At 42.2% G+C, this 134309-nt stretch overlaps 2 protein-coding genes across 2 annotated transcripts; one reads left to right on the plus strand and one right to left on the minus strand.

Annotated features, from left to right (window-relative positions):
* Positions 1 to 3548: 3548 nt before the first annotated feature.
* Positions 3549 to 100566, plus strand: LOC311131510 (PDZ domain-containing protein 8-like). Its single transcript, XM_084164540.1, has 5 exons — positions 3549 to 4529; positions 43499 to 43627; positions 57689 to 57791; positions 95551 to 95713; positions 95852 to 100566. The coding sequence occupies exons 1-5, from the start codon at positions 3646 to 3648 to the stop codon at positions 98113 to 98115; spliced, it is 3543 nt and encodes a 1180-aa protein (XP_084020666.1). The 5' UTR covers positions 3549 to 3645; the 3' UTR covers positions 98116 to 100566.
* A 6244-nt stretch (positions 100567 to 106810) lies between these two features.
* On the minus strand, positions 106811 to 129900 carry LOC311140424 (synaptic vesicular amine transporter-like; the record flags this gene model as incomplete). Its single annotated transcript, XM_084175477.1, has 15 exons — positions 106811 to 106912; positions 109976 to 110109; positions 110305 to 110424; positions 110695 to 110758; positions 114100 to 114151; positions 114668 to 114746; positions 115353 to 115448; positions 116030 to 116090; positions 117168 to 117211; positions 117325 to 117414; positions 117515 to 117607; positions 119556 to 119639; positions 119776 to 119834; positions 125584 to 125944; positions 129768 to 129900. 15 exons carry the CDS (start codon positions 129898 to 129900, stop codon positions 106811 to 106813), a joined length of 1572 nt encoding a protein of 523 aa, XP_084031603.1.
* Between the last annotated feature and the right edge of the window lie 4409 nt (positions 129901 to 134309).

The following is a 134309-nucleotide window of genomic DNA, read 5'->3' on the forward strand; positions in this document are numbered from 1 at the left end:
TGTCTCGGTGAAACCTAACTGTCCCAGCCTTATGTCTGGCCTTGGGCTCATGGAATCATTCTCTAAGGCCATGAAGCTCGTAAAAACGAGTGGCGGATGCTTAGTGTGTTTTGGAGGGATGTGTGGAAGTTTGTGTCTTATGTGCACATATACCGGGCGGCTTTTGCTGGCATTGGGCAATTTGTAGCTAGTCTTCTCTTTCGTGTTGCTACCAGGCATGGAGCGGATTTCTCTGACTGTAGGATACAACACAAAGTCCCTCCCAGTAAGGCTATCAGGCCCGCCACGGTTTCTTCCCTCTGTATGCCTGGGCAACGTGCTGCTGCTGAGGGCAGAAAGGATTGATCGCGAGGTTGGGATGAGGTCGTGGGGCAGGGAACTGCGGGGCATGACAGCCTTGAAGGGGCCTAGCTTAGTCACGGCCCTGCCCAGGACCTCCATTAAGTCCTTGTGGTAAGGGTCCTTGTCAGAGATCGGAGGGGCAGCCGGCGTCTCCTCCTTGTCCTCCTCCTCTATGTCACCCTCACTCTGAGTCCCTTCATCTGAGCCAGGATCTCCATAGGCGGAGGGAAGGCAGAGGAAGGCCGGAGTAGTGGATACAGAAGAAGGGGTCCGTAAGATCCACCTCTACATGTTCCGAGGCATTGGGCGCACTCTCCGTGACCGTCCCTCCCCGACATGCACTTGATGCACTGTATTATCCTGGAAGGTGACGACACCTCGGCCTGAGGAGAAACAAATGGTTAAAAACCAGAAAAACCAGAAGGAATCCATCTGGTACCCTCACTCAAAGCTTGAGAACACTGTGAGTGTGATTGGGAAGGCGATTATAAAATAATTACCTCAGAATCCTGTCTCCTGCAAGCGTGACACTTTAGCTAGCTAGCTAGAAGGACCGTTAGCAAAGAGTGGCTAGAAAGCTAGCTGACTCAGGCTTCTAAATGGACAGACGTCAAAGTAATCTAAAATTAAAATATATATATATTTGCCGCTCGGGCGAAGGCGTAGGCTGTCCGAAATTGAGCAATTTCGATGAAAAAAAAGTAAAGATGAATTTTCAGATGATAAGAATTTGATTTCCACCCCACTGTAACACAGTACTTTGTTAGCCAGCAATACACATACGGATTTCAGTAGATAAACTAAAGTTAGCTAGCTAGAGCACAAAGCACAGCCCAACACAAGTTATAGCAAAGACAGTACAGTATGAAGATAGGCTAAAACTGCTTCTCCAATAGAAATCCCAGATCACACTTGTAGGCGATGTCATGGCGATTGATATTGGCTAGCTAAGCCCATACGCAAAAACACGTAATCGGTTCTAACGGTCGTCTCGCGCCAAACTGTGCATGTGCAGGCCATCAAATCAAAGGCACTCCTTCAATATAAAGTAGTTATTGACTAAAATAAAAACGTGTCCGTTTGTCACTTTCACAAAGTTGGAGTAACAAAATGTTCAATTACTTAAGACATTGGCTTGAATCTAGGTTGTGCCTTTAGATTTCGAGAAAATGAATAACTAAGGAAGAATTTTTCACTTCTCTCATTGTCTTCTCAAACCCCAAACCCAGGACAGGTCTGCTTCACAAGCGTTGCCGGAAGTCTCGCGATGTTGTGTCTCTGGGTTTAGAAATGTCTGTGGTTGTAGTCTTTCAGAGACTGGAAAAAATGTGTCTGCTTGTATATTTAGCAATAAATCTGCAGATAGGAACATCGCAGAAAGATGTCCAATGGCTCTATCGAACAAGGACAACCATATCTACACCCACAAAAACGTGTAGATACACCGGAAGCCATCATAGGGTGTATAATTCAGTGCGTGAAGCCCAGACCTGCCTTCCTCCTGGGCAATTATGTTTGAAACACATCTCACTGTCCTAGAAATGCCTCGGACACGATGAAAACAAGCCCAGATTCCCCCAGGGTGAAATTCCCATTTACAAAAATGATATTACTGTATTTGGCATTATTCTTTGTGAGATATGATTCACTGCATAAAACTGGTAGGTGACTTTGAAACAGCCAATGGGCATGTTCCTCTGCCCAGGCGTTGCCAGATCAAACAACACCTGAATATTTATTTTCTGTATCAGCTAAGCACATCATATTTTATAGCATTGGTTGATGCAAGCAACGTCTGAGCACTGAACTGAAACACTGCCCATAATTTGGCTTCTTGGCACATTCAAAACAACTGGGAACTTGTGCCGCATTCAAAACAACTGGGAACTCGGAAATCTCCAACTTCCGACTTCAGTGCATTCAAGACAACTGGGAACTCTGAAAAAAACGAGCTCCGACTGGGAAAGTCGTTTTGAACAGTCATCCAACTCGAAATTCAAATTTGGAAACTCAGGCCTCTATCTAGAGCTTAGATTTTCTGAAATGAAGATCACTGACGTCATGATTTGATCTAATATTTTTCAGAGTTCTTGTGCTGCGTTCAAAACAACTGGGAAATCTGAAAAATACGAGGTCAAATTATGACCTCAAGGATTTTCAGGTCGGAAAGTCGGAGCACTAGAAAGAGGCCTGTTCCCGAGTTGGAATTCCGCGTTGGATGACCATTCAAATAAATTGTTCCCAGATGGAGCTCGTTTTTTTTCCAGAGTTCCCAGTTGTTTTGAACTTGCTAAAGTCTGAGGTTTCCGAGATCCCAGTTCCGAGTTCCCAGTTGTTTTGAATGTGCTAAAGTCTGAGGTTTCCGAGATCCCAGTTCCGAGTTCCCAGTTGTTTTGAACATGGCATTGAAAGCACCAACAGTTTCCCTGGGCTCGGTTGGTGCTTATGGTCAGAGAGGGAAAGTCGAAGCGAGAGGCCCCACTCTGCCTAGAAAATCTGTCTTCTCCAGCAGGTGACGTTGTTTAGTTTCTTTCGCTCACCAAGCGAGGAGTTTTTGTAAGGAGAACGTGTCGAATTTGGTCAATCAAAAATGTAATGGCTTATTTGCTACATTAGGTTTATTTGTTCGAATATACGTGTTGTAATGGTTAGGTTGTTACGAGTGTACGGATATACGTAGGACACGTGACATCCCGGCAACTTTGTGAAAAAAACCTTTATATCGGAGTTGTCGCGAGATGGCTATGCATATTCATGACATGAGGCTAGTAGCGTAGCATATTATTGAATACAGGTGGTTGACGTTAACAACCCTAATCGCATATTCAAAAATGTGTTCAAATAATGAGATGTATCCACCAATCCAAAGATAGGAATATTGGGGAGCTTGACAGCCCTCTGTGCCACTTTGCGTTGTCAGGGCGGAGAGACAAGTATTGCCGTGTTCAAGTGCTAGTCAAACTCTGAAATTTCAGATTTGCTAACTGGTTGTAGTTATACACCTGCCGCGTTCAATCAGTTACCAAGTCGGACATTTCCGAGTTTCCTAGTTCCGACTAGCACATGAAGGCGGGATAATAGCCATAATCTTTGGTATGAAAGTGTACACTTTTGTGAAATCCGTCATTACGCACAACTACGTAATACGTTCGCCCAATCAGCTAAGGAGCTTGAACCCCAGGAAAAAGGCAGATGATATGGCAGCTTTGTGAGCGACCAGGTGGAACTTGCTTTGTTAATACGGTTGAACGTCGGAATATGATTGTTTTATAACGCGGAAACGGGAAGAGGCAACTGCTCGAAATGATTTATTTGATAGTCATTTCCGCATTATCTGGCGCACTCATTACATTGGTATTACAGTTCTTACTGCTTTACCGGAGAAGCCCCGAGCCTATAGCCAGGACAGTGCAATATGTAAAAGCAGTGCCTGATCCCGCCTTGAAGGATTACTTTAATAACCAACATGCCGAATCAGGCCAGCAACAACAAGACAACGCAGCATCTGCTGCATCCAAACAGCAAGAGGCCATCTCTCCCAGGCAACAGGAAGCGGCTGTCACAAGCAGTAGCCCTAAACAACAACCGCCACCGCATTGTCAAAGCGAGCCAATCCACACCTCCAAACCGGAGACTTGCAATTTTCTAAATGCTATCTTTTTGTTCCTATTCAGAGAACTCCGCGACACTCCCGTCGTTAGGCACTGGTTGACCAAAAAGATCAAGGTGGAGTTCGAGGAACTATTACAAACCAAGACAGCTGGTCGGCTGTTGGAGGGACTCAGTCTCAGGGATATCTCTTTGGGTAATTCTTTGCCCGTGTTTAAAACGGCCAAACTTATTAATCCAGTGCGTTTAAATGAAGACGGCATGCCCGAGGAACTCAATTTCGAAGTGGACCTTGAATATAATGGGGGATTCCATCTAGCAATTGATGTAGACCTTGTTTTTGGGAAGTCAGCCTACCTGTTCGTAAAGATGACGCGTGTGGTTGGAAGACTGAAGCTGCAGTTCACTCGCGTGCCTTTTACGCACTGGTCCTTCACGTTCCTTGAGGACCCATTGATAGACTTCGAGGTGAAGTCACAGTTCGAGGGAAGGCCCTTGCCTCAGCTCACCTCAATCATTGTCAACCAGTTGAAAAGAGTCATCAAGAAGAAACACACCTTGCCAAATTACAAAATCAGGTAAAACTTGCTCAGAAACTACCATTTATATTTGTTTAGGTCTATGCAAGTCAGTAGGCCTTCCGAGATGGTCAAAAATGTGTATAATCAACATTTCAAGCTAACCTAAGGACTATGGAAAGTGGCCCCCAACAGCCTCACTTCTATTTCCATAGTTCCAAGATCTGTAAGATTCATATTTGGACTAATACATAGGCCCAGAGCCTTCTATTTGGCTCAATTTAAGGCTCTGTTTAGGCCTTTTAGCCTACTGCAACCTTTTAGAAAAATGTTTAGTTTAAAAAATGGGACACCATGTTATTGAAAGGTTTAATGACAACAAACCAGCCATGGCATACCCACTGTCAGTATTAGTATAAAGTCTTGAGACATGGGACGGCACCTGTTGCAAAGGAAGCCATTGAGGGACATCATGGCTGCAGACCTATGAAATGATAAAGGATAGTGTTCATCCTTTTGAGACGGAGGAGTGCCCTCCTGTCACTACATTGAGAAAGTTTTGAAATGATCACAACCTGGTGTGAAATAGTGACACTTAAACATTTAGCCAACACTTGTGTAAAACTGAAAAACTAAAGCTTTTTAGTACTTCCCTGTTAGTAACATGAATGCATGTGAAGCATCTTTTCACCTCCTCTCCTATTTATTTAGTCTCTTTATTCAGGCACCATTTTGCAGATGGGTTATTTACTGGAAGTGTTCACCTTCACTCTTGTATTTGGTTGCATTCTCATAAGTAAAAAAACACACAAAAAAAACTATGTAGACTAAGCTAGGCCTGAAAGTTTACAGATTTTCTATAGACGTATGTCACAGCCTAAATTTAAGTTGAATTAATTATATATTTCCATACTAAATTAGGCTATTATGTTACCGTAATGTTGTTACAGTGTAACTTCTCAGGTATAAGAGCAATTTGTTAAGTGTTCCCTTTCAACGAGACTAGGCCTAAATGTTGAATAAATCGAGGCTATTTAAAGATGCGGAAAACTAACCTATTGAATTATGCTGAAAAGGTAGGCCTTAGCCTATCACCTGTAGAAGTTGCTATGGTTGACCTTCTTCTAAGTGCTTCTATTGGCTCCGTCAGCTTATCACAAATGCTGTGACTGCACTTACATGGCACACTGACCCATGCAGCTGGCTTATCTGTGTTTTGTTTGGAAGGGTTACACTGGTGTGCTGGAACTGCAGCGATTGCCGCATTGGAACATCAAAACTTCTCTATACATTCAGTCTCCTGTACAGCGTGATTAACATTATTCCTGTCACATTCCTTTGCTTTGATTGTTAGAATAGCACTATTCCAGCAAAATATTATCTTATTGCCTGTTCTATCCTTTGAAGTGAAATGCACTTCACACATCCTGGGTAGGTTATTTGCAGGTGCGTTGGAGATTCGCTAGAATGTAGCATGCCAAAATCACTTTTTTAGTTTGCTATTAGCCTACTATGATTTATTCCAAGATGTTGTCTCTGCGTGTGAGAAAAAGTTGTTTGCTTTTGGGCAAATCCACACTAACAGTTGCCAAACTTGCAAAGTCTGTTACCAAACTTTGCATCTGCACTGTTCTGCAAGTAAATGTGTTTTTGTTAAATTTTCTGTGGAAATTGTTAAAAGTAGTCCTTGTGCATAGAGTTGTATGGTTGGTTGAACTTTGCAATAATTTATTATTGTTTGACATACACTACCGTTCAAAAGTTTGGGGTCACTTAGAAATGTCCTTGTTTTCGAAAGAAATTACATCAAATTGATCAGAAATACAGTGTAGACATTGTTAATGTTGTAAATGGCTATTGTAGCTGGAAACTGCTGATTTTTAATGGAATATCTACATAGGTGTACTGAGGCCCATTATCAGCAACCATCAGTCCTGTGTTCCAATGGCACGTTGTGTTTGCTAATCCAAGTTTATCATTTTAAAAGGCTAATTGATCATTAGAAAACCCTTTTGCAATTATGTTAGCACAGCTGAAAACTGTTGTGCTGATTTAAAGAAGCAATAAAACTGTCCTTCTTGAGACTAGTTGAGTATCTGGAGCATCAGCAATTGTGGGTTCGATTACAGGATCAAAATGGCCAGAAACAAATAACTTTCTTCTGAAACTCGTCAGTCTATTCTTGTTCTGAGAAATGAAGGCTATTCCATGCGAGAAATTGCCAAGAAACTGAAGATCTCGTACAACGGTGTGTACTATTCCCTTCACAGAGCAGCGCAAACTGTCTCTAACCAGAATAGAAAGAGGATTGGGAGGCCCCGGTGCACAACTGAGCAAGAGGACAAATACATTAGTGTCTAGTTTGAGAAACAGACGCCTCACAGGTCCTCAACAGCTTCATTAAATAGTACCCGCAAAACACCAGTCTCAACGTCAGTGAAGAGGCGACTCCGGGATGTTGACCTTCTAGGCAGAGTTGCAAAGAAAAAGCCATATCTCAGACTGGCCAATAAAAAGAAAAGATTAAGATGGGCAAAATAACACAGACACTGGACAGAGGAGGATTGGAAGAAAGTGGTATGGACAGACTAATCGAAGTTTGAGGTGTTTGGATCACAAAGAAGAACATTTGTGAGACGCTAGCCAAATAAAAAGATGCTGGAGGAGTGCTTGATGCCATCTGTCAAGCATGGTGGAGGCAATGTGATGGTCTGGGGGTGCTTTGGTGGTGGTAAAGTGGGAGATTTGTACAGGGTAAAAGGGATCTTGAAGAAGGAAGGCTATCACTCCATTTTGCAACGCCATGCCATACCCTGTGGACGGCGCTTGATTGGCGCCAATTTCCTCCTACAACAGGACAATGACCCAAAGCACAGCTCCAAACTATGCAATAACTATTTAGGGAAGAAGCAGTCAGCTGGTATTCTGTCTATGATGGAGTGGCCAGCACAGTCACCGGATCTCAATAGGAGCTGTTGTGGGAGCAGCTTGACTGTATGGTACATAAGAAGTGCCCATCAAATCAATCCAACTTGTGGGAGGTGCTTCAGGAAGCATGGGGTGAAATCTCTTCAGATTACCTCAACAAATTGACAACTAGAATGCCAAAGGTCTGCAAGGCTGTAATTGCTGCAAATGGAGGATTCTTTGACGAAAGCAAAGTTTGAATGACACAATTATTTATATAAAAAATCATTATTTCTAACCTTGTCAATTGCATTTTGCTATATTTCCTATTCAAACTCATTTCATGTATGTTTTCATGGAAAACAAGGACATTTCTAAGTGACCCTAAACGTTTGAACGGTAGTGTACATTTTTAAAGTGAAAAATCAGAGTCAAACTTTGCATCTGCACTGTTCTTCAAGTAGTGGTCCTCTGTAGCTCAGCTGGTAGAGCACGGCGCTTGTAACGCCAAGGTAGTTGGTTCGATCCCCGGGACCACCCATACACAAAAATGTATGCACGCATGACTAAGTCGCTTTGGATAAAAGCGTCTGCTAAATGGCTTATTATTATTATTATTATTATTATTATTATTATTATAGTGCTGAGCGAATAACCGAAAAGTCCGTTTTTTATTTTATTTTATTTTTTTTACAATTAATTGACCGACATTGTTTCAATTATTTTAATTCCATTTTTTTTTTCTGTGAGCTCAATGCATACATTGCACAGTTTCTCTAGAGATAAATCAGATCAAGCCTAAACTGCGATGTAGTAGGGAGTTGTAGTTTCCAACAGGCCAATATTCAACATAGTTTAGCACATAAAACATGGTAATTAACTACAATGACCATAATCCATTGCACATCTACTTGTCCGGTCTGTGCTTCTTTTATGCCTGCTACAGAAGAGGCAGAAGAATGCACGATCGTGAGGGGATGTAGAGAGCAGCTGTTGCTTCGCGAGATATCTCTACTTGAAAATACATGATCTAAGTGATTGATCGTTGGTATTCAGCAGTCTTAAAAGTATGCCTTTATTTGCTTTGAAGAACTACAAAATAGTGTTTTTGTCAGAAAGCATAGGGAGCAGCTCTATAGAGATGAGGTGTTGACTTGGAATGAAATAAAACAAATGTAATATACACAACATAAATGTTTTATTAAAGTAAAGCAATGTTAATAAGTGATAAGCAGTAATGGCCAGTCACTACCATCATGGGACTTTTAATTGTTTTATTCTGTATTGTTACAGCATTCAACCCAAATAATCGAAGTCGAAATGCCTGATATTTTTTAAAATAATCGAACCGAAACTGAACTGTCTTCAAAAAGCACTAATCGCTCAGCACTATCTTCAAGGAAATGTGTTTTAGTAAAATTCAGTGGAAATTGTTAAAAGTCGTCCTTGTGCATGGTGTTGTATGGTTTGTTTAACTTTGCAATCATTGGCATACATTTTAAAGTGAGTCTCCGCATCACTGTGTTACCGTGGAATTGCCCTTTTCAGAATGCGTAGTGTAATATGTTCTGGTCCATTACAAATAATGTTTATCATTGTTCTACCTGGCTGTTGGTTATCTCCCCAATTTTGTGATATCCAATTGGTAGTTAGTCTTGTCCCATCGCTGCAACTCCCCTACGGACTCGGGAGAGGCGAAGTTTGAGAGCCATGCGTTCTCCGAAACACGACCCTGCCAAGACGCACTGCTTCTTGACATACTTCTAGCTTAACCCAGAAGCCGCACCAATGTGTGGAGGAAACACTGTCCAGCTGGCGACCGAAGTTAGCTTGCAGGCGCCCGGCCCGCCACAAGGAGTCGCTAGAGCGCGATGGGACAAGGAAATCCCCGCCGGCCAAACCCTCCCCTAACCCGGACGACGCTGGGCCAATTGTGTGCCGCCTCATGGGTCTCCCGGTCACGGCTGGCTGTGACACCTCAAGCACTGCGATGCAGTGCCTTAGACCGCTGCGCCACTCGGGAGGCCCCTGGCTGTTGCTTTTTACATGTTTTATTTGATATCATCATTTTTAACACAGTAATGCAGCGAACGGTCCCTACAAAACCAGCATTTCTCAATGATTTAGGTTAATCTCACCTAATTACATAAATGTAATCAGGCATTTATTGCTGTTTAAATTCCAGAGAATGTGAGAAGGCACATTGTTTCACTTGAAAATCAATGAAACGCTGGCTTGTGTCTGACAAAATGAACAGACTTTCCTTTTATCCACCATATGTACTGTGTGGGCTGCAGAGCAGGCAAACAATGGTTTGGGTTGTTTTGTTAGAACAACAACTAAATGTAGCTAATTAATGTCCCTCTGTGCGGCCACAGACCTCTACTGGCATGGCATAGCCACTTCTTGTGAAAGATCCGGTTCGGATCATGTGTGGGAGCTAACTGTTAATTGTAGGCTAAATGCACCAATCTGGAGGAGTTGCCTAAAATGGTGCATGTGTGTGAGGTGCCCATGATAAGGCCTCTGACTGACAGAGCAAGCGAGGGTTCTGAGGTGATGTGATATTAAAAAGCCTTTGAGGACGGAGCAGTGGACATTAGGATTAGCTGAATGTCACAGATGGCAGGACTCTGGAGGGGAGGGGGGCTGGAGGTAATCCAGGCTTTTACAACGCCAAATCAGATCAAAAGCAATATGAATACAGTTACTGAAACGGTGGGGAATGAGACACCTCTATAGCGTAGAATAAAGATTTATCTCTGCAGTAAGTTTTAGAGGGTAACATTCTTTATGTTCCAGATTTATGTTGAGAATTGGAGTTATGACCTCTCTCTCTACTGTACACTACTCTACAAACCTGACAGCTTTGTGAGACCTGACAGAGTCTTCCTGGTTTCTGAATGGAATTTTCAGTAGATAGGAGACGCTGCAGTTAAAAAGCATGAGATAAATGGCTAAGTACTCAACCTTTTACTTGCTCCTATCTTCACTTAAGGCAATCCTGATTATCCTGCAACCTCTGCAAGCCCACATGGTGTGGATTGGAGAGTTCTTACTTGTTTACATACGTTGCAAATACACCCAATGTTACGTTCAAGTGGTAGGTATTCTTAGTATAATAGATGGGGGTGGTGGACAGATCCATGCTGAATTTCAGCCTCAGATGGTATTAAGGCTCTTAAGACATTTTTGATCAGAGAATTTAAACATAAAATAGAAGAATTCTTAGACACTGGACCAGTGTTAGACTTGGGCACATCATTCACCACATTCCCGATCTGCCAGGTAGGGGGCCAATCACTTGGTGGATCAGATCAGAGTCAAATGCACTAAGCCATTCACCCCTGTCCCCATCCTTATCTGAGAGTGGACAGGACAGATCAGATTGGCATAATTTTTTTGTAAGCTTGGGTTTACCGTGTGTCATTCCTTTCTCATTGTCATGACTTTGGGTGGTTGTTGGATTGCCTGAAATTATTTTAGTTTGAGATGTGCTGGATCATCAGTAATGGGTGAAGCCTCATGGTGTTGGAGCCATTACGGCATCAAACTCACCCCCCATCCCCACCATCCCTCACTTATCCACTGTCAGCTGGGTTGTTTCTTACATAATTGCTCTCCAGACATCTGTTATTCCTTCACTTTAACCTCTATCTTTGTCTCTCTCTCTGTCTCTCTCTGTCTCTCTCTGTCTCTCTCTGTCTCTCTCTGTCTCTCTCTCTGTGCTCTTTGACTCTACATGCTGGGGGAGGGACACAGCTGGACACAGCACAGTTTTACATGTAGGTAGCCACTTCTCCTCTTAGCTCCACTCTGGATAACCTGGGACGTCAGAAACTTCATTGATTGAGCTGTCATTGTTGTTTAGCTGTTCTATTGGATCCCAGAGAGGGAGAAAATAGGTTTATAAAACAATGAAGCTAGAAGTAACCTCCCGAGTGGCGCAGTGGTCTAAGGCACTGGCATCCTGGTTCGAATCCAGGCTCTATCGTAGCCGGCCGCGACCGGGAGACCCATGGGGCGGCGCACAATTGGCCCAGCGTCGTCCAGGGTAGGGGAGGGAATGGCCGCCAGGGATGTAGCTCAGTTGATAGAGCATGGCGTTTGCAATGCCAGGGTTGTGGGTTCGATTCCCACGGGGGGCCAGTATGAAAAATTAAAATAAAATAATGTATGCACTCACTAACTGTAAGTCGCTCTGGATAAGAGCGTCTGCTAAAATGACTAAAATGTAAGTAATACTACAGCCTCTAACCAGAGAGCCACCATTTTGGTGCAATAATGCACTTGTCTTTTTTTACGTCATACAGAAAAACGTGTGTGCAAGGACCAATCTCCGCCTATGTCCAACCTCTCTGTCAATAGAACAACCTATTGCATACTCTTGCATAAGTGTGTGTTAGTGACTGGTGCTCAAGGTGGGGTGACCACATTTAAAATACCCAAATGAGGGACAACGGTATTTTGCGGGACAGTGTAGCCTACATGAATAATTTTTGGGGGCAGCACCCCCCATCAAACACAAATCCCCTTCCTGCTGCGCCCAGCGAGCTAACTAAAGTGCACCTAGCCTACTCTTTTGTCTCACGCCAAATTTGGTGATGCAGAAAACGATGCACATGTCTAGCTGTTTTCTGAAAATATTTTCTGGTTGGTTTCAGGGAATATGAGACTTTTAAAACGGGATTGAGAAGCAAATATGTTGAATGAGCAACTAATGAGCATCGACAGCCTCACAAGTTTGATGAAATTACCTTATGTTTCAGTCTAATACGGCAATTTACATACTTTTGTAGCTCTTTGTTAAACGCACGCTTTTTGTAAGTAGTTAACTGTCCAAGTTTCTCCAAGTTTTAAATAAAATTTAGCCCAAAAGGATTTGACAAATGTGATTGGTTGAGATAGGCCAATGGCGCTGTGCAGAATATCAGATCTCAACAACGATTGGAGAATTGTTTAACATCAGTACCACATCCTTATGATATATCTTGTCATAAGCACAACGTGACTGCAAAAGATACAGGTTGGAATGTCTATTCTCGTCAAATGAATTGGAAGTCTGAGTGAAATATGTGATAAATCAACCTTTTTTGTAAATTAGTGGTGTTCATTTGTTGATAAAATGCGGGACACAATTGTTTGGTTGCGGGACGTGGGCCGAAGGGCCAAAATGCAGGACTTTCCTGCACAATCCGGGACATGTGGTCACCCTAGGTCATGGAATTTTGGATGACGGTAATTGGCCAGCCACAAAAATTATGTATGTTTTCTCCTCTCTACTCCTGACTGCATGTGCTATGTGTGCTGCAGCTGCAATGTGGGGGGTGTTGCCTAGGCAACCGAAGACTCCTTTGCTCCAACACGCTGGGTCATCATTAGCTTCCATAGCCACAAAGTCATAATTATGGCTGAACCCTGCCCCTTTCTACAATTTATCTTCTTAAAATTCAACCCTAAACCATAACCACACTGCTAACCTTAAACCAACACCTTGCTTGTTTCAGCAAGGACCAAGAAAGTTGAATCATGTTGTCAAGAGTCCATGTTACCGCGGAAATGGACACAACCGCACGAATGCCCGGCCGTCCCGTCTTCAGTCAGTTGCTCATTCCACAAAAAAATGGACGGTTATTTTCATTAGTCTTCATCCATAACCATCGGTTATACGGTAATTGTGCCAGCCCTAGGTCAGGGTTCTAATCAAAATACTTTTGAAAGTTTTGTTTGCTAATGTGTTGAAAAGGAGCCCTGTAGTTATACACACAAAGCCCACTGCAATGGATGTTGTTCATGACATCCTGATAATGAATAACTGAATCGATTCCTTTGCTCGAAATGTGGATTTTTTTTTTACAAGACGCCAGACATTTTTTTTTTTTTTAAATTTACGTCATTTAGCAGATGCTCTTATCCAGAGCGACTTACAAATTGGTGCATTCACCTTATAGCCAGTGGGATAACCACTTTACAATATGTTTTTTATTTTATTTATTTTTTTGGGGGGTGGGGTAAGGGGGGGGTAGAAGGATTACATTTACATTTACATTTACGTCATTTAGCAGACGCTCTTATCCAGAGCGACTTACATAAGCATTTAGGGTTAAGTGCCTTGCTCAAGGGCACATCGGCAGATTTTTCACCTAGTCGGCTCGGGGATTAGAACCAGCGACCTTTCGATTACTGGCACAACGCTCTTAGCCACTAAGCTACCTGCCGATTACTTTATCCTATCCCAGGTATTCCTTAAAGAGGTGGGGTTTCAAGTGTCTCCGGAAGGTGGTGAGTGACTCCGCTGTCCTGGCGTCGTGAGGGAGCTTGTTCCACCATTGGGGTGCCAGAGCAGCGAACAATTTTGACTGGGCTGAGCGGGAATTGTGCTTCCGCAGGCCAGAGGTGGATGAACGCAATGCCCTCGTTTGGGTGTAGGGACTGATCAGAGCCTGAAGGTACGGAGGTGCCGTTCCCCTCACAGCTCCGTAGGCAAGGACCATGGTCTTGTAGCAGATGTGAGCTTCAACTGGAAGCCAGTGGAGTGTGCGGAGGAGCGGGGTGACGTGAGAGAACTTGGGAAGGTTGAACACCAGACGGGCTGCGGCATTCTGGATGAGTTGTAGGGGTTTAATGGCACAGGCAGGGAGCCCAGCCAACAGCGAGTTGCAGTAACCCAGACGGGAGATGACAAGTGCCTGGATTAGGACCTGTGCCGCTTCCTGTGTAAGGCAGGGTCGTACTCTCCGAATGTTGTAGAGCATGAACCTACAGGATCGGGTCACCGCCTTGATGTTAGCGGAGAACGACAGGGTGTTGTCCAGGATCACGCCAAGGCTCTTTGCACTCTGGGAGGAGGACACAACAGAGTTGTCAACCATGATAGCGAGATCATGGAACAGGCAGTCCTTCCCCGGGAGGAAGAGCAGCTCCGTCTTGCCGAGGTTCAGCTTGAGGTGGTGATCCGTCATCCACACTGATATGTCTGCCAGACATGCAGAGATGCGATTCGCCACCTGGTTATCAGAAGGGGGAAAGGAGAAGATTAGTTGTGTGTCGTCTGCGTAGCAATGATAGGAGAGGCCATGTGAGGATATGACAGAGCCAAGTGACTTGGTGTATAGCGAGAATAGGAGAGGGCCTAGAACTGAGCCCTGGGGGACACCAGTGGTGAGAGCACGTGGTGCGGAGACAGATTCTCGCCACGCCACTTGGTAGGAGCGACCTGTCAGGTAGGACGCAATCCAAGAGTGAGCCGCGCCGGAGATGCCCAACTCGGAGAAGGTGGAGAGGAGGATCTGATGGTTCACAGTATCAAAGGCAGCAGACCGGTCTAGAAGGACAAGAGCAGAGGAGAGAGAGTTAGCTTTAGCAGTGCGGAGAGCCTCCGTGACACAGAGAAGAGCAGTCTCAGTTGAATGACCAGTCTTGAAACCTGACTGGTTTGGATCAAGAAGGTCATTCTGAGAGAGATAGCAAGAGAGTTGGCTAAAGACGGCACGCTCAAGAGTTTTGGAGAGAAAAGAAAGAAGGGATACTGGTCTGTAGTTGTTGACATCGGAGGGATCGAGTGTTGGTTTTTTGAGAAGGGGTGCAACTCTCGCTCTCTTGAAGACGGAAGGGACATAGCCAGCGGTCAAGGATGAGTTGATGAGCGAGGTGAGGTAAGGGAGAAGGTCTCCGGAAATGGTCTGGAGAAGAGAGGAGGGGATAGGGTCAAGCGGACAGGTTGTTGGGCGGCCGGCCGTCACAAGTCGCAAGATTTCATCTGGAGAGAGAGGGGAGAATGAAGTCAAAGCATAGGGTAGGGCAGTGTGAGCAGGACCAGCGGTGTCATTTGACTTAATAAATGAGGATCGGATGTCATCAACCTTCTTTTCAAAATGGTTGACGAAGTCATCCACAGAGAGGGGGGAGGAGGATTCAGCAGGGAGGAGAAGGTGGCAAAGAGCTTCCTAGGGTTAGAGGCAGATGCTTGGAATTTAGAGTGGTAGAAAGTGGCTTTAGCAGCAGAAACAGGAAGAAAATGTAGAGAGGAGGGAGTGAAAAGATGCCAGGTCCACAGGGAGTCTATTTTTCCTCCATTTCCGCTCGGCTGCCCGGAGCCCTGTTCTGTGAGCTCGCAATGAGTCGTCAAGCCACGGAGCAGGAGGGGAGGACCGAGCCGGCCGGGAGGATAGGGGACATAGAGAATCAAAGAATGCAGAAAGGGAGGAGAGGAGGGTTGAGGAGGCAGAATCAGGAGATTGGAGGGAGAAGGATTGAGCAGAGGGAAGAGATGATAGGATGGAAGAGGAGAGAGTAGCGGGAGAGAGAGAGCGAAGGTTGCGACGGCGCATTACCATCTGAGTAGAGGCAGAGTGAGTAGTGTTGGAGGAGAGCGAGAGAGAAAAGGATACAAAGTAGTGGACGGAGACATGGAGGGGAGTTGCAGTGAGATTAGTAGAAGAACAGCATCTAGTAAAGATGAGGTCAAGCGTATTGCCTGCCTTGTGAGTAGGGGGAGACGGTGAGAGGATGAGGTCAAAAGAGGAGAGGAGTGGAAAGAAGGAGGCAGAGAGAAATTAGTCAAAGGTAGACGTAGGGAGGTTAAAGTCACCCAGAACTGTGAGGGGTGAGCCATCCTCAGGAAAGGAACTTATCAAGGCGTCAAGCTCATTGATGAACTCTCCAAGGGAACCTGGAGGGCGATAAATGATAAGGATGTTAAGCTTGAATGTGCTAGTGACTGTGACAGCATGGAATTCAAATGAGGAGATAGACAGATGGGTCAGGGGAAATAGAGATAATGTCAATTTGGGAGAGATCAGGATTCCTGTGCTACCACCCCGCTGACCAGATGCTCTCGGGGTATGCGAGAACACATGGTCAGACGAGGAGAGAGCAGTAGGAGTAGCAGTGTTTTCAGTAGTAATGGATAACTCACTGTCTATTAACTGTCTATTAACCTTTTCACGCGTGAGTTCCAAATATCTCTAACCGTTGCCCTTGCGTGAGTTTTTTTCATGCGCGTGATGTCAGAAGGCTCTCACTGTTCCAAAATGTAATTGTTACGCAACAAGACAGTTACCCACGCTGCCCTAAAACAAAGGCACGCTGCCTGCTAATTATCTATATGCTATGTTTCAAATTTTCAAATTATTTTCTAACAAGTTTTATTTTCTAACATTTTGAATTGAGGTGTGTTCCGCCTCCTCGTTAATTCACATAAGAAGTAGCCAATTTCAATGTTGCGGACAATTTATGTTTGAGGCTTTACTGAGCCCGGACCAACTTCTCTCTTCCCTAGTGTTTCCCCAGATCAAGTATGAAGACAATGCACATCCCTAGTCAGAGCAGGCCTTGCACAAACGTTTTCCCCCAGCACATTTTCTGGCTGGCGCCCACATTGCCTTCATGGTTGTTTTCCTTACAAATTGGACTTTGGACATGTGTGCATTCCTATCAAAGTAAGTGGCTTATTTTCTGTATATCGTGTTGTCGTTTCTGCTGTAGCACAGCGTATGAATGTATTGATCATAATGTATTTACTGTTTTATTTACATGTTTTCTGGTACTGGTGACAAATCATGCATTCCGATTCTTGCATAGATTGTAATGGACACATGATGTGTGTAAAATACTTTTTTGAATGTTGTACTGATTATGATGAGCTAATGCTAAGCTATTTGCCGGCTATGTGTGGCGCCATGTTTGTTGACATTATACAATGCATTCTGGTTGTCACGTAAGCGTCTGTCAGACCAAAGATGTTATAACAAGGGATTGAAAAACTGTATGGTTGAAAGAGATGGGGCAAAAGGAGTGGCTAATAAGTCTGGCCGCACATCTGACTGGTTGACTTACTGCAAATTGAGAAATTATGTGACGAAACTCAACAAAAAGAAGGAACTGAATTATGAAGCCAAGATCAATGATATAAAGAATGATGGAAAAAAACTTTGGAGTACTTTAAATGAAATTATGGGTAGAAAGACAAATTCAGCTCCATCTTTAATCGAATCAGATGGCTTATTCATCACAAAACCATTTGATGTTGCCAATTATTTTAATGATTACTTCATTGGCAAAGTGGGCAAACTTAGGCAGGAAATGCCAACAATAAACAGTGAGCCATAGTATTCATGCATAAAAAAAAAACAAATAATGAAAGAAAAACATTGCAAGTTTGAATTTTGTAAAGTTAATGTGGGAGAGGTGGAAAAATGATTGTTATCGATCAATAATGACAAACCTGGCATTGACAATTTAGATGGAAAGCTACTGAGGATGGTAGCTGACTCTATAGGCACTCCTATCTGTCATATCTTTAATCTGAGCCTAGAGGAAAGTCTGGAGGGAAGCCAAAGTAATTCCGCTGGCCAAGAATGGTAAAGCGGCCTTTACTGGTTCTAACAGTAGACCTATAAGCTTGCTGCCAGCTCTTAGCAATTTTTTTTCCAGAAAATTACATTGTAGGATTTTTAATGAATTTATTTGCAAATTGTGGTGGAAAATAAGTATTTGGTCACCTACAAACAAGCAAGATTTCTGGCTCTCACAGACCTGTAACTTCTTCTTTAAGAGGCTCCTCTGTCCTCCACTCGTTACCTGTATTAATGGCACCTGTTTGAACTTGTTATCAGTATAAAAGACACCTCTCCACAACCTCAAACAGTCACACTCCAAACTCCACTATGGCCAAGACCAAAGAGCTGTCAAAGGACACCAGAAACAAAATTGTAGACCTGCACCAGGCTGGGAAGACTGAATCTGCAATAGGTAAGCAGCTTGGTTTGAAGAAATCAACTGTGGGCGCAATTATTAGGAAATGGAAGACATACAAGACCACTGATAATCTCCCTCGATCTGGGGCTCCATGCAAGATCTCACCCCGTGGGGTCAAAATGATCACAAGAACGGTGAGCAAAAATCCCAGAACCACACGGGGGGACCTAGTGAATGACCTGCAGAGAGCTGGGACCAAAGTAACAAAGCCTACCATCAGTAACACACTACGCCGCCAGGGACTCAAATCCTGCAGTGCCAGACGTGTCCCCCTGCTTAAGCCAGTACATGTCCAGGCCCGTCTGAAGTTTGCTAGAGTGCATTTGGATGATCCAGAAGAGGATTGGGAGAATGTCATATGGTCAGATGAAACCAAAATAGAGCTTTTTGGTAAAAACTCAACTCGTCGTGTTTGGAGGACAAAGAATGCTGAGTTGCATCCAAAGAACACCATACCTACTGTGAAGCATGGGGGTGGAAACATCATGCTTTGGGGCTGTTTTTCTGCAAAGGGACCAGGACGACTGATCCGTGTAAAGGAAAGAATGAATGGGGCCATGTATCGTGAGATTTTGAGTGAAAACCTCCTTCCATCAGCAAGGGCATTGAAGATGAAACGTGGCTGGGTCTTTCAGCATGACAATGATCCCAAACACACCGCCCGGGCAACGAAGGAGTGGCTTCGTAAGAAGCATTTCAAGGTCCTGGAGTGGCCTAGCCAGTCTCCAGATCTCAACCCCATAAAAAATCTTTGGAGGGAGTTGAAAGTCTGTGTTGCCCAGCGACAGCCCCAAAACATCACTGCTCTAGAGGAGATCTGCATGGAGGAATGGGCCAAAATACCAGCAACAGTGTGTGAAAACCTTGTGAAGACTTACAGAAAACGTTTGACCTGTGTCATTGCCAACAAAGGGTATATAACAAAGTATTGAGAAACTTTTATTGACCAAATACTTATTTTCCACCATAATTTGCAAATAAATTCATTAAAAATCCTACAATGTGATTTTCTGGATTTTTTTTTCTCATTTTGTCTGTCATAGTTGACGTGTACCTATGATGAAAATTACAGGCCTCTCTCATCTTTTTAAGTGGGAGAACTTGCACAATTGGTGGCTGACTAAATACTTTTTTTCCCCACTGTAGATTCTATGGTTGTAAAGATGGGGAGAGGTCTGTCCGTAATAAAGAGATGCTCTCTTGCAAGTTTGCAGGCACTAGTTTTGTCTAATCTTGGTTATTGTCCAGTCCTGTGGTCCAGTGCTGCAAGGAAAGACCTAGTTAAGCTGCAGCTGGGCCAAAACAAAGCGGGACGTCTTGCTCTTTAAAAAAATATTTTTATTATTTTTATTTAACCTTTATTTAACCAGGTAGGCCAGTTGAGAACAAGTTCTCATTTACAACTGTGACCTGGCCAAGATAAAGCAAAGCAGTGCGATTTAAAAACAACAACAACGCAGAGTTACATATGGAATAAACAAAACGTACAGTCAATAACACAATAGAAAATCTATATACAGTGTGTGCAAATGTAGTACGTTATGGAGGTAAGGCAATAAATAGGCCATAGTGCAAAATAATTACAATTTAGTATTAACACTGGAGTGATAGATGTGCAGAAGATGATGTGCAAATAGAGATACTGGGGTGCAGTTAACAATGTAAATAACAATATGGGGATGAGGTAGTTGGGTGGGCTAATTACAGATGGGCTATGTACAGGTGCAGTGATCGGTAAGCTGCTCTGACAACTGATGCTTAAAGTTAGTGAGGGAGATAAGTGTCTCCAGCTTCAGAGATTTTTGCAGTTCGTTCCAGTCATTGGCAGCAGAGAACTGGAAGCAATGGCGGCCAAAGGAGGTGTTGGCTTTGGGGATGACCAGTGAGAGATACCTGCTGGAGCGCATACTACGGGTGGGTGTTGCTATGGTGACCAATGATCTAAGATAAGGCAGGGATTTGCCTAGCAGTGATTTATAGATGGCCTGGCGCCAGTGGGTTTGGCGACGAATATGTAGTGAGGGCCAGCCAACGAGAGCGTACAGGTCACAATGGTGGGTAGTATATGGGGGTTTGGTGACAAAACGGATGGCACTGTGATAGACTACATCCAATTTGCTGAGGAGAGTGTTGGAAGCTTTTTTGTAAATGACATCGCTGAAGTCAAGGATCGGTAGTATAGTCAGTTTTACGAGGGCATGTTTGGCAGCATGAGTGAAGGAGGCTTTGTTGCGAAATAAGAAGTCGATTCTAGATTTAACTTTGGATTAGAGATGCTTAATGTGAGTCTGGAAGGAGAGTTTACGGTCTAACCAGACACCTAGGTATTTGTAGTTGCATGGGCAAGTTGCAGCGGAGGGTGCAGAGCTGGTGGCCGGGGTAGGGGTAGCCAGGTGGAAAGCATGGCCAGCCGTAGAAAAATGCTTGTTGAAATTCTCGATTATCGTAGATTTATTGGTGGTGACGGTGTTTCCTAGCCTCAGTGCAGTGGGCAGCTGGGAGGAGGTGCTCTTATTCTCCATGGACTTTACAGTGTCCCAAAACTTTTTGGAGTTAGTGCTACAGATGCACATTTCTGTTTGAAAAAGCTAGCCTTTGCTTTCCTAACTGATTGTGTATATTGGTTCCTGACTGGTTCCTGACGATGTACCACACTGAAAAGTGGTATATCGCGGGGGCTGTTCGATGCTAATGCAGTACGGCACAGGATGTTTTTGTGCTGGTCAAGGGCAGTCATGTCTGGGGTGAACCAGGGGCTATATCTGTTCTTGGTTCTGAATTTTTTTAATGGGGCATGCTTATTTAAGATGGAGAGGAAAGCACTTTTAAATGTCATTGTAATCAGAGGGCTGATATAAATACTATGCATGCCAGTCTCTCTAAGAGTTGAGGAGAGACTGACTGCATCACTTCTTCTTTTTATAAGAAACAATGTGTTGAAAATCCCAAATAGTTTGCATAGTCAACTTACACAAAGCTCTGACACACACACTTACCCCATCAGACATGCCACCAGGGGTCTTTTCACAGTCCCCAAATCCAGAACAAATTCAAGAAAGCGTACAGTATTATATAGAGCCATTATTGCATGGAACTCGTTCCATCTCATATTGCTCAAATAAACAGCAAACCTGGTTTCAAAAAACAGATAAAGCAACACCTCACGGCACAACACCTCTCCCCTATTTGACCTAGATAGTTTGTGTGTATGTATTGATATGTAGGCTACGTGTGTCTTTAAAAATAATGTATGTAGTTCTGTCCTTGAACTGTTCTTGTCTATTAATGTTCTGTATTATGTCATGTTTTCATGTTTTGTGTGGACGAGGAAGAGTAGCTGCTGCTTTTGCATCCGTAAGTGGGGATCCTAATAAAATACCAAATATGGTAACGTCTTATGATTTCACTGTTGCTAGGGCACCAGGCATAAAAATGGTACTAGAATTTCCTCGTAGCTGAGGGAAGGCGACAGCAGGAAAAAGTACATTTGTTTCAGAGTTCAGTAATAATTTTAGGAGCATGCATATGACTTCAGTTCAATTCCGAGTGAAGTAGCAGAAAATGCTATGCTACACACTTTAGCACACACACACTACAAGTTTATGATGACACACATGTGCTCCCTGATCCTGTTGGGGCATTGAGCAGTGGGGTGTTGCACAGGTGGTGTTGAGTCCATTTTCGTAACATAAATAATTGCTGTTACTTTTGCCACATGGGCCATCACCCCTTTTTACAGACATATGCTTCTTCTCATATTGAGTCTGATACCTTTACAAAAAATTTAGCCTAGGTAGAGTAAGGATTTAAGTGTTACCAAAAATAGAAATGGTGACACAAGGAATAAATACACAATGAATAACGAATAGCAATAACGAGTCAAAATAGCATGGCTATATACAGGGAGTACCAGTACCAAGTCGATGTGCAGGGGTACGAGGTAATTGAGGTAGCTATGTACATATAGGTAGGGTTAAAGTGACTAGGCAACAGGATAGATAATAGACAATAGCAGCAGCGCATAGTGTGTGTGGTGTCAGTATGCATGTGTGTGGGTGTATGTAGTGTGTGTGTGGGTAGAGTCCTGTGTGTTGTGGTGTGAGTGTGTGGGTAGAGTCTGTGTGTGCATAGAGTCGGTGCAAGAGAGTTAGTGCAAAAAATGATCAATGGAGGTAGTCCGGGTAGCTATTTAGCAGTCTTGTTTAGAAGTCATATGGCTTGGGGGTAGAAGCTGTTCAGGGTCCAGGTTTTGCCCACTGGGGAACATTTAGCTTAAAATGTTGATTAAAAACTGAACAAAAATATAAACGCAACACGTAAAGGGTTGGTCCCATGTTTCATGAGCTGTAATGAAAGATCCCAGAAATGTGTCATACGCACAAAAAGCTTATTTCTCTCAATTTGGGGAACAAATTTGTTTACATCCCTGTTAGTGAGCATTTTTCCATTGCCAAGATAATCCATCCAACTGACAGGTGTGGCATATCAAGAAGCTGATTAAACAGCATGATCATTACACAGGTGCATCTTGTGCTGGGGACAATAAAAGGCTACTCTAAAATGTGCAGTTTTGAGGGAGGGTGCAATTGGCATGCTGACTTGCAGGAATGTCCACCAGAGCTGTTGCCGGAGAATGTAATGTTAATTTCACTACCATAAGCCGCCTTCAACGTCATTTTAGAGAATTTGGCAGTACGTCCAACCGGCCTCACAACCGCAGACCAAGTGTAACCACGCCAGCCCAGGGCCTCCACATCAGGCTTCTTCACCTGCGGGATCGTCTGAGACCAGCCACCCGGACAGCTGATGAAACTGTGGGTTTGCACAACCAAAGAATTTCTGCAGAAACTGTCAGAAACCTTCTCAGGGAAGCTCATCTGTGTGCTTGTCGTCCTCACCAGGGTCTTGACCTGACTTCAGTTTAGCGTCGTAACCGACTTCATTTTGCAAATTCTCACCTTCAATGGCCACTGGCATGCTGGAGAAGTGTGCGCTTCATGGATGAATCCTGGTTTCAACTGTACCGGGCAGATGACAGACGTTGTCTGGGCGAGCGGCTTGCTGATGTCAACGTTGTGAACAGAGTGCCCTATTGTGGCGGTGGGTTTATGGTATGGACAGGCATAAGCTACAGACAACCAACACAATTGCATTTTATCAATGGCAATATGAATGCACAGAGATACCACGACGAGATCCTGAGGCCCATTGTCGTGCCATTCATCCGCCGCAATCACCTAATGTTTCAGCATGATAATGCACAGCCCCATGTCACAAGGATCTGTACACAATTCCTGGAAGCTGAAAATGTCCCAGTTCTTCCATGGCCTACATGTCATGCTCTAGATCGACGTGTATGACAGCGTGTTCCAGTTCCTGCCAATATCCATCAACTTCGCACAGCCATTGACGAGGAGTGGGACAACATTCCACAGGCCACAATCAACAACCAGATTAACTCTATGCGAAGGAAATGTTGCGCTGCGTGAGGCAAATGGTGGTCACACCAGATACTGACTGGTTTAATGATCCACGCCCCTACTTTTTTTTTGCATATCTGTATTCCCAGTTGTGAAATTGACTGATTTCCTTATATGAACTGTAACTCAGTAAAGTCTTTCAAATTGTTGCGTTGAGTTTTGTTCAGTGTAGTTCAAGTTTTTGATTAGTTGTATGTACGGGATAGGCATGGTATAGATCGTCCAACAAAATGCTTACTTGCAGGTTCCTCCTCGACAATGCAACAACAATAAGAAATAATAAAAGATAAGAATACAAACAAAGTTAATGGCAGTAGAATATACTGTTTTTTAGCATAAGTATAATACATGAAGGTACAATTTATAGTCTAATGTTTACACGCGTATTGGGGAAGGGGGGATGGGGGCAAGTGTATAAATTGAGCAGTATAATAAGAGTCTGGTAGCAGCAGTTGTGATGTGTGTGTGTGTATCTGTCTGTGTGGGTGTGTGCATGAGTGAGTGGATGTGTGCTAAGGTGTGGAGAATCAGAGCAGGTGGTCAGTCCAGTTCAAGTGTTCAGCAGTCTAATGGATTGTAGATAGAAACTGTATCTGAGCCTGTTAGTATCAGACCTCATGCTCCGATAACGTCTACCTGATAGTAAGAGAGAGAACAGCTCGTGGCTGGTGTGTGTGGGGTCCTTGATGATGCTGTGTGCCTTCCTCAGGCACTGTTTCGAGTATCCTGGATGGGTGAGAGCATGGTCCCAGTGATGTACTGGGCTGTCTTCACCACCCGCTGGAGGGCCTTGTGGTCGTGGATGGAGCAATTCCCGTACCAGGCCGTGATACAACCAGTCAGGACACTCTCGATGGTGCAGCGGTAGTATTTGCAAAGGACCTGGGGCGGCTTGCCATATTCGTTTAGCCGCCTTAGGAAGTAGAGACGCTGTTGCGCGCTCTTGACAAGAGTGGTGGTGGTGTTGTTGGTCCATGACAAGTCCTCGGTGATCTGGACGCAGAGGAACTTAAAACTTGTGACTCTCTACTGCTGTCCCGTTGATGTGGATGGGGGCATGTTCCCTCCTTTGCTTCCTGAATTCAACAATCAACTCCTTTGTTTTGCTGACATTGAGAGAGTTGCCAGTTCACTTACCTCCTCCCTATAGGCTGACTCGTCACTGTTGGTTATCAGGCCTACAACCGTGGTGTCGTCAGCAAACTTGACGATGGAGTTGGTGTTGTGCAAAGCCACGCAGTTGTGGGTAAACAGGGAGTACAGCACACCCCTGGGGGACCCCTGTGTTAATAGTCACTGTGGAGGAGATGTTGTTGCCAAACCTCACAGCCTGTGGTCTGCCCATCAGGAAGTCCAGGATCCAGTTGCAGAGGGTGGTGTCCAGACCCAAGTCTCTGAGCTTGGTGTCGAGCTTGGAGAGAACAATAGTGTTGAATGCTGAACTGTAGCCAATGAACAGCATTCTCACATAGATGTTCTTCTATTCCAGATGTTTTACTGCCATGTGAATAGTGATGGAAATGGCATCTTCTGTGGATCTGTTGGAGCGGTAGGCAAATTGGAATGTGTCCAGTGTGCCTGGCATGCTGGCCTTGTTGTGGGCCATGACCAGCCTCTCAAAGCACTTCATGATTGTTGAGGTGAACGCGATGGGCCGATAGTCATTTGGGCATGTCACCTTGTTTTTCTTGGGCACTGGGACGATGGTGGTCTCTTTAAAGCAGGTGCGGACTAAAGCCTGGGACAGGGACAGATTGAAGATGTGCGAGAAGACGTCAGCACACACACTGAGGAAGGGTCCAGGGCCGGCGGCTTTGTGAGTATTGACTCTTTTGAGAGTTTTTCTCACGTCAGCTTCAGACAGTGAAAGCACCTTGTCGTCCGGAGCAGCGAGAGTCTTCCTGGATGGCTCGGTATTGTCTGCCTTGAAACGAACATAGAATATGTTAAGCTCGTCTGGGAGGGAGGCTTCGGTGGGCACCGCACAGCTGGATTTGCCTTTGTAGTCTGTGATGGTCTGTAGTCCTTGCCACATGCGGCTTAAATCTGAGTCCTGGATGGCAGGGAGCTCTGCCCCAGTGATGTACTTGCCCTGAATGCCTCTGCTGATCCTACAGCAATTGTATGCAGTAATCATGTGCCTATGAACCAGATTTATACTGTTAGCACTGAGGCGGTGTGCCCTAGTAGGAAGTCCACTGTGTGCAGCTCAACCTGCAGTAACATAAATAACATGAGCATATCTACTTCTGCTAAGCTTCCAAGTAAAGCAATGAAAACAAGCAAGCATCCCAGAAGTGCTCTAAATCGCCCACGTTAAAAATGTAGCATAAGAAACAAGTTTCATGAAATCAATAATTTGCTAGTAACAGATGACATTCATATTCTGACAATCTCTGAAACTTAGATAATAACTTTGAAACAGTGGTAGCAATACAAGGCTATAACATTTACAGAAAAGACAGAAATGCCAATGGTGGAAGTGTTGCTGTTTTTATATTCAGAACCACATTCCTGTAAAGCTTAGAGAGGATCTCATGTTAAATACTGTTGAAGTAATATGGCTACAGGTTCATCTGCCTCACCTAAAGCCCATTCTTGTGGGAAGCTACTCTAGACGAAGTGCTAACAGTCAGTATCTGGATAACGTGTGAAATGCTTGATAATGTATGTGATATCAACAGAGGTATATTTTCTGGGTGATTTTAAATATTGACTGGCTTTCATCAAGCTGCCCACTCAAGAAAAAGCTTTGAACTGTAACCAGTGCCTGCAACCTGGTTCAGGTTATCAGTCAACCTACCAGGGTAGTTACAAACAGCACAGGAATGAAATCATCAACATATATTGATCACATCTTTACTAATGCTGCAAACATTTGCTTGAAAGCATTATCCAGATCCATCGGTTGTAGTGATCACAATATAGTAGCCATATCTAGGAAAACCACAATTCCAAAGGCTGGGCCTAATATAGTGTATAATAGGTCATACAATATGTTTTGTAGTGATTCCTATGTTGTTGATGTAAATAATATTTGTTGGTCCATGGTGTGTAATGAAGAGCAAACAGACGCTGCACTTGACACATTTATGAAATTGCTTATTCAAATTACTAATAAGCATGCACTCATTAAGAAAATAATTGTAAAAATGGTTAAATCCCCGTGGATTGATGAGGAATTGAAAAATCGTATGGGATGAGGCAAAAGGAATGGCAAATAAGTCTGGCTGCACAACTGATTGGCAAACGTATTGCAAATTGAGAAATCGTGTGACTACACTATGAAACAAAGATAAATGACATAAAGAATGATAGTAAAACGCTTTGGAGCACCTTCAATGACATTTTGGGAAAAAAGGCAAACTCGGCTCCACCATTAATTTAATCAGATGACGCATTCATCACAAAACTGACTGATATTGCCAACTACTTTAATGATTTTTTCATTGGCAAGATTAGAAAACTTTGACATGCCAGCAACAAACGCTGACACTACACATCGAAGTATATCTTACCAAATTATGAAAGACAAGCATTGTAATTTTGAATTCTGTAAAGTGAGTGTGGAAGAGGTGACAAAATTATTGTTGTCTATCAACAATGACAAGCCACCGGGGTCTGACAACTTGGATGGAAAATCACTGAGGATAATAGCAGACGATATTGCCACTCCTATTTGCCATATTTTCAATTTAAGCCTACTAGAAAGTGTGTGCCCCCAGGCCTGGAGGGAAGCAAAAGTTACTCCCCTACCTAAGAATAGTAAAGCCCCCTTTACTGGCTCAAATAGCCAACCAATCAACCTGTTGCCAACCCTTAGTAAACTTTTGGAAAAAATGGTGTTTGACCAGATACAATGCTATTTTACAGTAAACAAATTGTCAGCAGGCTTTCAGCACTCTTATAGGGAAGGACATTCAACAAGCACAGCACTTCCACAAATGACTGATGATTGGTTTGAGAAAAATTAATGATGAAAAGATTGTGGGGGCTGTTTTGTTAGACTTCAGTGCGGCTTTTGACATTATCTATCAGTCTGCTGCTGGAAAAACGTATGTGTTATGGCTTTACACCCCCTGCTATATTGTGGATAAAGAGTTACCTGTGTAACAGAACACAGAGGGTGTTCTTTAATGGAAGCCTCCAACATAATCCAGGTAGAATCAGGAATTCCCCAGGGCAGCTGTCTAGGCCCCTTATTTTTTTCAATCTTTACTAAGGACATGCCACTGTCTTTGAGTAAAGCCAGTGTATCTATGGTATGCGGATGACTCAACACTATACACGTCAGCTACTACAACGACTGAAATGACTGCAACACTTAACAAAGAGCTGCAGTTAGTTTCAGTGGGTGGCAAGGAATAAGTTAGTACTAAATATTTCTAAAACTAAAAGCATTGAATTTGGGACAAATCATTCACTAAACCTCAACTAAATCTTGTAAAAAATAATGTGGAAATTGAGCAAGTAGAGATGACTAAACTGCTTGGAGTAACCCTGGATTGTAAACTGTCATGGTCAAAACATGTTGATACAACAGTAGCTAAGATGGGGAGAAGTCTGTCCATAATAAAGCGTAACTCTACCTTCTTAACAGCACTATCAACAAGGCAGGTCCTACAGGCCCTAGTTGCCACAAAGAGGGACTTAGGAAAATTGCAATTGGCACAGAACAGGAGAGCATGGCTGGCCCTTGGATGTACACAGAGAGCTAACATGAATAATATGCATGTCAATCTCTCCTGGCTCAAAGTGGAGGAGATATTGACTTCATCACTACTTGAATTTGTGAGAGGTATTGACATGTTGAATGCACCGAGCTGTCTGTTTGAACTACTGGCGCACAGCTCGGACACCCATGCAAACCCCACAAGACATGCCACACGAGGTCTCGTCACAGTCCCCAAGTCCAGAACAGACTATGGGAGGCGCACAATACTACATAGAGCCATGACTACATGGGACTCTATTCCACATCAAGTAACTGATGCAAGCAGTAAAATTAGATTTAAAAAACAGATACAAATACACCTTATGGAACAGTGGGGACTGTGAAGCAACACAAACATAGACACATGCATACACACACGTACACATGGATTTTGTATTGTAGATATGTGGTAGTGGTGGAGTAGGGGCCTGAGGGCACACAGTGTGTTGGGAAATCTGTGAATGTATTGTAATGTTTTTTTTAAATGTATAACTGCCTTAATTTTGCTGGACCCCAGGAAGAGTAGCTGCTGGGATCCATAATAAATACAAATACAAAAGTGCTGGGCCGTACTCACCCCCTCTGTAGGGCCTTGCGGTCAGGTGCCTTTCAGTTACCGTAACAAGTGGTGATGCAGCCAGTCAAGATGTTCTCAATGGTTCAGCTGTATAACTTTTTGAGGATCTGAGGGCCCATGCCAAATCTTTCCAGCCTCCTGAGGGGGAAGAGGCGCTGTTGTGCCCTCTTCACAACTGTGTGGGTGTGTGTGGACTATGTTAATTCCTTACTGACGTGGACACCAAGGAACTTGCGGCTCTCGACCCGCTCCACTACAGCCTCATCGATGTGGATGGGGGCGTGCTCATCCCTCCATTTCCTGTAGTCTAGAATCAGTTGGTACATAATCGCAAATCAAATCTGCTGACAGAACACCTAGGCTGTCCCTATCAGGTTTTGGAGAAGGGTTACTTAAGCTAGGCCTGGTTTGACGTCATGATTTGTGGTATCTAATTAAGACAGTTCATCTGTGGTTTCATGTATAGCATGGAGGCCATAGTCTAATGTAGCCTTTTTAAATGCTTTGAGCCCAGCAGAGAGCTACATGTATATGTTAGTTTTTTATTGCTCCCAACAGCATTTATGTAAAGACTGTCCTTTTCATTTGCATGTTACATGTTTATTGGCTTGTACAAATACGCATCTTTTGAGAGTTATGTTAGCCTGTATGCACTTTCATGAATATACAAGAAAGATACCAATACTATTGCATCCAGATGACTACAGTACATCACATTCCTTCTCTTTTCCTTGTGTGTGCAGTGCAGAAACCCTTTTCACAGAAAAAAGAGCTAAGCTTTCTGATTAAATAGACACATTTCCTTACTGAAAGGAATGTCTGGCCAGAGCATTGTTCACAAAGGGGCGATTCCATGCCAGCATAGTGTGAAAATATTTTGGGTTTCAGATTATGGCAATTCTCACGTAGAAACTTCACTGGTAGGAAGCTTTTTACATTTGAAAATGGCCACTTTCATGATTTTTTCCCCCCCAAAAACTGAGACAAATGCAAAAAGCGTGTCAAACATTCTTCCTCGCAATGAAGTTACTATGTGAGAATTGTGCTGAACAATCTGAGATACCCAAAATATTTTTGGCCTATGCTGGCGTGGAATAGCACAACGTTTTTGACTTACCATAAGCGGATCGGGTCTATTGGAAATGGGAGATGCCAAGCACAGAATGCAAGGAATATTTTGTCCAACTTATTCAAGGACTGTATTGTATGTCCATCTCAAAACAAGATATTTAATTTTTACTTTAACATCCATTGTGATTGAAACATACTTTGGTCCTACTTAATTATTAAAGGCTCTAAAGCCCAACAACCAGGAATAAGGCAATCTTTAGATCCCTCGATACAAGAAAGCATTATTGATAATATCAAATAATAGACTAGATCTATAGCAACAATCATGTTTGATTTCATGATATTACATTGTAGTATGCATGTTATCATCTCAGTAATTAGCTAGTGTTTTCTTTGTGACAGGGTACAGTGTTTGACTGCCTAATGGATAAATATAAAGAGACTTAATGCAAGATGCAGGTAAGCCAAAGGGGTAGGGATGTGCCCTATGCATTTTATATGGAGGCTGTTTGATGCTGCTAATGGTGTCTGGAAAGTGATAGGCCACGTCGGCTCGCTTGTACTTGCACTGAGGCAAAATACAAACTTATTTTCCAATTAAGATGTATTTTTAGTGGAACAGTGCTGTCAAGCCCTCATGCCTAATAATCTGCGATGTCCTTCTAATCAGTGCCCCTCTAATGTAACAGAGCTGAGCTGCGCCTCCCACGCTGACCTGCACTGTCTGTGCAATCGGTCATTATCAATAAAAAGTCACAATAAAATAAGATGCGGAGTGTTCGATTTGGCTGCTAGGGGGCAAGGAGACCCCAACTTCGCTAAAACCATTGACAACTCTGTGTCGTTTTCAAGGGATAGTTAAATGTTATAACTATTTGGTTTTAATATCGTCACCTCTTGAATAGCATAGTCAGAACTACACAATTCCGATTATTCCACATTTGGCTCCATCAGAGTTATACAGCAAGTAACTGCATGCTTTTCATGATCAGTAAACATCAATTGATCATGTATTTTTAGATATGTGAGGGTAGCCAGATCCATTTCGCATGTAGCTAGCTGGTTAGCTAAGCAATCAACGTGTAATTTAACTTGAACTTTTGGAACAAGCTTGACATCGGCAAGTCCTCGTCCTAGTAAAGTGGTCAGTTGGACTACTGTCATCCCCAAGCAAATCAAACAATATTTGGATATCGCCATCTAGTTTATCCCCTGAAAGTTAGCTTGTTAACTAGCTATATTGACGTGATCTGTTATTAGCTAGCTAGCCAATTTTACGTGGTCAATCAATCAAGCCTATCATGTCTGTCAGCAGCAATCTTGATTAAACACTTAAAATCAATGTTGAAAAGGGGATAATGTTAGCCGACTTTGCTAGGTAGGCCTACGTTGGTTGGAGAAAAAAGTACATTAGGTCTACTTAGCACTATGTTTAGCCAACTGTACAAAGTTTCTACCGGTAGCTTGCAAAGTAAACATTATCAGCTAACAGTACATCGGCAAATGCGCCCTTCTGCTGCTTTACAGGCAGAGCCCACAAAGGATGGGAAATTAACCTAAACCATACTTGTCTGGTAGCCTGTAGTTCACTTTTATTTTATATCACTCAAATATCCAATTAATGGTAGCCAATATTGAGAGATATTGTGAGGCTAGCCTCACATATCTGAAATGACTTGATCAACTTGACCTAGTTTACCCCATTTGGCTCACAGCAAAAACACAATTTTCTTGTGGTGTGGTTGTTTTAGTCAATTACAAAACTACATTTAAGAAAAGTACAACATGTCTAAGGATTACTTTTCAACATTTGCCTGCTCCCAAGCGTTCTCACTTAGGAAAACATAATATTTTACGACTTCCCTCATCACCTTTTTTCGCAACGGTGCTAGCAGCCATGTGAGTGCTAGCTAGCTACTGACTGGAAAATTAAGCTAGCCAAGACCAACAACACAAACAAATGGACTATACAGCTACAAGTAGTGAGTGGAGTTACAAACAAACAAACAAACAAACAAACTATACTAAACAAGTTAAATGTCTTAACTGTGATTAAATGTTTTTCACACACATGGCTACGTGTAACCTACTGGGACACCGGGTCCCCACATTTCCCACTCTCCCATGCCGAATAGCCTAAAGCCACAGGGCTCTTCTCGCAGGCTCTATTTCCCTACGTGGGAGCATTGTGAACTGAATGTCGGGTGTTTTTACCTGTTTACATGTACATTGAACAACACGGCAACTTTTCTGCATGTTTTAGTATATCAGCATAACCAAAAATCGACAACGAAGTTGGCTTTTTTACAATTGGGGTCAATGGGAAAGAATGATTGTTTTCCCCAATTTGTGGACGTGGTCAAGGGGAAGTCCTTATTACGTGAATATCGTCTCGGAGTATAGATGGAATGTTCAATGTGATTTAGAATGTAGGCCTTTGTGGTTTTGGAACAGGGTTTGCTGCTGATTTGAACATTAGGTTGCACAAAGTACAGTATAATTATTCACTCACCAAACATCTGACAAACTATGATTCTGAGGTGTAATGTCCTTTTTAAGAAGTTACCTTTATAGATCATAGCCTAGTTCTCATCAAACTTAATGTTTAATGAAGTGTTGTTCAGTCTTTCTCACATGCTTAGCCAACATTGCTCATATTGGAGTTTAGCATGAGTTGAATGTTGCTGATTAAAACAGACTGCCCTGGAGTTGGCTGGCTAAGTCCTGCAGAATGTCTTTGTCTCACCTGTTACATTCTTCTCCACTCTTCTGGACTTGTATTTTCTCGCTGTGGAAATGCCTTGGAGACAGTGTGCTGACAACTACAAAGGAGCCTAATGGAACCGAGCCCTGAAAACACAGAGGCTTATTCAGAACCACACTGATTTAATGGTTCTTTTTTTGTTCAGTACCCAAATAACCTGGAGGCTACAGACAGGGCTGGGATGCTGCTTGCTGAATATGGTACCATTCTCTTACATCTTGTTGTCTTACCTCTCTGGACAACCTGTTGAAGCATGACAGAGAAGCTGATATGTATGTCAACTAGGGCTGTCCCCGAGTAAAAAAAATCTTGCTCGACCAAGAGTCATCTGTTCTTTAGACGAATCGATTGGTTGACATTTTTTAACGTGTATTTTTCCATATATAGGCAAGCCCTATGTTTGATTAAATCAACTATATGTAGGCTACTGAGCTTGTCTGATGCTTTAAGCACTGCGATTAAAAAAATTAAGACACAGAAATCAATATAGCCTAACCAGAAGAAAAAAACCTGTTCTCCTATCGCTGCCTGCTGCTGCTGGCCTTCGCAGATTCTGCCGTTACGCTCCTGAAGTTGCCGGTAATAAGCTACACCAGCGTTCGGCAACCTTTTCAATTTGGAGTGCCAAGTTATCATATCATTTCTACTGATCTGCATGCCAGTTCATTTATTCATTTATAATAAAGTCTTCATATCTCAAAATGTATGTCATGTGGTTAATCAAAATTATATCTAAATGAAAATGATACAAATCTAAAAATAACTTCTATTGCCAACATAAAGCCAATAAATAAAAACATTGCAGCCCGCAGGTAGAAAATATCCTGATAAAAATAAATATCCTATAAATCACATTGGCTACGCATGGAACTTGAAACATTGTGTCAATTATTGTATTAACTTGGTCCGGCCCGAAGCTTGTGCTAGCAAAATTGCAAAATTGTATATAATATTCTGGACCCTCAGAGTTTCCAGGGCCAGTGAGCTCCGGACAGACCGACACAGCTGTAGGCTATTTTGCGCAAGGGAAAATGAGTAATCAGGTAGACCTACACTATATATACAAAGGTATGTGGACACCTCTTCAAATTAGTGGATTTGGATATTTCAGCCACACCTGTTGCTGACAGGTGTATAAAATCAAACACACAGCCATGCAATCTCCATAGGAAACATTGGCAGTAGAATGGCCTTACTGAAGGGCTCAGTGACTTTAAACGTGGCACCGGCATAGGATATGCCACCTTTCAAACAAGTAAGTTCGACAAATTTCTGCCCTGCTAGAGCTGCCTCGGTCAACTGTAAGTGCTGTTATTGTGAAATGGAAACGTCTAGGACAGGGGTGTCAAACTCATTTTAGCTCAGGGGCCACATGGAGGAAAATCTATTCCCAAGTGGGCCGGACCGGTAAAATCATGGTATATATAACTTAAAAACAACAACTTCAGATTGTTTTCTTTGTTTTAATACTATCAACATAAAACATAAAGCTGGAGCCTGAGGACAGTGTGTCCAAAATAGTACAAGCACAACATCACTATTAATCATAAAACACCTCAAGTTTATTTGAAAATTCTAAAGAAAAAGAACACACAAACACACAATGCCTCAGTGATTCACAGAACAGTTTCACAGATCACAGAACTAAATCAGGGTGTCATTTCTCAGGCAGAAATGTAGATACAAATAATGAAATCCTGTTCCCCAAACAAGTGCAAGAACCACAGAGTCAAGAATAGGTTAAATATACAAATAAAATAAAAAATCAATTAAAAACAATAGCACATCAACATAAAAACATATAAACATAAAGCTGGAGCCTGAGGACAGTGTGTCCAAAAGCACAACATCACTATTCATCATAAAACACCAAGTTATTTGAAATTCTGAGGACAAACAACACACAAACACACAATGCCTCAGTGATTCACAGAAGTATATCACAGATCACAGAACTATATCAGGGTGTCTCATGCAGCACTTTAAGTGGGGTTGCATAGTTTATTTGACTCCTGATACCTGGCATCTTTTAGCTTTCACCAGCGCATCAATATCAGGCGTCACATCCTGAGTGGCAGCCAACTTCAGGATGTGATTCAAGTGCTTGTGCGTGAGCCTTGAGCGCAGCTTTGTTTTATTTATGCTCATTACAGAGAACTTGCTCACAAAGATATGTGGTTCCAAACATGCACAACCGTTTTGCAGCGAGGGCTGTCAAGTTGGGGTAACCTGGCAAGAGATTCTGATAAAATGTGTCCAAGCCAGCTGCGGCAAATTTGCCCTTCAAATCCGAGTCACACTGCAAGTATATTATTTCAAGTTGGATGCTGACGGGCAGATCAGAGGGATTCACGGTTAATGGCGAACAAAAAACGTTGAAGTCTTTCTCCAGTTCACCAAAAATCTGAAAGCGTTGCTCAAACTCCCTTAACAGTCCCGTTATTTTATCTTTGAACCACTTCATGTCTGCCACATGTTGGGTCGCGCACACATTTTTCAGACAGGGGAAGTGAGCTGCATCACCACCGGCGAGTTGCGTCTCCCACAATGACAGCTTCAACTTGAAAGAACGTATGCTGTCATAATACTGCGTGGCAACTTTGTTGCACCCTTGCAGCTGTTTGTTCAAGTTATTCAGGTGCTCTGTAACATCCACCATAAATGCAAGGTCCTGCATCCATTCTGCGGAATGAAATTCTAACACTGGTTTGCCCTTTTCTTCCATGAACTGTTCAATTTCTTCTCATAAATCAAAGAAACGCCTCAGCACAGCACCTCGGCTTAACCATCTTACCTCAGTGTGGTATGGCAGGCCATAGATGTGGTCTTTCTCTCTGAGAAGGCTGTCAAACTGACGTTTGAATCAGGCTTCTGGATCGGATGAAATTAACAGTTTGGATGACCACCTTCATGACGTTATCCATCTTTAATGACTTGCAACACAAAGCCTCCTGGTGCAAAATACAGTGAAAAGTCCAAAAATCACATCCTCCATTTGCAGATTGCACTTTCTCTCTGAACTTTGTCACAACGCCTGCTTTTTTCCCGATCATTGAGGGCGCACCATCTGTAGCCAGGCTGACAGCGCGGGACCAGTCCACTCCGACCCTGTCCAGCGCGCTGACGAGTGCAGTGAAAATATCAGCTGCTGTCGTTGTATCTGTCATCGGCACCAACTCCACGAACTCCTCGGTGACGGTCAATGTGTCATCAACTCTGCGGATGAAAATGGCCAGTTGTGCAACATCTGTAATGTCCGTGCTTTCATCAATTGCAACCGAAAACGCAATAAATGACTTTACTTTTTGCTTCAACTGGCTGTCCAAATCCACTGAAAGATCGGAAATCCTGTCTGCAACTGTGTTTCTTGTCAGGCTGATATTTGCAAAAGCCTGGTGCTTTTCAGGGCACACAATCTCCGCTGCCTTCATCATGCATGTTTTTACAAATTCACCCTCACTAAATGGTTTTGAAGCCACTGCGATTTCATTAGCAATGAGGTAGCTAGCTTTCCCTGCAGCGCCACTGATGTCTCGGCTGTGAGTAAACACAGACTGCTGTTTCTTCAGACCCGCCAACAGTTCATTCACCTTCTCTCTTCTCCGCTGTCCTTGAAAGTTGTCATATTTGTCGGCATGAAGACTCACATAGTAGCGACGAAGGTTATATTCTTTCAGCACTGCAACATGCTGTGAACACACCAAACATACAGCTTTCCCATTCAATTCCGTGAATAAATAGAAGGATGACAATTTTTCTTGGAACACTCTGCGTCCACTTTTCTCTTTTTTGACAGAGACATATTGGGGCAATGAGGGTGCCAAAGCACATAATGTTAAAAGTAGAAGCCGTAATAAATATCGCGGGCAAAACAAAGTAGCTCATCCGGACTGGCTGCACTTGCTTGACCTATTTGCTCTGCCCCGGTATAAACAGTTTGCTTGCTTAACACAATTGCTATTGCGCCATCCAGTGGACACAATTGGAACAGCAGTTTATTTTATTGAAAAATTGCAGCTCATTTTTATACTTTACAAAATCATCTCGCGAGCCGGATTAAACCCGTTTGCGGGCCTGATCCGGCCCGCGGGCCGGACGTTTGACACCCCTGGTCTAGGAGCAACAAAGGCTCAGCCGCGAAGTGGTAGGCCACACACGTTCACAGAACGGGACCGCCGGGTGCTGAAGCACGCAATGCGTAAAAATCGTCTGTCCTCGGTTGCAACACTCACCGCTGAGTTCCAAACTGCCTCTGGAAGCAACGTCAGCACAAGAAATGTTAGTTGGGAGCTTCATGAAATGGGTTTCCATGGCCGAGCAGAAACACACAAGCCTAAGATCACCATGCGCAATGCCAAGCGTCGGCTGGAGTGGTGCAAAGCTCGCCGCCATTGGACTCTGGAGCTGGGGAAACGCGTTCTCTGGAGTGATGAATCACGCTCCTCCATCTAGTAGTCCGACGGAGGAATCTGTGTTTGGCGGATGCCAGGAGAACGCTACTTGCCCAAATGCATAGTGCCAACTGTAAAGTTTGGTGGAGGAGGAATAATGGTCTGGGGCTGTTTTTCATGGTTCGGGTTAGGCCCTTTAGTTCCATTAAAGGTAACTCAACGCTACAGCATACAATGATATTCTAGACTATTCTGTGCTTCTAACTTTGTGGCAACAGTTTGGGGAAGGACCTTTCCTGTTTCAGCATGACAATGCCCCCGTGCACAAAGCGAGGTCCATACAGAAATGTTTTGTTGAGATCGTTGTGGAAGAACTTGACTGGCCTGAACAGAGCCCTGACCTCAACCCCATCGGACACCTATGGGATGATTTGGAACGCAGACTGCGAGCCAGGCCTAATCGGCCAACATCATGCCCGACCTCACTAATGCTCTTGTGGCTGAATGGAAGCAATCCCCGCAGCAATGTTCCAACATCGAGTGGAAAGCCTTCCTAGAAGAGTGGAGGCTATTATAACAGCAAGGAGGGACCAACTCCATATTAATGCCCATGATTTTAGAATGACATGTTCGACGAGCAAGTGTCCACATACACTACATGGCCAAAAAAGTATCTTATGACGTTTCCATCAGATCAGAGCATGACATTTCTTCCCCTTTCATGCTGAGTGATAATTGAAAGGGAGAGAGCTGGAAATATTTTTCAAATAGGCTAAATTCAGGAACTATTGTCATTCTCAATGGATGTAAAAACAGATTTTGTTTACTTGCTGCTTGAGGCAAAGATTTTTTTTATTTGAGAATCTCCACAGTGATGGTGAGTTAAGACAATCAGAAAATAGTATTAGATCCCCCAAATGGGCACACTTATAGGCCCACATTTGCGCGCCGGCCAGGTAGCCTAGTCCTACTTCTATATGTGTAATCAGGTGCGTCCTTACTCAAGATTGACAGGAGTGCTCCAAACAAAACAATAAATTGACAACTCGTAAATGGAATGAAGTAAACCAAAACTTTTTTCTCACAAGTGTAGCCTAGGGTGTGCGCTCTGCAAACAACGTGTCCACTCCTACAATGACAACAGTAGGACTGTAATAATAAACTATTCAATGCATTAACAGAAATTACCATAACCAAACAAACTATAATGGGAATTAACGGTATATGTACTACTTGTGATACTGGTGTGCCATCCCCACGGCCGCCACAATGGATTAGTCAACTCAGACAGGCGTGAATCAAACAGGTGTCTCGTGTGCCATAGTTTCTTTTTATACACAATGCCTTCAGAAAGTATTCAGACCCCTTGACCTTTTCCACATTTTGTTAGGTTACAGCCTTATTCTAAAATTAATTTAAATTGTGTTTTTTTCCATCATCAACTCAGTACCTTGTTGAAGCACCTTTGGCAGCGATTACAGCTTTGAGTATTCTTGGGTAGGATGCTACAAGCTTGGCACACCTGTATTTGGGGAGTTTCTCCCATTCTTCTCTGCAGATCCTCTCAAGCTCTGTCAGGTTGGATGGGGAGCGTCGCTGCACAACTGTTTTCAGGTCTCTCCAGAGATGTTCGATCGGGTTCAAGTCCGGGCTCTGGCTGGGCTACTCAAGGACATTCAGAGACTTGTCCTGAAGCCACTCCTGCGTTGTCTTGGCTGTGTGCTTAGGGTCGTTGTCCTGTTGGAAGATTAACCTTCGCTCCAGTCTGACATCCAGAGCACTCTAAAGCAGGTTTTCATCAAGGATCTCTCTGTACTTTGCTCCGTTCATCTTTGCCTCGATCCTGACTAGTCTCCCAGTCCCTGCCGTTTTAAAAACATTCCCACAGCATGATGCTGCCACCACCATGCTTCACCGTAGGGATGGTACCAGGTTTCCTCCAGACGTGACGCTTGGCATTCAGGCCAAAGAGTTCAATCTTGGTTTCATCAGACCAGAGAATCTTGTTTCTCATGGTCTGAGAATCTTTAGGTGCCTTTTGGCAAACTCCAAGCGGGCTGTCATGTGCCTTTTACTGAGGAGTGGCTTCCGTCTGACCACTCTACCATAAAGGCCTAATTGGTGGAGTGCTGCAGAAATGGGAGAACCTTCCAGAAAGACAACCATCTCCACAGAAGAACTCTGGAGCTCTGTCAGAGTGACCATCGAGTTCTTGGTCACCTCCCTGACCAAGGCCCTTCTTCCCCGATTGCTCAGTTTGGCCGGGCGGCCAGCTCTAGGAAGAGTCGTGGTGGTTCACAACTTCTTCCATGTAATAATGATGGAGACCACCGTGTTCTTGGGGACCTTCAATGCTGCAGAAATCTTTTGGTATCCTTCCCCAGAGCTGTGCCTCGACACAATCCTGTCTCTGAGCTCCAAGGGCAACTCCTTCGACCTCATGGCTTGGTTTTTGTTCTGAAATGCACTGTCAACTGTGGGACCTTTATATAGACAGGTGTGTGCCTTTCCAAATCATGTCCAATCAATTGAATTTACCACAGGTGGACTCCAATTAAGTTGTAGAAACATCTCAAGGATGATCAATGGAAACAGGATGCACCTGAGCTCAATTTCGAGTCTCATAGCAAAGGGTCCGAATACTTATGTAAATAAGGTATTTCTGTTTTTTTATTTTAATACATTTGCAAAAATGCCTAAAAACCTGTGTTCGCTTTGTCATTATGGGGTGTTGTGTGTAGATTGCTGAGGAATTGTTTTTAGTTAATCCATTTCAGAATATGGCTGTAACGTAACAAAATGTGGAAAAAGTCAAAGGGTCTGAATACTTTCCGACTAAAATAATCTTAGTCGACCAACAGCCTATCGACCAGTCAACTAAATGGCGTCAGCCCTAATGTCAACAGAAGATAAATGGGATTTCAAGATATTGAATTTGGAAAATGCTAGGTAAGAAACGATCACAGTGGTAGCTGTTGTAGAGATGAATCAATTTAAAAACACTTCATCTTGAAAACAAATGTCATCTTTGGAGATAGGTTAGGCTCACAGACCTAGAATGAGTTAAACTTATTGCTATTCAATCAATTTTTATGGTTAGGCTATCTATCTCACATCTTGCATGTTAGATTATTATGAACAGTTACACAAAATCTTCTCTGGTTTAGAATGCCAGGGGCTTCAGGCTAGACATAGTATCAGCGGCCAAAAATAATGGCATATGTGTGGTCCCTAACAACATTATGATCTTAATTACAATGAGTAAAAAGAGTTGCACACTCTATATACAAGCTCCCAGTAATTTATTGGGTAAACCACCAACGTTTCTGCGTCACTGTGCCTTCAGGGTAGAAGGCACAGTTGAGTAAAGCCTACAGTTTACTCACCGTTAGTCAGCACCTCTACGAACTGTTTTGGGTGCGTGCCAGCTCATGCTTTTTATTACGTAATTATAATGAGCCCCTTCTTTATGGTTTAACCGTTGGCCTTACTGCTGCTTTTAGCCAATGACCACACCCAATAGAGGAAGGCACAATGCTGGCACCAAACATTTTGTGTGTGTGTGTGTGTGTGTGTGTGTGGTCAGGGAGAGAGGGTGAGCGAGCAAAAGAGGCAGGAGGACATCATATTCAGAGAGTGGGTCAGTGTGTGAGTATAAGAGTGTGAGCTAGGGCGAGCGAGGGAGAATGTCTTTCTCAGCCCTGCATTGGTTGAGGTCAATCTTCCTGCAGTGGAGAAACACCCAGGGTTTGTTAGATAATCTGATCCCAGCAGGGCAGGGATTTCCTCCTGCCTTTCCTGCCTGCCAACTGGAACGGTGGGGCTCCTGTAGACGCTCCTATAGCATCTCCAACATTTCTCATCTACAGTGCCTTGCAAAAGTATTCATCCCCCTTGGCGTTTTTCTTATTTTGTTGCATTACAACCTGTAATTTAAATTGATTTTTATTTGGATTTCATGCAAAATCGTCAGTGTATCAAATACTTGTTCTCCCCACTGTAATTAGTTAAATAAAGTCCACCTGTGTGCAATCTAAGTGTCACCTGATCTCATTATATATACACCTGTTCTGAAAGGCCCCAGAGTCAGCAACACCACTAAGCAAGGGGCACCACCAAGCAAGCGGCACCATGAAGACCAAGGAGCTCTCCAAACAGGTTAGGGACAAAGTTGTGGAGAAGTACAGATCAGGGTTGGGTTATAAAAAAATATCAAACTTTGAACATCCCACGGAGCACCATTAAATCCATTATTTAAAAAATGGAAAGAATATGGCACCACAACAAACCTGCCAAGAGAGGGCCGCCCACCAAAACTCACGGACCAGGCAAGGATGGCATTAATCAGAGAGGCAACAAAGAGACCAAAGATAACCCTGAAGGAGCTGCAAAGCTCCACAGCGGAGATTGGAGTATCTGTCCATAGGACCACATTAAGCTGTACACTCCACAGAGCTGGGCATTATGGAAGAGTGGCCAGAAAAAAGCAATTTCTTAAAGAAAAAAATAAGCAAACATGTTTGGTGTTTGGCAAAAGGCATGTGGGAGACTCCCCAAACATATGGAAGAAGGTACTCTGGTCAGATGAGACTAAAATTGAGGTTTTTGGGCATCAAGGAAAACGCTATGTCTGGCGCAAACCCAACACCTCTCATCAACCCGAGAACACCATCCCCACAGTGAAGCATGGTGGTGGCAGCATCATGCTGTGGGGATGTTTTTCATCGGCATGGACTGGGAAACTGGTCAGACTTGAAGGAATGATGGATGGCACTAAATACAGGGAAATTCTTGAGGGAAACTTGTTTGTGTTACAGAGATTTGAGACTGGGACGGATGTTCACCTTCCAGCAGGACAATGACCCTAAGCATACTGCTAAAGCAACACTTGAGTGGTTTAAAGGGAAACATTTAAATGTCTTGGAATGGCCTAGTCAAAGCCCAAACCTCAATCCAATTGAGAATCGGTGGTATGACATAAAGATTGCTGTACACCAGCAGAACCCATCCAACTTGTAGGAGCTGGAGCAGTTTTGCCTTGAATGGGCAAAAATCCCAGTGGCTAGATGTGCCAAGCTTATAGAGACATACCCCAAGAGACTTGCAGCTGTAATTGCAGCAAAAGGTGGCTCTACAAAGTATTGACTTTTTTAGTCTTATTTCTTGTTTGTTTCACAATAAAAAATATTTTGCATCTTCAAAGTGGTAGGCATGTTGTGTAAATGAAATGATACAAACCCCCCCAAAATCAATTTTAATTCCAGGTTGTAACGCAACAAAATAGGAAAAATGCCAAGGGGGGTGAATACTTTCGCAAGCCACTGTATCTGTTCTCCATCTTTCCCCAACTTTTCCTCTCATCTCACCATCTTCATCTCGATATCATCCATCCCTCCTTCATTTTTCATCTCAAAATCCTCTCAATCTCTCCTTTATTTCCCTACATTTAAATGTTCTCCTTATTTCTCTATTTCTACTTCATCTCTTCTTCTCACTGTCTTCTTCATTCCTTTTTCCAACCCATTTATCCTCTGAGCAAGGAAGTCTGTGTAATAATGTAATGTCTGGTTACACACATTACAGTGCCCTTATTACTGTGTAATTATTCCTGTCATCACAGTGTAACATTTATTATTATTATTATTATTATTATTATTATTATTACACATTATTTATTACACACATACACACTCAATTATTACACACATATTGATTCAGTGTATTTTTTTATTTTGTGCCTTTTATATCTGTAGTCCTAAACTGTGTGGCTTTGTTTATGTGTAGGTGTCGTGAAGAAGCCATCAATAGCAGCTTTAGCATGTGTTTTAGTCAGTTGGTTGTCTCTATCTCTAGCTTTATCACTGAGCCTGTATTTGAGTCACTCAAGAGAGACAATCCTGAAGATGATGACAAAGCAGAAATGCTAAACGATTGTTAATCTGTTGCTGTGGGCTAACAGCAGATCATCATCTGAAATGTAGACGTTAGTGAGTTACCACCGGATGTCCTCTGCGCTTTGCTTCTCAACTTTTCCAACAGCATGGTGAGCGGAAAAGCAGAACTCAGCAGAAGTGTTTAAAGCAATGCTAACTCACTGAATCAACTTGCTGTATGATTTGTGTTTATGATTTGAGGGAAGTGATCACAAGTTCTCTCAGTTCGTTTGTACCCCCAATGGAAAAGCCAGAGGCCAATGCTTAGATGGTCAAACACTGCTAAAATCCGACTTTTGTTTTCATTTAGGCCCCAAGTGTTTTCAAGTGTAGAATCCCTCAGCAGTTATAGTCACACTGAAATTGCTAGCAGTATACAACAAATGTATAATAATTGTCTAATTTCATCATTGTCTATCTTTGTGTTTTTCCAGATACAAACCCTTCTTCCCATTCCAAGTGCAACCTCCCATTGGATCCTCCGCCTGTGACTTGGACCTCTCTGTTCAGGACTCAGGATTGGTTGAGGGTCGGCTTAGGGTCACCCTCATTGATTGCAGCAGGTAGGATGACTCATTCTTGGTAATATGGGAGGGAGGGGTATTTCCCTATGCATTACAGCAATCCCCCCTTTTATCAGAGAAGATATTAAATAATATAATTATACACACACTAAGTCAACCCTTCCTGTATTATATGTAGTTACTGTACAGAGCACAGTGTTATGATCTTAACAGGCCTATGGGACCATAAGAATGAAATGCTATTTATCATTATTAGTAGTTCAGTAGAATCATTAGGTAGGCCACCCACCGTGTATATTCCAGCCTAGTTTGAGCTACTTGGCAGGTTAAGCTATATCTAAACCACTTGTATTACGTCTGTGTTTAAAGGACCTAAGATGTCTGGACTATATCTAGACATTGCATTTGTCACTAGTATCTGTGCTAGGTGTCCAAGCCTGCTCTTCATAAAGGCTCAAGGCCTTTTATTCTCTGGCCACACAAAGGAAATGCAGCACTAATCAACTTAACCAGCAAGGCTACACATTTACCAGGTAATTTAGTTCCCGCCTGCTCAAACTAACGTAATCCGTTTGGGTGACAATAATAATAATAATAATAATATGCCATTTAGCAGACGCTTTTATCCAAAGCGACTTACAGTCATGCGTGCATACATTTTTTTTTTGTTGTGTGTATGGGTGGTCCCGGGGATCGAACCCACTACCTTGGCGTTACAAGCGCCGTGCTCTACCAGCTGAGCTACAGAGGATGCCTACCACAGTTAGATGGCGCACTTAAAAAGCAGACCTTTCTCTCGGGGTAGGTGATATATCCCTTCACTAGTCTCCTCTCCCTTCCTAAAACACGCCCACTTCTGCACTGTGCTAGGGCTGTTGCGGTGACTGTATTACCGCCTCACCGACAGTCATGAGTCATGAACTCAGTAAAATTCCTCGTGACCATTGAGTCACGGTAATCTCCTCTTATGCACTCTGGACATGCTTTAGTAGTACCCAACTTGCTAACGACCATCAATGGCCTAATGGCCTGGTACTCAGGGCTCTATTGTTCCTCTAATCACTCTGACATAAATGCAATCGAAAACCACATCAAACACTTATCATCAAAACTGTATTGTGCTTTAAAAACTCACCTCACTGTGATGATCAATTTGAAGAAAGAAATTCAACAGCAGGTTGAAACTGAGTGTTAAACATGGTCGTCGTGGATGTTGTTTCACAGCCTAACAATGAAATGCACAGAGCTTTCTAAGGTGATGATTAATTCAAAACAGCCATACGCATATTAGAGCTTATTTATCCGCATAGGCTTATGAGCCCAAGCATGAAATAAAAACCTGAATTACAATTATGATTGTGCCATTATACAATATATAACGTACCGCATATTACACATGGCAGAAAAACAAAAAAACTAAACTGATTTAAAATGTCTTTGGTACATAATTGGTCTAGCTTATTCTCTAAAATTAAACACATTTTAGTAATCGCCTTTGAGTGTGGACTGTATTATTATTCATACCGGTTACCATATGCTACGTTCCAAAATGTTTATCCACAATCTGGGAGAGAACGAATAGCCCTAGGTGATGATGTTGGTTCATTGAATGTGCAGGGTGGCTTACAGAGGTAGCCTACAATTTTAGTGAATTTGTATTTGATTTTGAATAGCCTAGTAATAGAGATTTGTTATATTTTCACCATTAATTTGGTGACACATTACCTTTAGCTATACAGAATATCTCACCACTGTGCGTTTTCATCTCCTCTTCTTTCTCCTTTATTCCTTTTGAGCAGAAGTTTAGTGAAATATGTTTAGTTGCGGAAACGTTAATATCGAAGTTTCCAAACAGATTTCACTTGGTTTCCCAAATGAAGCACTGGGTAGCTGCAGGAACAGGGATGGAGAGCCCATGGCATACAGAGTTTGGGCTGAATATCACCTGTCGGGCAGCGAAAGCATGCTCTTCAAACAGTGGTTGATGAGTGGAGTGAAATAAGTGTTCTTATATTTATTTCTCAGCTGCTCATATTAAGCACATGCTCCGCTATAAAACCTAAGTAGCCTACCCAGCATCATTGAAAGACGGACCGGCAGGAAAGTGCGCAGCCACCATTCGCTATTCGAGTGCATACGGATGACATGTCTTTTTTCCCTGCCCCTCTTCCTGCCCATTTGATAATGGGCCATTCTAAATCGAAAATAATTGTACATATTAGTAAAGACCAGATTAAATTGAGAATAGTTTTATGGGTGAAATATGTTGACTTGAGAGAACAGCTGTGCAGCCTAAGGCAAGGAACAGAGTGCACGTTTATTTTTTGCGACTTTCTCAAATCATCAATAGCCTATAGTCGCATCTTGCAGCCCATATAAGTTTTGATTTCTAAGGTTTTAATCATTCACAACTAAAGTTGCCAAATATCTCTACATCTAGTGTGTAAGACCTGTTTCAAATGATCACTTTTATTCTCAACATAGCCACTTCATATGCGCACTCGCTCCGGAATGGGAAAAATATCCTTTCTATTTTATTCAATTTCAAAGTTCAGTTATATTCCTCTTACTATAAAATCATATAATATAAAATAATGGCATTGGACTTATAAGCATGTCTGTAGGCTAAATGAACAAGCCTACAGCCTATGGCATGGAGCATAGCCAGATAACATACAGCAGGCCAACTCATATTCTGTTCATCTGTAATACATTTTCATCATACTGTTTCTTTAGACCTGACTAAAATAAATAATGGATTTATTGTGAGGGTGTATATTACATTAATTTATTGTACTTTTTTAAATGAAGATGTTGCTAAATCACACGTCAGCGGCTTGTATGCAGCTTTTATGCGTGGAGGCCTTGAGATGCTAAACGTGTTTGTTAGAGGTCAATTATCGTGAGACCGGCAGACTTTTGCATGACCATAACCGGCTGACAAAATGTCATGACCGCCACAGCCCTACTCTGGGCCAATGAAAATGTAAACATGCCAGGTCTGGTATTGTTGTGGAGTGGCTGCAGATGGTAGGACATCCAGAAAAGGCTCCTCATTAATAATGCACAGTCCCTGCCCATTATGAGGCCAGGCCAACACTTTGGCTGGCTGGCTGGCACTCCTGTCCTCACAGCTGCTGCAAATGGATACCCTCTTACCTCACTGGGCCAGCCAGATACGTCTGACAATGTCAACCATCCACTTCAACTTACCGTGCCCAATATTGGGTTTGTCTCTGCAGAATTCCATTGGGATGGAGCCAAATGCAACCAAACTGCGAGAAGGTCTTCGTTTTTGGGGAATAGGCAATGCATTTTTAAGGAATAAAAGGTTGTTGATATTCAGAGGAATATCATAATATTCTACATAGGCCTGAAATGAACAGTGAACTGGTTCAGATGAATATTTGATAGATTGCACATTGCAACAGGAGCTCTTTAAACTGTGTATCATGTTCTTTATGTTCTCATCTTAGTTTTGATTGGTTACTTTCCGTCTGTTGGTTACTGCCAACAGACAGTGAGAAACCTCTTCAATTGTGATGATACCATGCTTGCTTTCTCTTGCCTACCATGCATCCAAAATACATTGTTAGTGAAAGTCTAAAGTTAAATCTAAAAAGGGATTTCAAAGTTATATTTAATTTATTTTTAATTAATACAAAGTGAATGTCTTGACTGCGTATATTTTCACACCCCAGAGTTAATACTTGGTGGAAGCAGCTTTGGCAGTCATTCACTTGTGACTCATTTTGAATAAGATTCTGCCAGCTTTGCACAACTCTTACGGCAACTATATCCATAGTTTTTGTCAGAATTGCTCAACCTCAGTCAATTTGGTTGGGAATCATTGATGGACAGCAATATTCAAACATTGTCTCTGATTTACAAGAAGATTTAAGTCAGGACTAAGACTGGACCATTCAGGCACACTCAACACCTATTGGAAAGCCATTCTGGTGTGTCTTTGGTGTTAAAATGTGTGTAATTCTCCCGCTGAAAAATAAAACTCTATCCCAGGGTTAGGTATTCAGAAGACTGCGGTGGGTTTTCCTCAAACTTTTTACCTGGGCTTGCTCCTTTTAATATTTATTTAAATCCTGACCAACTCCCCAGTCCCTGCCTGTGACAAGGATACCCATAACATGATGCTGCCACCACAATACTTGAAAATACAGAGAATCAACAACTTTGCATTCACAAAGTGAGAAGAAGAAAGCTGGTGTTAAACAATCCACTCCAACAAGGCCCTTAAAGGTAAACTCAGCGAAATGACGTTGCCATGAGCAGCACTGCAGATATTGACATGAGCGAGATGTAAGACTTTGCTCTCACACAGTATCTACGCATGTGCACCGTTTCTTTTCACGCTATTAGAGCGTGGTAGCCAGGGCACCAAAACAGCAGAAAAGTTGAACCTCGCGCTTCAATGCTCTTAGTTGTTGTGGAAATTGTCCCGCTATGCTGTTTCCTTTCTGAGTCTACCTTTTAATTTGGAACATTTTCTATAATTTTCTTTCACTTTGAAAATGTGGAGTAGATTGTGTTGATCTGTAGAAATAAAATCCAAGTTAATCAATTTTTTTTATGTAATTGTAAGGCATCAAAATGTGAAGACTGTGCAAGGGATGTGTAGGCTTTCACTAGGCACTATATATACATACATACATACATACATACATACATACATACATACATACATACATACATACATACATACATACATACATACATACATACAGTGGGGAGAACAAGTATTTGATACACTGCCGATTTTGCAGGTTTTCCTACTTACAAAGCATGTAGAGGTCTGTACTTTTTTATCATAGGTACACTTCAACTGTGAGAGACTGAATCTAAAACAAAAATCCAGAAAATCACATTGTATGATTTTTAAGTAATTAATTTGCATTTTATTGCATGTCATAAGTATTTGATCACCTACCAACCAGTAAGAATTCCGGCTCTCACAGACCTGTTAGTTTTTCTTTAAGAAGCTCTCCTGTTCTCCACTCATTACCTGTATTAACTGCACCTGTTTGAACTCGTTACCTGTATAAAAGACACCTGTCCACACACGCAATCAAACAGACTCCAACCTCTCCACAATGGCCAAGACCAGAGAGATGTGTAAGGACATCAGGGATACAATTGTAGACCTGCACAAGGCTGGGATGGGCTACAGGACAATAGGCAAGCAGCTTGGTGAGAAGGCAACAACTGTTGGCGCAATTATTAGAAAATGGAAGAAGTTCAAGATGACGGTCAATCCCCCTCGGTCTGGGGCTCCATGCAAGATCTCACCTTCGTGGGGCATCAATGATCATGAGGAAGGTGAGGGATCAGCCCAGAGCTACACGGCAAGACCTGGTCAATGACCTGAAGAGAGCTGGGATCACAGTCTCAAACAAAACCATTAGTAACACACTACGTCGTCATGGATTAAAATCCTGCAGCGCACGCAAGGTCCCCCTGCTCAAGCCAGCGCATGTCCAGGCCCGTCTGAAGTTTGCCAATGACCATCAGGATGATCCAGAGGAGGAATGGGAGAAGGTCATGTGGTCTGATGAGACAAAAATAGAGCTTTTTGGTCTAAACTCCACTCGCCGTGTTTGGAGGAAGAAGAAGGATGAGTACAACCCCAAGAACACCATCCCAACCGTGAAGTATGGAGGTGGAAACATCATTCTTTGGGGATGCTTTTCTGCAAAGGGGACAGGACGACTGCACCGTATTGAGGGGAGGATGGATGGGGCCATGTATTGCGAGATCTTGGCCAACAACCTCCTTCCCTCAGTAAGAGCATTGAAGATGAGTCGTGGCTGGGTCTTCCAGCATGACAACGACCCGAAACACACAGCCAGAGCAACTAAGGAGTGGCTCCGTAAGAAGCATCTCAAGGTTCTGGAGTGGCCTAGCCAGTCTCCAGACCTGAACCCAATAGAAAATCTTTGGAGGGAGCTGAAAGTCTGTATTGCCCAGCGACAGCCCCGAAACCTGAAGGATCTGGAGAAGGTCTTTATGGAGGAGTGGGCCAAAATCCCTGCTGCAGTGTGTGCAAACCTGGTCAAGACCTACAGGAAACGTATGATCTCTGTAATTGCAAACAAAGGTTTCTGTACCAAATATTAAGTTCTGCTTTTCTGATATATCAAATACTTATGTCATGCAATAAAATGCAAATTAATTACTTAAAAATTTTTTGTTTTAGATTCTGTCTCTCACAGTTGAAGTGTACCTATGATAAAAATTACAGACCTCTACATGCTTTGTAAGTAGGAAAACCTGCAAAATCGGCAGTGTATCAAATACCCGTTCTCCCCACTGTGTGTGTGTGTATATATATACACATACACATACACATACACATACATACAGTGGGAAAAAAATGAATTTAGTCAGCCACCAATTGTGCAAGTTCTCCCACTTAAAAAGATGAGAGGCCTGTAATTTTCATCATAGGTACATGTCAACTATGACAGACAAAATGAGAAAAAATCCAGAAAATCACATTGTAGGATTTTTAATGAATTTATTAGCAAATTATGGTGGAAAATAAGTATTTGGTCAATAACAAAAGTTTCTCAATACTTTGTTATATACCCTTTGTTGGCAATGACACAGGACAAACGTTTTCTGTAAGTCTTCACAAGGTTTTCACACACTGTTGCTGGTATTTTGGCCCATTCCTCCATGCAGATCTCCTCTAGAGCAGTGATGTTTTGGGGCTGTCGCTGGGCAACACGGACTTTCAACTCCCTCAAAAGATTTTCTATGGGGTTGAGATCTGGAGACTGGCTAGGCCACTCCAGGACCTTGAAATGCTTCTTACGAAGCCACTCCTTCGTTGCCCGGGCGGTGTGTTTGGGATCATTGTCATGCTGAAAGACCCAGCCACGTTTCATCTTCAATGCCCTTGCTGATGGAAGGAGGTTTTCACTCAAAATATCACGATACATGGCCCCATTCATTCTTTCCTTTACACGGATCAGTCGTCCTGGTCCCTTTGCAGAAAAAAGGGCCCAAAGCATGATGTTTCCACCCCCATGCTTCACAGTAGGTATGGTGTTCTTTGGATGCAACTCAGCATTCTTTGTCCTCCAAAAGTGTTTACCAACAAGTTCTATTTTGGTTTCATCTGACCATATGACATTCTCCCAATCCTCTTATGGATCATCCAAATGCACTCTAGCAAACTTCAGACGGGCCTGGACATGTACTGGCTTAAGCAGGGGGACACGTCTGGCACTGCAGGATTTGAGTCCCTGGCGGCGTAGTGTGTTACTGATGGTAGGCTTTGTTACTTTGGTCCCAGCTCTCTGCAGGTCATTCACTAGGTCCCCACGTGTGGTTCTGGGATTTTTGCTCACCGTTCTTGTGATCATTTTAACCCCACGGGGTGAGATCTTGCGTGGAGCCCCAGATCGAGGGAGATTATCAGTGGTCTTGTATCTCTTCCATTTCCTAATAATTGCTCCCACAGTTGATTTCTTCAAACCAAGCTGCTTACCTATTGCAGATTCAGTCTTCCCAGCCTGGTGCAGGTCTACAATTTTGTTTCTGGTGTCCTTTGACAGCTCTTTGGTCTTGGCCATAGTGGAGTTTGGAGTGTGACTGTTTGAGGTTGTGGACAGGTGTCTTTTATACTGATAACAAGTTCAAACAGGTGCCATTAATACAGGTAACGAGTGGAGGACAGAGGAGCCTCTTAAAGAAGAAGTTACAGGTCTGTGAGAGCCAGAAACCTTGCTTGTTTGTAGGTGTCCAAATACTTATTTTCCACCATAATTTGCAAATAAATTCATTAAAAATCCTACAATGTGATTTCCAGGATTTTTTTGTCTCAATTTGTCTGTCATAGTTGACGTGTACCTATGATAAAAATTACAGGCCTCTCATCTTTTTAAGTGGGAGAACTTGCACAATTGGTGGCTGACTAAATTCTTTTTCCCCCCACTGTATATCATCTACGTCATCTTGAACTTCTTCCATTTTCTAATAATTTCACCAACAGTTGTTGCCTTCTAACCAAGCTGCTTGCCTATTGTCCTGTAGCCCATCCCAGCCTTTTGCAGGTCTACAATTTTATCCCTGATGTCCTTACACAGCTCTCTGGTCTTGGCCATTGTGGAGAGGTTGGAGTCTGTTTGAGTGTGTGTACAGGTGTCTTTTATACAGGTAACGAGTTCAAACAGGTGCAATTAATACAGGTAATGAGTGGAGAACAGGAGGGCTTCTTAAAGAAAAACGAACAGGTCTGTGAGAGCCGGAATTCTTACTGGTTGGTAGGTGATCAAATACTTATGTCATGCAATAAAATGCAAATTAATTACTTAAAAATCATACAATGTGATTTTCTGGATTTTTGTTTTAGATTCCGTCTCTCACAGTTGAAGTGTACCTATGATAAAAAATTACAGACCTCTACATGCTTTCTAAGTAGGAAAACCTGCAAAATTGGCAGTGTATCAAATACTTGTTCTCCCCACTGTGTATGTATATATATATATATATATATATATATATATATATATATATATATATATATATATATATATATATACATATATATATATACATACATACATACATACATACATACAGTGAGGAGAAAAAAGTAGTTGATCCCCTGCTGATTTTGGATGTTTGCCCACGGACAAAGAAATGATCTGTCTATAATTTTAATGGTAGGTTTATTTGAACAGTGAGAGACAGAATACCAACAAAAAAATCTTTTTTATTGAGGGAAATAAATATTTGACTCCCGCTCAATCAGAAAGATTTCTGGCTCCCAGGTGTCTTTTATACAGGTAACGAGCTGAGATTAGGAGCACACTCTTAAAGGGAGTGCTCCTAATCTCAGCTAGTTACCTGTATAAAAGACACCTGTCCACAGAAGCAATCAATCAATCAGATTCCAAACTCTCCACCATGGCCAAGACCAAAGAGCTCCCCAAGGATGTCAGGGACAAGATTGTAGACCTACACAAGGCTGGAATGGGCTACAAGACCATCGCCAAGCAGCTTGGTGAGAAGGTGACAACAGTTGGTGCGATTATTTGCAAATGGAAGAAACACAAAAGACCTGTCAATCTCCCTCGGCATGGGGCTCCATGCAAGATCTCACCTCGTGGAGTTGCAATGATCATGAGAACAGTGAGGAATCAGCCTAGAACTACACGGGAGTTCAATGATCTCAAGGCAGCTGGGACAATAGTAACCAAGAAAACAATTGGTAACACATTGCGCCGTGAATGACTGACATCCTGCAGTGCCCGCAAGGTCCCCCTGCTCAAGAAAGCACATATACAGGCCAGTCTGAAGTTTGCCAATGAACATCTGAATTATTCAGAGGAGAACTGGGTGAAAGTGTTGTGGTCAGATAAGACCATAATGGAGCTCTTTGGCATCAACTCAACTCGCCGTGTTTGAAGGAGGAGGAATGCTGCCTATGACCCCAAGAACACCATCCCCACCATCAAACATGGAGGTGGAAACATTATGCATTGGGGGTGTTTTTCTGCTAAGGGGACAGGACAACTTCACTGCATCAAAGGGACGATGGACGGGGCCATGTACCGTCAAATCTTGGGTGAGAACCTCCTTCCCTCAGCCAGGGCATTGAAAAATGGTTTGTGGATGGGTATTACAGCATGACAATGATCCAAAACACACGGCCAAGGCAACAAAGGAGTGGCTCAAGAAGAAGCACATTAAGGTCCTGGAGTGGCCTAGCCAGTCTCCAGACCTTAATCCCATAGAAAATCTGTGGAGGGAGCTGAAGGTTCGAGTTACCAAACGTCAGACTCGAAACCTTAATGACTTGGAGAAGATCTGCAAAGAGGAGTGGAACAAAATCCCTCCTGAGATGTGTGCAAACCTGTTGGCCAACTACAAGAAACGTCTGACCTCTGTGATTGCCACAACATTGGAAGTATGCTTGGGGTCATTGTCCATTTGGAAGACCCATTTGCGACCAAGCTTTAACTTCTTGACTGATGTCTTGAGATGTTGCTTCATTATATCCACATAATTTTCCTTCCTCATTATGCCATCAATTTTGTGAAGTGCACCAGTCCCTCCTGCAGCAAAGCACCCCCAGAGCATGATGCTGCCACCCCGTGCTTCATGGTTGGGATGGTGTTCTTCGGCTAGCAAGAACCGCCTTTTTCCTCCAAACATAACGATGGTCATTATGACCAAACAGTTCTATTTTTGTTTCATCAGACCAGAGGACATTTCTCCAAAAAGTACGATCTTTGTCCCCATGTGCAGTAGCAAACCGTAGTCTGGCTTTTTTTATGGCGGTTTTGGAGCAGTGGCTTCTTCCTTGCTGAGCGGTCTTTCAGGTTATGTCGATATAGGACTTGTTTTACTGTGGATATAGATACTTTTGTACCTGTTTCCTTCAGCATCTTCACAAGGTCCTTTGCTGTTGTTCTGGGATTGATTTGCACTTTTCACACCAAAGTACATTCATCTCTAGGAGACCGAACGCGTCTCCTTCCTGAGCGTTATGACGGCTGCGTGGTCCCATGGTGTTTATATATTGTTTGTACAGATGAACGTGGTACCTTCAGGCGTTTTCGAAATTGCTCCCAAAGATGAACCAGACTTGTGGAGGTCTACAAAAAAATGTCTGAGGTCTTGGCTGATTTCTTTTGATTTTCCCATGATGTCAAGCAAAGAGGCACTGAGTTTGAAGGTAGGCCTTGAAATACATCCACAGGTACACCTCCAATTGACTCAAATGATGTCAATTAGCCTATCAGAAGCTTCTAAAGCCATGACCTCATTTTCTGGAATTTTCCAGGCTGTTTAAAGGCAGTCAACCTAGTGACCCACTGGAATTGTGCTACAGTGAATTATAAGTGAAATAATCTGTCTGTAAACAATTGTTGGAAAAATTACTTGTGTCATGCACAAAGTAGATGTCCTAACCGACTTGCCAAAACTATAGTTTGTTAACAAGAAATTTGTGGGGTGGTTTAATAACAAGTTTTAATGACTCCCACCAAAGTGTATGTAAATTTCCGACTTCAACTGTGTGTATGTATATATGTATATATGTATATATGTATATATATATATATATATATATATATATATATATATACTGTAATACATTCATAGAAACTATTATTTTTATCCAAATTTAGAAAGGCGCTTGAATGACTTATAATCAGTCATTGGCAGGATTAGGTTTATCAAGTCTGTGTAAAATATGCTCTCTACCACCACCAGATGGAGACATACAGTGAGTATATTGTTCATCCAGAATCCATTATCCTCACATCCATTAGCCTGTATAAATATAGAGCTTGTTTTATACAGTAATTGGGGACTATATTGATTTAAGTAATGGCTATATCCAGTGGTCTAATTGAGGCAAATAAAAAAAGGTTACTACCGTTTCTTTATTTGCTTTTTTAAACACTTGTCAGTTGTATTTTTATGACCTTCAAATTAAGTAAAAATAAATATTTTGAAACGATCAATTTCAAATAGGTCTACATACTGTATATTGTAGAAAATAATCCCACCATATACAATAAGACTCCCCTAAGTATTGATTTGGACAGTGAAGCAAAAACGTTTAATTTGGTTCTATACTCCAGCATTTTGGATTTGAGATAAAATGTTTCATTTGAGGCAACAGTAGAGAATGTCACGTTTTTATTTGAGGGTATTTTTATATATCTGTTTTACCGTTTAGTAAGGAAAGCACTATGTATCTAGTCCCCCCTATTTGAAGGTGTCTTAAGTAGTCAAGTGTAGTATTTGGTCCCATATTCCTAGCACGCAATGACTACATCAAGCTTGTGACTAAAAACTTGTTGGCTGCATTTGCAGTTTATTTTGGTTGTGTTTCAGATTATGTTGTGCCTAAACAGAAATGAATGGAAAATAATGTAATGTCTTTTTGAAGTCACTTTTATTGTAAATAAGAATAGAATATGCTTCTGAACACATTTTAATGTGGATGCTACCTTGATTACGGATAATCATGAATGAATCTTAAATAATGAAGAGCGACAGTTACAGGCATAAATATTATACCCCCCCCCCCCCAAAAAAAAAAAAAAAAAAATGCTAGGATGATCTTTGTGCGTCTAACTTTCTCATCAGTATTCAGGATGGAAGCATGACATTAATGTAGAAGTGTTCAGAAACACTTTCTATTCTTATTTACAATAAAAGTGACTCCAAAATGACACAATACATTATTTACCATTCATTTGATATTGGGCACATCATAATCTGAAACACAACCAAAACAAACTGCAAATGCATCCAGCAGAGTCACAAGCTTGATGTAGTCATTGTGTGCTAGGAATATGGGCCCAAATACTACAATTCTGACTACTTTAATACACATATAAGTGAATTGGTAGAAATACTTATGACACCTTCAAATTGGGGTACTAGATACAGTTGAAGTCAGAAGTATACATACACTTAGTTGACTGTGCCTTTAAACAGCTTGGAAAATTACAGAAAAATATGTCATGGCTTTAGAAGCTTCTGATAGGCTAATTGACATCATTTGAGTCAATTGGAGATGTACCTGTGGATGTATTTCAAGGCCTACCTTCAAACTCAGTGCCTCTTTGCTTGACATCATTGGAAAATCAAAAGAAATCAGCCAAGACCTCAGAAAAAAAGTTGTAGACCTCCACAAGTATGGTTCATCCTTGGGAGCAATTTCCAAATGCCTGAAGGTACCACGTTTATCTGTACAAACAATAGTACGCAAGTATAAACACCATGGGACCACGCAGCCGTCATAACGCTCAGGAAGGAGACGCGTTCTGTCTCCTAGAGATTAAAGTACTTTGGTGCGAAAAGTGCAAATCAATCCCAGAACAACAGCAAAGGACCTTGTGAAGATGCTGGAGGAAAAAGGTACAAAAGTATCTATATCCACAGTAAAACGAGTCCTATATCGACATAACCTGAAAGGCAGCTCAGCAAGGAAGAAGCCACTGCTCCAAAACCGCCATAAAAAAGCCAGATTACGTTTTGCAACTGCACATGGGGACAAAGATCGTACTTTTTGGAGAAATGTCCTCTGGTCTGATGAAACAAAAATAGAGCTGTTTGGCCATAATGACCATCGTTATGTTTGGAGGAAAAAGGGGGTCCCTTGCAAGCCGAAGAACACCATCCCAACCATGAAGCACGGGGGTGGCAGCATCATGTTGTGGGGGTGCTTTGCTGCAGGAGGGACTGGTGCACTTCACAAAATAGATGGCATCATGAGGAAGGAAAATTGTGTGGCCATCACAAAGCCCTGACCTCAATCCTATTGAAAATGTGTGGGCAGAACTGAAAAAGCATGTGCGAGCAAGGAGGTCTACAAACCTGACTCAGTTACACCAGCGCTGTCAGGAGGAATGGGCCAAGATTCACCCAACTTATTGTGGGAAGCTTGTGTAAGGCTACCCGAAACGTTTGACCCAAGACATTTCACATTCTTAAAATAAAGTGGTGATCCTAACTGACCTAAGAAAGGGAATTTTTACTAGGATTAAATGTCAGGAATTGTGAAAAACTGAGTTTAAATGTATTTGGCTAAGGTGTATGTAAACTTCCGACTTCAACTGTACATGAAGTGCTGTAAAACAGATATGTATGAAAATACCCTCAAACTATTTCTGTACTGTCACCTCATATGAAACATTTTATCTCAAATCTAAAATGCTGGAGTATAGAGACAAATTAAACGTTTTAGCTTCAACGTCCAAAATAAATATGTAGGGGAGTGTAAATAGCACAACACTTCAAATGCACAGGGACTACTGCTATACTACAGTAGTTTATGCTTTTCTTGTGTATTTTCATCACTACACCAGGGGGCAGCAATAGCCTTGACAGTGTTTATTTGCTTCAGTATCCTTATAACCATTGGTCAGGGGTCTCTGATGCGTCCTAGTAGCATCTGAAAATGCTTGTCCCAGCCCAAAGAATTTGGTTTGTCTACAGTGGCCTCAATAGGTTTACATACAGTAGGCTATGGACTATACATAGGGAGACAGGGAGAATCAGCAATGATGTACTGTCTAATATTAGCTTTTTCTTCTGTAATTTCTCCTTCAGGCTTTTTATCCTGGGCTCGTATGACAGAGAGACCTACGTGCACTGCACCTTTGAGCTGAGCAGCCATGAGTGGAAAGAGAAGACGCGCAGCTCCATCAAAACGGTGGGCTTCTTTTAAGATACTGTTCCCCCCTCCACCCATGTAAAACAGCAGTCATCTTTCTTAAAGACCACCGGAGTGGAATGCCTATTTTTTCTGACAAAGAGCCAGAAGGCTACTGACACGTTTGATCCCTCATGTTCAACTAGGGGAGCCAGGGATTCAGCTTTTCCATTAAGAAGAATAACAAATAGTATCGTATTGGTGCTCCATGTTATTTTTGTGGTCCCAATCAATTGTCACATTATGACAATAGTGTTTAACTCCTATAGATGAGGTACATTTGTGACACGTTAATTTTCTAAGTACAACACACCTAATGGTGACATTTATTGTTTTTACTGGTTTTATATAGTTTTATTCACAGATATTAACATGATAGAGACCATAGCCATTAGAGAAGAATCATGAAAGACTTGATCTATTGATACAAATGTTTTATTTTCCCAAATCTGAGATGTCAATTTCCCCTGGTAACATGTTGAAAGAAAACAAATAATCAGGCCTTAGAGCAAACCTTTACTAATTGCAGCATTTCAGTGATATTACAATTTTCACATGGAGGTTGTTCGGAAGTGACTAACGACCATTTGAGACTGAAATGTCAAGTCTAGGCTATTGCTGACTCCACCACTCACACATCCCAACGCTGCTTCTCTCTGTGTGTATAACTGGCATTTGCATTGGCTCAAAGTTAATTTTAGTTTCATTCAAGAGGTAATTTCTCAGAACTATGATTTTAATATTCATTTTAATTAAAGGAGCAGCTTCCATCCTGTCCAGCAGGGGGCAATGCCACTAACATTTGTCCTTCGCTACATCGCTTCCAATAAATGTCTCAATAATCCTTATTTACTGAGTATCCTCTCAGTAAGCCATGCTTTCTAGCATGCCGTGATGTATGTGTGTGCGTGCGTGTGTGTGATGTTTGTGTTGAAGAGAGCGACAACGAACATCTCAAATCATTTTTAACCCAGATTAATTTGTGAGACCTAATTTTATCTCTACCATTCCATTTTCCCGTATTAAGGTTGTCTGAGTTTCACGCCTTGGCTTCAGTGTTTTTTCCCCTCTTCTCTGTAGCCTACAGTGCATTCGGAAAGTATTCAGACCCGTTGACCTTTACCACATTTTGTTACGTTACAGCCTTATTCTAAAATTGATTAAATTGTTTTTTCCCCTCATCAATCTACACACAATACCCCATAATGACAAAGCAAAAACAGGTTTTTAGAAATGACAAATGTATTAAAAATAAAAAATTGAAATATTACATTTACATAAGTATTCAGACCCTTTACTCAGTACTTTGTTGAAGCACCTTTGGCGCAGCGATTACAGCCTTGAGTCTTCTTAGGTATGACGCTACAAGCTTGGCACACCTGTATTTGGGGAGTTTCTCCCATTCTTCTCTGCAGATCCTCTCAAGCTCTGTCAGGTTGGATGGGGAGCGTCGCTGCACAACTGTTTTCAGGTCTCTCCAGAGATGTTTGATCGGGTTCAAGTCCGGGCTCTGGCTGGGCCACTCAAGGACATTGAGATTTGTCCCGAAGCCACTCCTGCGTTGTCTTGGCTGTGTGGTTTTCCTTTTGGAAGGTGAACCTTCGCCCCAGTCTGAGGTCCTGAGCGCTCTGGAGCAGGTTTTCATCAAGGATCTATCTGTACTTTGCTCCGTTCATCTTTCCCTCGATCCTGACTAGTCTCACAGTCCCTGCTCCTGAACAAAATCCCCACAGCATGATGCTGCCACCACCATGCTTCACCGTAGGAATGGTGCCAGGTTTCCTCCAGACGTGACGCTTGGCATTCAGGCCAAAGAGTTCAATCTTGGTTTCATCAGACCAGAGAATCTTGTTTCTCATGGTCAGAGTCCTTTAGGTGCCTTTTGGCAAACTCCAAGCGGGTTGTCGTGTGCCTTTTACTGAGGAGTGGCTTCCGTCTGGCCACTCTACCATAAAGGCCTGATTGGTGGAGTGCTGCACAGAGATGGTTGACCTTCTGGAAGGTTCTCCCGTCTCCACAGAAGAACTCTGGAGCTCTGTCAGTGACCATCGGGTTCTTGGTCACCTTCCTGACCAAGGCCCTTATCCCCCGATTGCTCACCTTCCTGACCAAGGCCCTTATCCCCCGATTGCTCAGTTTGGGCGGGTGGCCAGCTCTAGGAAGAGTCTTCGTGGTTCGAAACATATTCCGTTTAAGAATGATGGAGGCCACCGTGTTCTTGGGGACCTTCAATGCTGCAGACATTTTTTGGTACCCTTCCCCAGATCTGCGCCTCGACACAATCCTGTCTGGGCGCTCTACGGACAATTCTTTCGACCTCATTGCTTGGTTTTTGCTCTGACATGCATTGTCAACTGTGGGACCTTATATAGACAGGTGTGTGCCTTTCCAAATCATGTCCAATCAATTGAATTTACGACAGGTGGACTCCAATCAAGTTGTAGAAACAACTCAAGGATGATCAATTGAAACAGGATGCAACTGAGCTCAATTTCGAGTCTCATAGCAAAGGGTCTGAATACTTATGTAGATAAGGTGTTTTTGTTTTTTTATACATTTGCAAAAATGTCTAAACCGGTTTTCGCTTTGTCATTATGGGGTATTGTGTATAATCAATTTCAGATTAAGGCTGTAATGTAACAAAATGTGGAAAAAGTCAAGGGGTCTGAATACTTTCTGAACGCACTGTATGTGTAGTAGTGCAAGTGATAGCTGAAGGCAGTTGCCATTTGTCAAAGCTATGAATCAAAGACATGCTACAACACAATTTCATCAACATTTCTTCCAATGGAAAACCTCAACTGCAGCCGCTGAGGTAAGTGTTCAACTTGACCAGTATGGCCGCAGCCCGGTGTGTCCCTCTCTAATGGCTCCTCTACAGACAGAGTTCTGTAGCCAGCTCGCCATTAATATGCAACCTAGAGATGAAGATGCAAAGTGGCATTTAGGCCGTTTTATCAGGCTCTTCCAGCTTGTGTCCCAAAAGGACTCCATGCTAAGGATTAAAGGCGATACCATCTGAAAAAAGGTCACTCTCCCCCTCTCGCTTTGCATATTCCTTTGCATTTTTATTCCAAGAATGATTGCCTGAGATGAGGCCCAACTTTCCTCTGAACTGGGCTCTGTGTGGCACGTATGTTCATGGTTTTCATGCTATTTAACTACTTTGACCCTCTCTCTCTCTGATCGTGAGCAGCCCTGCCCTCAAGAGTAGCATTTTTCCCGGAGAGTTGGTTCAAGCTCTTAAATTATATTATTGACAGTGTTTTTCACAGCCATTTGCAGCTGTCTGTAGTGGTTTCACACAAAAGACACGCACAACTCTAGTTTCCAATGGAGAGTGCTGCAAAGCCTGCTCTAGAATAACCTATCGTATTCCAATGTTTGTAGAAAGAAAATAGTGTTATCAGTCATACTAGTAGTTTTGTGTGGTCACAGTTGTAGCTCAGAGTATAGTGTGATTTTTATTATTTCAGTATTACTGGTAAAATATTGTAAACCTGGATAAGGTTTGTGAATGGAATTTAATTTTGAAAACCTAGAAAAGTGTAAAACGTACTGAGCTATCTGCTTCCTTTTTACTCTCACCTTGACCATACTTCACCTACATCGAGTTATAGCACGGTTTACTTTCCTTGGCTTTCGTAATATCAATTTAGATTTAGAAGTGTTTCCCTTCCTATTGTAGACTAGAGGGGTGCACGCTTCCTTCACACTCCTTCCTGCCATCACATAATACCCAGGCCAACCCCTCTGGTGTCCTCCACCAATCTCAATATGTGTAGGGGAGAGGAAACTTTGGGGACGCCGGGGTAAATTTAGCCCTTTTCCATTACCGAGCTGGGCTATATTTATTACTGATAGGAGGCCTGTGGTGCGGACTGCTCCGCCAGGCATGTTTGCACATCTGCCCCACTGATTCCATCATCAGCCATCATCTGGCCCTGAGTGCTGATGCTTTCTGACAGCCTACCAGCCAAAGTGTGTGTCTGTATGTGTTTATACATACAGTGGGGAGAACAAGTATTTGATACACTGCCGAATTTGCAGGTTTTCCTACTTACAAAGCATGTAGAGGTCTGTAATTTCTATCATAGGTACACTTCAACTGTGAGAGATGGAATCTAAAACAAAAATCTAGAAAATCACATTGTATGATTTTTAAGTAATTAATTTGCATTTTATTGCATGACATAAGTATTTGATACATCAGAAAAGCAGAACTTAATATTTCTATACAGAAACCTTTGTTTGCAATTACAGAGATCATACGTTTCCTGTAGGTCTTGACCAGGTTTGCACACACTGCAGCAGGGATTTTGGCCCACTCCTCCATACAGACCTTCTCCAGATCCTTCAGGTTTTGGGGCTGTCGCTGGGCAATACGGACTTTCAGCTCCCTCCAAAGATGTTCTATTGGGTTCAGGTCTGGAGACTGGCTAGGCCACTCCAGGACCTTGAGATGCTTCTTACGGAGCCACTCCTTAGTTGCCCTGGCTGTGTGTTTCGGGTCATTGTCATGCTGGAAGACCCAGCCACAACCCATCTTCAATGCTCTTACTGAGGGAAGGAGGTTGTTGGCCAAGATCTCGCGATACATGGCCCCATCCATCCTCCCCTCAATACGGTGCAGTCGTCCTGTCCCCTTTGCAGAAAAGCATCCCCAAAAGAATGATGTTTCCACCTCCATGCTTCACGGTTGGGATGGTGTTCTTGGGGTTGTACTCATCCTTCTTCTTCCTTCAAACACGGCGAGTGGAGTTTAGACCAAAAAGCTCTATTTTTGTCTCATCAGACCACATCACCTTCTCACATTCCTCCTCTGGATCATCCAGATGGTCATTGGCAAACTTCAGACGGGCCTGGACATGCGCTGGCTTGAGCAGGGGGACCTTGCGTGCACTGCAGGATTTTAATCCATGACGGCGTAGTGTGTTACTAATGGTTTTCTTTGAGACTGTGGTCCCAGCTCTCTTCAGGTCATTGACCAGGTCCTGCCGTGTAGTTCTGGGCTGATCCCTCACCCTCCTCATGATCATTGATGCCCCACAAGGTGAGATCTTGCATGGAGCCCCAGACCTAGGGGGATTGACCGTCATCTTGAACTTCTTCCATTTTCTAATAATTGCGCCAACAGTTGTTGCCTTCTCACCAAGCTGCTTGCCTATTGTCCTGTAGCCCATCCCAGCCTTGTGCAGGTCTACAATTTTATCCCTGATGTCCCTACACAGCTCTCTGGTCTTGGCCATTGTGGAGAGGTTGAGTCTGTTTGATTGAGTGTGTGGACAGGTGTCTTTTATACAGGTAACGAGTTCAAACAGGTGCAGTTAATACAGGTAATGAGTGGAGAACAGGAGGGCTTCTTAAAGAAAAACTAACAGGTCTGTGAGAGCCGGAATTCTTACTGGTTGGTAGGTGATCAAATACTTATGTCATGCAATAAAATGCAAATTAATTACTTAAAAATCATACAATGTGATTTTCTAGATTTTTGTTTTAGATTCCATCTCTCACAGTTGAAGTGTACCTATGATAAAAATTACAGACCTCTACATGCTTTGTAAGTAGGAAAACCTGCAAAATCGGCAGTGTATTAAATACTTGTTCTCCCCACTGTGTGTGTATGTATGTGTATATATATATATATATATAATCATTTTTGTGTCTGTTTATCCGTCCATCTCTTTAGTACCCAAATGTTAATGGTAAATAATTGATTGATTTAAACTAGATTTTTTTAGACGTTTGTTCTTCTGTTGTCTAAATGTGCCTGAAGGTGTGTGCTTGGCTGAGTGGCTATTTCTAAGAACTGATGTCTAGTTCTCCTCAATGACAAAGGATGTTCTGGTTCAGCACTGCTCTTTCCCATGAACACACACAAGCTTCTTTTTTATTTTTGCTCTGTCCATAGGATCCCCTCACCCCAGTGGTTAGGAGGTCATGACACTGAGAAAGAACACAGCGTTTCTCACCACAGAGCGGTCCGTCTCTCTCTCTCTCTCTCTCTCTCTCTCTCTCTCTCGCTCTCGCTCTCGCTCTCTCTCGCTCTCTCTCTCTCTCTCTCTCTCTCTCGCTCTCTCTTGCTCTCCCTTTTTTTTTTACACCTAACTCTCTCTCTCTCCCCCCCTCACTCCACATCATCATTGCTGGTGGTCATGGGAATGGCTCAGGCAGACAAGACTCCTGTGCTCAATTCAGGGAGAGAATACCTGTGGCTATCATGCTGTCTCAGTGGCTGGAGTTAGGAGCTGTCTCTCTGAGTTTCACTCTCTTCAGCTGGCTGGGCTTCTCCTCTAGTGAGTCTGTCTGTACACAGTTAGGCGTAGGTCTGTGCACACAGCCCGTTCAGAGGAGTTCCTCATAGACTGAGTGTCAAAAGCAGGACAAGACAAGGTGCTCACTGGGCATCCCTCATCCCTGTGACCTGCTTTTATTTCCTTGAGATTTCGTTTTTCTTTTATTCTTTATTTTTCTGTGTTTCTGTCCCTCCCCGTCTTTCATAAATAATCAAAGAGACATTCCCTCACTTTTCACTGTAAAGGCGTCTGCATACTAGGTTTGGTTTGCTCCTAGCAGAACTCGGCTAAGCGAAGTGAATGTCTGCGCCTCGCATACTCCCTTAAAAGACCTTCACTTGAAAAATTAGAAAAAGTGGCAATAGTACTGTTTGTCCCCTTTGATACGCCGTAGCCAGTATACACTTCCTCAAAATAGTCTGAATTCATCTAAGATATCTCAAGAAATCTGTTATTAATTTTGATGTTTTTTTAGAGTAGGTCTTAGTCGCGCAGTTTTACATCTAACAAAGATGGGTTTCTTTTTTTTTTTTTTTTTTTTTTTTTTTCCGGGGGGAATGGATCAGCTTAATATTGCAGATAGATTGTATCTTCTATCAATGTAATTGTCTGCATCACTTCCAATCCCCCATGTTTTATTTTTATTTTTTATATATATATTCCCCTTTATTACTTTTCAACCCCACCATCCTTTCCCTACTTGGAGTAAATTAGTGAACAACAACGCCCAGGCCTCTACTTCCGGTCTATACTTACTATCTACACCTCATGGACAGAGTTAATTTTACAATAATTCTATATATATATATATATATATATATATATATATTTTTTTTTTTTGCTCCTGAACTTCTTCTACTCTCAACCTCTCCGATCATTTTCATGATGTCCATCCGGTTTGCTTCTAAATGCCATATCTTTCTAACTGTGCTCTTTCCCAAAAGCTCCCAACATACAACCTATATACTTATTATGGACACAGTATGCTTACATTATTAGCTATCTTTGTTATTATTTGTTGTTATTTGTTATTAGTCCCATCCTTCAACTCTATTCAATACCTCCCATCTATCTCTTAACACCATCCATATAGGATTTCTATTTGCCATATATATTTCAACCGTACTGTGATGTTTTACAAAAGTTCTGAACCTTTCTATTCTCATTGCTTCTACAGATTGTGAATTAAAAATAAACATTTTTGCTAAAAGTATTATTATATTATTGATTGATTGACTATGACTTTTCAGATCACCCAGTAATGCTATCTGCAAGGTTAGCTCCAGGTAAATATTGCAATCCTTTAGCCATTCCTGGACCTGTGTCCAAAAACAAGCTACAAATGGACAGAACCAAAACAAATGATCTAATGATTCTGTCTCTTCACAGCAAAATCTGCAGAGCTGGGAAGATTGTATCCCCCATATAAATAACATTCTATTGGTAGCAAGAATTTTATATAATAATTTAAATTGAAAGATTCTAATTTTTGAATCCGGTGTCGTTTTGCGTGTCAGTTCATAAACACTATGCCATGGGATCGGTACGTCAAAGATCTCTTCCCAACTATTTTGCAATCTATATGGGACGGCTGTCAATCCTTTGGTCCTTAAGTGAAACTGATATACTTTTTTATTTATCACAGTTTTCCTTAACCAATTATGTTCTTTAATGCAAGGCCGACAGACAAGTGCCTTACTTTCTCCCCCTTCAACTTTCCTCTTCCACTTTTGCGGTAAGGCTGCAATTATTTGGTTGTAATTTTGGGTAGAGCAGACATTTCCATATGTTTTTGTTAGCTGCATGTGCGACATAACTCCACCAGTCCTACCGATGATATCATTTACGAAGATTATACCTTTTTTAAACATTCTGTCAAAAAATAAAGGTTTTTTGTCAATTAGTATATTTGAATTTAACCACAATATTTGTTGCATTATTTGTTCTGTCGTTTCTGGAGGATTAAATTGAAATTGCAACCAACTTTCTATGGCTTGTTTTAGAAATAGTGCCATTTGGGAGATTATTTCCTTTTCAAATAACTGAAAGTGAGAGGTTGTAATCTGAATAAAGGGAAAAAGGCCTTTCTTGAACAGTGGGTGAGACAATCTTACTAATTTGCTTGAGAACCAGTTCGGATTTAAGTATAACTTTTGGATGACTGAAGATTTTAGTGATAGGTCTAATGCTTTAATATTTAATAATTTCTGTCCTCCGAATTCATATTCATTATATAAATATGCTCTTTTAATTTTGTCTGGCTTGCCATTCCAAATAAAATTGAATATTTTTTTCTCATATAATTTAAAAAACTGTTTGCTAGGCGTAGGCAAGACCATAAGCAAATAGGTCAACTGGGATAATACTAAAGAGTTAATCAGGGTGATTTTTCCACAAATTGACAGGTATTTTCCTTTCCATGGTAGTAAGATCTTATCTATTTTTGCTAACTTTCTATTAAAATGTATTGAAGTGAGATCATTTATTTCCTTTGGGATATGTATTCCGAGTATATCCACATCACCATCAGACCATTTTATTGGTAAACTACATGGTAATGTAAAAATTGTATGTTTTAGTGATCCAATACGTAATATAGTACATTTGTCATAATTTGGTTTTAATCCAGAGAGGTTAGAAAATGTATCTAGATCCTCTATGAGGCTGTGGAGGGATTCTAGTTGTGGATCTAAAAGAAAACATGAATCATCTGCGTACAATGACACCTTTGTTTTTAAGCCCTGTATTTCTAATCCTCTGATATTATTATTGGATCTGATTTTAATAGCTAACATCTCGATGGCCACAATAAATAGATATGCCGATAGTGGACAACCTTGTTTCACTCCTCTTGACAGTTTAAAACTTTCTGAGAAATAGCCATTATTTACTATTTTACACCTAGGGTTACTATACATGATTTTGACCCATTTTATAAGAGATTCTCCAAAATTGAAATGCTCCAGGCATTTATATATAAACCCCAGTCGAACTTTATCAAATGCCTTTTCGAAGTCTGCTATGAATAGCAGGCCTGGTTTCCCATATTTCCCATAGTGTTCTATTGTTTCCAATACTTGCCTTATATTATCTCCAATGTATCTTCCATGTAAAAAACCTGTCTGATTAGAATGAATAATATCCGACAATACCTTTTTAATTCTATGCGCTATACATTTTGCTAGGATTTTTGCATCACAACACTGAAGTGTAAGGGGCCTCCAATTTTGTAAATGGACTGGATCTTTATATTTTCCACTTGTATCCTGTTTCAGAAATAATGAGATCAGACCTTCTTCTTGAGTGTCAGATAATCTACCATTTACATAGGAGTGGTTAAAACATGCTAATAACGGTCCTCTTAGTATATCAAAAAAGGTTTGGTATACCTCGATTGGTATGCCATCCAACCCTGGAGTTTTCCCGGACATAGTCTTTAATTGCATCCAGAAGTTCCTCCTCTGTAATTTCACCTTCACATGTGTCTTTCGGTGTGGCTGTTAATTTGACATTATCAATAGAAAAAAAATCTCTACAATTAGCTTCAGTTAGAGGAGATGGAGGCGACTGAAAAGAAAACATATGCTTAAAGTACTTTGTTTCTTCCTTCAAAATATCATTTGGTGAATTATGGGTGACTCCGTCAATTGTAACCAGTTTCATTAAGTTCTTTTTGGTAGCATTCCTATGTTGAAGATTAAAAAAGAATTTTGTGCATTTTTCCCCATATTCCATCCAGTTTGCTTTATTTTTATAATATATTACACTTGATCTTTCTTGAATAAGTTTTTCCATTTCTTTTTGTTTTTCCTCTAATTTATTCTGAGCCTCTGTTACAGTTTTTATTGCCATCTATCTGTTCTGTTAGACTTTCTATTTCCTTTCTTAGTATAAACTCTTTTGACCTAAATTGCTTTTGTTTTCGAGATGAGTACTGAATTGCATGGCCTCTAAAGGCACATTTAAAGGTGTCCCATACAATAAGGGGATTCGCTGTACCTATGTTATGTTGGAAAAAGTCAGTTATAAATTCCTTTGTTCTAATTATAAATAAATTATCATCCAATAGGCTTTGATTAAATTTACAATATCCTCGCCCACGTGGAAATTCAGTCAGAGTAATGTATATGCCTATTATATGATGGTCCGACCGCATTCTGTCCCCTATCAACACTTTTTTAACTTTTGGTGCCAACGAGAATGAGATAAGAAAGAAGTCAAGACGACTAGCTTGATTCAGTCTCCGCCATGTATATCTAACTAGATCAGCATATTTAAGCCTCCATATATCTACTAGTTCTAATGTATCCATGACATTCACAATTTCCTTAAGAGCATGTGGGTGATTGTTTGTGGTGTGATTTCCTTTTCGGTCCATTGAGCTATTTAAAACAGTATTATAATCCCCCACCATAATAAAATTGTCTTGAGTTGCTTGCAGGCTTGATAATTTATTATATATATTGTCAAAGAATTGTGGATCATCATTATTTGGTCCGTAAAGGTTAATGAGCCATATCTGTTTATGGTCCAATACCATATTTAAAATAATCCATCTACCTTGCGTATCTATTTGGACAATTTGCACATTCGGATCGAAATTACTATTAATTAATATCATCACCCCTTTTGAATTTCTTTGCCCATGGGAGAAGTATATTCCCCCCCCCCATTCTTTTTTCCACGCTACTTCATCTCGAATTGTTGAATGAGTTTCCTGTATACAATAGATATTATATTCCTTCTCTTTGAGCCATGTAAATATTGTTCTTCTTTTGTTATCAGCTAAGCCATTACAATTATAACTGGCTATACTTATTTCACCATACACCATAATGAGATACAAGTTTCAAGTCTATTTATCATTATATATGTTTGTAAATTTACCAATAAAAAATAGCGTAATGATTGAGTGTCCATATAGCTGTACCGTGATATTTGCATTGCTACGGAGTAACCCTTCAATTGTTCTTCACTAATTCCCCCGCTAAAGCCCCTCCCCATCCCAAGTTGAGCCGTCATCCCAGTGATCAGCATCCCACCCACGTCCCTCCGTATCCCTAAGGCCCCGAGAGGCCAGGACCCATCCATCTAACTAAGATGTTTGGTGCGGGATTTCTCAATTGAAGAAACACGTTTTCTCTCCTTGAATGACAACAAACACTTCATTGAAGAATCCCTACTGTTGACCAATCACTGACGAAGGGGCGTAGACTTCGGCTACCGAACCTCAGCTAGCCTCAAGAAAAATGTGTCTGCACAAACAGCCGAAAAAACCCTTGCCAAAGACCAAAACGAACAAAAACATCACAAAATGTTGTCATAATATATGCACAAACTGTTTCGGATGGGAAGCATGTGGACGCCTTAAGAACTGTCATTTTAGTGCATCCTGTTTTGACAAAGGATCTTATCTCATTTTGCCAATTCACCTGGAACAACTCCACGGGTCCATCTCTGCAGTCTGGCCTTCAGCATCTCACAAGTGCTGGTTTGGAGCGATAGAGAGGGGTCACTTCCTGTTTCCATTGGGGTGATCAGAGATACTCTGACGCACCTCTTCACTCCCCACTGTTTGATGTTCCACTCCAGCGTGTGCGATCCTGTGTCTTTAATCCGCCCTGCGCATGGCACGCACTGACGGCTGATGAAAGGCAGTCAACAGACAGGTCGCTCTCTCTCTTTCACCTCACCTGCTCCTGCTCATTCTGCTCTGCAAAGATGAGGTTCATTCAGGCAATGGGCTGATGGGCTCCAGACAACCCCAAACTCCACCATACAGGTCAGGTATACACAGTGCATTGACTGGCTCCTTCGTTGTGTGGCAGAGCTATAAAGCTCTTCTCTTGAGGGAAATGTTTGATTTACATGGAGAGGATGTGACAAAGTACATGGTTTATCAGCTTTATTCAGTTGCTTTCATCGTGTACAGTGATAATATAGGTAACCTGTCAGTGGACAAAAATGCCTTTGGCACATATTAATGGTTAGAAAATACATGTGGAAAACGTATTGACATGCTTCAACGCTCTCAAAAGCCAGTAAAATACTTTCTGTTTCTTAACCCAGTGGGGATAGTTGATGATCTAGCCATTGGAGACTGCTGTCACCTCTATCTGTTACATAGCAAACTAATTGACTGCCATATTGTGTGACACTTATCAGCCCCTTCCTCCTAGGTGTGGCAGATAAATGGCCCACTATAATTCTGTTTACAGCTGTGTGTCTGCAAGGTGGGAACAGATTAAAGACACAGACACCAGGTCTCGTAGGCTGTTTGTCATCATCATTGAATTTACAATCAATTCACCTCGGAGGGTGAGCATGACGGACCTTGCCACAACCACATTACTGACTTCCTGTCATTTGGGCTCAGAATGCCTTCATCTGATGCCTTGGACAGCATCGCTCATTAGAGCGCAAATGACCTCACGTTATTTGCTGCTAAATGTCAGAATTGTCCCAGGTTCTGAAAGAAACGTCAATACTGTGAGGAAATTATTCAAATGCGGTGCACTGTGTTTCACGTGCAGGCAGGTTTGGCTGCCACAGTGCCACAAAGAGCTACATAACCTTAAAGGTGTTGTTGTACCCAAACAGATATATTTACTGAGGAAAAGCGATGTGCATAACAAAACTTTATTGAAAGTACATTTGGTAGAAATACTATATGATTTTGATAAATGAATGCAGCTGAAACACTGACTTTTTTGTCAGTTGTGAGGCGAGACTCGCAGGGCTGTCGCCCAATGAATTGTTAAACTGACTGTAGGCCTTGCCAAAATCAATGTTTGTTTTATTAGTACTGGTATATTATATTTATGTTGTTGGAATTGGCTTGGATTTAGACTCACAGCAGATGTATCTTAGTCTATAGCCTACATTAGATCACACTAGTTGGCAAACTGCTCAGATGAGCTGAAGGAGTACTTTAGTTTTATGATCAGCTTATATTGCTCTGACAAGGTCCATGTTTTTTCTCCTCAGTTTAACTTTATTCAGTCTGAAATAAATTGATGGTCATTTATTTTCTTAGAATTTCATCTGCTGCAGTTTGCATTTCCTCTGATCCAAAACCGTGATAGTACACAGGAAGGCTAATGGCATGACAAATGGAGAGACTCTTGGTGCTGGAGGGGGTGCTATGGGACTGGCTCCATGTCTGCTCTGGTAGGGTTCAAAGGGTTGGTTGGCTGGGGATGTTCTAATACACTATGATTGGACCAGACTAATACACTGTGGTTGGACCAGATTAATACACTGTGGTTGGACCAGATTAATACACTGTGGTTGGACCAGATTAATACACTGTGGTTGGACCAGATTAATACACTGTGGTTGGACCAGACTAATACACTGTGGTTGGACCAGATTAATACACTGTGGTTGGACCAGACTAATACACTGTGGTTGGACCAGACTAATACACTGTGGTTGGACCAGACTAATACACTATGATTGGAGCAGACTAATACACTGTGGTTGGATCACACTAATACACTGTGTTGCTGTTTTACCTACTGGCTCCAATCAGCTCCTAAGGTAAGCTGAGTAAATGCCAGGGGTTAATCAGGCAAGTCGGCACTGAGAAGTTCCAGAGAGCTGAGTGGCACCTGGTGATCCCACAGAGCTTCCACTTCAGAAGTTCACAGACAAGGAAATGACCAGGCTAACACTGCATTTGCCAGATTGACAAACTGCACGTTGGAGCTCAAAGGACCAAGAATAAATAATGAAATGCCAATGTGATAAGAAAAAAAAAAAGTGTCATTGCTGTTTGAAAGGAAATTGCTGATATGAGAGGAAGGACATTTGTTTGTGTCTTTGTTGGTTTTATTTCCATTTTGGAAAACTGTGCTGCTGATGGGAGATAATTATCTGGGCGTGAAGGACAATGGGCATGCTATAAACGGACCTGTGGACAACGTGTGGGTGAAGAACCTACAGGGGAGGATGGAAATGCAAGTGCAAATTAGGGGGTGGGGGCGGACACGAATACCTTTTTTGTGTTCGCCTCAGTCTCCATAACAACTCCTTTGTCCCCTTGCGTTTGAAGCCGGCCTCCTATCATAAGCCACAGTGGCAACATTAAAATTCAAATAACTTTTGATGACAAAAACTATCATAAATTGGACCGCAAGCTTTGTCAACTAAATATTTCTAGATTTGTAGTCATTAAATGTCCTCTGTAGCTCAGCTGGTAGAGCACGGCGCTTGTAACGCCAAGGTAGTGGGTTCGATCCCCGGGACCACCCATACACAAAAATGTATGCACGCATGACTGTAAGTCGCTTTGGATAAAAGCGTCTGCTAAATGGCATATTATTTATTATTATTATTTAAATGTATTTGGGTACATATTCCCATTCTAAAATAACTAATATGGTAGCTTAATATTTTTTACAATTATGATAACGTTGTGCCGGCAGTAGGAGTAGTAACAGCAATGATGGTAACACCAATGAGACATTTTTGGTAAATTAGGATTTTCTGAAATGGAGGCCACAAGTGCTTCATTTAAATTTACTAACACCAAGTGACACTTTGGATTTAGACACACCAAATTAGCAATGGAATCCACAAATGTATGACATACTAAAAGGGTGTGATTAGCTAATCATTTTATTTAATATAGACCCCTTCCCCAGCAGCAGTTTGCCACTGGAGAGAATGCTTAAGGTCCTTTGTAATCAGTGATTTTCAAGGCGGTAACACCAATGACATAAAACTGAGGGACACACATTATATTAGTAAAATAAATAGGTATTTGAATAGCTGATTTAGAGCTTTATTGACTTTTCACAAAAGAGAAAAGGGCAACCATGACAGGCAACAATAATTATGTCAGTTACGTGTGAGGCCTGATTTAGACAGGCACATCTGCAACATGCCCAACGAGTAATGTAGTTGGCTTTCTTCTTCAATTAAAAGTGCAAAACCTGATACAGTTTTGGGGTTTAAACAGATTGCAGTGCTTCACATCCAAAACAGAGATTATTGATCATTATTAAACATCCATTATGAGACCTTATTAAATCCTTTAAACCAGGCAGCCATAACCAGCCATATAAAAACAATCATACACTCACATTGAAGGTAATATCCTGCAATTCTATACATTTTTCCATGAGGCAGAAAGAGACCTTTGCAGTTTGAAAGCTTAAATTACATGCATTTATGTAAAAAATAAATAAATATATCTGGGGGAATACAAGAAGTATTGAGTTGAAAACATTGATAATTGGTGGAGTACTGTGGAAACCAATATCCCTGTGAGCCTCCCAGGTCCATGTTGCCCAGGGTTAAAGAACATAAATTGTAGATTCATAATATTACATTGTATTGTATTACACCCTCTAAACGTATTCCACGGATCCCTTTGCCAAAATATGTTTAATCTGTTTTTAATCATATTCATTAACATATTTTAAGATCTGGCCGCGGACCCCCTGCAGTAGCTGTCTGCATGCCTTGCAGGGACTTGTACAGTGAGGGAAAAAAGTATTTGATCCCCTGCTGATTTTGTACGTTTGCCCAGTGACAAAGACATGATCAGTCTATAATTTTAATGGTAGGTTTATTTGAACAGTGAGAGACAGAATAACAACAACAAAATCCAGAAAAACGCATGTCAAAAATGTTATAAATTGATTTACATTTTAATGAGGGAAATAAGTATTTGACCCCTCTGCAAAACATGACTTAGTACTTGGTGGCAAAACCCTTGTTGGCAATCACAGAGGTCAGACGTTTCTTTTAGTTGGCCACCAGGTTTGCACACATCTCAGGAGGGATTTTGTCCCACTCCTCTTTGCAGATCTTCTCCAAGTCATTAAGGTTTCGAGGCTGACGTTTGGCAACTCGAACCTTCAGCTCCCTCCACAGATTTTCTATGGGATTAAGGTCTGGAGACTGGCTAGGCCACTCTAGGACCTTAATGTGCTTCTTCTTGAGCCACTCCTTTGTTGCCTTGGCCGTGTGTTTTGGGTCATTGTCATGCTGGAATACCCATCCATGACCCATTTTCAATGCCCTGGCTGAGGGAAGGAGGTTCTCACCCAAGATTTGACGGTACATGGCCCCGTCCATTGTCCCTTTGATGCAGTGAAGTTGTCCTGTCCCTTTAGCAGAAAAACACCCCCAAAGCATAATGTTTCCACCTCCATGTTTGACGGTGGGGATGGTGTTCTTGGGGTCATAGGCAGCATTCCTCCTCCTCCAAACACAGCGAGTTGAGTTGATGCCAAAGAGCTCGATTTTGGTCTCATCTGACCACAACACTTTCACCCAGTTCTCCTCTGAATCATTCAGACGGCCCTGTATATGTGCTTTCTTGAGCAGGGGGACCTTGCGGGCGCTGCAGGATTTCAGTCCTTCACGGCGTAGTGTGTTACCAATTGTTTTCTTGGTGACTATGGTCCCAGCTGCCTTGAGATCATTGACAAGATCCTCCCGTGTAGTTCTGGGCTGATTCCTCACTGTTCTCATGATCATTGCAACTCCACTAGTTGAGATCTTGCATGGAGACCCAGGCCGAGGGAGATTGACAGTTATTTTGTGTTTCTTCCATTTGCGAATAATCGCACCAACTGTTGTCACCTTCTCACCAAGCTGCTTGGCGATGGTCTTGTAGCCCATTCCAGCCTTGTGTAGGTCTACAATCTTGTCCCTGACATCCTTGGAGAGCTCTTTGGTCTTGGCCATGGTGGAGAGTTTGGAATCTGATTGATTGATTGCTTCTGTGGACAGGTGTCTTTTATACAGGTAAAAAGCTGAGATTAGGAGCACTCCCTTTAAGAGTGTGCTCCTAATCTCAGTTCGTTACCTGTATAAAAGACACCTGGGAGCCAGAAATCTTTCTGATTGAGAGGGGGTCAAATACTTATTTCCCTAATTAAAATGCAAATCAATTTTTAACATTTTTGACATGTGTTTTTCTGGATTTTTTTGTTGTTATTCTGTCTCTCACTGTTCAAATAAACCTACCATTAAAATTATAGACTGATAATTTCTTTGTCAGTGGGCAAACGTACAAAATCAGCAGGGGATCAAATACTTTTTTAATACAATATAATAATATGCCATTTAGCAGACGTTTTTATCCAAAGCGACTTAGTCATGCGTGCATACATTTTTACGTATGGATGGTCCCGGGGATCGAACCCACTACCCTGGCGTTACAAGCGCCATGCTCTACCAATTGAGCCATGCTCCCTCACTGTACCCTATAACCATACACAAATCGATCTGACATATGGTATTAGATTACATTACTGGGCAGCCCAGTGACAGGGAAAATGATTTGTTCGCCCTGACCAGCATCCGGCAGACACTCTGCTCACGTGCAACCCTCTGGACCCGCCCGAGAGGAGCTTCCAGCTCAGCCATTCTTCAGCAGCCCCAGCCCTCTCAGCTCAACTACAGCAGCCTGTTCACTCTCTAGTGGAACATATGCTTTTAGAGGGACAAACTGAAATATAGATTAAGCTATGACTGTGGCACTACTTGGCCTATACAGGGTATTATATGGAAAATTGGAGGCAGAAGGAAAAGAAGGGGCTGGTATCGTAGACATGTTTTGCCTTTTGTCAGAATAGTGCAAAACCACTGAAACCATTTGTTTATGTTTTGGCTAACCTTCCTAGTTTTTCACCTCTTGCTGCCCAATGTCATGATATTGCTGCTTATATTCTAGCATCTAGCATGTTGTCTGTCTACACATGGACGTTGATGTAAGGAGTAGGGAGTGCTGAAGTTTAACATCCATTATCTAACATTGCTCTGTCATTGAATTTCACATGATTTCATTAGGCTACATAATAACAAAGAAGACACAGACACATATTATCGACAAACTATTGAATACATTTCACAGTACAGGCCAATTGGGTAAAAATCCAATGTGCGATTTAAATAGATACTGTAATGTGATGAATCACAGAATATAATGGCCAACTGTATTCTTACTCAAGCGGAGGATGAGGCTACAGATGAATATGTATTTTAATCAGTAATACCTGCTAAATAGTCATATTAACCTTTCATTTGTTCTTCATGGCAGCACAGATAAAAGATAGGTTTGCTGAAATAGACAGTAAATTGTGCTATTTACATCGGGCCATTCACTGTTGCTACGCTGCCTGTTTGTTTTTCTCCTCAGTGAGAAGAAACCGAGAGCTGTCTGTTCTCTCAGTCAATGTTAACTAGATTACTCAGTCACTTCAGCTCGGGCTTGAGATAAAGCTCCCACATAAAATAATAAAACAATGTAATTTGAGGGTAAAAGCCACAAAAAAAACCTTTAAGCACGAAAAGTGCCATAAAAAGGAGAGTTTAGCACCCATGGTTTTTCATTTGTTCAATTTCAGGTCTGTTTTTGTCCAACACCATGGTTTATATTCAGTCTTTTTGATATTCAGTCTTTTTTTAAATGTCTGAATAATCAAAAATATGTTTACTGACCCATACTGTAGATATATACTTTATATGAGTATTTGGATACTAACATTCAGCTGAAAGGATTACTCCTATAATTTTTTGTGTCAGCAGCAGCACTGGTCGATTTTAAGAGGTTTTGCTGGTTTCTCTTATGTTAGTTGAATGAAGCATCAGTGTACATTAGACCATAACTCTGAAGGAGACCGGCACCGGGACAAACACTCTTTAATGAGCACCTGGGAGAGAACAGCAGTCTTATTTCTAAATTCATTAGGGGTTTTCTATCTTGTCAGTGTCCACCGTGTGTGTGTTGTACATACAGCACACGGGAGGGGAGAGGGCACTATTTGCACTTCACAAAAAAACTCTGCTCTCATATGCAAATTACCCAGGGGGTGGATGAAGAGGCAGATTGGACAGCGGCATCGCTCGAGCAACAGGTGTATACACAAGGCTACTGTGTTTATCAGCACAATGGCTTCAATGACTGTCCCTCAACACACACACACACACTCTGCAGTGAACCATCTATGTGCCTCAACTTGGCATATTTGCTCAATTACATTTGACATTTTTGTCATTTAGCAGACGCTCTTATCCAGAGTGACTTACAGGAGCGATTAAGGTTAAGTGCCTTGCTCAAGGGCACATCGACAGATTTTTCTCCTAGTCAGCTCGGCGATTCGTACCAGCGACCTTTCAGTAACTCTTAACCACTAAGCTACCTGCCGCCTCAAAATCTCTTGGCATCTGCTACATGGGTAATTTGTTTCTCACCAATGTACTCTTAGACGGCCTGTCATTACAATTGCAGCGCACAATTTGATGTCTTTGTGCATTTTGTTCAAAGGCAATGTTAGCTTAGCAGAGCATACAATTGTGTTTGTGGGGGCACTGGTTTTTAGTGTGATGCATCCTGTAGTTTTATGTTTACGATTTCACTGCTTGTGACCCTGTGAACAGTAACTGAATAAAGGATCTAGTGGAGTTGTATTAGTCATAAATGGTGTTGACTCACTTCACTCAGTATAGCTCAGTGCAAGGCGGTAATATTTTCAGTATAAATACTTGAAGTGTTGTAACTTAGAGATGCAAGCATAGATGTATTCTACCCTGTATAATTTTGCTGCAGCCTATGACTTGGTCATCTAACTGTAAAGCTTTTTAGTGTTATGTCACCCCTATGTCTATGTATTTACATGTCACTCAAGACAATGGTAACATGTTGTACACACAGCTCGAGGGGACAGTAATGCTGGTCAATGAATATTCCTCCTCAGGGAGGTGTGTTTGGAGTGGGGGGCCTCTTTAGCTAATGGCAGATAGGCCATCTGTGGGCCAGGCGTGCTGATCTATAGGGACTGTGTACAGCAGCAGTGTAAATTGACGTGGTGCGGAGCGCTGCACGCCACAGCCCTGGTGAGAGGCAGCATCTGTTTACCTGCTCCCTGACATTATTGGCCTGGCTGAATCCTACGCCGCTCCCCACTGCTCCTTCCGTCTCCTCCGTAATTGCCCTTTAGTCGGCATTCATCCTTGCAAATTACCCATAATTGCCGCTCAATGACAACTCTGAGTGAGTTAGGATTTTGGGAAAACAGTGACATGGACACACACAGGATGGCTGTCTCAGGGTCTTGCTTCCGGGGCCTGTAGAACAGTCATAGCAGGGTATTTTCATAGGAGGGTATTTTCTCTGCTTTCTTCTTTTGTGTAGTGTCTCATTTTTGAGAGCCTTCAAGGGGTGACATGCCTATCAGATGAATAGGATTTGTAGGAAATCTGTTTAAGGCAAACTGATGAGCTTCAAGCCTAACCCTCCTTGACCTGCCGAGCATTATCAGCACAAAATATTGATAAGCTGGAACACTAAAGACTGGTACAGTACCATGAAAACTGTTTTGTTTCATGCTTTTTATAATTGTGAGAATTTAGACTGAATGTCTAATTCAGAGATCAGTGGTTCTTCAGGTTGGATGCTGAAACTGAAGAGGGTCCAGCTGATGGTTTGCAGTCAATTTAATTTGCTTCGTGACTATAGCAGTATATAACAGACCATTCGATGTGATGTTCAATTGTCTTTTGTCTGTCACAGCCTTGTGTGTGATTTGCATCATAACCAGCGACTGAAGTAGATTGCAATGCTTTCAGAGGCAGACATTCTCAGATGAAAGCCTCCGGTTTAGATCACACAGCGTTTCCGCTCCTGGCACAAAGAAGATATTAGCCTCAGTAATAGAGGCGGCACCCTTGATATTCACTCTGCCCAGCTAAATGTTGAGCTTGAATTGCTTTATGTAAACTTAGGTCCATAATTATTGGCACCCTTGATATTCACTCAGCCCAGCTAAATGTTGAGCTTGAATTGCTTTATGTAAAATTAGGTCCATAATTAGTGGCACCCTTGATAGTTGAGCAAAAAAGACTGTAAAAAAAGTAATAATACAATCAACGTTACTGAGCTATATTGTATGCAACAAATTTTTATTTATTTATTTTATACTTATACAATTAAAGAGATTTTGTTTAACACTTTTTTTTTTCTTTTTTTTTATCTCAAAAAGACAGGTGTACAAATTATTGGCAAATAGCCACATCAAAGATCCACCAACATATTTTACAGTAGGCATGGGGTTCTTTTCTTTATATGCATCTTTCCACCACTGGTGTGCGTGGCCAAAGAGCACTATTTTCATGTAATCTGACCACATCACAGGTTCCAATCCAAGTGCCAATGCCGTTTAGCAAACTCCAGGCGTTTACATTTGTTGGATGACATGAAAATAGAGCTCTTTTGGCTATGCACACCAGTGGTGGGTTTGGCGTCGAAAGAACCCCATACCTACTGTAAAATATGGTGGTGGATCTTTGATATTATTGGGCTATTTTGCTTCCACTGATCCTGGGGCCCTTGTTAAGGTCAACGGCATCATTAACTTTACCAAGTACCAGGACATCTTAGCCAAAAACCTGGTTACCTCTGCCAGGAGGCTGAAACTTGGATGCAAGTTAATCTTCCAGCAAGACAATAACCCCAAGCACACATCAAAATCCACAAAGAAATTGTTAATTGACCACTAAATCAGTCTCCGGACTTGAACCCCATTGAAAACCTGTGGTTTGAATTGAAGAGGGCAGTCCATAAGCGCAGACGAAGGATATCAAGAATCTGGAAAGATTCTGTATGGAGGAATTGTCTAAATCCTTCCCAATGTGTTCTCCAATCTCCTAAAACATTTTATAAAAAGGCCCAGTGCCATTATGTTTGCAAGGTGAGGTATTGTATTAGTATAATATATATATATATTTTTGTTGCATACGATATACAGTTGAAGTCGGAAGTTTACATACACCTTAGCCAAATACATTTAAACTCAGTTTTTCACAATTCCTGACATTTAATCCTTGTAAGAATTCTCAGTCTTAGGTCAGTTAGGATCACCACTTTATTTTAAGAATGTGAAATGTCAGAATAATAGTAGAGAGAATGTTTTATTTCAGCTTTTATTTCTTTCATCACATTCCCAGTGGGTCAGAAGTTTTACAAACACTCAATTAGTATTTGGTAGCATTGCCTTTAAATTGTTTAACTTGGGTCAAACGTTTCGGGTAGCCTTCCACAAGCTTCCTACAATAGGTTGTGTGAATTTTGGCCCATTCCTCCTGACAGAGCTGGTGTAACTGAGTCAGGTTTGTAGGCCTCCTTGCTCACACATGCTTTTTCAGTTCTGCCCACAAATGTTCTATAGGATTGAGGTCAGGGCTTTGTGATGGCCACTCCAATACCTTGACTTTGTTGTCCTTAAGCCATTTTGCCACAACTTTGGAAATATGCTTGGGGTCATTGTCCATTTGGAAGACCCATTTGCGACCAAGCTTTTAACTTCCTGACTGATGTCTTGAGATGTTGCTTCAATATATCCACATCATTTTCCTTCCTCATGATGCCATCTATTTTGTGAAGTGCACCAGTCCCTCCTGCAGCAAAACACCCCCACAGCATGATGCTGCCACCCCCGTGCTTCACGGTTGGGATGGTGTTCTTCGGCTTGCAAGGCACCCCCTTTTTCCTCCAAACATAACGATGGTCATTATAGCCAAACAGTTCTATTTTTGTTTCATCAGACGAGGACATTTCTCCAAAAAGTACGATCTTTGTCCCCAGGTGCAGTTGCAAACCGTAGTCTGGCTTTTTTATGGCGGTTTTGGAGCAGTGGCTTCTTCCTTGCTGAGCGGCCTTTCAGGTTATGTCGATATAGGACTAGTTTTACTGTGGATATAGCTACTTTTGTACCTGTTTCCTCCATCATATTTACAAGGTCCTTTGCTGTTGTTCAGGAATTGATTTGCACTTTTCGCACCAAAGTACGATCATCTCTAGGAGACAGAACGCCTCCTTCGTGAGCGGTATGACGGCTGTGTGGTCCCATGGTGTTTATACTTGCGTACTATTGTTTGTAGAGATGAACGTGGTACCTTCAGGCATTTGGGAATTGCTCCCAAGGATGAACCAGACTTGTGGAGGTCTACAATAATTTTTCTGAAGTCTTGGCTGATTTCTTTTGATTTTCCCATGATGTCAAGCAAAGAGGCACTGAGTTTGAAGGTAGGCCTTGAAATACATCCACAGGTACACCTCCAATTGACTCAAATGATGTCAAATAGCCTATCAGAAGCTTCTAAAGCCATGACATCATTTTCAGGAATTTTCCAAGCTGTTTAAATGCACAGTCAACTTAGTGTATGTAAACTTCTGACCCACTGGAATTGTGATTAAGTGAAATAATCTGTCTGTAAACAATTGTTGGAAAAATTACTTGTCATGCACAAAGTAGATGTCCTAACCGACTTGCCAAAACTATAGTTTGTTAACAAGAAATGTGTGGAGTGGTTGAAAAACAAGTTTTAATGACTCCAACCTAAGTGTATGTAAACTTCTGACTTCAACTGTAGGTCAGTATTTGTATTTATTTTATGAAGTCGTTTTTGCTGATCTTTTACCAAGGGTGCCAATCATTTTGGACCTGACTGTATGTGTCTGTGAGTGGTTTCAGACCCTCTTCTGAATCTCACTGGCCTCTTCTTTTAGAAAAGGTTGAAAACATGTTGACAAGATTGGCCCCCATAGTTTGACTTACATACAATATGTGTTGTTTCCTGCTCAATTATGACAAGACCATGCTGTCAACTCTGACACTTATAAAAAAACAGTCTTTGTGTAAGAAAGTATATGTATATATACAGTGGGGAGAAGAAGTATTTGATACACTGCCAATTTTGCAGGTTTTCCTACTTACAAAGCATGTAGAGGTCTGTCATTTTTATCATAGGTACACTTCAAATATGAGAGACGGAATCTAAAACAAAAATCCAGAAAATCACATTGTATGATTTTTAAGTAATTAATTTGCATTTTATTGCATGACATAAGTATTTGATCACCTACCAAACAGTAAGAATTCCGGCTCTCACAGACCTGTTAGTTTTTTTTAAGAAGCCCTCCTGTTCTCCACTCATTACCTGTATTAACTGCACCTGTTTGAACTTGTTACCTGTATAAAAGACACCTGTCCACACACTCAATCAAACAGACTCCAACCTCTCCACAATGGCCAAGACCAGAGAGCTGTGTAAGGACATCAGGGATAAAATTGTAGACCTGCACAAGGCTGGGATGGGCTACAGGACAATAGGCAAGCAGCTTGGTGAGAAGGCAACAACTGTTGGCGCAATTATTAGAAAATTGAAGAAGTTCAAGATGACGGTCAATCACCCTTGGTCTGGGGCTCCATGCAAGATCTCACCTCGTGGGGCATCAATGATCATGAGGAAGGTGAGGGATCAGCCCAGAACTACACGGCAGGACCTGGTCAATGACCTGAAGAGAGCTGGGACCACAGTCTCAAAGAAAACCATTAGTAACACACTACGCCGTCATGGATTAAAATTCTGCAGCGCACGCAAGGTCCCCCTGCTCAAGCCAGCGCATGTCCAGGCCCGTCTGAAGTTTGCCAATGACCATCTGGATGATCCAGAGGACGAATGGGAGAAGGTCATGTGGTCTGATGGGACAAAAATAGAGCTTTTTGGTCTAAACTCCACTCGCCGTGTTTGGAGGAAGAAGAACCCCAAGAACACCATCCCAACCGTGAAGCATGGAGGTGAAAACATCATTCTTTGGGGATGCTTTTCTGCAAAGGGGACAGGGTGACTGCACCGTATTGAGGGGAGGATGGATGAGGCCATGTATCGCGAGATCTTGGCCAACAACCTCCTTCCCTCAGTAAGAGCATTGAAGATGGGTCGTGGCTGGGTCTTCCAGCATGACAACGACCCGAAACACACAGCCAGGGCAACTAAGGAGTGGCTCCGTAAGAAGCATCTCAAGGTCCTGGAGTGACCTAGCCAGTCTCCAGACCTGAACCCAATAGAAACCCTTTGGAGGGAGCTGAAAGTCCGTATTGCCCAGCGACAGCCCCGAAACATGAAGGATCTGGAGAAGGTCTGTATGGAGGAGTGGGCCAAAATCCCTGCTGCAGTGTGTGTGCAAACCTGGTCAAGACCTACAGGAAACGTATTATCTCTGTAATTGCAAACAAAGGTTTCTGGACCAAATATTAAGTTCTGCTTTTCTGATGTATCAAATACTTATGTCATGCAATAAAATGCAAATGAATTACTTAAAAATCATACAATGTGATTTTTTGGATTTTTGTTTTAGATTCCGTCTCTCACAGTTGAAGTGTACCTATGATAAAAATTACAGACCTCTACATGCTTTGTAAGTAGGAAAACCTGCAAAATCGGCAGTGTATCAAATACTTGTTCTCCCCACTGTATATAGATATATACCAGCTGTCAAAGGGCTAATATCAGAATTAAATATTGCTTGTGTGGGCCAGCTACTCACAAGAGACTACCAAATAGATACCCAAAGATACACAGTGGTCTTCATCATTGACTTGTGCGCAATGTAGCCTAATGACTGTGGCAATATTTTGACGATTTAAAGGCTGTTGTGCACAGTTTGTTGTCTTTACAGCTGCTATAAAACGTTGGTTGAACTTGAACAGTGTTTTTTGTTAGCTTTGCTGTCCTCATAGTTTCTCCACAAACACCTGTTGCCTTTTAAATGTTGTTAGGGCATTCTAGGAAAGATGTGCAACGTGTCCAGATCAAGTTAAGCCGTGAGGCAGAGACCTGCATTAAATGAATTAGGAAAGTCTCAAATGAAAAATGGCAGGTTCCTGGGTCTACAGGATTTAGAAACAGGTTATAGGACTGACTTAAACTGCTGTCCACGCCATATAAGGGCGGCAGGTAGCCTAGCGGTTAGATCGTTGGGCCAGTAACCGAAAGGTCGCTGGTTTGAATACCCGAGCCGACAATAAAACATTTTTTGTTTGTGCCCTTGAGCAAGGCACTTAACCCTAATTTGCTCCAGGGGCACCATACTACTATGGCTGACCCTGTAAAACAACACATTTCACTGCACCTATCTGGTGTATGTGACAAAACATGTATGGTTTCTTATCTTTTCATTTTTTTCTGTCAGTTGCCTCCCAATGTGACAAGGCCTACAGGCTATTTTCATGGTTCATACCTCAACTGTATATTTTTTTGTTGTTGTAGTACTGTAAGTATTTTTAAACCATCTGCATCATGTGTGAACATAGTCAAGATAATCCATAATTATGTATTGTTTGATTTCCAAATTTTTGTGCAACAATAACATAGTAAAAAAAAATATACGTAAAAAGATAAGCACAGCTTTTTTGTGTTGTCATTTTACTTTTTTCTGATGATACCTGAAACATTAAATAGAGATAGAAACCATTATGATCTGTTCTTGCCTACAGTGTTACATTGTGATATAACCGCACGTAGCCTAGCTTCTGGCCTGATATCTTTTTATCTCCAAATTTCACCTAATGGTTCCCATCCCAGGTTTGAAATCATCCGTCAGCTTCAAGTGAATCAACCCCCCTCAACTTGCCAGCTCGTATAGATAATTTGCTTATTCAGCCCCGCCCCTAACTCGATCAGTGCCCTCCTCGAGAATTATAACAAATGACAGCTGGGAAATTACAGTTGTTCGTCTCGGTCTCTCCGGGTTCTCTGAGTCCTTTCTGTCTCCCAGATCAAGAACCCCTCCTCCCTCTCCCCTCTTCTCCCTCAACCATCAATCTCTCATTGCATTTGAACTCTCATTCAAGATCTGACAGACATCATCAACTTCCTCCACAATTCTATAATTGTGTTGGTGTGTGCACCATGTTGATAGTGGGAATCGTCCCATGATGACATGGTGTTATGAGGATCTGCATACAATAGGGGGGACTCCTACCTTAGAAGCACTGCACTTTAGCGACACATGCTGTCATGTTGCATTGGGCCAGGGAGACACAAAGCAGGTTGCCCTGACGCCAACAATCGGTGCATGGTGGGATACGTGACTTGTGCTCAGTGTGCTGTGACAGTGATTGAGGCAGCTGGTAAACTCCAGGGGCCTCATTTATCAATCATCCGTAGGCACAAATCTCTGCGTAAACCATGCAGGGGATCATTTCCAAGCAAAGTGTGAGTTTTATCAATATGAACGTTTGCTTGAGAGTGTGCGTAAATTTACTCACAGGCATGACCATGAGTACTCACAGTGTCAATTGGTGGAATAAGGGAACTGCCTGTCAAGCGTAGCCTAGTGAATGGGGAAAATTATATGTTGAAATTGTAAGAGTAATAATTTGATCATTTTTCAATTTCATTGTATTTCCATTGTGAATTCATGCAACATGTCTTGACCGGCTATATCATATCATTTGACCACATCAGTGCATTTTTTACGATAATCCATATAAAGTACAGTAATTTGTTAGATTAGAGGAACGTGTGAAAGTGAAAGCATTGTAGAAATACTATAAAAGACTGAGATAATGGGAAATCGAATGAGAGTTTGCTGATCTTGCTCTGTTGGAAGATTTGGCACAAGCTGCATTTCGCAGAGAGCATGTTTTTTGAGATAAGTGAGACTTTTTTTTGCAGAAAGTACAGATTGGCTCATCAGACAGTTTCCCCAAACCATTGTTATAGGATTTTTGTGAGGATTTAAGACCTACCTTAGAAAGGCAAACGCATGCCGCGCTGGTGCACATCCAAGTGCTCTCCACCATCAGGTTTTTGGCAACGGGCACTTTTCAACAGGAGTTTGCCCATCGGCATCTCACAGCCCTTGACGGACGATGTTTTGGATGCGATCATTAGCAAAACGAACAGTTGCATACAATTTCCATACACCATCGCACAACAGGTTGAAGTCAAGAGGGGTTTCTTTGCCATCATTGGGTTCCCAAATACGAACAGAGAAATAGACAGCACCCACATCGCCATAAAAGCACCGTCCCAAAACGAGTTCAACTATGTGAACAGAAAAGGCTTCCACTCACTTAATGTGCAGGTGATAGGTTATGTGATGTACAAAAGACACTGCTGAATGTGGTGGCCAAGTGGAACGCACGTGTCGTTCATTCTGCAGAACAGCAATGTTGGCCTGAGCTGTTTAGAATGGATGGCTTATTGATGAGTGTTGCCTACTCATTTGAAGTATATTTGCCATTGCTAAACCAACTTGAATTGTCCTAATGTCCTCTCTTTGTAGCTATGCTTTTATTTTTACTGGTCAAGCCACAACCAAGCGAGTCAAATAAACCTTTTGGTTTTACTCAACCTCTGACACTAGCACCTCTATCTTGTGCCATTCGGGGCATGGAAACGTTGCTCAATCCCCACACCATTATTACACCACCGCCACCAGGCAGGATGGGGCTGTGGACTCATGCTGACTCTCCCATCAGCATGACGCAACATGAACCGGGATTTGTCGGACCAGGCAATGTTTTTCCACTCCTCAATTGTGGAACCCGGTGTGGTCGTCTGCTGCGAGAGCCCATCCGTGACAAGGACCGACGAGTAGTGCGTTCCGAGATGCCGTTCTGCACACCACTGTTGTACTGCACCGTTATTTCCCTTGTTTTGGCCCACCTGTTAGCTTGCACAATTCTTGCCATTGTCCTTCGACCGCTCATTAACAAGCTGTTTTCGCCCACAGGACTGACGCTGACTGGATGTTTTTTGTTTGTCACACCATTCTCGGTAAACCCTAGACCAGGGGTCATCAACTCTGATTTTTTTCTTGAGCGGAGAGTCGGGGGGGGGCGGAACATAATTACAAATAATTTGTAGACTACAAATTCACTGCAAGAAGCCCAAACAGATGTAATATTTGACTAAAACATGATCATTTCCAACCTTGCTTCCATTTGTATACGATCACGTGTCTCTCTATTATGCGTGGGAATACTTGGGAATAGATTTCCAAAATTAGAAACACTTGGAGCTGATTTCCTGATGTTTTTACAGTCTTATGTCCAACAATAAAAATTCAAAAGAAAAATAAAAAAACTTTGGGGGGCCAAATAAATCCAGTCGGGGAACCCTGCCCTAGACACTGCCATGCGTGAAAAGCCCAGAAGGCCGGACGTTTCTAAGATACTGGAACCGGCCTGGCACCGACGGTCATACCACTGTCGTGACGTGACTTTCATTATTGTGATGACTATTATTTATCGAATAATTACCAACTATGTTTAATTGTTACGAGATCAAATTAATCATGAAAACATAATTGTTAACTCATTAGGAATTTGTGGCACCACGGGAAAAGTTGTTTAACGAGTTACCGTTTCTCGAATTAACTCTAAAGATATCTAGATATCTCTGTTAACAGTCATTTATTAATCATTTACCTCATATCAGTCTCATTCTGAAAGTTGTAGGCTCTTTAAGTCTGCACGAATCCGGGTCTTACTGATCATTCTGTACCACACAAATTGATGTAATTATTTATTTACTAACTAATTAAAGATGATAACACGATACAAACACGTACACGGTATAGGTAGGGATTAGAAACTTAATACAATGAAAACGGGTCCCTAGTGGACTAACACAATATGACACTTGTTACAAAAGATGGCGAGTTAAAGAGAGAGAGAGAAAACACTTGGATACACATGGACCTATGCTCACAGTAATCCTAATACTTTGCCCTGAACTGCCGCCCGTTTGGGAAGAAAAGCAATGCATGTATTTACGTGTTGGAGGTCTTCGTTGTGGATCTCTGTTGGACCCAGGCCTTCGTGGGAAGGGGTCGATTGGGCCTTCTCTTTCGGATGGCCTTTTAGATGTAAGGCTTAGATTGTCCACAAGAGGTCACAATGTCCTACTTCTTAGTTGTCTGTTTACTTTCACTCATTCTGGAAGTGGTCTTCTGAGCATGGCTAATCAGCCGTGTCGATGATCCCCTGTGGGGTGATTAGAGCAGTGTAGTAGACGATGGCTTGAAGGAGTAACAGGATGATCCCACTTAAATTCACCTTCTTAGATACAGTACTTAGAACAGCTACTCAGCCGTAACATTGATTGTTAGTGGAGGCAACTTTGTCGTCTTCACCTCGTGTTGATTTTCAGGGTCGGGACCAATATGGACAAAAGCTGCAGCTTGAGGTCCGTCTAGTCTGATCTGATAATTCTTATCTCAATCATTTATGCACTCTGGTAAATAGGGGTGTTTCCGTCATACTGACACGCTCTCTGAGCTCCCTCGGGCGTGGCTAGTTACGAGGCAAAAGTATTATTATCACTATGATTTTGTTAGAAAGCTAAAATCACATTCCTATCTTCACGAAAACATTGTCTTCCTCCTTGATATTTTCTACACAACATAAAGGATGTAAACCTGATATACACAGTGTAAAAGCTCTTCAAGTCACAATGTTTTCGTTATAACGCCTTTATACCATTTTTAATGACATCACAAAATAGACATTCATTTTCCATATTCCATTTCTCATCATTCCCAACGTTTGGATGTTGAAATATATTGTCCCAATGTTCATTGTTGGATGTAGAATTTTTTTGGGCGGCAAAAAATATCTGAAACAAAGGCATTCCTTTCACCATACTAGAATGCCAGAGATCCTCCTCCTCTCTAATTTATGGCAGTATTAACATGTCAAGACCGGCACAGCCCCCCTGTGGGTAATAGGGTCTGGTCGTTGTCGGCCATTTGCCAAGCTGATGTTTGGCCTTTGATCCTCACCCAGGGAGAGTCATGACACCACACTCCAAGTTGCTTAGGTGACTTGATTTGCCCATTCTAGCTTTCAATCAAAGATTAACTGAATGCCTCAATGCCTGCCTTCCTGCTTTATATAGCAAGCCAATGGCCACATGACTCACTGGGTGTTTCTCAATATGCATACTATCGTGCTCCACACTCTCATGCTCCAAGTGCATTCTCAGAGGACGTTCTCTTGAGTATGGAGAGTGTGGAGAACGCATAAAACATTACATTTGAGAAGCACTCGCACTCCCCCTACTGTATTACCTCACGCTACATCTGCCCATTCACAGAACCTTCTTCCAGCCAGGACAATGGCAACAATAGAGACAAAACAAGATATACACAAGGCAAATGTTTTACTTCATAATTATCAGCTAGATATACAGTATGTGAATGACCTAAAACTAATGTTATACAAGGTACAGTAGATGTCAATTCTTCATGGGTAGCTAGCTAACAATTCTTCGTGGCTAGCCAATTAGCCCTATTGACTTACTATAGACTTACCCATTCACTGAACCTTCCTTCTTCTAGCCAGGACAATGACAATAGAGACGAAACAAGATGTACACAAAGCAAACGTTTTACTTCATAACTATCAGCTAGCTATATGTGAATCGTAATAATGTAGCTAACCAGATAGTATAACAGGCAAAAATGACCTAAAACCAATGTTATCCAAGGTAGATATCCATTCTTCGTGGGTTGCTAGCTAACAATTCTTCGTGGCTAGCTAACAGTAGTAGCTAGCCACTTAGCTCTATTGACTTACTATGTGCTTGTGACCTACGCACACTACAGTGGATATTGTAGGCAGGTAACCATGCCAAAATTAACACGGCATGTATTTATTAATGTATCAAGATAAAATATTGTAGTCCGGCAACATATGACATGTGAATAGGCAACAATTTCATTCCGAAGTCAGTGTATTTTCTCTCTCTTCAGCTCAAATAATGGCCGCCCTTGATTTCAATTAAAATGCAACAAATATTGTGGTTAAACTCAAATATACTAATTGATAAAAAACCATAATCTTTTGAAAAAATGTTTAAATTATATCATAGGTAGGACTGGTGGAGTTATATCACACATGCAGCTATCAAAAACATATGGAAATGTCTGCTCTACCCAAAATTACAACCATATAATTGCAGCATTACCGCAAAAATGGAAGAGGAAAGTGGAAGGGGGAAAAAGTAAGGAACTTGTCTGTCGGCCCTGCATTAAAGAACATAATTGGTTATAGAAAATTGTGATAAATAAAAAAGTATACCAGTTTAATTAAAGGACCAAAGGATTGACAGCCGTCCTATATAGATTGCAAAATAGTTGGGAAGAGATATTTGACGTACCGATTCCATGGCATAGTGTTTATGAACTGATGCGCAAAACGACGCCGGATTCAAAACTTAGAATTTTTCAATTTAAATTATTATATAAAATTCTTCCTACCAATAGAATGTTATTTATATGGGGGATACAATCTTCCCAGCTCTGCAGATTTTTCTGTGAAGAGACAGAATTGTTAGATCATTTGTTTTGGTACTGTCCATTTGTAGCTTGTTTTTGGACACAGGTCCAGGAATGGCTGAAGGATTGCAATATTTACCTGGAGCTAACCCTGCAGATAGCACTACTGGGTGATCTGAAAAGTCATAGTCAATCGATCAATAATATAATAATACTTTTAGCAAAAACGTTTATTTTCAATTTACAATCTGTAGAAACAATGAGAATAGAAGGGTTCAGAACTTTTGTAAACATCACAGTACAGTTGAAAAATACAGTGCCCTCCACTATTATTGGCACCCCTGTTTAAGATGTGGTCGAGGACTTCCAAAAATTCTCATTTTTTTTAAACAACATAGAACCCAAATGCAAAAAAAGAGAAAAATCCAACCTTTTATTTAAGTACATTACTTTGTGTCCCACAATTATTGGCACCCCTAACAATTCCGCTGAAAATTTTAATTGATTTTTTTTTTAATATACTTTTCTGTAGTTGCTAAAGTTGGTCAGGGTATCTAGGAACTTTTAATTAGTAATTCATGACTTCCTGTTTCCCTGGGGTATAAATATGACGTGACACAGAGGCCTAATTCTCTTACCCATTTGTCAACATGGCAAAGACAAGAGAACACACTATTCAAGTAAGGCAGATTTGTGTCGACCTTCATAAATCAGGCAATGGCTACAAGAAAATAGCCACTCGCCTTAACTTGCCCGTATCTACAGTCAGAGGAATCATTAAGATGTTTAAAACAACTGGAACAGTGACAAACAAGGCTGGAAGAGGTCCCAAGTTTATCTTGCCACAACGCACAGTGAGGAGGATGGTAAGAGAAGTAAAAAAAAGTCCTAAGCTCACTGTCACAGAATTGCATCAAAGAGTGGCATCTTGGGGTCACAAAGTCTCCAAAACAACCATCAGACGCTCTCTACATGCCAACAAGCTGTTTGGGAGGCATGCAAGGAAAAAGCCTTTTCTCACTAACACTCACAAACGTAAACGTCTGGAGTTTGCTAAGCGGCACTGGGACTTCAACTGGGATCGTGTGCTTTGGTCAGATGAGACTAAGATTGAGCTTTTTGGCAACAAACACTCTAAGTGGGTCTGGCGTAAAACAAAAGATGAGTATGCCGAAAAGCACCTCATGCCCACCGTGAAGTATGGTGGAGGATCTGTGATGCTGTGGGCCTGTTTCTCTTCCAAAGGCCCTGGGAACCTTGTTAGGGTGCATGGCATTATGAACGCTTTGAACTACCAGGACATTTTTAAATAAAAACCTGATGGCCTCTGCCAGAAAGCTGAAGATGGGTCGTCATTGGGTCTTTCAGCAGGATAATGATCCAAAACATGTGGCAAAATCTACACAAAAATGGTTCAGCAGTCACAAACTCAAGGTCCTCCCATGGCCATCTCAGTCCCCAGACCTCAACCCAATCGAAAACCTGTGGAGCGAGCTAAAGAGGAGAGTGCATAAGAGAGGACCCAGGACACTGGATGATCTAGAAAGATTGTGCAAAGAAGAATGGTCAAAGATCCCTCTCTCTGTGTTCTCCAATCTTGTGAAATGTTATAGGAGGAGATTAAGTGCTGTCTTGTTGGCAAAAGGGGGTTGTACAAAGTATTAACATCAGGGGTGCCAATAATTGTGGGACACATGATTTCAAGTTTTTTTTTTTTTATAAATGTGTGATTTTTTTTTTTTACACCAAAGTAATGTACTTAAATAAAAGGTTGGATTTTTCTCTTTTTTTTGCATTTGGGTTCTATGTTGTTTAAAAAAAAGAGGAGAATTTTTGGAAGTCCTCGACCACATCTTAAACAGGGGTGCCAATAATTGTGGAGGGCACTGTATATGGCAAATAGAAGAGTGTTAAGAGATAGATGTGTTGAATGGAGTTAAAGGATGGGACTAATAACAACTAATAACAACAAGATAACTAATGTAGAGCTTTTGTGAAAGAGCACAGTTAGAAAGATATGGCATATAGAAGCAAACCGGATGGACATCATGAAAATGATCGGAGAGGTTGAGGGTAGAGGAAGTTCATGAGTTCATGAGGAAGTTCATGAGTAAAAACAAACAAAATAAAATTGACTGTCCATAAAATGTATATAGTATGTATAAGCTGGAAGTAGAGGCCTAAGCATTGTTGATCACTAGTTTACTCCAATTAGGGTGGTGGGGTTGGAAAGTAATAAAGGGAAATATATTTTAAAAAATTATATATATATACGATACACTGCCGATTTTGCAGGTTTTCCTACTTACAAAGCATGTAGAGGTCTGTAATGTTTGTCATAGGTACACTTCAACTGTGAGAGACGGAATCTAAAACAAAAATCCAGAAGATCACATTGTATGATGAATTTGCATTTTATTGCATGACATAAGTATTTGATACATCAGAAAAGCAGAACTTAATATTTGGTACAGAAACCTTTGTTTGCAATTAGAGAGATCATACGTTTCCTGTAGGTCTTGACCAGGTTTGCACACACTGCAGCAGGGATTTTGGCACACTCCTCCATACAGACCTTCTCCAGATCCTTCAGGTTTCGCGGCTGTCGCTGGGCAATACAGACTTTCAGCTCCCTCCAAAGGGTTTCTATTGGGTTCAGGTCTGGAGACTGGCTAGGCCACTCCAGGACCTTGAGATGCTTCTTACGGAGCCACTCCTTAGTTTCCCTGGCTGTGTGTTTCGGGTCGTTGTCATGCTGGAAGACCCAGCCACGACCCATCTTCAATGCTCTTACTGAGGGAAGGAGGTTGTTGGCCAAGATCTCGCGATACATGGCCTCATCCATACTCCCCTCAATACGGTGTAGTCATCCTGTCCCCTTTGCAGAAAAGCATCCCCAAAGAATGATGTTTCCACCTCCATGCTTCACGGTTGGGATGGTGTTCTTGGGGTTGTACTCATCCTTCTTCCTCCAAACACGGCGAGTGGAGTTTAGACCAAAAAGCTCTATTTCTGTCTCATCAGACCACATGACCTTCTCCCATTCGTCCTCTGGATCATCCAGATGGTCATTGGCAAACTTCAGACGGGCCTGGACATGCGCTGGCTTGAGCAGGGGGACCTTGCGTGCGCTGCAGGATTTTAATCCATGACGGCGTAGTGTGTTACTAATGGTTTTCTTTGAGACTGTGGTCCCAGCTCTCTTCAGGTCATTGACCAGGTCCTGCCGTGTAGTTCTGGGCTGATCCCTCACCTTTCTCATGATCATTGATGCCCCACGAGGTGAGATCTTGCATGGAGCCCCAGACCGAGGGTGATTGACCGTCATCTTGAACTTCTTCCATTTTCTAATAATTGCGCCAACAGTTGTTGCCTTCTCACCAAGCTGCTTGCCTATTGTCTTGTAGCCCTTCCCAGCCTTGTGCAGGTTTACAATTTTATCTCTTCTGTCCTTACACAGCTCTCTGGTCTTGGCCATTGTGGAGAGGTTGGAGTCTGTTTGATTGAGTGTGTGGACAGGTGTCTTTTATACAGGTAACGAGTTCAAACAGGTGCAGTTAATACAGGTAATGAGTGGAGAACAGGAGGGCTTTTAAAGAAAAACGAACAGGTCTGTGAGAGCCGGAATTCTTACTGGTTGGTAGGTGATCAAATACTTATGTCATGCAATAAAATGCAAATTAATTACTTAAAAATCATACAATGTGATTTTCTGGATTTTTGTTTTAGATTCCGTCTCTCACAGTTGAAGTGTACCTATGATAAAAATTACAGACCTCTACATGCTTTGTAAGTAGGAAAACCTGCAAAAACGGCAGTGTATCAAATACTTGTTCTCCCCACTGTGTGTGTGTGTGTGTGTGTGTGTGTGTGTGTGTGTGTGTGTGTGTGTGTATATATATATATATATATATATATATATATATATATATATATATATATATATATATATATATTTATAATTTATTTATTTTTATTTATTTTTGCAAGAAAAAAAACATGGTGGATTGGAAGAGATGCAGACAATTACATTGATGGAAGTTACACTCTATCTGCAATATTAAAGCTGATCTACCCCCTAAAAGAAAATGTATTTTTGACATGGTTGCGTCATATTTATTTTCATACTTTCTGTTGAAGCTTGCATCGATGCATGCTTCAAAATATGTAAAAACGGAGTATGTATTCGAGAAGTGCCCTCCGTGCGCCGTTTCGCATACTTTAATTTGGACTCATACTCCGACTTTCCCGTGCTCCAATTTGCATGCTCACAGCTCGGTAGGACGCATGTTGAGAAACACCCACTGTCTACAGGAGCAAACCATTTTCGTGAACTGGTTGGTGTACCTAATAAACTGGCCACTGAGTGCATATTCCTCACAGGCTTTAAAGGGATGATTTTGACCATATATGGTGAATTAGGGGCGTTTCGAAATGCAAATAGCCAAGGTCGCGCATGAGCACTGAGAACAATTGGTATTTATCAATGGTGAGCTCCTACCGGTGTGTATGACGATCATAGGATTGTTTGATAAATCACACCTTTTTTTTATGCGTACCAACATTCTAAATTACGTTTAAGTAGTATTTTAGAATAGTTTCTACACAATATTGATAAATTAGGCCCCATGGGTGGAAAATAGGCCGTAATTGCAGACCTCCCTTTCCCTCAAAATTAGCATGCAGTGTTTTGCCGTCATCTTGTTCAGAAACATTCGTCATCTCTCTTTATATACCATTTAGTCCACTGCTATAAATAGAGGACTTCACAAGAAGTCGAGTGTTTACTTACTGTCTATAAATTAACTTCTTCAACTAGGTCTAATATTGTTGAATATTTGTATGCTGTAAGGGTATGCTGCCGTTAACATTCTTCAATTTAACTGTTCTGTGATACTTTGGCTTACTGTATTTTCTTCGATGTTCTGATATCCATAGCAAGCTTCAAGCTAGAATCCTTAGTTGCTACATCAATTTTTGGACTTACACATTTATGCTATATACCCATTAATTCTTGAAGAATATAACTTTATAAATGCCTCATGAGCTTAGTTAAATTGTTGTACCCCATCAGAACCCAAAATATAAGCTTGTTTTACTCCAATGTTTGTAAACTACGTAAACAAACACTGTATAGCCTCAAAACATGGTTAAAAGTATAACTATTATATCATGGATGGTCAGACCTTGCATCCATAGCTCTGTCTATAAATTTGAGAGTGGTTACATTTCTCCAGCCCCATCACTTAGCTTTTTAGCAAAACGGGTGGGGAGTACACTTTGTAATTGTTTCACTTAAGGATTCTAGCTTTAAAGTGATGCTAAGTTGAAAGTGCTTATGTGTGTTTGTTTCTCTCTGTGTGTGTTTCAGACGGAGGTGATCAAAGGACCCTTTGGCAGTGTGGGTATGACATTCAGGCACATCCCCACCTGTGAGGGTGACGCGGTCCATGTCAGCATCGAGACAGTCACTCCCAACTCTCCTGCTGCCCTGGCAGACCTGCAGAGGGGCGATCGACTCATCGCCATCGGAGGTAAGACACTAAGGCCATGCAGCATAAGTAAACCTGACTGGCATGATCTGGCAACCTTACAGTTACACTGGAATGCATGTTGTTCAGTTGTACTGTTTATCTGAATATGACTCTAACATGCTCTCCATCTCTGGGCAGGTGTCAAAGTCACATCCTCTGTCCAAGTGCCCAAACTGCTGAAGCAGGCAGGGGACAGGGTGCTGGTCCTGTACGAGAGGCCTGTGCGTCACCAGAGCCCCACCGTGGGCCTGGGAGCCCTCCAGGAGGGGCTGGGCCAGCTGGAGGAGCCTGGGTTCATCCTCCCGCCGGGGGGCTACGAGGAGGACCCGGCCCCCATCACCGCCCTCGCCGACATATCCGACAGCAAAGACATGGACTCTGAGTTTGAAGAGTTGATTGCGGACCCCAAGTCTAGCCTGCTTAGTAGCAGCGCCGAGGCCAAGGAGGATTTCCTGTCTGTAAACCAAAGCCCCAAAAGGACTGTGGCCAATCTGGCCTCCAAACCGCTCGGCAGCATATCACCCATCCTCAACCGCAAACTGAACCTGGTGGGGCTTCAGTCACCGGTCAGACCTCCACCCACACCAAAGCCCTCACCACACAAGAGTGGCGAGCCAGGAGAGGGGCCACAGCGCCCCACCGTCCCCCCTCCACACCCACCCACTCGCCCGCTGGTGCCCCCTAGACCCCACATTAAATTAACGTCAGCCTCTTCTGAAACACAAAGTCTGCTGGAGGGGAGTGAAGCTACCACTGCAGCTGAGAAAACTCCAGAAAATACTCCAACACACTCCACAGGAAGCAATGGTGACAAAGGCAGTGCTGTGACGACACCTGTGAAACAGCCCGAACCAAATCCGGCGGTCAAACCATCCGAGCCCTGCGAAGAGCCACCAGGGGCCCCCTCTGCTCCCAGCAAGCAGGACCTGGCCAAAGACAAGGTGTCTGAGAGCTCCATCAACACCCGAGACAGCATGGAGGACCACTCAATGTGGGAGTCCTCAGAGATCATGTTCCGCAACCGGACGGCCCATTGGGGCAATGCTTCTGTGGTGTTAGAGGTGGAGAGCAACCATAAGTATCTTAACACGGCCCTGTGGTGCAAAGACCCCTTCAAGCTGGGCAGCCTGCTGTGTCTGGGCCACGTCAGCCTGACACTGGAGCATGTGGCCCTGGAGTGTCTGTCCACGTCTTCGTCTGAGTACCAGAGCACTTTCAGGCTGGAAGCCCCAGAGCCCAGGGCCAGCGTCAGCCGCACCGCCCTGCGCAGCCTCAGCACCCACAAGGGCTTCAACGAGAAGCTGTGCTACGGAGACGTCACCCTCAACTTCAGCTACCTGGCTGATGGAGAGTCAGAGACGTGGGGCGGGCTAGCGGAGCGTGAGAGGAAGGCCAGCATGCCGGACGAGGAGCTGAAGGAGAGAGAGAGGGAGCAGCTTTCCTTTGTTCCCCGTGACGACCTGGCCTACAGCGCCATACAGCTGGTGGAGGTGCGCCACAACTTTCAGGACACCCAGTTCCAGAACCCCACCTGGTGCGAGTACTGCAAGAAGAAGGTGTGGACCAAGGCCGCCTCCCAGTGCATGATCTGTTCCTACGTTTGCCACAAGAAGTGCCAGGAGAAGTGCCTGGCCGAGCACCCTTTCTGCATGGCCGCCACCGACCGACGCAGTGCCGACCCGGAGGCCAAGTCCACCATCAACCGCGCCACTACAGGCCTCAGCCGCCACATCATCAACACCGGCTCCCGTCTGCTCAATCTGCGCCAGGTGCCCAAGAGCCGGCTGGCAGAGCAAGTGGCTGATGTCGTGCCAGACGTCGTGCACACCCCCGACATCTCTGACAATGAGAGCAGCGATACAGAAACCTACGCCGGGGCCAGCCCCTCCAAGCATGCAGCCGGCGGCAGCACCAAGCTGGTACGGCGAGAGGGAGGACTTGACGACAGTGTATTTATCGCGGTGAAGGAGATCGGCCGGGATCTTTACCGGGGCCTGCCCACCGACGAGCGCTCACAGAAGCTGGAACTGATGCTAGACAAACTGCAGCAGGAGATCGACCAGGAGTTGGAGCACAACAACGCCCTGATGCTGGAGGAGAGGGAGACGGGGGACGCCCGGAGGAAGACCCTGATCACGGCCGCCCTGGCCAAGTCTGGGGAGAGGCTCCAGGCTCTCACCCTGCTCGTGATCCACTACCGGGCAGGCATCGAGGACCTGGAGTCTGTGGATAGCACCGGCACCTCCCCCTCGGAGCCACATGGCTTTAAGGCCAAGGAGGTGGCATTGGAGGAGTCCTTACTGGGGACAGAGGTGTATGACAGTGACATATGCAGCCCAGTGGAGGCCCAGCTGCTGGATGACATCACAGAGGAGCAGATCTGTGTGGAGGCGCTCCACTAGACAGGACAAGGACAAGGGATGGGTTTGAGAGTCACAGCAAAATTATTTGAACCTTTTTCTGTGGGGGTGGTGTGGTAAAGGTTACCTTCTGAAGATTAGCTGAGGTGGTCTGGTGATGGTGTAATTGTTGATTTGTAAAACAATCGGTCACGCGATTCATACTTGGTTTGGGGAGACCACTCTTGTTGTCCCAAAGAACTGCAGTTTAGTTTTCCTAAAATTATACTTTTAAAGGGAAGCTTGAAAGCTAGATGGTGAAATTTGCATTGAGAATCAGTGTTTCATGGCAATCTGTAAGTGCTTGGGTTCACAAACATTTTTAAACATGCATATATAAAAATTGCCTTCTATAATTTAGCTTTTGTTGACATTGATTTAAAAAATCCTTACAGGGCACCTTAATTATTTTGTATTTTTTCTATCGCTTGAAAATGTGAGTTTAAATGTTTGTTACAGTTCAGTATTTTGTTTGTTACAGTTCAGTATTTCTGTTTTGCAGAAGATTGCAATCAAAATGTGGTCACCATAGCAGGAGCTATGCAAATAGCAAATGGCTCCGTTTTATCCAAATTGTCTTTGGGGAAGTGAATAAATATTAGTTTGATTTGTTTTAATGTGAGTAACAAGCCCATTTTGTTAGACTGGACACCTTGTTGTGCAGAAAAAAAAGAAATCCTCCATAATGACTTTCCTCTTCTTTTGGACTTTTTTGATTTTCTGCAAGCTCATGTGATAATTGAATGAAATGGGCAATAATGTTGTTTGGGAGGATGGTGGTCTGTCCCCTGTCATCCTTGGTTCAGTTTATTTATATCACTGAGGCCAAACATGTTTGACTATGTATGATCCATTGTTTAACCAGCATATTAACTGTACATGTTATTTCTCTCTCTGTTACAATGTTTTCTTAGCTTTTTGGGGGGAGGGATAAAGTGGTGTAATATTTTTCTCAAATGTATAATTTAGAAAATGTATTGTTATTTGATTAAGCACCTGTTTTGTTGTCTCGCCCCCCTTCCAAATCGTTTCTTTGTATAGATATAATATCCCTGAACTAAAACGTAACTATGGAGGTGGTGGTTTTATCCAATCATGTTACTTCAGACGAAATGCTTGCTTTTCAAATTCTTATTGATAAATGCAAAGTATTTTGGTATTCATGGCAGAAAGTTCATTTATCTGGTTCATCTCAGTATGAATGTTGTTGTATAAAATACAGGAACACATGGATCTCTGTTTTATTGTATGTATCTATGTATATCTATCTTTATTTACTTGGTTTGGTGACTAGTGTGGGGTCTGATTGATAAATGCTCTGAGCAGTTAGGATGTTATAAATGCTGTGAGCAGTTAGGCTGTGATTGTGTGAAGTTCTTGGCCTTTGGAAGTTGTTCTCAATTACTGACAAATGTATGTCCATTTGTATTTATATGTAAATACAATCCAGCACAAACCCTCTGCCGAAATGCAACCACTGTTGTACCCCAATACAGTGTTGTCATCATGACCGGCCACAAGCAAACCTATTACAACTGTAGGCACAGGGGGAAAAGCACTGATTTTAGGGTAAAGATCATAAAAGGAGAGAATCATTCACTTCTCAAGGGGCCCAAAGCCTCTGGATAGGATCAGTATGACTTTTATTCTATTCTCACCAGGCTCATTTCAATCGCAGTGTACTTCTGTGGCTGTGCTGCCATTGCTTCAGCACAGGACCAGAGCTGGTTAAAAGCAGGCCTTTTGGGATCAGAGTCAGACAGGAGGACAATATAAAAGGGGTGAAGGGTAAAAGAAGCAAAGCAACATTTTTTTCTGTGGAATAGACGTGATGCTCTTGTAGAGACTGGCTTGGCTGCTACTTTTTGATCTCTCTTCAATTGTTGTATATTCAGATTTTTGTGTAATATTTTTTATAGGAAATGAAGACAAAGGTGATAATCAGGAAGGGATTCTTCAATTTGCAATCTCTCCTTTTCAGTTTCTTGTTGTTTCTCTCCAAAGCAAACCGTATCTGACGTAGTTTAATGGTCAGTTAGGTAACTTGGGGGCACCTGGGCTGAAATTGAGCTCATGAGGAGAGTAAACAAAAACTAATTTTGGTCTGTGTCTTGCTACTTCCATTGCTGCTGCTGCTGTTGTAAATCTGTGCTCTCTAAACCCATTCATATGCTCCTGATCTGTCTCTCCCCATGATACACATAGTGTTATGGCTTTCTGCAGTTGAGATTTTTAAGAGTGATGTTGTCCACAGTTCTAGAGATAGATCATGTGATGAAGCGCTGTCACGATCGTCTGAAGAAGCGGACCAATACGCAGCGCGTGGAGTGAACATGATGACTTTATTTAATAAAGCAACCACGATCAAAACAACAAACCAAATAAGACGAAAGTGAAGTTCAATACTGATAATGACTAACAGCAACAAGGAAACAAAAACCCACAAAACCAAGGTGAAACCACACAGTATAAATATGGCTCCCAATCAGAGATAACGAGCCGACAGCTGACACTCGTTACCTCCGATTGGGAGTCATATGACTAAATCAACATCAAAACCAAACATAGAAATGAAACAACTAGATCCCACCTAGAACTACACCCAAATACAAACACACCCTGGTTCAATAACAACGTCCCGGAACCAGAGCGTGACAGTACCCCCCCCTAAAGGTGCGAACCCCGGGCGCACCAACATAAGGACTAGGGGAGGGTCTGGGTGGGCGTCTGTCCCCGGTGGCGGCTCTGGCCCCGGTCGTGATCCCCACCCCACCACAGTCACAACCTGCTTCAGTAGCCTCCTCCCAATGACCACCCTCCAACTAACCCCACCTGGACTAAGGGGCAACACCGGACTAAGGGGCAGCACCGGACTAAGGGGCAGCACCGGGATAAGGGGCAGCACCGGGATAAGGGGCAGCACCGGGCTAAGGGGCAGCACCGGACTAAGAGGCAGCACCGGGCTAAGGGACTGAGCCTGACCAACCTTACCTGGTTGTCTGCTCCCCGTCGCCTGACCAGTACAGGGAGGTGGAATAACCCGCACCGGGCTATGTAGGCGAACCGGGGACACCATGCGTAAGGCTGGTGCCATGTAAGCCGGCCCGAGGAGACGCACTGGTGACCGGATGCGTGGGGCCGGCCTCATGACATCTGGCTCAATGCTCAGTCTAGCCCGGCCGATACGTGGAGCCGGAATGTACCGAACCGGGCTATGCCTGCGTACAGGAGACACCATGCGCTCTACTGCGTAACACGGTGTCTGCCCGTACTCTCGCTCTCCACGGTCAGTCCAGGGAGTAGGCGCAGGTCTCCTACCTGACTTCGCCACACTCCCTTCTAGCCCCCCCCCAAGAAATTTTTGGGTAGTACTCTCGGGCTTCCAGCCTTGCCTCCGTGCTGCCTCCTCATATCGCCGCCTCTCGGCTTTAGCTGCCTCTCGCTCTTCACGAGGACGGCGATATTCTCCCGGTTGATCCCAAGGCCCCTCACCATCCAGAATCTCCTCCCATGTCCATGAATCCTTTATGGGAGTCCATAAATCCTGTGTAGGTAGGTCCTGTTGCCGCTTGACACGCTGCTTGGTCTTTTTGGGGTGGGTTTTTCTGTCACGATCGTCTGAAGAAGCGGACCAATACGCAGCGCGTGGAGTGAACATGATGACTTTATTTAATAAAGCAACCACGATCAAAACAACAAACCAAATAAGACGAAAGTGAAGTTCAATACTGATAATGACTAACAGCAACAAGGAAACAAAAACCCACAAAACCAAGGTGAAACCACACAGTATAAATATGGCTCCCAATCAGAGATAACGAGCCGACAGCTGACACTCGTTACCTCCGATTGGGAGTCATATGACTAAATCAACATCAAAACCAAACATAGAAATGAAACAACTAGATCCCACCTAGAACTACACCCAAATACAAACACACCCTGGTTCAATAACAACGTCCCGGAACCAGAGCGTGACAAGCGCTATTGTACATAGCCTCAATAAACAAGCTCACCTGAAGCCCCTTGACTTCCTGTGTGTTCCTACTCTAAATACTATTTTAATTAAACAATACTGAACTCATAGTCTTACAGTACCTTCAGAATAAGGCATTTCCTCCTGTTAAATATTTTCCTAGTGTAAAATTACATTGGTCTAATGGTTTTTCTCTTCACACTGTCCTGTAGACACAGGGAAAGATAAGACAGCCATCAGTCTTGTGGTAACTGTAAAGTTCCTTGGTGGAATGGGAACTCATTGGGTGAGCATCTGGTAAGTAATTGGAGCCCAGTGGTGACGGACATGATGATTACAGTGTGTCGTCTCAAACATGGGAAACTGGTGACACATCCCCACCTGTCATCATAGCCTTGTCCCCCACCATCTCCCACTACTGCTTCAAAGACATCAAGAATAGGAGGCATTTATCCTCAGTCAAAAACAATCATACCATCAAACATGTAGCAAACTTAGGTTGGTTGAATCTACTGCTTAAAAAAAGGATATCCAATGTTCACATATTCCATACAAACACTTTTTCAGAGTATACAACATTTATTTTTGGGTTTTCCATCCCCACTGAATATTAACAACATATATTACACAATCTGCACACTTTACACGTAAACAACCAGTCCAGAATATAAAAAGGCCAACATTTTTTTTGAGTACCAGTTAGTAAGTAGTTGATATACACACAAACCAATGACATACATGTCAGAAGGCACAAACACCAACATGGGCGCACACACACATATGTTTGTGCATGTGTGCAATAGATTTCTAATATAAACAAATGGCAAAAAATATGAATCTCTGAATTATTGGCACCCTAGGTAAATATGAACAAAAAAGCTGTGAAAAAATGTAATTGTTGTTTATCAGCTCGATCTTACACTGAAAATATCATATGAATCTAACCTTTTGAGTAAAAACTTTTTTTTAAACATCATCAAGACAATTATTTTATTCAAAACATGCATATCACATTTATTGGCACCCCTGCATTTAGTTATTTGTGCACCCTCCCTTTGCCAAGATAACAGCTCTGAGTCGTCTCCTATAATGTTTGATGAGGTGGGAGAACACAGGAAGCGATTTGAGACCATTCCTCCAGATCCTTCAGAGTCCTTGGTCCTCGCTTGTGGACTCTCCTCTTCAGCTCACCCCACAGGTTTTCAATGGGGTTTAGGTCAGGGGACTGGGATGGCCATTGCAAAAGCTTGATTCATTTTCTTGTGGATTTGAAGGTATGATTTGGCTCGTTGTCCTGCTGGAAGATCCAAAGATGACCCAGTTTTAGCCTCCTGGCAAAGGCAGACAGGTTTTGGCCTAAAATCTCCTGGTACTTGGAGTGAGTCCATGATGCCATGTTTCCTAACAAGGTTCCCAGGGCCTTTGGAAGTAAAACAGCCCCACAACATCACAGATCCACCACCATACTTCACAGTGGTGATTAGGTTATTTTCTGCATGACCATGGCTCTTTTTACACCAAACCCACCTCTGGTGTTTTTTGCCAAAAAGCTCTATTTTCGTCTCATCAGACCATAGAACCTGGTTCCAATCAAAGTTCCAATGACATTTAGCAAACTCCAGGTGCTTACGTTTGTGGTTTGGTGACAGCAGAGGCTTTCTTCTGGCAACCCTTCCAAATAACTTGTTTCTAATTGTAGTTTTGGAGACTTGATGACCCCAAGATGTTACCAACTTCTGCAATTCTCCAACTGTGATCCTTGGGAAAAAATGGCCACTTGAGCCATCCTTCTCACTGTGCGTGGGGGCAAAATACACTTGAGTCCTCTTTCAGGCAGGTTCATCACAGCTCCAGTTGTTTAAAATGTCTTAATTATTGCCCTAATAGTGGAGATGGGTATTTTCAGGCATGTAGCTATCTTTTTATAGCCATTGCCTGATTTGTGAAGGTCAACAACCTTTTGTCTCATTTAACTTGGGTGTTCTGGCCTTTCCCATGTTGATGGATGACTAAGGGATTTTAGCCTGTCACCTCATATTTATACCCCAGTGAAACAGTAGGTCATGGATGACCTCTTAAGAGTTCCCGAAGACTCAGATCGGAATATACATAAATTAGATTTTGTTCATAAGAATTTCTAGGGGTGCCAATAATTGTGACATGCATGTTTCTGAATAAAATAATAATTTATTGATGACGATTATTATTATTTTTGAACAATTTTAACTCAAAGGTTAGATTCATAGGATATTTGGAGTGTAAGATCAAGCTGATAAACAACAATGACATATTTTCACAGCCTTTTTTGTTCACCTAGGGTGCCAATAATTCAGGAGGGCACTGTATAATCCATTATGTAACCTATATGACCCAACAATTTATTGCAAAATAACAACAATCTCTCAGAATGGTAGCCATCTTGACATAAAAGTATTTAGATTAAGGGGGCGGGGAATTTAAATATACATTTAAGAGCAAATAATGAAACTAATAGGGAAGGTATCAGGAAACTATTTCTGTCAACTCCACCACAGACAATTTCGCTTGCCACATTTATATACAATGAAACCTATTGGGGTGTCCATTCAACCAAACCTGCAATCCAGCAAACCCAGAGTTTTACAAATAACACTTCATATACCTAAAAATGCGGTCTTATTTTACATTTTGAACATGTGCCATTGTGCTTTTCCGTGGCAAGGGCATGAAAGTATTTTCACAGATTTCTAGATGTCAGGTTTGCTCGAACAACCAAATAATGGTTTTTAATAAATTCACTTTGCCAAACAACGCATATATATTTGACAGTTATTAGCAGTGCTTTGTATGCCTGGCTGTTTCTGTTAGATCACAGTGGTCTTGACAAAGAGCAGAATAGTGGATGAGACAATACTTTCATTTTCCGCTTCAGGACAAATAGGAGGGGAGAGTGGGTGGGGCAACGGGAGGGACACTTCATGGCTCTGTGTTGTGGGTTAATACTGGTGACTGACTACACACAAAAGTATCTAATGACATGTGCAGGCCAGGGCCCAGTCAGCCAATCAAATCCTCAGACTGAAGTGGCTATGTATGTGCATGCGCATTAATGCTGGTCAATATAGGAAACTCTTATTTCATCTTGGAAACATTTTGTATGTATTGTGTGTATACTTTTTTGATGACCTACTGGAAGTGATCAGTAAGTTCACAAATAATAATGTTAATGCTCTCAATAGATTAGTTTAACTAAGATTCAAACTGGTCAAGATTGTGACCCAAAATTCAACCTCAGTGTTTGAAAATACATTGAGGTTCTACTCATTTTAGGGATTAACACTACCGGGATGTCCAGTGCACTCCACACACATTAATAATGAGTGAATTTATCTTTGATAAAACGGAGTGTTTTGTTGCTAACATTAGACAAAATGACAAAACATATCAGGCTCATCACTTCAATTCTCTCTCTGCTAAACCAACATCAACATACTAGAACTGTCCTTGGAGTTAAATGGTGTGAGTAACTAGACTCTGGTAAAGTGCTTATGGAATTTCCCATCTCCTTAAGGTGCTGTTTATTCAGAGACATCAAAGTAAACCTGTATCCATATGTTTACTTTTCACCACAGTATATATTTGTATGGCTTGTAATGTCAATAGGGAAAGTTAATTATCATAGTTACACATCTTCTACCTAAACGTTGAGTCTTCAGATATGAGTCTTCGTTTTCCACACATTCAAATGGCTTACCAAAATGTTTGTACACTTTAAAAAAGCAAGACGTTTTCTATGAGCTGTGGTATTATTTACAGTGACAGTATTTTATTTTATTAACTTTTATTTTTTTAGATATGGACGGTGAAACTGAGGATGGCATTGGAGTGATGGTGTGTTTCTTTTATGTGGTATACCATGCAAATAGTTACAAGCACAGTCATAAGCAGTCAACCCAGGAAAGCATTGGCTATACCAGCTTCTGGGTTATGTCCTTTCAGTTCAGGTATTTCCTCAATTTAAAAATCAATCTCAATGTAAAAACATGTTTGTAGAATCAATGAAAAAGGCACATTTCAAGGTAAAATGTGGTTTGCCTTGTTAAAAGCAGTTACAAAATTCTCATTCCAAATGTATGGAGTAACTTGTATCTCTGTAATAGCCTATGTTATACTATATATCTAAATAATTTACCATCTCTCATCATGATACAATTACACTCAACCAATAGAAAGACCAACACTAAGCAGTGTTCTCATAGTGCCTTGTTCGAGATGTTGAATTTGACCCTAGGTCAGTTTCTACACAGATAGAAATAACTCTCTAAGTACATATTTCTTTGTTCGTACTGTTAATGGCCAATAGGTGAATTATTAGGACAGGTTTGTACTCCTTGCCGACCTACAGTACAGAATTTGGTGATCTATAACATCACCCTCATCTGAACTACTCAGTAAATATGACTCACAGTAGTCTGCTATTACGGCCCATGAAAACCCTGTTTTGACGACACGGACCCACTTCCATTGAATAAGGCTGTTAGCTCATAATAAACACAGGGCAATGACAACAACTTTGGTTTGCTCTAGTCGTACAGTAACAATGACACAGAACAGTGAAGACTGACCGCACACGGGACATTCACATCGAAACAGCTGTGCTGTTAAAAAATAATAATAATTGTATCTCTCTTTTTGTACAACAAAATAGATCCTCTGGAAGGTAACATACATGTCTGGTGTCCATTAATACTCATCGTACTCTGTCTCCATCTCTTCGTACTCTGTGTTCCCCTGTGTTGAGTATGATCGGGTCTTCATCGAGCAGTTAGAGTCCATCAAGATGGCCTGAGAAGATTACAATTGTCTAGAGTCAGAATACAACCAAAAAGTACTAAAAGAGCATAAAATAGCCACCAATAATTTGTTAGTTTCAGAGACAAAAGATTGCTATTGATTGAACACAAAGAGCTTTGTACTGTGGTTACATTGTATACAGTCATGTAGCTTTGATGGAAGACAACTACCAAGGCAAATTCATCAGTATGCCTCACATTTTTCCAAATTTTGTTTACGTTACAGCCTTATTCTAAAATGGATTAAATTGTTTTTTTCCCCCTCATCAATCTACACACAATACCCCATAATGTCAAAGCAAAAACAGGTTTAGAAATGTTTGCAAATGTATTAAAATAAAAAACCGTAATATCACATTTACATACACTACCAGTCAAAAGTTTGGACACACCTACTCATTCTAGGGTTTTTCTTTATTTTTACTATTGTTTACATTGTAGAATAATAGTGAAGACATCAACACTATGAAATAACACATATGGAATCATGTAGTAACCAAAAAAGTGTTAAACAAATCAAAATATATTTTACATTTGAGATTCTTCACCCTTTGCCTTGATGACAGCTTTGCACACTCTTGGCATTCTCTCAACCAGCTTCACCTGGAATGCTTTTCCAAAAGTCTTGAAGGAGTTCTCACATATGCTGAGCACTTGTTGGATGCTTTTCCTTCACTCTGCCGTCCAACTCATCCCAAACCATCTCAATTGGGTTGAGGTTGGGGGATTGTGGAAGCCAGGTCATCTGATGCAGCACTCCATCACTCTCCTTCTTGGTAAAATAGCCCTTACACAGCCTGGAGGTGTGTTGGGTCATTGTCCTGTTGAAAAACAAATGATAGTCCCACTAAGCCCAAACCAGATGAGATGGCATATCGCTGCAGAATGCCAAACAGTTCAATCTTGGTTTAATCAGACCAGAGAATCTTGTTTCTCATGGTCTGAGAGTCCTTTAGGTGCCTTTTGGCAAACTCCAAGCGGGCTGTCATGTGCCTTTTACTGAGGAGTGGCTTCCGTCTGACCACTCTACCATAAAGGCCTGATTGGTGGAGTGCTGCAGAGATGGTTGTCCTTCTGGAAGTTTCTCCCATCTCCACAGAGGAACTCTGGAGCTCTGTCACAGTGACCATCGGGTTCTTGGTCACCTCCCTGAGCAAGGCCCTTCTCCCCTGATTGCTCAGTTTGACCGGGCGGCCAGCTCTAGGAAGAGTCTTGGTGGTTCCAAACTTCTTCCATTTAAGAATGATGGAGGCCACTGTGTTCTTGGGGACCTTCAATGCTGCAGAAATCTTTTGGTACCCTTCTCCAGATCTGTGCCTCAACGCAATCCTGTCTCGGCGCTCTACGGACAATTCCTTCGACCTCATCGCTTGGTTTTTGCTCTGACATGCACTGTCAACTGTTGGACCTTATATAGACAGGTGTGTGCCTTTCCAAATCATGTCCAATCAATTGAATTTACCACAGTTGGACTCCAATCAAGTTGTAGAAACATCTCAGGGATGATCAATGGATACAGGATGCACCTGAGCTCAATTTCAAGTCTCATAGCAAAGGTATTTCTGTTTTTTATTTGTAATAATTTTGCAAAAATTTCAAAAAACGTTTTTTGCATTGTAATTATGGGGTATTGTGTGTAGATTGATGAGTTTATTTTTATTTATTTTGATCCATTTTAGAATAAGGCTGTAACGTAACAAAATGTGGAAAATGTGAAGGGGTCTGAATACTTTCCGAATGCACTGTAATTCTTTGATCCTTTGACCCAATATTTAGTTGCAGACATACTCAGGTGCAATTTATAAAAGCATTTCTACCTATGTACAGGTAACTGCCAAAATAAAGGAAACACCAAGATAAACTGTCTTAATAGGGCGTAGGGCCACCACGAGCCGCCAAAACAGCTTCAATGCGCCTTGGCATTGTCTATTTTAGGGATGCTACACAATTATCTTTTGATGGTGGTGGTGGAAAAAGCTGTCTCCAGAATCTCCCATAAGTGTTCAATTGGGTTGAGATCTGGTTACTGAGACACACACACCCTTTAAACCCCCTATGCTCCTTTGAAACCCCTCTTTCAATGTCACTGAGATCTCTTATTCTAGCCATGGTAGCTACAATAATGGGCAACTGGGCATTTTTATACATGATCCTAAGCATGATGGGATATTAATTGCTTAATTATTTTAGGAACCACACCTGTGTGGAAGCACCTGCTTTCAATATTTTGTATCCTTCATTTACTTAATTGTTTCCTTTATTTTGGCAGTTACCTTTAGACTCACCAACATTCACCACCACCATCTACCCCCAACATGTTCAAAAGGGGGTATAAACTTTATGTAGTTCAAACACTTCAATCAAGCTGAATACCCTGCTATCCGTTTATGTATGTGGTGTGTCTGATACAGCAAACCGTAAACATACACACAATCTATCCACCAATCCCTCCACCACAGGAGGTTGGTGAGGGGAGGATGGCTCATAATAATGTATGGAATGGAGTGAATGGAGCGGTATCATGGAAACCATGTGTTTGATACCATTCCATTTATTCCATTCCAGTCATTACTATGAGCCCGTCCTCCCCAATTAAGGTGCCACCAGCCACCATGTGCACAATCTATCCACCTATCCCTCCCCATGTGCACAAATAAGCCATCCTCTTCTACCTACCCATACATAGCTTACTCATACTCTAAATCAATTTAGTCTGGGGAACCAAAAGCAGGTGGAAACTGGGGTGGGGGTGGCCAAAAGCAGTAGAATGCATTACACAGCAATGATGAGACCTGAACTGGTCAACTTAAATAGACAGCCAAATCAAAGTGTGTCTCATGATCAAAGTGTAACTCGAGTTCCTCTCTCTCTGTTTCACCTGGTAGTATTGCCTATAAAAGACAGCAATAGTTTGAGCCTGTGGGGATGGCAATGGATAGTTATCTCTGCATCAGATGCAGCTTTACAAGTATTCAGTATACAAATGCATACCTCCGTGAAGTGTGTGTTAGTGTGTGTAGGTGCTTATGTGTGTACGAGGTGTTAGGTGTCTAACCATTTTCTCTTCCCTCCCAGGAGGACTCCTGAGGAAGTAGCAGAGGGGAGCAAAGAGGATATCCACGATGCCGATGATGGTCATGAGCCAGGGGAACCCAATGCTCTTCGCTATGGCGCCTCCAGCGGACGGACCTTCATCAGCAAAGGAAGGTTAGTGAGCTTATAGAGGAGTCAGATATAGAGGCCTTATTTCCCCCAAACTGACATATCATGATGCTACTCTTACTATGCCACACCTCAAAAAACATACATAAGAATGTGTGATAGAAATGTTTTAAAACTATGCTATGGGACTGGGTTATTTTCAAGCATCTGACGGTAATTTACCTAAAGCGAAGCCCATGCAGAAAGCCACATCAGCAATGGCGTACACAGTGCCATAGACTGACACATGTCTCAGGTCCACCAAATAGCCCATGATTGGCATCATAGAGGAATCCACCATGCCTGACAAGAGACAAGACATTGAGAAATTCAGTATTAACAGTTACAAACCAGATGCTAATTTCATAAGTTGTAGTTTAAATAACAAATAATATGCCATTTAGCAGACGCTTTTATCCAAAGCGACTTACAGTCATGCGTGCATACATTTTTTGTGTATGGGTGATCCCGGGGATCGAACCCACTACCTTGGCGTTACAAGCGCCGTGCTCTACCAGCTGAGCTACAGAGGACCACTAGTTTCTCTATACAATGCAATACAAATTGACTTACCAATTGCAAAACCAACACCGAAATTCGGGAGTATCAGTCCATAGATGTCCTTAGCAAAAGGAACCTATGACACGACATAGTCAAGGTAAAGAGTGTAATAGGATTTGTATTGATCAAATGTTTATAGAGTAATCCAGAATACCATCTTTATGTGGTCTAAGGACTTGAGGATCTTTGTTCTCACACTACATTTGTTCTTGCACACACAACACAATTGCATAAGGAACTACAATGAAAATGTAATTATCTGTGTCCAGAGAATTCTCTGTTTTCTGACTGGCTTTCGAGTTGACTTCTGATTGACCTCCCCTTCCCTTTGTAGACTCAAAATGTGATTTGGAGACTAATGAGATACATTAAGACAATAGGCCTGTTCCAATACTTTGAAATTGCATCCTTACTCCCTCCCTTCTTGTATGTAACCCCTGATCTGACATGACTGGGTTGGTAAAACCCTAGCTTTCACCTACACTACATGACCAAAAGTATGTGGACACTTTCTCGTCCAACATCTCATTCCAAAATCATGGGCATTAAAATGGAGTTGGTCCCCCCTTTGTTGCTATAAAAGCCTCCACTCTTCTGGGAAAGCTTTCCATTAGATGTTGTAACATTGCTACGGGGACTTCCTTCCATTCAGCCACAATAGTATTAGTGAGGTAGGGCACTGATGTTGGGTGATTAGGCCTGGCTCGCAGTCGGTGTTCTAATTCATTCCAAAGGTGTTTGATGGGGTTGAGGGCAGGGCTCTGTGCAGGCCAGTCAAGTTCTTCCACACCGATCTCGACAAACCATTTCTGTAGGGACCTCGCTTTGTGCACGGGGGCATTGTCATGCTGAAACAGGAAAGGGCCTTCCCCAAACTGTTGCCACAAAGTTGGAAGCACAGAATCGTCTAGAATGTCATTGTTTGCTGTAGCGTTAAGATTTCCCTTCACTGGAACTAAGGGGCTTAGCCTGAACCATGAAAAACAGCCCCCAACCATTATTCCTCCTCCACCAAACTTTACAGTTGGCACTGTGCATAGGCGCAGGTAGCGTTCTCCTGGCATCCGCCAAACCCAGATTCGTCTGTCGGACTGCCAGATGGTGAAGTGCGATTCATCACTCCAGAGAACGCGTTTCCACTGCTTCAGAGTCCAATGGCGGCAGGCTTTACACGACTCCAGCAGACGCTTGGCATTGCGCATTGGTGATCTTAGGCGTGTGTGCGGCTGCTCGGCCATGGAAACCCATTTCATGAAGCTCCCGACGAACAGTTATTGTGCTGATTTTGCTACACTCGGTAGTGAGTGTTGCAATAGAGGACAGATTATTTTTACGCGCTACATCCTTCAGCACTCGGCGGTCCCGGTCTGTGAGCTTGTGTGACTTACCACTTCGCGGCTGAGCTGTTGTTGCTCCTAGACATTTCCACTTCACAATAACAGCACTTACAGTTGACCGGGGCAGCTCTAGCAGGGCAGAAATTTGACGAACTGACTTGTTGGAAAGGTGGCATCCTATGACGGTGCCACGTTGAAAGTCACTGAGCTCTTCAGTAAGGCCATTCTACTGCAAATTATTGTCTGTGGAGATTGCATGGTTTTGTGCTCGATGTTTTACACCTGTCAGAAACGAGTGTGGCTGAAATAGCCAAATCCACTAATTTGAAGGGGTGTCCACATACTTTTGTATTTACACTGCCTTTACTTTTTCCACATTTTGATATGTTAAAGCCTTATTCTAAAATTGATTAAATCGTTTTTCCCCCTCATCAATCTACACACAATACCCCATAATTACAAAGCAAAAACAGGTTTGTATAAATCTTTGCTAATTTATTAAAAATAAAACATTTAAATATGACATTTACATAAGTATTCAGACCCTTTACTCAGTACTTTGTTGAAGCAACTTTGGCAGCGATTACAGCGTTGAGTCTGCTTGGGTATGACGCTACAAGCTTGGCACACCTGTATTTGGGGAGTTTCTCCCATGCTTCTCTGCAGATCCTCTCAAGCTCTGTCAGGTTGGATGGGGAGCATTGCTGCACAGCTATTTACAGGTCTCTCCAGAGATGTTCGATCGGGTTCAAGTCCGGGCTCTGGCTGGGCTCCTCAAGGACATTCAGAGACTTGTCCCGAAGCAACTCCTGCGTTGTCTTGGCTGTGTGCTTAGGGTCGTTGTCCTGTTGGAAGGTAAACCTTAGCCCTAGTCTGAGGTCCTGAGCACCCAGGAGCAGGTTTTCAACAAGGATCTCTCTGTACTTTGCTCCGTTCATCTTTCCCTTGATCCTGACTAGTCTCCCAGTCCCTGCCGCTGAAAAACATCCCCACAGCATGATGCTTTAACCACTATGCTTCACCGTATGGATGGTGCCAGGTTTCCTCCAGACGTGACGCTTGGCATTCAGGCCAAAGAGTTCAATCTTGGTTTCATCAGACCAGAGAATCTTGTTTCTCATGGTCTGAGAGTCTTTAGGTGCCTTTTGGCAAACTCCAAGCGGGCTGTCATGTGCCTTTTACTGAGGAGTGGCTTCCGTCTGGCCACTCTACCACAAAGGCCTGATTGGTGGAGTGCTGAAGAGAGAGTTGTACTTCTGGAAGTTTCTCCCATCTCCACAGAGGAACTCTAGAGCTCTGTCAGAGTGACCATCGGGTTCTTGGTCACCTCCCTGACCAAGGCCCTTCTCCCCCGATTGCTCAGTTTGGCCGGGCGGCCAGCTTTAGGAAGAGTCTTGGTGGTTCCAAACTTCTTCCATTTAAGAATGATGGAGGCCACTGTGTTCTTGGGGACCTTCAATGCTGTAGAAATCTTTTGGTACCCTTCCCCAGATCTGTGCCTCGACACAATCCTGTCTCAGAGCTCTACGGACAATTCCTTCGACCTCATCGCTTGGTTTTTGCTCTGACATGCACTGTCAACTGTGGGACCTTATATAGACAGGTGTGTGCCTTTCCAAATCATGTCCAATCAATTGAATTTACCACAGTTGGACTCCAATCAAGTTGTAGAAACATCTCAGGGATGATCAATGGAAACAGGATGAACCTGAGCTCAATTTTGAGTCTCATAGCAAAGGGTCTGAATACTTATGTAAATAAGGTATTTTTTAAATTTCTTCTATATTTCTTTTAATTTGCAAATATTTCAAAAAACCTGTTTTTGCTTGGTCATTATGGGGTATTGTGTGTAGATTGATGAGGATTTGTTTTTATTTAATCCATTTTAGAATAAGGCTGTAACGTAACAAAATGTGGAAAAAGTGAAGGGGTCTGAATACTTTCCGAAGGCACTGTATAGCCAATAGTGTTATCCAATGTCTTTAGATGGACCCCCTGATACTGATGATGCCACCAGGCCAAACAGGTACAGTAAGGTTAGCATTATGTTGAGCTGGATAAAGATGTGTCTAGTACTCACACAGAGGATGCTAACCCCCACAAGGACCATCCCGATTAGAGAGCACAGCCATCTGGGAAAAAAGGGAAGAGCAGTTCTGGGTCTGCCAATGACAACAGTCAATCTCCCTCTCCCCTCCCTTCACAGTTGTTCTGTACCGCAAGGCCACAAAATCCGATTTATTCGAATAATAAACTTCAAATAAACGAACAGAGGAAGCAAATGTTCTCTTTGAGTGAGGATTAGGACATTTTGAGAAACACATTTTAGCTTTTTTTAAACTTTATAAAAGAATACTGCTATAACTACAGGCAATATTTGAGCCCTGAAACACATGTATTGTCATAAAGTGTGAGGTAAAAATCTAAAGATTTATATGTGACTGAGCACACACTTGATCAACTGTGGTAAACAAACAAACGTTAGCCAAGCAGTTATAAACACACTGTCACACTGAGACTTCAATAAACAGCAAATACCCAACCTGTCTGAGAAATCTCATTTAGAGTTGCTCAATAGCACAGGAAACAGATACCAACGCAGGAAAAGATAAGGAGACGGAAAAAAGGGGAGTCATTTCCCTCCCTACCTCCCCATCTTGTGCGCGAGGACGCCAAATATGTTGGTTCCAATAAGGTAGGAGATGCTGGCTGGCACGAAGGCAACGCCTGGCAGAGAGAAAGATAGAGAGGGAGAGAGAGACAGAGACAGGGATAGATATGGAGAGGGAGAGAGGAGAGACAGAGATCAGTTGAGAGCGAGAGAGCAGGGTAGAGAGAGATAGAGCAGAGTAGGGAGAGAGAGAGAGAGAGAGAGCAAGATTGAGAGAGAGAGCAGGGTAGAGAGAGGGGCCCAGATAAGAATGCACATTATCCGTCTCTATCATCTCCAGCATATCTCCTAGACACAGTAATGAACACTCCCACTCTCCACTCGCCCGCAAATGAAACCCTAATATCCTGTCCCCCCCCCCGCCCCCCCCGTTTCACCACAACGGGAGGTTCAATGAGGTGGAGAACACTACTGATCATTTTCAATGATCATCTAGATACTGTATGAAGTTATTGTAAGTCCACAGTTAGAATCCACAGTGTCATAATCAAGTTATTATTGTGCTATGCCGTTTCTTTTTGCTGTGTTTTCAAACCTTGAGTTGAAATGAAGACCATTATTCTAAGTACATTCAGCAAGCAGAATGGTTTCATGGGCAGCATTCTCAATAGGGGAAACAGGGTTGTCAAGAGGGACAAAAAGGAAAAGAAATGTCAAAATACCTAGCTGCCATTTTCTTGGACACATGGTCTCCATCATCCAAATAGGCAACGCTGGTTCTAACATGGCGATGGCCATGTTTGCAAAACAAATGGATCCTGGAAAAGAGAATGTAATGGAGGATAAGTGGACCCTGGGCCCATTATTCTCCATCTTTACACATTTTGTGTGTCCCCGTCAGCCCCCGCCCTCCCCCTCAGAAATATAATAACAAGTATTAGGCCACCCTGGCCAAAGGGCCTGGTAATTGAAGTGGTGGGGAGGCTCACTGACACATATATGCTGTTTCCCCCAGCACTTCAGCATTACACATACTCCAACACACACAAGCAAGTGTGCACGCACGCACGCACCCACACACATACACAGTCTATTCTGATGCGGAGATGACCCCTTCTAACATGCAGTGCTCGCTCCCTCTCAACACTCTTTCTGGCAATAATACTGTTCTTAACCCAGAAATCAATTGGTAGGCACAGTGTTTGTCTTTTCCTAGCTCAGGGCACAAATTCAACCACTGAAATACAATTTGTTCGACCATCTCAGTCAATTCTTCATCCACATCTTTGCTCCCACCTAGTTGCTTTTCGCTTAGTGTGACTGAAATGGGAAATGCCACAGCGGGTACTTCAGAATGAAGTAATAATATGACTAACAATAATAAATTATGAATTCTTACCTGCAGCAATGAGTATGTATGGATCTTTAATAAGGCTCCACAGTGAGGACCCTTTCTGGCTCTGTAGAGAGAAAAGGATCAGAAAATGTAGAGCTAAACAGACAGCTATCAGTTTCATGTCAAAACTGATTAATACAAAAAGGATGCCACGAATAATTATGTGGTACTTAATTACTACAGTACTGTCTGTGCCTTTACATTCCACAATGATGTACAGTGATGTACGGTTACTATCTGTGCTTTCAGTATGCACAGTATTTGTGCACACTGAAAGACCACTTTTCCTCTCTATTCTGATGGTCCCTGCTCTTACAGTAATGAATAGGAAATGTCCACACATAGCCATTGAGTTCACTAATGACTGGCACAGCTCTGACAATAACCTCTTGTCAGTTACTCTGACACCATCTCTAAGCTTAATGATCATGTATTCACATCACTGTTAGAAATCTCAGCCACAGAGATGTACTAATAGTGAGGATTGTCATGTCCCATTCCCTTTTTCCCTTTTTAATATTCTTCATTCACAACTAAACAATGTCTAAGCGTCATTGGTCTGATAATCACAGCCACCATCTGATTGGGTCTCTGTCGCTGCCTCCTTGGTATCCGTGGTGACTGATACACATCAGCCCCATAGATCAAATTCAGAGGGGCTGTGATAGGAATATCCATCCCAGGCACACGTCTCCTCTAACTGGGATGGTAACCCATCATACCAGAGACCTACACAGAACACAGACCGGGCTGCCGCTCTGATATAAAAACCTGGCTGGAAGTCACTTCCAAACATATCATCACTCATGGCTGTCACTGTGAGCGGCTGAAGTTTATTTCTCTGCTTATCTGTGTGCATGGCAGAAGAGTTCTGACAGAGAAAAGTATATTTATTCTGTGTTAAATTACTTTTAATGGCCAGTGCACTATTTTGTTTACCCTAAACAGTGTAAAGCACTTTAAGCATCTGGAAAGATGCTGTATGAATCCAATCAATCCCAATCAAATCACTTATAATACTCTATTGATCCCCACTTTCATATCACAGTGATCTGGTGATTGTGAACACATTCCTACACAATTCCAATGAATTTACATCAATAATCTTAAAAAGAGCTGTAAAATCTATAACGATACACACCTCTGGTTCCACCTTTGAGGGCTGGAGAATGAACAGTTGCAGTGCTGTTGGGAGACACAGAGGATGAACTTAGTTAGCATCCCTAACAGGTGACTCCTGATTAGAGAAAACAGAATATCTGCTTTATGATAGAGAGAAACATGGCCACATTACTTACCTCCATCCAGCACAGCCAGAACAGCCAGAATGAGGAAAGGTGCCGTTTTCCCCACAAACTCATACATGACACTGCCGAATGGTGGGCCCACTGGGTGGAAGAAAGTAAAGATGGTCAATGATTTGGGCCAACCATGGCCTGTTACAGTAGTCTACAAAGAGCTCAAATGCGTCATGAATTGTGTACATACCCAGCACACCCATGGCGAGACCACCCAGGGCTATCCCAATGGCATTTCCCCTCTCCTCGTCATCTGTGTACACACTGGCAAGCATCCCCATCCCTAGAAGAACAGAACATGTAAGCTCTTATATACATAAGTACATTTGACTAGGCTAAATCGATATGTTTGGTTAAAGCAGTCAGGGTGATATACAGTGCCTTGCTAAAGTATTCAGACCCCTTGTATTTCTTCACATTATATTGTGTTACAAAGTAGGATTAAAATGGATTTAATTGTCATTTTTTGTCAACAATCTACACAAAATACTCTAATGTCAATGTGGAAGAAAAATGATAAAATGTTTAAAACATTAATAAAAATGAAATAAATAAAATATAGTCGTTGCATAAGTATTCAGCTCCCTGAGTCCATACATGTTAGAAACACCTTTGGCAGCAATTACAGCTGTGAGTCTTCTTGGGTAAGTCTCTAAGAGCTTTGCACAGCTGGATTGTGCAATATTTGCCTATTATTATTTTCTCAATTCTTCAAGCTCTGTCAAGATGTTGGGGATCATGGCAATTTTCAAGTCTTGCCATAGTATTTCAAGCAGATTTAAGTCAAAACTGTAACTTGGCCACTTAGGAACATTCACTGTCTTCTTGGTAAGCAACTCCAGTGTAGATTTGGCCTTGTGTTGAAATGTGAATAAGCATGTTTCTCTCTAGGATTTTGCCTGTGGTTAGCCCTATCCCGTTTTTTTTTTATCCTGAAAAACTCCCCAGTATTTGCCGATGTCAAGCATACCCATAACATGATGCAGCCACCACCATGCTTGAAAATAAGGAGGCAGTTACTCAGTGATGTGTTGTGTTGGATTTGCCCCAGACATAGGGTTTGCATTTAGGCAAAAAAGTGTATTCCTTTGCCATGTTTTTCTTGCAGTATTACTGTAGTGCCTTGTTGTATACAAGATGCATGTTTTGTATATTTGTGTTCTTCTTTTCACTCTGTCATTTAGGTCATTATTGTGGAGTCACTACAATGTTTGTTGATCTATCCTCAGTTCTCTCCCATCACAGCCATTGAACTCTGTAGCTGTTTTAAAATCACCAATGGCCTCATGGAGCAGTTTCATTCCTGTCCTGCAGCTCAGTTCACCTGTCTGTGTGGTTTAATACATAATGCACAGCATAATTATTAACTAGACCATGCTTAAAGGTATTTAATGACTGATTTGTTATTGTTACCCATTAACCAATCACTGCCCTTTTTTATGAGGCTTTCGAAAAGCTTGAAAAGCTCCCTGGTCTTTGTTGTTGAATCTGTGCTTGAAATTCAATACTTGACTGAGGGACCTTACAGATGTATGTATGGGGGACAGAGGAAGGGTTAGTCATTTAAAGATCATGTCAACCCCTATTATAGTGAGTCCATGTAACTTTTTATGTGATTTGTTAAGCCACATTTTACTCCTGAACTAATTTAGGCTTGCCTAAACAAAGGGGCTGAATAGTTATGCAACGACTTTTAATTATTTATTACAATTTTGTATTAATCTTTAATTCTTCCACTTTGACATTACAGAGTATTTTGTGTATATTGTTGACAAAAAAAAGACAATTACACCAATTTTAATCCCACTTTGTAACATAATAAAATGTCAATCTGAATACTTTTGCAAGGCACTGTATTTCTTTATAGCACACTACATTTATTATTATTATTATTATTATTACAGTTCTTGAAACACTGCTCTTCATTTATCCCAGGGCTGCTTGAAGAAAACAAAACCTCTGTGACTGTTTGAATAGACACTTACCAGCGTTATATTAGGAGTATTTGTTGTTCCTCTTACCACAGCACCTTTCAATAAGTCAACTAGAGCTGTGTATAATAAATGCCTCATTGTTCAACTCGAGAGACATAAAGATGCATACCAAGGTAGGCCTACTGTAAGAAAAAGGTGAAGTTTCTGGTGAAACTGAATGTGCTGGCTGCAGCTGTCTCAAAGTGAAGCTAATCCTGAAAGCATCCATAAATGTCAGGATAATGCCAAGGACCTTACCAGCCACGGAGGAGCAGGAGGAGCCAACACCCTGCAGGGATCTGGCCAGAAACAGCAGAGTGTAGCTCGATGAGAAGGCGAACACTTGACAACAACGACAATAGAAATTTAGACAAAAAAACAAAAGAAAACATCAATCATGAAAAAATATAATTGAAACACAGTGTGAGATCTGGAAACAGGTGTGGATGTGACAGGTGTGGATGTGGGTAATACTTACTAATGGTTGACAGGAACATAATACAGAACCCAGCAAACATGGGGATCTGGTATCCTATTCTGTAAGCACATTGAGACATCCTTTCTCAATACTATACAATGTAATGCAATACTATATAAAACAAGACACAGATAACTACAGCTCATCTAACATTAGGCAGTCAAGTAGCAGAAGTTGGGCAGAAACTCTCTTTGGCCTCGTACAAACTCAGGTTGTACAACTGATGTACAATGCATTTGACACAATGGTTGTGATACAACTGATATTTGGGTGATACACATCTGGGAGTTGGTCTGCACAAAAATTACACAACCATTGTGCATTGTCAATGCTTTTGTAAATATTTTTGTGCAGAAAAACTCTGTTGTATCACAATGCATTGTGTGTACTGAGAGGCTTGTTCCATGTACCTAACATGCATGACTTGCCTTGTGTTGTCCTTTCCCACACGGAAGGTGACTAAGTGTACATAATAGGATTCTATAGTTTGCTTCAATTACAGCATATTGTGGTGCCCAGCTGAGACGGTAAATACTAGCCTTGATGCATTTGTCAATACTGAGCAGTGAGCACTGCGTGGGAGCCAGTCATATCTCTGACAAATTGGTCTTTCCGAATATGTGCGCTAACATACAGATATGTCTACAAAAGTATTGATCCATAGTATAATCAATATTGAGTAATTTCAGAACACAGTAAGTAGTTCAAAACAATAACTATAATTGCTTGTAAAGCACTACAAGCAGGGATCCATACTGAATGCATGCATGCAGACAAATAAATCCAACAAAAACATCTAAACAGGAATTCAGCTATAGATTAGATCTAACTGACATGACATTTGGTCTCAAAATAGCAATATACAAATGTCAGCATTTGATTTTCCTCCCTGTCACTTGAAAATAGTCTGTTACTGGTCTTTCTCTCCATTGACCTTTGACTGATTACCCAAACGCAGGCCAAGCTGAGTCACCATTTAGCTCTGGGCTAGCAGGAAGCCACTGTGACCTGGCAGGCACCCACACTGCATGTGGCTACACACTGAACTCTGAAGATACACACTGGCATAACCTGCATGCCTGCTGTCATCTCATTTTAGTGTCATTCAAAACGACTTCTCTTAATTATTACTTAAATCAAGTCATAACTGTATGAAACGTGTAGTGGCGCCGGAGGAGATGAGATGGCTGCTGTTTTACGGCCCTCTAACCAATTGTGTTTTTTCGCGTTATTTGTAATTTATTCTGTTCATAATGTTTCTGCCACTGTCTCTTATGACCAAAAAGAGCTTCTGGATATCAGGACAGCGATTACTCACCTCGTATTGGATGAAGATTTTTTCTTCAACGAGTCGGACGCGAATGATATTCTACAGACACCCGACAAGGCCCAAATCTGCCTTATTCGCATGAGAAAGAGACGGAGATATCGTGGACGTAGGTCGGGGTGCCTTGTAAGGATCCTATGGCGAGCGAGTAATCTGCCTCTTCCATCAATCCTATTAGCCAACGTACAATCATTTGAAAACAAAATGGACGACCTAAGATCAAGGATATCCTACCAACAGGAATTTTAAAAAATGGTAATGACATGGATAACATACAGCTAGCGGGATATACGCTACATCGGCAGGATAGAACGGCTGACTCCGGTAAGACAAGAGGTGGCGGTCTGTGTATATTTGTAAACAACAGCTGGTGGATAAAACCTAATACTAAGGAAGTCTCAAGGTTTTGCTCGCCGGAGGTAGATTATCTCATGATAAGCTGTAGACCACACTATTTAACAAGAGAGTTTTCTTCTATATTTTTCGTAGCTGTCTATTTACCACCACAAACCGATGCTGGCACTAAGATTGCACTCAATGAGCTGTATAAGGCCATAAGCAAACAGGAAAACGCTCATCCGGGGAAACTTAAATCCGTTCTACCTCATTTCTACCAGCATGTTAAATGTGCATCCAGAGGAAAAAAAACTCTAGACCACCTTTACTCCACACACAGAGACACGTACAAAGCTCTCCCTCGCCCTCCATTTGGCAAATCTGACCATAATTCTATCATCCTGATTCCTGCTTATAAGCAAAAACTAAAGCAGGAAGCACCAGTGACTCGGTTAATAAGGAAGTGGTCAGATGGCGCAGATGCTAAGCTACAGGACTGTTTTGCTAGCACAGACTGGAATATGTTCCGGGATTCTTCCGATGGCATTGAGGAGTACACCACATCAGTCACTGGCTTCATCAATAAGTGCATCGATGACGTTGTCCCCAAAGTGACCGTACGTACATACCCCATCCAGAAGCCATGGATTACAGGCAACATCCGCACTGAGCTAAAGGGTAGAGCTGCCGCTTTCAAGGAGCGGGACTCTAACCCGGACGCTTATAAGAAATCCTGCTATGCCCTCCGACAAACCATCAAACAGGGCTAAGATTGAATCGTACTACACCGGCTCCGACGCTCGTCGGATGTGGCAGGGCTTGCAAACTATTACAGACTACAAAGGGAAGCACAGCCGCGAGCTGCCCAGTGACAAGAGCTTACCAGACGAGCTAAATCACTTCTATGCTCGCTTCGAGGCAAGCAACACTGAAGCATGCATGAGAGCATCAGCTGTTCCGGATGACTATGTGATCACGCTCTCCGTAGCCGATGTGAGTAAGACTTTTAAGCAGGTCAAAATTCACAAGGCCGCAGGGCCAGACGGATTACCAGAACGTGTACTCCGAGCATACGCTGATCAACTGGCAAGTGTCTTCACTGACATTTTCAACATGTCCCTGACTGAGTCTGTAATACAGAGGCGAAAGAAACGCACACCTATTTAGGCGAGGTACTGGCTAACGGAGTAAAACACTTGAAAAAGAAAAGGAAAGCCGCACACTCTTGGAGCTCAGATGCAATCATTTAATATCCTAATAACCAACGTTTCGACAGACAAGCTGTCTTCATCAGGGTATAATGACAAACACTGCGGGTCAGTAGTTTATATAATGTCAAAGGACACACGCAGGTGTCTGTAATCATGGCCAGGTGTGGCCTAATAGCGTTGGTTAATTCACAGATAAACAGAACATACAAAAAACATGGATAGCATACGATCATAAAATAGATACAACTTGGCTACATAGGCCCACAAACATTTACAATGAATAGCAAAATCACAATAATCACAAGAATGGCTTCAAATCAAAGTGTACGTTGAGACCGAAGAGAGCAAGGGTCTTTAAATTAAAGATCCAGGCAGCCTCTCGTTTTAACAATAAGTTGTCGAGGTCACCCCCTCTCCTAGGGAGGGTGACATGTTCGATGCCTATATAACGTAGGGACGAAATCGAATGGTTCGCTTCCAAGAAGTGGACAGCGAATGGGTATGTCGAGTTTTTGCACCTAATGGTGCTACGATGCTCCGAGATTCGTACTTTTAATTTGTGCTTTGTTTTACCCACATCATTTTTACCACAAGGACAAGTTATAAGATAAATAACTGCCTTAGTGGAGCACGTAATAACACCTTTGATTGGGATCTGTTTCCCTGTTTGGGGGTGTTTAAAGGATCTACATTTGTAAGTGCCATTGCATTGAGCGCAGCCGTTACACTTGTAGTTTCCATCCGGTAGAGGCGCAAATAGACGAGTCTGTAATACCAACATGTTTCAAGCAGCCCACCATAGTCCCTGTGCCCAAGAACACTAAGATAACCTGCCTAAATGACTACCGACCCGTAGCACTCACGTCTGTAGCCATGAAGTGCTTTGAAAGGCTGGTCATGGCTCACATCAACACCATTATCCCAGAAACCCTAGACCCACTACAATTTGCATACCGCCCCAAAAGATACACAGATAATGCAATCTATATTGCACTCCACACTGCCCTGTCCCACCTGGACAAGAGGAACACCTACGTGAGAATGCTATTCATTGACTACAGCTCAGCGTTCAACACCATAGTGCCCTCAAAGCTCATCACTAAGCTAAGGACCCTGGGACTAAACACCTCCATCTGCAACTGGATCCTGGACTTCCTGACGGGCCGCCCCCAGGTGGTAAGGGTAGGTAACAACACACGCTGTGCTCCTAATCTCAGCTTGTTACCTGTATCAAAGACACCTGTCCACAGAAGCAATCAATCAATCAGATTCCAAACTCTCCACCATGGCCAAGACCAAAGAGCTCTCCAAGGATGTCAGGGACAAGATTGTAGATCTACACAAGGCTGGAATTGGCTACAAGACCATCGCCAAGCAGCTTGGTGAGAAGGTGACAACAGTTGGTGCGATTATTCGCAAATGGAAGAAACACAAAAGAACAGTCAATCTCCCTCGGCCTGGGGCTCCATGCAAGATCTCACCTCGTGGAGTTGCAATGATCATGAGAACGGTGAGGAATCAGCCCAGAACTACACGGGAGGATCTTGTCAATGATCTCAAGGCAGCTGGGACCATAGTCACCAAGAAAACAATTGGTAACACACTACGCCATGAAGGACTGAAATCCTGCAGCGCCCGCAAGGTCCCCCTGCTCAAGAAAGCACATATACAGGGCCGTCTGAAGTTTACCAATGAACATCTGAATGATTCAGAGGAGAACTGGGTGAAAGTGTTGTGGTCAGATGAGACCAAAATCGAGCTCTTTGGCATCAACTCAACTTGCTGTGTTTGGAGGAGGAGGAATGCTGCCTATGACCCCAAGAACACCATCCCCACCGTCAAACATGGAGGTGGAAACATTATGCTTTGGGGGTGTTTTTCTGCTAAGGGGACAGGACAACTTCACCGCATCAAAGGGACGATGGACGGGGCCATGTACCGTCAAATCTTGGGTGAGAACCTCCTTCCCTCAGCCAGGGCATTGAAAATGGGTCGTGGATGGGTATTCCAGCATGACAATGACCCAAAACACACGGCCAAGGCAACAAAGGAGTGGCTCAAGAAGAAGCACATTAAGGTCCTGGAGTGGCCTAGCCAGTCTCCAGACCTTAATCCCATAGAAATTCTGTGGAGGGAGCTGAAGGTTCGAGTTGCCAAACGTCAGCCTCAAAACCTTAATGACTTGGAGAAGATCTGCAAAGAGGAGTGGAACAAAATCCCTCCTGAGATGTGTGCAAACCTGGTGGCCAACTACAAGAAACTTCTGACCTCTGTGATTGCCAACAAGGGTTTTGCCACCAAGTACTAAGTCATGTTTTGCAGAGGGGTCAAATACTTATTTCCCTCATTAAAATGCAAATCAATTTATAACATTTTTGACATGCGTTTTTCTGGATTATTTTGTTGTTATTCTGTCTCTCACTGTTCAAATAAACCTACCATTAAAATTATAGACTGATCATGTCTTTGTCAGTGGGCAAACGTACAAAATCAGCAGGGGATCAAATACTTTTTTCCCTCACTGTATCTATTTTTTATTTAACACTTTTTTTCTTAAAACTGCATTGTTGGTTAAGGGCTTGTAAGTAAGCATTTCACTGTAAGGTCTACTACACCTGTTGTATTCGGCGCATGTGGCAAATAACATTTGATTTGATTTGATTTCAAACAACCACTTTATAACCATAATTTAAAAAATTGTGCAACCAGGGAATAATTTTAAATGCTAAAACTCTTCATAAACAAGGGCAACATAAATAGACAGGTCTTACGAAACCTCAATTATATGAATATACAGTATCTCAAGCCTCCCAACTGCTAAGCTAGTTGCCATGCAAACCAGTTCACAGCTGGCATTTCATTTAAATAATATAAGACATTTGAAAAAGAGCAACAGAAAACACACCAACCAGTGTGATCATGTCATTCACCCACCTGTTGGTGAGAGGCCCAATAAAGGGGTTGGTGATGAGCTGTACGGTGGCCTTGGAGGCAAAGAGTAGCCCCACTTTCACATTCTCATTGAGCAGCTGGTCATCTGCTTTGGGGCAGTCAGGCTGTGTGGAGTTGTGGGGTGTGAGAGCCGAGGTGGAAGGAGAGACCGCCTGCGTCTGACCCAAGGGTATGGGTGTGGAATCCATTGGGCCCCCGCTGGTTACCCTGACAGAGTTGTCATAGAGGGACACAATGGTCTGGAAGGTTCCAGAAGGGGTGTGTGGGGAGACCATGGTGTGATTCTTGGCCATGTTGGCTGCTGCATCATCAATTGTGTATAGGTAGCTGGGGATGATGGGGACTACCAGGAAGAAAGGAGCAGAAAAACAGATGGTGAAAAGTTTTATGTCTACTATAGTATATTCTGATATACATCATCATCCAAAGAAATCTGTGTGGAATATAATTACAAATGTATTTCCTTTTATTTGATTTGTGTAGCAGGTAGGACTCCCGAGTGGCGCAGTGGTCTAAGGCACTGCATCGCAGTGCTAGCTGTGCCACTAGAGATCCTGGTTCGAATCCAGGCTCTGTCGTAGCCGGCCGCGACCGGGAGACCCATGGGGCGGCGCACAATTTGCCCAGCGTCGTCCAGGGTAGGGGAGGGAATGGCCGGCAGGGATGTAGCTCAGTTGATAGAGCATGGTGTTTGCAATGCCAGGGTTGTGGGTTCGATTCCCACGGGGGGCCAGTATAAAAAAAATAAAAAAAAATAAAAATCTATTCACTAACTGTAAGTCGCTCTGGATAAGAGCGTCTGCTAAATGACTAAAATGTAAATGTAGGACATTAGCACACACACTACATTTGTTTCAAAGGATAAGAATATATTTAACTAATTTAGCTATAAATGTGGCAGATAACACAATAATTGGCCCCATGAAGATGGTTTTAGCTTATTATTTTCATATTATTGTTATTATGTTTTTATCATATTAATTGTTATTCATACCTTTGCTGTTTATAGATTTGCCTCCAATCACGTATAGGCATATACAGTGGCTTGCGAAAGTATTCACCCCCCTTGGCATTTGTCCTATTTTGTTGCCTTACAACCTGGAATTAAAATTGATTTTTTGGGGGTTTGTATCATTTGATTTAAACAAATGCCTACCACTTTGAAGATTAAAAATATGTTTTATTGTGAAACAAACAAGAAATAAGACAGAAAAACAGAAAACTTGAGCGTACATAACTATTCACCCCCCCCAAATCAATACTTTGTACAGCCACCTTTTGCAGCAATTACAGCTGCAGGTCTCTTGGGGTATGTCTCTATAAGGTTGGCACATATAGCCACTGGGATTTTTGCCCGTTCTTCAAGGCAAAACTGCTCCAGATCCTTCAAGTTGGATGGGGTCTGCTGGTGTACAGCAATCTTTAAGTCATACCACAGATTCTCAATTAGATTGAGGTCTGGGATTTGACTAGGCCATTCCAAGACATTTAAATGTTTCCCCTTAAACCACTCGAGTGTTGCTTTAGCAGTATGCTTAGGGTCATTGTCTTGCTGGAAGGTGAACCTCCGTCCCAGTCTGAAATCTCTGGAAGACTGAAACAGGTTTCCCTCAAGAATTTCCCTGTATTTAGCGCCATCCATCATTCCTTCAATTCTGACCAGTTTCCCAGTCACTGCCAATGAAAAACATCCCCACAGCATGATGCTGCCACCACCATGCTTCACTGTGGGGATGGTGTTCTCGGGGTGATGAGAGGTGTTGGGTTTGCGTCAGACATAGCGTTTTCCTTGATGGCCAAAAAGCTCAATTTTAGTCTCATCTGACCAGAGAACCTTCTTCCATATGTTTGGGGAGTCTCCCACATGCCTTTTGGTGAACACCAAACGTGTTTGCTTATTTTTTTCTTTAAGCAATGTCTTTTTTCTGGCCACTCTTCCGTAAAGCCCAGCTCTGTGGAGTGTACGGCTTAAAGTGGTCCTATGGATAGATACTCCAATCTCTGCTGTGGAACTTTGCAGCTCCTTCAGGGTTATCTTTGGTGTATTTGTTGCCTCTCTGACTAATGCCCTCCTTGCCTGGTCCGTGAGTTTTGGTGGGCGGCCCTCTCTGGTTTATTGTGGTGCCATATTCTTTAAAATTTTTAATAATGGATTTAATGGTGCTCCGTGGGATGTTCAAAGTTTCTGATATTTTTTTATAACCCAACCCTGATCTGTACTTCTCCACAACTTTGTCCCTGACCAGTTTGGAGAGCTCCTTGGTCTTCATGGTGCCGCTTGCTTGGTGGTGCCCCTTGCTTAGTGGTGTTGCAGACTCTGGGGCCTTTCAGAACAGGTTTATATATACTGAGATCATGTGACAGATCATGTGATACTTAGATTGCACACAGGTGGACTTTATTTAACTAATTATGTTACTTCTGAAGGTAATTGGTTGCACCAGATCTCATTTAGGGGCTTCATAGCAAAGGGGGTGAATACATATGCACGCACCACTTTTCCATTATTCATTTTTTAGAATTTTTTGAAATGTGGACTATTTTGTGTATGTCCATTACATGAAATCCAAATAAAAATCAATTTAAATTACAGGTTGTAATGCAACAAAATAGGAAGAACACAAAGGGGGGTGAATACTTCTGCAAGGCACTGTACAGCTACTCTAGAGTCATTTCTGACTGACATTCGGACATTCTTCCAATGCGCATCTGTATCCAGTGCTCAAGGGACATGTCCGGGAGACGTGTCCAGCGCTAACGGCACAATATCGCGCAAAATAACAGCATTCGTGTGCACATCAATGTCATCTATAATCTATCTGATACGACTGGGAGATTCATTGGTAATGGCAGTGCTGATGCTTTCAAGGAAATCAAGTGAGCTGGGGACCTTGGGACCAAAAATATACAGATGGATGAATTCCCTGCCCAAATAATCTGTAGCGGGTCCACCATCCCGGTCCACCATAGTTTTCATTTACTAATTACTCTTCACTTGCCACGTGAAAGGATATATAAATGATGACCAATTATTAACAATTAATCTCCCTGTGAAGCTTTACACTATAGGCTACATACAGCTTTTGAAAATGCCTAAGGTGTTAAACCACTTGACACAATCTGATAAAATGAATAATGGACAGATGAAATGTTTAGGGAACAACATTGTAGCACATAGGCCGCTTACTAATATGTTATTATGGGTATTTTTACATTTTAATTCACAATCTGTTTGATTTATGACATATTTTATGCATTCATTCTCAGCCTGGACTCAGGGGTAGACGTAACATAGTAAATGTACATCCAGACACCCCAATTAGTCTGATATGTTACATTTGGTATTGGTATGTATTCATTTGTGGATGTCCATCATCCATTTCGTATGATATGTTATGAATTGCAATTTGTTGTGGCTAATGTTAGCTAGGTGGCTAACACTAACATGTTAAGTAGTTGCAAAGTAGCTCAAAAGTAGTAAGTAGTTGCAAAGTTGCTAATTAGTTAAAATGCTAGTTGTCCGTGATGAGATTCAAACACGCAACCTTTGGGTTGCTCGACATTCGCGTTATACGCTTACCCACCATACTTTCGTTTTTGCCTTACTTAACCTTCTGTTTTATGTAACCATACCAAACCTAACATATCATACTAATTTTAGTGGCCATGATTTACATTTACTATGTTACGTCTAGTCTATGAGACCAGGCTGTCATTCTTACTCATTGTGCTATCTAATATTGGATATCAGATGAAAACCAATGTGTATCTTATTTGAATTAAATTTAACAACTGAAGGAGCTAGTGTCTAATTTCGTATATAATTACAAAGCTTCAGGCAAGGTAAAATTATGAGCAAATCATAGGCTTTAGACTAGCCTTATTTTTCTTTATATTTTTGGGGGAAAGCAATAGCCAGGACGGAATAACTTTTGTTCCACACCAAAAATTATAATTGAACTACTCTAAACAAAAAGGAGAATACAACCTTCTTACAAGGGAAATAACAAAACATTGCATGATTCAAAAGAATATCTGTCAATTATTTAGGCAAGCAACAGACTCGAATTGGCCTTTAGAAAGGCATTGATACGTTTCAATTGGTGAAACAACGGTTGACACAACAGTAACAGGTGTGAAAATAATTTTTCCAAAGTTGCACCTACCGACCACCGTTAGAAGCATATTATCCAGCAGCAAGGCGATGAAAACGATGACCAGGGTCAACTTCCTCGATTGTCTTTCCTCTCTCATCCATGACAATAAATTAAATTCTCTCAGAGTGTCTAATCTTCCCATTTTTTGAGTCCACAAAGGAGCGAGCGAAAAAATATTTGCTCTGGGGGGAAAATAACAAACGTTATGGACACCAGAGAGTGACAGTCCTAAAATGTACTTTAGTATAAGAAGCCTAATGGCAAATTACGCATATATATTTCAGACAATGATACAGATTGGAGTAGACTCAAATAAATCGCATATGTGCCATTGGAATAAAGCAGAAATTGGGACATCTGCTTCAAGAAATCGTGACCTGAAATTTGTTAAAAGTGCCATAATGGTTGAAATCTTACCTTAGATGCACATTAGCAAAAATCCCTTTGCGGCTGCAAACCGTGGTGAAAGGAACGATATGTGCAGGGCGTTTTAGTTGCTTAACTGGTCCTTGACGTCATGCAACTTTTATCATGAACATCCTCACCTACAGCAAAGCAGAGTCTCGAGAAGGGTGCAACTGCAGCCCGCAATTCAGGGCGTTCTTGCATGTGGGCATTCCTGCATCTGCAGGAACCCCTCTTTATACTTCTATTGGTCCATTTTTAAGCTTTTACTGCAGTACATAGGCAGGGGCGCTCCATTTCAATAGATGGCAATAATGCAACATAACGTTGGATGCCAACCCCAGATAAACCCCACAGAAGAAGAGCCGGGGGCGACAACGGTAGCTAGCTATAGCTAGTACACACTGGTGAAGTGTCCTTTGCCCCTGTTCTGTTAACGACGGCGAGGGCAGGTGTTCGGCAGGCGGGAGCGAAGGACACTGTGTGCTAGCTTAGCCAGCTAGTCCTAAGGAGGACTCCGTTACACAGCAGGCGGGAGGCGGGGGCGACACTGTGTGCTAGCTAGCTAATTAGCAAGATAGCTAACACACGGTGTCGCTAGCACACAATGTCATCCCCGCCTCCCGCCTGCTGTGTACCGGAGTAGCTAGCGGTAGATGATAGGCGACAACAGTGGACAGTGTCCTTCGACCCCGGTGAGGGCAGGTGTTTGGCAGGCGGGAGCCGTTCCGCTAATTTCATCCGTGTTTATCATGGCCAAAAGGGATATATTCATACATTTTTACGATATAGTCAATTTTGACTATGTGGCTGTGGAATATAGTGGAAACCATTTATCATCCACACACGACTTGAAAATCACCACACCAGTTTAAGCACCGCCTTCGCCCAATCCTGATTCGACCAAATAATCAATGACGAAAATCCAAAACCAGGAACTACTGCTGCTCGTAATCACATAATTCTGCGTGAGCCTTGACAGATTCTCGCTGTTTCATCTGTCCACAAGAATCTGTCCACTAGAGATTACATTGAAGACAAAGTCGAAATCGTGAAAGTCTGGGTTTTGATGATGGTCATGATATGAAATCAACACAATTCCATGTTACATAAAGTTACACTACATGGTGAAAAGTATGAGGACACCCCTTCAAATTAGTGGATTCGGCTATTTCAGCACACCCGTTGCTGACAGGTGTATAAAATCGAGCACAAATCCATGCAATCTTCATAGACAAACATTGAAGCAGAATGGCCTGTACTGAAGAGATCAGTGACTTTCAACGTGGCACCGTCATAGGATGACACCTTTCCAACAAGTCAGTTCGTCAAATTTCTGCCCTGCTAGAGCTGCCCCAGTGAACTGTAAGTGCTGTTATTATGAAGTGGAAACGTCGAGGAGCGACAACGGCTCAGCCACGAAGTGGTAGGCCACACAAGCTCACAGAACGGGACCGGCATGTGCTGAAGCAGGTAGCGCGTAAAAATAATCTGTCCTCAGTTGCAACACTCCCTACCGAGTTCCAAACTGCCTCTGGAAGCAAAGTCAGCACAATAAATGGGTTTCCATGGCCGAGCAGCCGCACACTAGCCTAAGATCACCATGCGCAATGCCAAGTGTCGGCTGGAGTGGTGTAAAGCTTGCCGACATTGGACTCTGGAGCAGTGGAAACGCGTTCTCTGGAGAGATGAATCACACTTCACCATCTGGCAGTCCGACGGAAAAATCTGGGTATGGCGGATGCCAGGAGAACGCTACCTGCCACAATGCATAGCTCCAACTGTAAAGTTTGATGGAGGAGGAATAATGGTCTGGGGCTGTTGTTCATGGTTCGGGCTAGGCCCCTTAGTTCCAGTTAAGGTAAATCTTAACACTACAGCATACAATGACATTCTAGAGAATTCTGTGCTTCCAACTTTGTGGCAACAGTTTAGGGAAGGCCCTTTCCTGTTTCAGCATGACAATGCCCCCTTGCACAAAGCGAGGTCCATGCAGAAATGGTTTGTCAAGATCAGTGTGGAAGAACTTGACTGGCCTGCACAGAGCCCTGACCTCAACCCCAAAGAACACCTTTGGGATGAATTGGAATTCTGTATTAGTTTCTTATACTTCTGAGGGTCATCATTATAATTTTTTATCCAACTACAGTTTATCTGTATAAGACTGACAATCTAGCTTTTAAAAAAATCTAATCGGGTAGCCTAATAAGAAGAACACACACACTCCAATGTAGTTTCCCGTACAGTGTGTAGATGACCCATGTGTAACCTCTGGGGGCGAGGTAAAACGACTGGAACTTTTGGCAATTGTCAAATGTCACAAAATGAGGTTTTCTATCCACTCATACAGGAGTAATGAAGGCCTAGTTCACTAATTTAGTGGAGAAAAAAATTGCTAAATATATGTTTATGTTTTAATATAGATTTGTTTTAATTTCGATTTATCAGGGGGTGCTGCAGCACCCTCAGCACCCCTTACTTCCCTACTTCCTATGTAAAAAACTGTACTCTGCCTATTTTGAAAAGGACTCATCATTATGCATACTTCATTCAGTAAAGGGTGGCAATGGCACCATCTTGTGTTGTATGACGTCTCTTGCATCTCCATGAGATGATGCGAAACTGACACTTAGTAGGCCTATGTGTTGCCATAAACAGGGAACAACTTACAGTATCTGTGCATCGCCAATTCTGTGGAGACATAAAGATGACGTTGCTGCTATTGGTTTAGACTTCACGCGACTGTTAGTGTGATCGCATTGCATTTTATTGGCCCCGGATTTATCCACAACCTTCATCCAGTTACACTGAAGCAAATCTTAACCATATTGACATATTCAAACTATCATGTCACCCACCAGTTTACAGATAATTTAAAACACATCTAAAGGATGTTGACCAAGAAGGCTTGTATTATAAAGATGGAAAAAAATTACCTTCACTCTTTCTGCAACCCATCATGTTTTACCCATTGTAACCTATTCACGTCCTTGACCTACTGTATGAGATCTCCAGCTCATTGAGTAACCATAGCCTCTTGCCCCTCCGGTTGGATAGCTGACACAAGTTTATCAAGAACACTTTTTCTTACCTTTATCAGGACCCTTTCTTACTTTAAGTGCATTTTTTCATTTTTTGTGATTTATTATTATGTTTCTGCTGTGGGAGTAGATCAAATATTTTTTATATTGGTTACCTCAAGATACACTAAGGGAAATTGCTTCTGTCTGAACTAACACAGTTGCTTTCCTGAAACTATGTTGTTGCTACTGGGGTTTTATGAGATGGCGGTATGTTGGTTGTGGTCTGTGATTGGCCATTGTCACGATCGTTGAGAGACGGGTCAGACCAAGGTGCAGCGTGGTATGCGTACATGTTTATTAATACGAATAAACACTTGACAAAACAACGAAACGTGAAGCTCAAACAGTGGCTCCAACACAACAAGCCAAACGCGAGTCAAGATCCCACAACTAAGGTAGGCAACCAGGCTACCTAAGTATGATCCCAATCAGAGACAACGAGCGACAGGTGCCTCTGATTGGGAATCACACCCGGCCAAACATATACATTTCAACCTAGATCTACAACCTAGAAATACAATAACATAGAATTCAACAGAAACTCACACCCTGACCCAACCAACAAGAGTTCTCTCGATCAGGGCGTGACAGCCATTGACAACAACCTCCACTTTACAACATTGTTCCTCAGGTTGAGCTATGGGCCCTTTGTCACACTTCACTCTTGACATTTCTTTTTTCTCTCTACTTTCTGAGAATTTGCTGCCATACTAAAAGTATATAAGCATATCATATTTTGCTGTTTGATTCTGATTGATGTCTCACATTGTTTCCTTCATAAAACATTTAGACACCACACATTGATTTGAACGTGTTTTAATGGTGGTGTGAAAGCAAGATATACAGTTGGCTAGAGACACAAGAGCTTATGCATGCAGGGTGATTAAGATAACATATTTCAGAGAATATGTTATCTCATCTCCATTACAATTTTAAACAAACAATTTAAGTAAACTACTGTATACATGTTAGTAGTTACTGCTGGCACATAAAATGCACACAGTCAAATACTAGCTCAATGAACACAGAAGGCAAGTTGAAAAAACATTATTGGTAGTACTTA

The sequence above is a fragment of the Coregonus lavaretus genome, assembly GCF_964263955.1.
Source record: "Coregonus lavaretus genome assembly, chromosome: 1".
Taxonomy (NCBI): domain Eukaryota; kingdom Metazoa; phylum Chordata; class Actinopteri; order Salmoniformes; family Salmonidae; genus Coregonus; species Coregonus lavaretus.

Bases quoted from the DNA above. Each gene is read 5' to 3' on its own strand.
- LOC311131510 (XM_084164540.1), top strand. From the start codon at position 3,646: ATGATTTATTTGATAGTCATTTCCGCATTATCTGGCGCACTCATTACA. The intron at 43,628-57,688 runs GTAGGATGACTC...TTTCTCCTTCAG, and splicing joins ACCCTCATTGATTGCAGCAG to GCTTTTTATCCTGGGCTCGT. The intron at 57,792-95,550 runs GTGGGCTTCTTT...TGTGTGTTTCAG, and splicing joins CGCGCAGCTCCATCAAAACG to ACGGAGGTGATCAAAGGACC.